The sequence below is a fragment of the Lonchura striata genome, chromosome 15, assembly GCF_046129695.1.
Source record: "Lonchura striata isolate bLonStr1 chromosome 15, bLonStr1.mat, whole genome shotgun sequence".
Taxonomy (NCBI): domain Eukaryota; kingdom Metazoa; phylum Chordata; class Aves; order Passeriformes; family Estrildidae; genus Lonchura; species Lonchura striata.
Window position 1 is genome coordinate 7,664,183 of NC_134617.1, and position 123,044 is coordinate 7,787,226.

The following is a 123,044-nucleotide window of genomic DNA, read 5'->3' on the forward strand; positions in this document are numbered from 1 at the left end:
GACTGGTGTTTGCTTCCATTTTCCTAAGAGAAAGGTGGAAAGAGAGAAGTTGCCTTTATCCCATGGGTGCCATCCTGACTCACTGTATCCCTGCACACAGGACAAGTATTGATCCAGCAGATGTCACAGCTGGGATCCTGAGGAACCTGCATTAATCAGTGGGATGTGGGCAGAGGGTCAGTCCCGGGAATGTGGAGTGGCTGAGCAGCCTGGTCCCGTGGGGGGAGCTGTGACACCACAAGAGAGGCTGTTGGGGCATGTGCTGCTACATTTCTTATGAACTTTAGGGTTTTTATTTAGCCCAGAGTGGTACAGGCTTGGCCAGGGTTATAAATCTGTAGCACAGAAAATGTAGCTTTGGGAAGAAAACTCAGATTAACTGAAATAAGTGTTTCCATTTGATATCAGCAAGGTGAGATATTCTCTGTGGGAACAAGTGACCTGTCCTCTCCCTCTGTCAAGTCAAAATAATTACCTTGCCATTGAGTTCTATTGGGCATTTTTAACTTTGAGGGAGTTTATTTCAGTTTTACTGACTGAGTGCTGGAATAGAGCTATGTCCATAAAATGAGCAGTTCAGTCTGTTTCCCATAATTCTGTTTTTTCAACAGAGTTCCTCCTGGAACTTTACTTATCATATGCTTGCTATCACCTGCACTGGAAGTTGTTCTTGGAGCTATACAGATTGAGCTAGTCTTGAGTATGTGATTGTTCAGCCTTCCTGTCTCACAAGGGATTTATTATCTTCAGGAAGAGTTAAACTGCCAGGAACCTTGGACATATTTTAAAGATGGCAGAAGCCTCAGTCAAAGGCAGTTTCCCATTGCCTGTATCTGTCAGAGCTTTCCAGCGTGCCAAGCTTCAGAAATGAGTCACTGGCCAGAGCCTGTGATTGTCATTCAGGAGATTTAAGATTGTTTCATGGAGATTTGCAAACCCCTGCTTTTCTCATGTAGGAAAAGGTGTGTTTATTCCTTCGTTTAAGCTATTAATTCTGACCATCCTTTAAACAACAGTTGATGAGGGTCAGTGTTCATTCATTCAATCAGAGTATTCAGATCAAGATGATTTGTGTTCTGCACAGTAAATGTTGGCTATTTTTTTGGTGGTACCCGACAACATCTCATCCTCTGAAAACGTTGTGGTTCTTCAGTTTCCTTTAGAAAAACAAAATCAGAAGAGAAATAATTTTTTTTGTTGAAAAGACTTTTTGCACATCATGAAAAGATTATCATAAAAAGATAACTTGCAATTGTTTTTGCAGTGCTATTTGCTTTTAGTAGATTTGTCGTTGGGCTAGAAATAGGACTTCAGTCCTCTCTACTCAAAGCAAAGCTGCTTTGCTTTACTCAAGCAGACTTGGCACAAGCCAGCATGGCAGTGTCACCAGCACCATCACAGCAAAGAGGGGCTTCCTGTTTCTGCTGTTAGTGAAACAGGACAACCTGCTGCTTTAGGATGGTCCATCAAGAGCAGCTGCCTGTACCTGGAAACGGCCCCTGGTGTGGATGAGCTCCTCCGGGTGTGGAGTGTGTCAGCAGCGTGACTGATGCGTGCAGCCTCCGTGGGGGGATGCCTGTCAAATCATTGTCATGCTGCCACCTGCCAAGTGATCATGGGGACACTGCCAAAACTCAGGGGAGAGCTTTTTGTTGGTCTTCGGAGCCAGAAATGAGGCATTGTTGTGAGACAGAATAGTTGGTGGGAGAAGAAGGCAGTTTGCAGACAAGTGGGTGAATGATACTCTAATAATGGTAACACTGAAGGATCAAGAATTCACTTCAGTGCTTGTGAGTGTTTTAGTGCTGAGGGAGGCAATGCTTTCTCACACGGATCTTCATGCAGTGCCTTGCTTGGTGTGCTTATACTTGTCTAGTGTGACATCAAGTCCCTTGAGAACCCCTGAGAACCCCATCTTGCTTAGCTGTGGTGCTATTCAGAAGCATGATTATTAAAAAAATAAAACCAAAACACAGCTCTGCTACCATGTCTGCAACTTCATTACCATAATATTTAATTTATTGAAAAGTCACCTGGGATAGGAGTCAACCTGGATGGATCCTGTTTGGCCAGAGAGAAAAGGCAGTTGGGTGCAGTCTGTCAGCTGCAGACTGCCTGAGCGAGTAATCACATGTGAACTCAGCCTAAATTCCAGGGAATTTTTATGTGCAAGAACCTAATTTGGATCTAAATTCTCCTGGCTTTAGTAAACTACTCTACAAACCATCCATTCTTCTTTATCATCTCTTCATAATCAATGCTTAAGCTCTCATCTCCTTGCTAGGGGACAGTTGTGTTTTTGTCATGCTTCCGGAATCTGCATGGATTGTCAGGTTAGGAAATTCTGCTTTTTCAAAAGCAACATCTTATTGCTATCCTGGCTTGGCTAGGAGTTCTTATCTCTCTTAGGTGTTGTAAAGTGTTTTCTTACTGGGTGGCATTCCTGGTGCCGTGTGAATGAGGCAGTGTTTTGTCCATGTTTAGTTTTGTGCCAGGCCTGGTCTCTCTGTGTGAGAAAATTCCCAGGAGTGTTTAACGGACGCGTGCGGACAAATCTCCTGCACGCCCCATAAAGCACTTTACTATGGGCCACTATAAAGCAGTCATTACAGAGCAGTGTTTAAACTTCTGAGATTAACACAGTCTCTCAATTGCACTTACTTATTTTTATAATGTGTAATTTAGCAACTGAACTGTGAAAAGTTATGGCATAGCGAGGTCTTCTTAAAAACAGTGGTTTCAACTGTGCTTTTAGGTGCCTTCGTTGTAAACCCAGAGCAATTCCATTCTGTTAGTTAAAAGAAAGAGGGAAAATGGGATCGTTTCTGGGAGCTGCTCAGATGGTGTATGTGCGTTTGAAATGTATTTTCAAGGGCTGGCATGGTACATTTTCCACATTTAAGGAAAGAAAAGACCTTGTGCCTGATTTCTCAGGGGCCAGGCTTGGGCAATGCTGTTCCCTTCATGCAGAGCACTTTGGCAGTTGCCACTTTGCTCAGGGAGTTGTGCAATGGTATTTTTGTCTGGATGAAGAAAGTTTGATCAAATCTCTGTTTGAAAACTAGATGCTTTTTCTGTGGCCACCACACATCTAGATAGCCATGAGATCCTTCCCTGCTAGTTACCACTTCCAACTCAACTATCCCTATTTCAGAATACTTGTTTTCTTCCCAGCTCTTCCATGTACATATACTGAATTGACCAGCAAAGTTTTGACCGTGACTGTCTTTGTTTTGCAAAGTTCTCTTGTAAACAGGCTCTGTGGGTCTTCCCCAAATTGCCCCATCAGTGCAACTGAATGGAAGCAACAAAGGCATAGGAAATGAAATGTCCATTCCTTTTCTTATTCATGTAAATGATAGTTTATCATACTGTTTATTAGCTTCATATAGTCAGGATCTGTGATGGTTCTTAAGCCTTTTATTGCTTTTTTTTCTCCTTTAATGAGCTGCAATAAAACATTGCCTTACCAGAGTGCTGACCCAGTGCTGAGGCATTCTCCAAACTTAGCGTTATTGGTATTAATTAGTCATTACCCATCACAGCACAAAGCAGCCATGATATATCTTAACAAGTTGTTCTGTTTCTCTGCAAAATGTTCCTTTTTAAGGTGATTTGGGATTCCTGGAATAAACAATTTTAAGTCATCCATGAACATGGTTTTAATAATGATACCTGGTTTCTTTATAATATCTCTCCTCAGTGGATGGGCAATGATGTACAAAGGAACTGGCAGTACACAGGTGTGAAGATAAGGAATGGAGATGTGAAAAGACTCCTTGGGTCCTGCCTTGGAGCAGCAGGAGTATTTAGAATCAGGGAATCGTGGAAAATAGGGGCAAATGCATGAGCAGATTGTTACTGCATGTGCTCTGTGAAAGTGCCTGCCTGGAGGTAGGAATGGAGAGTTTAACACCTGTGTTCTCAAGGTCTGCCAGTGGTTTGGTGCTTGGATCACTTGGTACCTTACATGGTGAATCATTTCTTTGGAGGCTTTTCTACTTGAATATGTGCATAGGGTTTCTCCCTGTGGTATGAGGTTTTAATGAAGATAGCTCTATCACTGTAGTAATGCTGTTGCAAGTCTGTTAATCACTTTTTGACTTCATAAAGCAGGCATCAAAAATTAGTGGTCAGTTTTCTTTCATCTCTGGGAGTGGAAACAAGCAGAGCTGGCACAGCTGTGAAGTTGTGTATGGGATTAGAGGTTTGAGTACAACTCCTAGGTGGGAGTAATTCCTCTCCAGGGTACAGATGAGTCTGTGGCTGGGAGGATCCATGCTCCTCTGCCCCAGCTGCACCTCCAACTGTTTTCTTTTGTTTCCTGTTCTGTATTGTTGTCTACAGCCACCAAAGGTGATGATCCAAGGGACAATCACACAGTGTTTGCTAACACAGCTCTATTTGTTTAGAGCTGTGCAACAGGTAGAGAAAAAGCCAAATGAGGACATGTGTGATCCTCTGCTCTGTCTTCCTCTGTTCCAACAACACAGAAATGAAATGTTTCTCTAAACCAGGACATCCACCTTCAGATACTCTGACTGAGCTCCTCTCAGCTCAGAGGACTCGGAGAACTCAGGAGGACTGGCCTGGGCATGGAGACCAAAGGCTGACAGGACAACTAAAATTTGTTGCTATTTTTATTCTGCTCCAGTTGGTGGGTTTCTTTCTAGGTGCAAACAGTTGATGTGACTTTCATCAGCTGACATGAGGGAAAAGGTGTAAGGTAAAGTATATTTTTAAGTTGAACTATTTTATGTGTGCTTTTAGAGATTTGCTGCAGAAGATGGTGTTTGGTCTTGTCCTTGGGTCCTATCATCTGGTTTAATTCTACTGAGGTGAATTCTGACAGATTATATTAATTTGGGTATTTGACCCAAATATTTGGGTCAAATTTGGTATTTGACTCAGGTGTTAATTTGACCTGAGATTGTAACATCCTTAGAGTACAAACTGGCAGCTTTTGATTTTCATTCCCTTGTACTGACAAGAAATTGGATCTTTATCTATCTATCTATCTATCTATCTATCTATCTATCTATCTATCTATCTATCTATCTATCCAGTTCCAATAAAAATTAATAGTTTCATTGTCACCTAGTATTAATTTAAAATTCTGCTACAGGCTTTCCTTTAAGGTTGAGAAGGTTTAAATACAGAATAATTGTCACCATCTGTGTGTGCCAACCCACCTGTGGATGTGAAATAGCTGTATTGGTGCCAGGGGAGTTTTCCAAAAATATAGTATGGTTTTTATGTGTACCATTAAAGTGTTTCTGTTCATGGAGGCCGTAGGATTTCCACAGTGGTCCAGAGGTGACACATTGCTGATGAGAATTTGCTTCTTTTTTTATAGAAAAAAATTGTCTTCTAAAAGTTTTTCTTCCCTTGGTCCATAGTGGCAGGGGAACATGTTGAGGCATCCCCCTTTTTGTTTGCTTTCAACAACAATGGGAATTCTTCAGTTAAGTGTAAAAAATGGAAATTTCCTTTCTTTTTGCTCCTCTCAAGTATATTTAGGTAACTGAAGCACATTCACACTTGGAGAGATGGGGCTGTTTTGCAAGGGAAAACCAAAACATTCCAGTGCAGCTAATATTGCAGCTCCTCTAGTGTCTTAAGTTCAGACCACAGCAGGAGGTGCAGATATCCAAGGGGAATGCAGTAACATTTTGGATATTTTCTTTGGAAGAAATAATAAGATGAGTCACAATTAACCCATTCAGCTAAGCTAGTAAGGCTCTGGGGGATGAGAGAAGAAATGGGACCTTCTTAATTCTAATGGTTTGCTCTACAGAAAATAAGCCTTTTCTCTTACATCCCTTCAGGTCCAATCAATACATTTGTCTTCATCACTGCAGGCAGCATAAATTTGCTTCTTTTCTTACAGCCTTCTCTTGTACATCTCTCCTTGAGATGTCCAAGCTTGATGTGATGATTGTACTTTGATTATCTTGCTCTGGCAAACCAATGGGCTCCACTCTCCAGGAGAAAAGAGCTTCCAAGGCAAGTGTCAGAATGTTGGCACAAAGTATTTTGTTCCTCTTACATGATTAATGTGGAAGGAGTGTTTTTAAATAGTTTGTAATTTGTCACAGTGAAACTTGCAATGGAAAACATGCCATAGCAGAGGCAGCCAGGGCCATAAAGTGCTGTTGTTGGGAAGTGAGGACTATTCTAACACAGGTGATGTCTCCAGGGGGTGTATTTCTCAAGGACTGGTGGGTGGATTAGCACTCAAACCTTTGAGGAGCAGGGTGAAAGCCAATATGTCCATGGTGACAGGGACACAGCTGGAGTTAAGAAGGATGACTAGCACATCCAAACCTTTTTTAAAGGATTTTGGTTGTTTTATCTCTAATGATCTTTTCTGGTTTCATTTATTTAGCTGTCTCAAGTGTTCATGTCTTTCAGGCAGCAGAGAAGTGTTTGCCCTGGTGTCTCAGAAAAGGAGGCTTTGTGTTTGGTCCCTCTGGGCACACTGCTGCCATGGGTGAGCAGGGAATGCCCCTTGCTCTCTGCCTGTCTCTGGCACTCGAATGCTTGTGGAGCTCATCTCAGCAGAGCTTTGCTGCTTTCTGCTTTCATTTTCCAGCCTCTGGGTCTTGGTGTCACCATGTGGCTTTGAAAAGAAATGGCTTGAAGTTGAAAGGGCCTGTTCAAAAAAGTTACCCATCCTTCAAAATGCAGGTTAGGGTTGTGTTTGTTCAAGGAGTAGCACCTGAAGGTTAATTCTGTTATTCCATGACTCCTTAGTTGATATGTTTTTCCAAAAGCCAGTAATCTCCAAGGAAGAAATGTCCTGTCTGGTAAAATAAAGCAAGACATATAAATTGCTTTAATGGGTGCTCTAGTACATTTATATCTTCTTAAAATGAAGCTAAACCACATGCATGAGATGATAGATGAGTTTATTTTCACATGTGGATTTAATAACCTACTAAGATGTAGCTGCATATTTAGTGCCCGAAGTCATCTCCAGGAAAATAGTTCCCTGGGGTGAGGTCAGTGTCTGCTTGCAGCCAAGAGAATGAGTTGAAGGGGTTTGTTAGTGGTTAGCTTGGTTAGGAGGCAGGATAGTTTATATGATACTGAACTAATCAGGATGATATGGAAATTAATTTTATCTTCTGCACAGGACAGAGAGAGTGGAAGTTCCCCTGAGACCATTTAAAACTCTGAGGAGTTGGACGGAGCTGACTGCCCCTCTGTTCTCTTTGTGGCACTGTTTGTTACTCTTCCCAAATATTTATTGGATCATAGTTGTAATTAAATTTGTCCTGAAAATGTACAGAGCACTCTGCACTTAGTGTAACATGAAACTAGAGATCCTCTACACTGAAGCAGTACAATGGCAGGTCTTGGCCACAACAGCCCCCTTTGGAATGGGAGATAATCCAAGAGACTTCCCTGTTGATATGGCACTTGCTAAGTTAAAGCACAGGAAATTGTGAATTTTGGCTCCATCCTGTTTGACCATTTACACTATCTCCTTATCAATGTACCTGGCCTGGTCCTGGGAGATTGGATGGTGTCTGGATACAAGAGGTAAAATTTAGTGCTCCCAAGTGCTTGAAAGGGACTGGACAGTGATTTGTGAGCTCTCTGGTGATGGGTGAGATAAAGCTCTCAGTGGGGATGTCCTCTGCCCTGCCTCCACCCTGGCCAGAGCTGGGCCAGGCTCCCCATGCACACCTTGGAGCTGGAGCTGAGTGCAGGCTGTGACCTGATCATTCCTGAATTCCAGATTCAAGTCTCATGGCCTGTAGTAGATAAGAGAAATAAATCAATTTTTGCTGTAGATGTTTCTCAGGGAGTTCAAATAGCAGGTTGTTTGGTAAAACAGAGGCTGAGACCTGAGATGACAGCGCTCACACCCTGTGGGGAAAAGCCCATGGGACAAGCAAGAAACAGGAGAGTGAAATAGTCCGGGCTGGGAAGAACAACTGTGTTTGCCCTGGGATAAATCTTAATACCTTAAGCACATCAAAGCATAAAAGTATTGTCTTACTCTTGGACTCAAGCTGGTTTGAGCAGAGCCATCCTGAGAATCTCTTCCCAGCACTCCTGCCCAGGACTGGCTGGTGCTCCTGTGCCAGCAGAGATGCCCCCAGGAGCCACATCTGCAGCCTGCCCCTGACTGGAATTACCTGCTCTCCCAACACCTGTGGTGCAGCTGTAATGCTGGGAATGCTTGGCACCTTGGGAGGTATTTGGGACTGAGTTAATTTAATTATTCTCCTGCTCATTGGCTTCAAAATCCACTTAGGGAGGAGGTGCCTTGTCCCTGTCACAGCTGATGGCAGCTGGCCAGCAGAAGTCTGCCTGGCAGGAGTGGGAATGAAGAACTGGGCCAGAATAGGTTTAGCTTCAAGGCACTGGGCAAAAGGGAGAGAAATAGAAATTGCTGTCTTTAAAACTGCTGACTCTGCCCTTGATGGATGATCCCCTAGAAGTGTCAGGCCAGGAGCCACAGCTCTGTGAGTTAGAAAAGCCTGTGGAATTGAGAAGAAATGTGAGAGAATAAATGTGTCCAGGCTTGATCTGAGTCAATAAAGAGAGTCCCACTGACATCACAACCCAGCATTTCAGACCAGGTACCTCATCACAGCTCTGAGTGCTGGCAGCCAGGCCAGATGGGACAGGCAGTGCAGCCATGGTCCCAGGCACAGCTTACAACCAGCAAACTCAGCCCATGCATGGCCTGAGTTTGAGCCCAAGTGAGGTAACCCTTGTGCCTCTCCCCACTGTTTTACAGTCTTTCTACTGACCTCGTCATTACCATCTTTTATGGCATCCCGTGTGCTGTTGAAAGCATCAGAGGAGGAAATGAAAGGCCCTTTACTGTCCAGGCTCTGTGCTCACATGTCCCCTGACGAGCTATTCTCTCCTGGCCGTGCCCACAAGGGACACTGAAGAAAGAATAGAGAGAAAGAAAAAGAATAGCTAAAATACTATTAGAGATGTCCATATCTATTTCCCATCATGTCCTATGGCTTGTACAGCTCCACTGTCCTGTTCTGTGACAGATTCAGACTTAGTCTCTTCCATTTGCTGGCTCTGACTCACTCTGTCCCATGTGATTGCAAGTCATCTTTGCATCCTGACTGCATTTGATGAACATTTCTTAGCTGTGGCCATCAATCTCTGGTCCTTGCTTCTCTTAGAGTTACCATCAACTCCCTCTCCTTTCCTCTCTGTGTTTCAGACCCTCTGGGAGGAATGAGTGTGGGTCCTGGTGCACACTTTAAAAGGGTCTTTTCTAATCTCCAGAAGTGTTTGGAGCAAGTCCACTATGTCTGGGAGAGCTCTGGTGTGAAGCTGTCCCAGCAGCCATCTCTATAGATAAATAATCATTTAATTAGGGAGCACCTCATCCTTCTTGTTCATAAAATATGAGCCACTCTGTGTGTCTGGTAAAGGAGGAATGGGATAGGAGAGCAAAAGGGAAGGGGAAGGGAAAGGGAAAAGGAAAGGAACTTCCAAAGTACATAGCAAGTTACATTTTTCTGATTTTCTCTAATCTGTCAATCTTCTGTTATATGGCTCATCTCCTTGAGGCTTGAAAAGGGGGAATTTACTGCACTGTAAGCCAGCAGTGATTTGCAAAGTGGATTGTATCCTAGGAGAGAGCAGGGAACCAGAAAAGGATGTGGGGGATCTTGTGACCCCCCTGCAGAGGTGTAAATACACTGTACATTACCAACCCTCTCCCAGCCACCCCTGGGGACAGTTTTGGAGGGGACCAACCTGCTCTATGTCCACCTCTAGTACCATGAGGCCATACCAGAAATATGGACCAGCAAGTGGGCAATAAATTGACACCCTGGCTCCCTGTACACCTCCTTCTCCTTGGAGAAACCTTTGGAACCTTTCCCAGTAGACTTGTGCTTGATCAGGAGTCCTGGCTGGAAGTGCAGCATGAATTCATACTGAATATGCAGCATTCCATGGGAAGCACGGGCTCCCCAGCCAGGGAAAGCAGATGCAGCTCATCCCAGCAGACAGTTATTGTAGGTGTCCTCCCCAGCTGAGAAATGTTTGGGAAACACTTGTAACTCTTTTTCTCAGGTGTTGCAAAGAGGATTTGTTTTGTAAATAGTGAAGCTGTTAATTGCCCTGACTTTATTAAGAGGGAGCCGAAAAGGTGTTAACAAGTTTTCGTTTCTCTGTGCTGGCAGTGAGCCAGCACAAGTCCCTCTGCAAGGGAAAGGTGGCAAAGTTGCTCTGAAAGTCCCTTTGCCCTCTAGAGAACAAAAAAATTAGGCACCCCTTTAGCCAAAGGCTTGGGGTAACGTGTGAATTTTGTAGGAGGGATTTAACTTGATTCACACAGAGTTCAGCTCCAGGGGATTCAATCTCTGTCGGTAACATGGACTGGAGGGCAGCACAGCTGGGAAGTCAGAGCTGGAAAAGAGCTTTAAAGGTTGTTTTCTTCCTCAGCTTCTCCCTAGGCACAGGTAGAGGGAAGCTCCTGCACACAACTGTGAGAAGCCCAGGAGTTCAGCAGCTTTGGTGGGGATTTAACTTCAAGCATGTCACTTAAAAATATATTGTTGAAAGATAGAGTTGAGGTTTCCAAGTCACTAACTGGTCACAAAAGTCTTTCTTGTATGCTCCAACAAGCCAGACACCCAAATGTTCCCATCTTTCCCTGAAAATTCCTGCTGATAAATCCCACAGAAGGCATGGAATGGATGCTTTTTCATCCTCCTCTCTGGGACTGGCACTAGCAGCAGGTAGCCAGGGGCTGATTCAGGCCCTTTAACTTTTTTTCTGCTAAGGGTTGGTTTTGCAAGTGGAAAAGGACCTGTGACTTGTTTTTTAAGACTTTTAAGACTTTAGGGAATTGCTGGCACTAGATGGTTTCCCTGCAGCAGATGCAGCGTGACCGGGAATCTACGCTGCATATGAAAAGGTCACTTACCCTGCTCAAGAGAGGAGATTCTAACACTTGTCAGCTTGAGTGATGGAGGCTCTGCATGGAGAGCCATAATATTCATGTCAGAGAATTGCCAAGCCCTTGCGGAAGTGTTGAAGATGGATGGCCTGGGGATACACTCCTGACACTTTAATACTGGGGGAGGATACAGCACAAACATCTCATACAGAATTATAATCCATGAAAGGGCACTGGGGGCATAATTTAAAGGTAATCCAGCAGGCATGGAGTTTAACAGCTGAAGGGAAGCAGGCTGGGGGAAAGGAGGGATGCTGGTGGGATGTGGTGGGGTTTCAGGGGAGGGAACAGCCCCCAGCTGGGGTGGGATCAGGGCAGGAGGGAGCAGTGCCCAAAATCCATCCACCTCCAGACTGCTCTGCAAAATCATCTGCAGAACCTGCACTTTGTGTATTAATAAATTTGATTCTCTGCTTGCTGATGGTCACTGTGCAGCAGTGTGACCCGTTGAGGGGAGAGCCTGGGGCAGCTGCCTCAATCTCTGAGCAGAAGGGTCCCTGGCAGCCTGCTGGGAGGGGCTGCAGGGGCACACGGTGGCAATGATGGTGTGAATTCCCTGCCAGGGCCATCCCTGCACTCTCTTCTGGGAGAGGGAGCAAAGGAAGCAGCACAGATGCAGCTCCTGTGCCAGGTGACATCCTGAGTCCCCAGGCTGGCTCTGCGTGCTGGGCAGCCCTGGGGAGGAGCTGTCTGTCTGCATTGGAACAGGCTGGCACCTGCACCCCAAAGTTCACCTTCCTGCATGCACCGAAGGAGGTGACCCCAGCCAAGGGCACTGAGCCATGCCCATGCTCCTGCCTGAAGGGGAGTGAGGCTGTGCAGGCACTTCCACCTGCTGGGAAGGAGAAACCAGAAGAAAAGTGTCCATCCTGGACAGCAGCACAGCATGGCCAAGAGGCAGCTGGTGAAACAGGGACAGGGACAGTCCTGGGTTAGATGGGAAGGGCTGGGAAAGCTTGTGGGCTTAGCCTGGGCTGTTATCATGGTATGAGCACCCCAACACTGACCTTCTGACCCTGTGTTAGTTGAGCAGGCACCTCTGACATAAACCTGCCTTGGTCTGTGCTAATGCTGTAGCTGAAATATATTATTTCATCATTTGGAGCATGTTTCCCTTTCTCACTACAAATGGATTGCAAACCATCCCTCTCCCACAATAAAGGCACGAATACACTGGGGGGACACTGGTGTTAAATCTCCAGAAAGGCAGTGGTGATTCTGAGCTGATCCCACAGCTGATCCACAGATTTCTCATCACAGAGGATGCTCTAGCCATGTCAGTGGCTGATCAAACATGAAGATGCTGCTCCAGAAATATCCAAGCAGCTCCACAGCCCTGGCTAAAGTGCCCCTGCTCCAGGGGAGAAGCAGTGCTGACAGCTCTTGAGGGACAGGCAGCAAGATTTTGCATTCATGCAGCACCTAGCCCAGATTAAGATTTTTTGGCTTTTTGTTGTAATTAGGATCTGTGGGACAGTGGTCAGGTTGCTCCTCAAGGCTTTAGAGAGCCAGCCCATCCCTTCTTCCAGGTGTGCAGTGAGTTACAGGTGATTTGGATCAGTGCCCAAACTGGAGCTGACTTGGTGTGATCATAAGCAAACACGTGCAGGTTTGAAGGCACCACCAGTCCCTGCAAGAGCTCTTTGGCTGTGGTGGGAGAAGGAGCCTTCGCAGAGCAGCCAGTGACAGTACTGTGCTCTGCTGTGTGTGCTCGTGTTTACTTTGAAATGCTCTGCAGGGATAAAAAAGCTGCCCAGGTAAAATCACAGCTGACATGGTGAGCTCAGTCCTGTGGCATCCTCAGAGTTTGTTACCCTGTGCCCCATGGCATTTGTGAGGGTTATTACAGAAGCCACAGCAGCAGGCAGGGGTGTCAGGGCTCCCTGACAGTGCTGTGATGGATTAAGATGATCCTGAATTTCTATTGTTTTGTAGTGAATGTAGTGAGAATTGATGACTCTTGTATCCAAGCAACAAGGGGGAGGATAAGGAAGCTTCAGCTTCTCCAGGACTGTAATATCTCTGGCAAAGTGCCACTCCAAGCCATAGAGTTGATTTTTGTATTTGTTCGGTCTTCGTATTGTCTCTGCAAGGTACAAAAAGAGAAAGGCAATGTGTGTCATGGGATGGTGTGTAACTTTCTCTTGAGTTTGCTTCAGTGTACATTTGGTCTCTGGCTTTTGGGTGTGATTTGCTCGTTGCCTTAGAGAGTCTGGGAACCAGAAATGTAAATGGCTTTGATGACAAATTTAAGGGAGGACAGTTCATCTCCAGCATTTAAATACAATGGGGTGGGTATGAATGCTGAGTCGGTGGGAATGGAAGGGCTCAGTGGGAGCAGGATTGGTCTCGGCAGTGGAATTCCTACTTCCCTCTCCAGCCCATTTCCCTGGGATGGAGCCTCTGTAGGACAAAGGTCTGGTGCTGTTGCCACCTACAAATCTCTTGCTTCTTATTTTCTGTGTTAATGTCACTTTGGAAAGATGCTGCAGAGAAATGGGTAAGATGATACATAGCATGTGCTGCCCATTCCTGCTCACTGGGAGCCCTCATCTCCTGGGATTTACCTGTGTGCTTTATTAACCTGCTGCTGGTATGCAGCAGGAGGGTTTTTATGTGTGCTTGGGAGTTACCCTGGTAAAATAGTTTCCCTCTTCTGAGAGCACATTAATAGGGACTGTCCTATGATATGTATAATCTCATTTTGCAGGATTTTGGTGGTACCCTGTGCCTGCAGCTGCTGGGGTTCTGGAGCACAGTCCAAACCAATACAAAAAGAGAGTCTGGGGGTAATATTTGTGCAGACAAGTCAACAGTGCTCGAGATGCAGGAAAGCAGCTTTGCTTATCTGTTTTTATCACTCCCAGTTCACCCTAAATTTTTGGGGGTTGCAACTGCTGTTGTGGCAACACTGTGCAAAAATCTTGGGGTATTTTGATTTGGTAGGATAAATTACTAGAAATAGCTACCCTGAAGGCAGTATAGCCCCCCTAACTGATGGTGTCACCCTTCCAACTTTAATAAAACCCACTTTGCATAAAATAAATGCATGGAAGCCAGCTGTACTCCCCTAATGTGCGTTTTGCAAGCTGAGCTCCCTGATCTGGCTCTTGTGTGTGCCAAGGCTGTGTTTACACAGGGAGCCATAGGGAGACCTGGATAAAATAGCACTGAAGCATTTGTAGCGTGGGTGCAACGTGCTGGCAAGAGCTGTTGGGTGATTTTTACACTTGTCTCTCCTCCTCCTCCTCCCCTGGCTGGAGAGCATCCTTGCCCTGCACATTGGGGGCGGGTGGTGCTCAGCCCTGGCTCCGAGGAGCAGGAGCTGCCCTGGCACAGCAGCGCCAGCGCTGTCCCCTCCTGCCCTCCCGTCCCGGTCCGGGCTGTTGGCACCCGGAGCAGCAGGGATCCCGCAGACACATTCACAGCTGTCCCCAAGTTTTCTCTCCTGCTCCAGTTCAAAGGGTTCCCCTCGTGCCTCCAAGAAATTTGCAGTGAGTGCCGATGGTGACGCTTTCCACATCAAAGCGGGGCAGCCTCGCATTGTCTGGGGGATGTCGGGTCGAGGCAAATTAAAGAGATTTTGGGAGCTTCGGGATCGGCTTTAGCCAGGCTGTGCCTGCATAGTCAGCGCTCGGAAAGGGCGAGATTACGGCGATAGGTACGAAAGCCAACTCTCCGGGGACTGGAGGCTGGAGCCAATTTACTGAGATCCAGGAGAACGAACTCATTGCCCTCGTTGGTTTTTGGATTAATGATGAGGAAATTCGTGGAAGTGCTGGGTTTTATACAGAAAGGGGCAATTTTGCACCTAAAATCATGCTGCTAGGAAGCCAGAAAGGAAAAAGGCAATTATTTTCATTGTGGTTTATTGCAAAATACAGTCCAAAATTTTAAAGGATACCTTCAAAATATATAGTGAAAACAGATTGTGCTAAGCAATAATACAGTTTATTAATAAACAACATCAGGCATAAAGAATTCTGAATTCTTATCTGCTAATTTGAAACAAACAAACAAAAAAAAGTTTAGGAACTGTAAATTGCTTAATTTTATCCAATACAAATACATGAAGCTATTGTCTATTTGGGGTGAGGCTTTTTGTGCCAAAATACAAAATTCAAAAAGGAGGAGAAAAAAAAAAAAGTGGGGAGGGAAATATGTAAACACTGGCTGTAAACTTTTCAAAGCCCTCAGGAGGCTGTAGCTGCGGTAATACACACCACGACACTGTCAAACCTCCTCTCACATCACAAAGTGCATAAGTTTTCCTCCAGAAATGCTGCCGAGCAGCTGCTGTGCACCAACAGCCGGGACCTGAGGCTGCAGGGATGGGACCACCCAGCCGGACCCGCTCTTGGCCGCAGCGCCTGTTCCCACCTCTGTGGCCGGGGGCTGGAGCCCCACTGCTGGCACTGACTGGCAAGGGCACAAGGGGCTGAGCCCACATAAGCCATGAAATTCCTCCCTCTGTCCAACACACAATAAAGTGACTCCCGAGAAGAAAGAAGCTACTGGTAAATGTTGAGGAAAAAACCTGGAAGCAAGCTGGACCATGGTCCCTCAGCGCCCGCGCCTCGTGCTTCCTGATCCCACCGCATCCATCCACAGGAGACCCCAGCACCTCGCACGGTGCACGCTCGGCCCTCGGGACGCTCCTTCCCCAGCGTGAGGCCACCAAAGCGTCCCTCCCCTATCTCCTGTGGCCCCTGTTCCTCTGCCTGATGTGGTTGGGGGCGGCGGAGTCGCGGCGGGTGCAGAAGTGCTTGGCCACCAGCGTCCGGCACTGCTCGCAGCGCACCGTGCAGCACCAGTGGAACTTGCAGTTGCAGCTGGCCACCACCTCTGTCCTCCTCTCCTCCACCCGCAGCCCACACTCGGTGCAGAGCCGCCGGCAGCTCCTCTTCTCCCACTGCGAGAGGTTCTTGCCGGTCTGCAGGCACTCGCGGCCCTCAGTGCCGTGGTGGCCCAGGCTGGCGTTCCTGGTGCAGTAGTCAGGGGAGTCCTCCAGGAAGACGAGCTCCGTGGCGTGGATGTGGTGGAAGGTCTCTGCCGTGGCCCCGCGGCTGTCGGCGCTGTTGCCGGCTCTCATGCGCCTCTTGTCCATCTCCAGCTTGTGGGCTTGGTCATATTTGAGCTTCAGGTAGTTGCCGATCTCGCGGAACTCGGCGAGCTGCAGCCAGCAGGTCTGGATGCTGCAGCTGCCCGACACCCCGTGGCACTTGCAGGCTCTCTTCATTGTGTCTTTCACCGCCTTAGTGGGATGAGGTGAAGAAATTAGGAAATCTCAAAATCAGGCTCTACAGCACTTGTAATTTGGGGATGCTACATCTAAAGTGGCTCGTGCTTGGCATGGCTTCAGGTCCTTCCAAGAACTGATGCTCTTAGTTCCAGGAAAACATCTGTCCCACAGCTAAGTGGGCACAAACTATTGTCCCCAGCCCTTCTAGGAGAATCCAGGCCAAGAAAAAAGTGTTTTGTCAGGTCATGCCCTTCTCACACCACTCACCAATATTAACCCACGTCCCTTTCAGAAGTTTCATTCAAAATGTGTGAAACTACTTTGGAATAATCATACCCAACCTCTCTGCATCTCCTCCAGGCCAAGCACTTCACAGATATTATCTGCCTATCTCCCTCTGGTATTTATAAGGTCCCAATCGCTGGTATCTATGTGAGATTAAGCCTTGACACACCCTATGAGATAGGTATGTTAAGTGTTGTCATCCTTGTTTTTACAGACAAGGAGGTTTGGCAAGGTGCTGAGAGCTTCCACAGCCCAGGCAGGAGTGGGGGTGAGTCTGGCTGGCTTGTGAGCAGGGCCAGCTCACACCTGGCTTCCTGGCCAAAGAGCTTGGAAATGCATATTGCAAGAAAGTAAGGAAGGTGGTTCTGGCTTTGTTTTACAGACCAGACAAGCCTAGAGGTGAGTACAAATCCCATGCATTTCTGAATAAGTGCCCTGTGCCAGCAGTTAACTGCATTACAAAGCTGCAGAAGCTGGAAGGGGGAACAACTCTTACTGTCATTCCCTGTGTTGAGGTTCAAGGCCAGATTCTGGCTGTGTTTTCCCCCCCCCATGCAACCACTACTGGGCATGGATTTTCACAGGGACTTGAAAATGGGCACCTGGACAGCCTAGATATTGTTTTCAATATAGACATTATTATTAATACTATTATTATTACTTACAAGTCTCCCGACTTCATTGTTGTGCAGGTTAATCAGCGCGCGGGTATCGTGTCCTGTTTCCAAGGCATCCACAAAGAGCTTGGAGACCTTCTCCCCAAACTCCACGTTGTCACTGCATCCTCCCCAGACCCAGCCTCGGCCGCCTGCAGGACAGACACAGGATTAAGCACCGACCTGCCCCAAATCCTGCCCTGAATCTGAGGGCTGTGTGTGGGGACAGAGGGACGGGGTCAGTCTGTCCGGGGCTGGTCACCCACCGACGCGGCCGTTCCTGGAGTCGTCGCAGCCGCAGCTCTCGAAGTCTCCCAGGCTGCAGTTCCTGGTCAGGGTGTACATGACCCCGGCCGAGCTGATGGCGTGCACAAAGGAAGTTTCCCGGGTAGCTGGGGGAGAGGAGGGAAAAAAGCTGTCAGATGCAAATATAGACATCAATCCCGGATTATCAGGAATGATCTCCTGTGCTGCAAAAGTGCACGGAGAAAATACCCGCTCTTTGCAAAAGGTAAGGTGCTACAGAGATTAAATGCTCATGACTGGATCTTTTCAGGCTTCAGCATCACAGGGTACAGCAATTTGCTATCACATTATGCCATACATAATATGGCACAATATGTGTCCATACAGGGGATGGAACTTCTTGCCAGGGGTAAGATTTTAAGGAAATGCCATAGTCCTCCTCTGGCCAAGGTGAGTTATTTCTCCTTTCACCTGGCACTCGGTTCATCTCTGTCCTTCCATGCCTGGGGGTATGTTGTGCTTTGATCTTGCCTGCTAGAGAAAATGGTCATTGATCCTTTGAACCTGTGCTAACAGCTGTCTGCACTCACACTCCTAGTGCAGTCTTTTTTGGCTTTCTGAAGAGATTCAAATAGAGATGCTGCTCTGGGTGAAAGGAGGCTTCTGCCCACTGAAATAGATAATATTGAAATATATCCACAGCTTTCTTATGAAGGCAGTTTCTTAGTGCACATCACTGGTTTCTCCCTTTGCCTCTCCTGCACTTCTCCCCACTGGAAGCTCGGGTGTCTCTAACACTGCACTCCCCGGAATGCTGCACACAAAGGGGTAGGAGCAGACCCACGGAGCAGCACCGCAGGCAACACCGAGCCTGGGATCCCAGGAAAATATTAGTGCTATTTATGACACCAGTTAATACAGATACAGGAAAAACAGCAGTGATTTTTGGGACAGGAAGGCCGTTCTCCATCAGTCAACCACAGCAGCAGCTCTGTGCAGGGCACATCCCAGCTGGCACCGGAGCATCCCGGGCGGGAGCGGCGCCGCAGGTGAGGGGAACTCACCGCTGCGGAGCCGGTTGTGGGTGGAGAGCTGCAGGGCGCTCTCGGGGCAGTTCCAGCGCTCCCAGCCGAACTGGAACTTGCACTCCTCCATCCCGCTGTGCGCCCCGGCCGCCACGCTGCTGGAGTACGTCAGGTAAGCCTGGCACGGGAAACAGCGGGGTTACAATCCTCCTGTGTTCGCACTTATCAGTGAAAACAGACATAAGCAGGTTGTGAGTCCTTTCCCTCTGTACTTGGCAGGACTTGGAGCCGATATGCTCTGGGAAGTCTGGTTCCTTGGAAAGTACTATTTCCCATTTGCAATACAAAATCACTCCATTTAAATCCCTGACAGTCCGTATGTTAATTACCTTAGGTCCTGTCATCAGAAAGTTATTCACAGACCTGAAACAAAGAAAATAAAATAAATCACCTTACCACAGGCTGAAGAGCATCTCTAAAAAATGCCCTTTCCACCGAGTTGGACCCTACCATGCTGCTGTGTGGAGAATGGCACTGTAGACCCCCGTGATGGAGAGGATGAGGAGGGTGCTTCTCTTCATGGCTGTCACAAGCAGTGGGGTTGGATCCCTTTGGCTGCTCCGTAGCTCTCCACACCGCAGGTCTCTGCACAAGCAGGGCCACCTCCCTCCACTCCTTCCCAAGGTGAGCTATGGGGATGGAGCAAAGCTGCAGGAACCTCCAAGCCTGATATTTATAAGGTGAAGTTGTGAATAGTCAAAACCCCCCATTCATTTGCTACCCAATGACTTAATGTGATAAAAAAGCTCCCGCTCCAATGGGTGACAAGGAACCGCCTAAGGTTGCACTTCAAAAGGCGGCGGGTGTCCCTGGGAGCGGGATGGTCTGAAGGAGAGCAAACTTCCCTAACAATGGGACACTTTTAACTCTCTTCCCTGCCACCAGCCATCCCTTTCTGCTGGCCCCAAGTCCTCTTGCCTTCCCCTTTTCATCCTCTGCTTGCCAGCAGAGGCTCCATCCCCACGTCCCTCTGAAATAACAAGCGGATGCATTTCTATAGTTCCCCTGCTATCTGCCTGCTCCCTCCTATGAGAATTCCCCGAGGAGTTTTAACAACCCTTCTGTAAAGATCTATAGGGGATAGACCTCCCAGGTCTCCTTGGTTTGCAGAGATGCGTTTAACGGCAGGAATTTTCCTTCTTGCCTCTTTATGATGAAAGTTTCTGCATTTTCATCCTGATACCAGCGAGCGTGGCTCGGTAGCATTTGGAAATCTCTCTCATTTACGCGGCTGCAGCTTGGGAACACTGTGTGAATCATTTATGTGGTTTTCTCCATGATCCAACGCTGTAATTAGGGGAGCAGTTTTCTGGGGTTGGCAATTTCCTCTCGGTGAAGGCTGCTGCAGCACGGGCACAGCTGCTCCAGGCAGGAGCTGCCCATAGCCTGAGTGGAACGAGGGGCCTCTGCTGCAGCTGAACCTTCATCTGTGCTTGGGAAAGGAAAAATCCTTATCAGAGGAAACCCAAAAAGCCTTTTGGTAGTTACAGCCAGTATTGTTAAGGGTTGTGAGGAGCTGTGATGCAGCTGATGGAGGAATGGGGAGATGTTGTTCATGGAAACTTCTTGGTCTGTTTTCCTGTGGGTGAATGGTCCCAGTGGGGGAGACTCACCCTGGGCAGGGATCTTGGCTGCTCCATAGGGCAGTGAGGGTGCTTGGCCCCAAAGCAGTGCTGTGCTGTGCCAGCAGTGACAAACAGCCCCCTGCCTCTGCCTGTCACTGTCCCATGGCACACAGGCACAGCCTCTGCCCATGGTGAGCCATCTTTGGATGATGCAGATGATGCAGAGGTGCTGCCTTTTTCCTCCTCTCAGCTCCCTGACTGACCCTGGGGTACCCCCACCTCCCTGAGTTAATCACTGCTGCTGCAGGGGGACTGATGGAAGAACCCCATCTTCACATGCAGGCAAGTGGCCACAGCCAGCAGCACAGTGACCAGGCAGAGGGATGCACCTCAGAACCTTTGAGAAGTAGTTTTCTGTCCTGCCATGAAATGCTCAAGAGCACTGCAGAGCCAGCAACCTGCCCTGGGGTTTGACACCTTGCTTCAGCTGGGTCTGAAGCGCAGGCCTGTGGGCTCAGCTCCCACTGCTGCAGACCTGTCACTCCTTTCTCCAGCCTGGAGATAAAGCAGCTCCTCTCTGCTCCTGGCTGCAGCAAGCACAGGGATTCTCCCTGTCCTGCTGCCCCTCTGCGAGTGAGGGAAGAGGTCTCTACCTCCAGACTCTGCACAAGGGAAGCCTGGAGTCAGCTGGGCAAAGCCACAAACAACCCCTTTGTAACCAGAGGATTAAAATTGCAGATTGGTTAAAAAACAGCAATGCAAAATACCTTCCAAGTGAGCACAAAGCTGGTGCAGTCCCACCAGCATGGAAAACCCTCTGTGAGTCAGCATTTTAATCATTACCATCCCGAACAGATCCTACTTGTTAGAGCTGTCAAAGGACAATTACTGGGAATGAAGTGTTTCCCATGTATCAGGGGAGCTCATTGATTAAAGCCCATGCATATGGCTTGGAAATCTGCGTGCATTTTCTGTGTGCACACAGGTAATTTTGGGGGGTTGTGTCTGGCTGCCCCGAGGCCATTTAGATGGGTTTTTTTCTTGTCTGAGACAGCTTGTGCAGCTAAAAAAATGTTGGCATGTCTGCTCTGTCAGTTCACACATGATACTGCTATCACATGCCAGAGGAATAACAGCGTCCCTGGGCGTGAGCTGTGCTGAGAGCAGCCGCTGGCAGGACCACACAGCTCTTTGCCCAGGCTATTAAAAATGTCCTTTCTAATTAAAGTCACAGCCTTCTTAAAAGTCACTCATAACGTTGTCACTTGCACTAGTTGTCAGCAAACAAAGCAGCGTGCTGTGACAAGCCTCCCCACGCTGCTCCAGGCTTTTTCCACATTAACTGCTCAGGCCTGGCAGGCAGGAGCCAGCACTTCTGCAGGGCACCCAGCAATGAGTGCACTGATCCCAGTTGTATTTCTGCTTGACTTCTCCACCTTAGGCAAAAGCAGACTTGGGTCTCGCTGTGTTAATAAATTTGCACTTTGTGCAATGTCCTTGCAGCAGAAGAGATTAAATCTCTGTTTGCAGCTGGGTAAACTGAGGCACAGGAATGGGTGGTCTGGAGATCTCGGGGTGGATCAGTGGCAGAGCTGAACCAGGCAGAGCTGTTTTTGGTGCTTTGCTCCATAGGTCACTGGGCACATGTGGGCCAAGCCCAGCTGGGCTCTGGAGGCTCTGGGTGCTCCCCCATCGCCCATGGGAGCAGCCCACTGGTCACCCCATGGTGACCCACCCCCCATGGGGCATCTGAGAAATGATGCTGGAGGTGGTTTCCCTTTGATTTTCCCACTGCCTAGAAACCTACTTTTGCTTTGGTTCTGGATGGGGGAAAAAAAGGAGGTCTGGAAGGCAAATTCTGTTGAATTTACCTGGTTATGAAGAATGTGCACTGTCAGTGATCTGGGCAGCCTGGACCTCATGAGCCATCAGCTGCTCTGCAGGCTCTGCACCGAGTGATGCTGAGGGACAGGCTGCTTGCAAAGCAGTGTCCTGAGAGTCAGCTGGACCCCCTCGACTTAACTGATAAAATGTTGGTGCTTTGTTTCTTATTTTTGTGCTATGTAACCAAACAGGCAGTGCTTTTCATGGCACGGTCAAAATCCTAAAGTATTTTGGTATCTGCCCTAATTAAAGAGACAGCAATAGTATATGCAGTCCCAGGCACCCGCAAAACCCTTTTCACACCACAATGTGGGTTTTCAGGGAAGGCAGACATGATGTAAATCAGTTTATCAGGGTGGCAGGTCCCACAGGGGTGGGGTCCTGGCTTGTGCTGCCCCGTGGCTGTGGACAACAGGAAAATAAAGCACAGGCCACTTGCTAAATTGCCCTTGGCAGGTGACACATTCAGAGCCCTGGCGTCAAATCCTGCATTGCTGCCCTCCTTACAATAGAAACCCACCTGGGTAATTAGAAAGCCAGCCCCTCTCTGGTGAGCTGGAGGATGTTTTATGGTGCTCTCCCACACTGCTCACCCCGGGAAGCCCCCCAAGCCCCTTGGTCTGTACACAGCAAAGGGGATGTGTCCCTGTGCTGCACAAGCTCCATCCCAGAGGCCTGCAGCTGTGGGGCAACCCTCCTGCACACCCAGCTCTTCTAGGAATTTTTATTTTTAGCCTTCTCACCTTCCTGTATTGGGGAAAATATATCCCCATTGTTCTGCCTGCTGCACACTCCCTGTGGGCTGCTGCAGTTCCCAGCAGGAATAAACAGAGGCAGGACCCAAGCCCTGGACCTGGCACAGTGCTGGGGGGAGTTTTGCCTGTATAATGAATATATTTTGATTAATGAATAGTAATTGGGGATGGAGATGTAACTGGAATTAGGTATTGTGCCACACCTACCCCATGGGCTTGATCCTTTTCATGCCTGTTTTGGCACACAGAAGCAGCTCAATATTTACTGAAAACAAGATTAAACCACCCAACAGAGCCAGCTTAGGGTGTGCTTTCCCAGTGAAAAAAATTATCCCAAAGAGCTGCTGTCTCTCAGCAGCACTTTGTGTCCTCAGCTGTACCCATGCACCCAGTTTTTCTGTCTTAATTTTGACCCTGATTCCCAGCACAACCTTGTGCAGCCTGATGGGGCAAGCAGTGAACTTCATCAGTGAGGCCACAAAAAAATCAAGTCCAAGGTAAGAGCCACTTCTACTGAAGGAAATACATCCTGGGATAGAAGCCAGCACCATAGGAAGCTCCAGGTTTGTACCTTTTGGTTCCAGGAAGGAAAAAACTGAGGTTTGGAACCGAATTCTGATCTTTCTAGACACAAACTGGCCAGGGACATAGATCCTTCCCAGCAAGGGTTGTCAAGGTGATTTGGGTATGTCCTGCTTGTAGAAAAGGCCTCAGAGCATTGCAGAACTCTTGGATCTGTGTGCACAGGATGATGTGTTTAGGCTAGAAATGAGAAAATACAGAAAATAGGAGTGGGGTGGGGAAACCTTTATTCCATCAACAAGAGGCAAGCAAGGGACTCAAGATGTAGATTTGACTTGCTGTGGTCTCACCATGTGTCAGGAAGGAGGTGGATGAGTATGGCCCCACTGCAGGGGGGAGGATGGGCTGGGAGATGGGTCAGGACCCAATTGGCTGGGGACAGTGGCTGGAGGGGGCTTCACCCTGCCAGCAGCAGTGCCCATCTCTCTGGGGAAAGCTCTAGAGAGCACTTGGCTGCCCCATGACCTCACCAGCCTCACCTCACCTGCCTCCTTTAGGTGTGTCCCCCAAAACTTACAGGGCTGTTTACACAGCAGCCCTATAAAGTAGGGAGAAGTGTTTTGTTTTTCTCTCCCTCTTTAAAGGAAGTGTCATGCAAACAGAATCAGTGCAGCTGATGGGTTACTGCCTGGGCATGCATGCAGGGACAGATCTCTGTCCTGGCAAGGTGTCACCTCCCAGGTGAAAGCCAGTCCAGGAAGAGATTGGGCACTGATACAGAGGAAAATTATCACATCCTTCTTAATTATTCATAGCCAAAAGCAAGTTAAATTAACTGATTACAACCTGGCTCATGTGGAGCTCCCCATCCTTTCCCAGCATGGGTCCTTGTATTACCCCTTTGTGGCCGAGGCTCTGTCATCCCTACTGTCCCCCATCCATTTCATGTCACAGATCAAGCCCAAAGGTCTCTAAATTCTGAGTTGGATGATATGGGTGTTGCTGCTGGATCTGTCTGGCACACTCAATGTGGGAGGTTTTGGAACTCACAGAAGAAAATCATTATTTGAGCCACGAATATTTTCTTTAAATTTGTCTTTGTTTCTTTGGACAGAGGTGATTCCAAGTGCAGAAAGCTGTTGCTTCCTCTGGAAGAATCTGGGCTGAGAGCAACTTAAAAAATTCTTTGAGACTTTCTGGGAAAAACAAAGTGAGGAGAAAAGTTGCCTCTGGCCTCAGCTTTGCCCACAAAGGCAGTGGGGAGCCTGTGCTGCTGTGGGGTTCGTTCCTCCCGTGGTGCCCACCTGGGCTCTGGCTCTTTGCTGTGGTTCCCCCTAAGGAAACCCCTCTTGCTTTGCCCGTCTTGGAAGTGCAGAGCTGGGTTGAGCTCTGTAGCTCCATTTCACAGTGCAGCTGGGCACTGATGCCACGTTCAGTCCTTGCTTCCATCAGTCTGGTAGCGCCATGCATTTCTCTGTCTCTGAGGCAGGAGGAGACAGCTCCAGTGTTACCTGAGGTCAGGGTGGGGTGGCAGCTCTTTGCAAGGTCTCTGGTTTTACTAAAACAGTTTTAGGCCTTTGCTGTCCAGTTTAAAGTTGATCCAATGGGAATGTGTAAGGTGAGGATGTGGCTCAGGGATTCAGCTCATCAGCATCCTCCAGGCACAGAGAACTGTTAGGACACTCCATGGGGTGAATTTTCTTTTAGAAACAGATTCCCTTGATCATATTCGCTTGGTAAATCCCAGACCAGCTCTGAGCAGCCGAGCTGAGGTGGCTCTGGAGGGATCTCTGAGAATGACCGCGGTTCGCTTTGCACTTGTTCTCGCAGGGGGTGGAGATGGAGCCGAGCCCCGGCGCCGGCATCAAACCGCGGGCACAGCGCCGGCAGGGAGCGGGCCCGGCGCTGGGGATGTCCCCGCGGTGTCCCCGCAGTGTCCCGGCATTGTCCTCGCAGTGTCCCGGCAGTGTCCCTGCTCTGTCCCCGCGGTGTCCCGGCAGTGTCCCGGCAGTGTCCCGGCAGTGTCCTCGCAGTGTCCCCGCTCTGTCCCCACTCTGTCCCCACAGTATCCTGGCAGTGTCCCCGCAATGTCCCCGCTCTGTCCCGGCACTGTCCCGCACTGTCCCCGCAGTGTCCCCGCTCTGTCCCCACAGTGTCCCCGCTCTGTCCCGGCAGCGTCCCGGCACTGTCCCCGCTCTGTCCCGCAGTGTCCCGGCACTGTCCCGGCACTGTCCCCGCAGTGTCCCCGCAGTGTCCCCGCAGTGTCCCCGCTGTGTCCCGGCACTGTCCCGGCACTGTCCCGGCACTGTCCCGGCACTGTCCCGCAGTGTCCCCGCAGTGTCCCCGCAGTGTCCCCGCTCTGTCCCGCAGTGTCCCGGCAGTGTCCTGGCACTGTCCCGCACGGTCCCCGCTCTGTCCCCGCAGTGTCCCGGCACTGTCCCGGCACTGTCCCCGCAGTGTCCCCGCAGTGTCCCCGCAGTGTCCCCGCTGTGTCCCGGCACTGTCCCGGCACTGTCCCGGCACTGTCCCGCAGTGTCCCCGCAGTGTCCCCGCAGTGTCCCCGCTCTGTCCCGGCAGTGTCCCGGCACTGTCCCGCAGTGTCCCCGCTCTGTCCCGCAGTGTCCCGGCACTGTCCCGGCACCGTCCCGGCACTGTCCCGGCACTGTCCCGCAGTGTCCCCGCAGTGTCCCCGCAGGCTGGTGACAAGGCTCCCCCCTGTGGGATGTCCCCGCACCGCACACCCGTGCCCGGCCCGGCCCGCACGCACCGTGCCCGCCGGCAGTGCCCGGGGGCACAGGGGTGGCACAGGCTGGTGTCACCGGTGTCACCAGTGTCACCAGTGTCCCCAGCCGAGCCCCCCTGCGCAGCTGGGATGGGAGCTGTGTAGCAGTGCCGCTGCCCGAACAACCCCTGCGGAGTTCTCCATCCTCATTGCTCGGGCTGGCTGGCCAAGCCCTGCGATTTTCAAGATGTATTGAGGGGAAAAAAAAAAAAAAAAAAGCCAAGAAACCCCTCTGCTGTGGGTCTGTGGTTCATGTGGCCGTGAAGGAGCTGCGTGGGCAAGAGCAATCCTCCAGCAGCACCCACCTGCCCCCAGGGTCACGGCGCTGTCGCCGTCCCCATCTGCCTCTGGATTGATGCCCCCAAAGTCATCAGCATTACTGGGGATGTCTGCCAGCGTGGGCACTGCAGCTGGCACGGGCTGTGTGACATCTCTTCCCTCCCAGTGCCCGTGCTCCTCGCTGCCCGTGCTGGCACAGGTGAGGGCCGTGCTGCAGCCCGTGCACATGGCCGGGAGCAGCACCGTGGGCTTGGCTCACCCAGATCCCACTGAAACAAGGGCCTGGACAGGACAGAATAAAACAGTGAACTGGGGGAGCAGTGAAGAGGCTGGAGCATTATAAAGCCATTATGGAGCTATTGCAATGCTATAAGCTACTTCTACTCCTGCTCCCTGGAGAGAAGGGTCCTAGCAGTGGGAGTGAAGCTGCTGCCCAGGGCATCCCTGCTGCCACCCTTACTGCCCTTGGACTCAGCCCCACACGCCTTCAGCCAAGGCTCCTCATGCCTGATTTCTTCATTGCTAAATGAAATGTGTGATTTTGGACCTGCACAAGTGTTTCTTTAACACTTTGTGGTGGTGACTCCTCCCAGTACTAGCAAGGATGGGGGGACCAGCTGTGGTTGGGTGTGACCTGAGGCAGCTCCCATGATTAGATAGAAAAATAAAACCCCAATTCTTCTTTCTGAGATAAAGAATTATTTCCAGCATCATGAGAAAACAAAGTAGACCAAGGAGGATTATTTTCCCCAAACAAGATGCTGTTTGAAAACACCCACTTGGAGTCACACACAATTTTTTTCCTCCCTTGTTGTTGCAACTTCGCCAAATCAAAAATTTTGATACTGAGTTGGCTTCTGAATTCATGAGACCAGCTTAAAATTCCTGAAATGTTTTTTTATTATTATTTTGAAAATTCTCATTCTTTTTGTTCAGTGCTTACTGCTGGAGCCTTAAGACACTTCATTTTCACGTGTCCCTTTGATCAGAGAAGCTAGAAACCCCCTTCTGCTCCCCCCTCCTCTTCCTTCCTTCCCAATTCCCCACGGACTGAATGAATTCTGGACCCGGGCCTTGAAGCAAACACAAAGCACTGGGAGAGTTGCAGTTGATGGTAGTAGTTGTCAAGAGCTGTTGTCAGCACAGCTTACAAGATGTGCACGAACCATTCCCAGCAACTGTTCCTTCCCAAGGCAGCTCTCCTGACAAGGCAGCGAGCACACGGAGCCGCCTCTCCCGGCACGGGAGATGGGAGCAGAGCTTTCCCTGCTGTCAGTTTGAGCAGTGTTGGGCTGGAAATGGAGAAACACCCCCACCACACCTGCTCCCACACAGCCTGGCTCAGCCCCAGTGCCTCTGCTGTGTTGCTGGGACACACCTCGGTGCCCGGGATGGGGCTGGGACAGCAGAGATCCGGGTGGGAGCAGGTGGCCAGGCCAGGGCTGCCTGCCTGTGCCAGGGCTCCAGGAGGACACAGAGGCTTTGTTTGCTCGTGCACAGTGTGGGAGGCTCCCCCAGCTTGGCACCAGAAGGTTAGTGCTTTTCAAAAGACTATTGTTTTCACCCTGTGTTTTTGGAAAAACAAGGGGCGAGCCAGGCAGAGGCATGAGAACCACCCTGGCTTCTTCTGCCTGGAGTTTCTGCTGCCGTGGGCACCTCCCTGGCTGCACTCCCAGCCCTGACCTCCTTCCCACATGGTGTGGTTCAGACCCCTGATCCTGCAGAGCTTTTGCAGATCTTTGCTCACATCTCTCCTTGTTTTCCTTCCCTGATCCTCTCTCAGCAGGAGATGTCTCTGCTGCATCAGGACCAACCAGTGCTTAGGGCAGAACAAACACACAAAGGTGTTTTCCAAAGACTTCTCCAGCCTTGGCCTTGCATGGGCATCCCAGCTTTTGTTGTGGTGGCCAAAGCCTACTGCCTTTATCACTGCAGAGCTGTGGCATGTCTCAATAGTCATGGGTCTAACGACCCAAATAAGAGAGAACAGCCAAATATATTTGAAAAAAAACCCACATGTTCTTTGAGACTTGGCCGTGGTATCTGAGCTGGGGCTGGCAGGACTTTCAGGCTCCAGCTGTGGTGGAACACACAAATGCCCTTTGCCTAGGAGAATTAGGGTCAGGGCTTGTTCTGCCTGGCTTTCACTGCTATCAAATGCCTGCCTAATGAGATTTATTAAGTCAACTCACTTTGGTGTAACAACGACAGGAATGCAGATATCCTCTGCACAGCCAGGGCTTGCTGCAACTGTGCACAGCAATTAGAGGTGACTCACAGGGGCAGGTGGACTTGGCCAAGATCCTGAGAGGGCTGGCCATATCCCTGGATCCAGGGGGCAAAGCTGGCTTCATGGTGATGCCAAGAAAGTGGGTGTTTATCTGCATATAATGATTTTTTTTTTTGGGGGGCTGTAACTGCATTAGTATGGAAGGTGTTTTTCCTTTGAAGGAGTTGCAAGGTAATATCTCGCTTATGTACCTTGACATAACAGCAAGGGGCTGCTGCTAATTGGCAGAAATATTTAAGTTTCTCACCTGGAGCTGGTTCTGTTTATTGATGAGCTTGTCTCCATCTCAGCTGCCCATCACCATGGGGGCTGGGAAAGGGTCTCAGCTCCTGGGTGGTGGCTCCTGGGGAGCCTTGGAGCTGAAGATGCTCTTCCAGGGACTGAAGGTCAGCTTAACACCCAGAAGGTGTTTCCTAGGTGTGGGTAAGGTGTTTGCTTTGGTTTAGCTTAGCTTGGCTCTGCTCATAGCTCCTTCTCAATGGTAGCGACTAATATTTCCTTGTGTAATGCCTGGAAGGATGAAAATTCTCTCTTTCAGCCTGAAGTAATGAGCAGTTTCCTGGTTGGAGTCCCCAGCTTGCCCCACAGATAAGGGCTTTAATGCTCTTAAGATAACAGGGATACAAACCTGTCCCTGCTCTTGACAAACTTTAATCTCCTGACCCCGTTCCTGGGTTGAAATAGTCTCCCCCAGCAACAGAGAGGGATGTCCCTCAAATCAGGGCACTGCAGCTACATGTTTGTAACTTTGAGCTTCTCTGCACTGATAATTGTGAAAGAAGCACTCCCCAAGCCCTGCCATAAAGCCATGCTCTACCTGGGGCAGGTGGAGGAAAGCTGGGAAGATCTGGCCTTTAACCTTGAGGAGTTTTTCCAGATGAGAAGGTGTTTGTAGCCTTTGTAGCCAGATCCAGGGGTCAGGAACATGACTAAAGCTCTCCTCAGCCTATTTAGCAGGGTGAGATGTGTGGATAAAAGCACTGAGATGTTTGGTTTACTGTTTCAGGCTTTAAATTCAAACAGCTAAATTTGGGAGCAGGCTTCATGGGGGGAGACTGAGCCCTGCAGCAGCACCAGGAGCAGCCCTGAGCCAAGTGCTTGGGCAAACCTGAGCTGTGCTGCCAATCCTTTGTGTCTTGCAAATGCAAGAGGAGAATATCTCTGCTGTTTTCTTGCTTTGGCCAGACCTCCCTTCCCTTCTGCCCAAAAAGTGCAGGCTGAGGACACAGCCCAGGCCTTTGAATTTTGGGAGAACTTGTGAGCACAGACACCAGCCCGTGTTTCAGTGGTTCCAAAGAAGTTTTGGTGATTTGGAGTATATTTGCTGAGTGAGTTGGTGGATGCTGTGAACTGGAAGAGGTGGAGGGAGACCATCACATGGGACAAAACCAAGGAGAAATTCTCATCTGTGGCCTTACTTCTGAGTGCAATACAGAGCCTAAAAACCATCCTGGGGAAAGGAGCAGGTTAAACAGCAGGATGTCCATAGGTGGTGTTGCTTTAAGTGCTATCTCTAAATGCTTCCTCCATAAAGGAACCATCATCAAAGCAAATATTTAAATTATATCAGAGGCTCCTTGACCCTGAAGTGTGCCGGGGTGAGGGGAGGGCATGAGTCACAAAGAAAAGAGCACTGTTTTCTTTGTTGCTCAATCTCTAGCATTTCTTATCTTTTATATAAAAATCAGTATTAATAAATCCAGCTGACCTGAAAATAAATACCCCTTTGAGTCAGATGCCAAGGCGTCCTCAAATGAAAATGTGAAAAAAATCCTTGGTCATGAAAAGAAAACATCATCAGTGTTGAACTGATGAATGTGGATTGAAACAGCAGTCTCATCCCTTTGGACACCACCACATTGACAAAGCTCTGACAGAAATCATTGGTCCTCTTGCCCTGTGTTTTCCTGTGGTCTCCTGGTCACCTCTGGTTACTTTCTGTTGCCACCAAAGTCGCAGTCTGGTGGATCCACTGCTACTTTTAATTGCAGCTCTGACTATTCACATTCAATGTCAAGTGTCAAGCAGCCCTTAAGCAAACAAAAGTTTTCTGGACACGACCCCAAACATTCCTTTCTGTTTCCTGAAGCCTGTAGTTTGCATTCTGCCTCACTTTCTGCAGGTACAAGCCCAGACTAACCCTGCTGAGGTACATGAAGCTACTCTCACTTCACAGCACAAGTAGGATCAAACTAAAGCTCCATGGACAGCAGTTTATCTGCCCAGAGTAAGCACTTGTTTTTCTAATATGATTGCAAATTAATTTCAGAGATAATGTGATACCATGTAATTGAGAGTCCCCTGAGCTGGTACCAGAGTCTATTTTTGCCAAGTCCTCTGCAGACCAGTGAGGAGATGTTATTGCTCCACCAGTAATGAAGATGTAGGGAGTCCTTTCTTGATTTGAAGGTTTGTGTCTTACACCCCTGTGCTGCTAAAGATCTTTCTCTCATCCATAAAAGTGAATGCAATACTTAATTTTCTTTCTTCCTTCCACCTTCCCTCATTCTTGGATTGCTTGGTATGACATGGGCCAAAGGCTGTGTTTGTGCTGCAGTTATCACAAGGTTGACCGGATCTTTGCAAGTTAGAAAGTTAGAGAGCTAAAAAAGCTGTGGAGAGGGTGCTGTAGCCCTTTTCTTTATCTGGAATGTTAATTTGAATATGTCCTCAGCCCAGCCATCAATTTGGCATGGAATTTGTGAGTGGGTGTTTGTCTCTGGAACTCTAACCTACTGCTGGACAAGACTGAAGCAGGCTTCCCCTCTTACCCATGCCTGCTGCCAGGCTGGGGGTTTCAAAGCTCCTGGCACACACAGTTTGTCCCTCAGGGTTCCCAAGAAATACCTTGAGTGATACAAGGGATGGGGGTGAAGTCTCCAGGCTGCTGTGAAGGCGGTCAGGAGGGTTCCTGTGGATTGGTGCCATCTAGGGCTCTGGGATTCTGCAGGATACAGGTGATGGAGAGGGGCTGTGTTCCAGCCATGGAGCCTGTGAGTGCCTGGGGTAACCCTGCCCAAACTCTTGAGCTGTTGTCGAAATGCAGAGGGGGAAGGATGTTAATAAGAGTTGCAGTGTAAGCTCGATTTCTGCAAGGCTCAAAGACAGTTGGTCAGAAGAAACCTGTTTATTGTGAGGTTTAGGAAAACAATTTCTATGCAAATTGTTGGTTTTTTTTTTTTATGGGGTTGATACAGAACTTGGAATTATAATTTTAAGAATACAAATACATAGTATCTTCTTCAACAAACACAAAACAAACTTCTTCAGTGAACATTAAATGAACAAATGCTTCCTAAAATAAATGGGCAACAAATATGGGGTGGGAGGGACAAAAATAAAACAACTCAGAAGGCAAAACCCCACTGAAGAAGCAGCAGTCACATCTTCAATTTTATGCTCAGGCTGTACTTTCACTTTGCTTTTCCTGTTCGATAGCTGGCAGAAAAACAGGAAACAAAAACACCATCAATGAACTTTACTGTTTATGAACAATGAACTTTGCCTTCCTATAGAGACAGACTGAGGGAGTTTTGGGGGTGTAAAGCCTGAAGAAGAGAAAGGTCTGGGGAGAACTTTAGAATCCCTTCTAGCACTTAAAGGAGCTACAAAAGAGCTGGAGGGGAACTTTGGACAAGGGCCTGGAGTGACAGAAAAACAGGGAATGGCTTTCACACTGACAGAAGGCAGGGTTAGATTAGATGTGAGAAAGAAATCCTTCCCTCTGAGAGTGGTGAGGCCCTGGCACAGGTTTCCCAGAGAAGCTGTGGCTGCCCCATCCCTGAAAATGTTCTAGGCCAGTTTGGAGGTCTTGGAGTAACCTGATCTAGTGACAGGTGTCCTTGGCCGTGGTGTGGGGTTGAAACAAGATGATCTTTAAAGTCCTTTCTAACCCAAACCATTCTGTGATTCAATGATAATGGTTTTGCAGGATACCAATTTCTATGGTCATACTCAAAGCCAGAGAATTAAATCCATAATTGGTTGTTTTGATTACCCTGAAAACGACAACTCATTCCCACATCTGCATAGCTAGAAGGCAGCAGGTCATGGTGTGCAAAGCCCCTCTTGTATTTACAGCTTTAGCATTGGCAAGGGTAATACCAGGTATACCAAGGGAAAACCAGGTATGTAACGTTGAAACTGTGCGTGTGCATGGCTATCAGCACACACATCCACGGTGATTAGCAATTCTTTTCTGAAGGAAACTGCTCACAAAATCTGCTCCAAATGCTCTTTTCATATCTGAAGCTGAACATCAATCACAGCTTTATCTGGCTGCCTGTGCACAGTGTGTAAGGGAGAAGAGCCTGCACGAGAAAAGCTCAGGGGTGCTTTTCTGAGGAAGACTGCCTGTTAGATGAGGATGATGGTGGCTTTGCTTGCAGCCTTATTCCCAGAGAAGGTGCCTGGAGGTTCTCCTGCCCAGGGCTGACAGCAGGTACCAGTGGGAGGCAGCAGCTCATCTGCCTGATAACACTAAATCCAGAGCCCAGCACCCTCTGGGGATGCTGCCTGGCCTGCCAGGGATGGGCAAAGGGTCCCCTGTGCCTGCAGAGGGGCTGGTAACAAGGTCATTACAAACAGATTGATCCTGTTACCAGCACCCAGTGGGAACACTGTCTTGCTTTCAGCAGAAGCAAGAGCAATCCCATCAGAAAGGGTTTTTCAGACAAAATGCACTGCTGGTTATAATTACTGATATCATTGGAAGCCCAGTATAGAGTCTTAGTATTATCCCCACTTAAAGTCAGGGATGAGTTTGAGCCTGTAATCCTGTGATTAGTATTCATTTTGCATATGAACTGCAATATGGATTATGTCCTTGCTACTCATACTTCAAATAGCCTCATAAGCACTTACTTTCTTTAGTGGGCAGTGGATTTTTCTCTCTGGTTTCTGTCTTCTTCAGCTTGGTCTTGTCAAATGTTTCAATTTCTGCAAAATCTGGTTTGTCGGACATGATGGGTCCTGACAAAGAAAGGGAAAACACACCCATGGCTTCATTAGCTAGTGCTGTGATACCAGCCATCTGCAAAGCATTTTCCCCTCAAGAGAAAAAATATGAAAATACCATAAAAATGTTTATTCAAAAACCTCCACAAACCTAACACTCAATCTGGGACCTTTCCCTGAGGCTTGGCTCTTTCAGAGCAGAAGAGGAAACACATAAATAGAATTTTCTCTAGATTTCTCAGATATAATTTCTAAAAATCATATTTTACACATGGCAACAAGAATAATCTGTAATAAAGAGACAATGATTAATTGCCAGTAATCCACAGTGCCCTCTGACATAAACATTACATTTTAAGAAATGCTGCTAACTGGAAAAATCTACAATAAACCCCAAATCCAACAGGAACAAAGAGATTCAAATATGATTTTCTTTTAATCAATAGGATTTGTCTTTCGTTCTGAGCCCCCTGTTCTGAGTACATCCATCCTCTGAGCTGCTGTGGACACTTGAGCATAACAATAGAGGACTGGTTCCCCCAGCCCTTTGTTTGCTCTTGCTCCATATCCCAGTCACAGCTCAATGGCTTTGATTATACTCTATTATAATAAAGAGAATTCCACAAAGCACACAAGCATTTCACCTGTCAAAACTTCCCTAATCCAATTCCTCCTTTTATTAAGAAATTCAAGTTAAAATCCAGCCTGGGCATTATTTCCCTTATTTCAGTGGAGTTTCCCATCAAGGCAATGCGTGGCCCGGAGATGGCTGATATAATGAAATTTTTTCCTTCCTGCAGAAAATCACATTTCATTGCTATCTGCACTGAGACAACAGAGTAAATATTCACAAGGAAAAAATGTTTTAAAAAATGAAAAGCTACTAAAACCACATGGCATTACCGTCTGGCTGCTCTCTCTTCAGCTGCTTGGTGGCTGTCTGAGGCAGTGTGAGTTGAAAAAGGTCAGGGTAATCCCTCCTCTTCTCTCCTCTCCTCTCCCCTCCTCCCCCCTCCCGAACCCATCGCTATTAATATTGATTAGTTTAGTGCTGGGATTGCTCAGCGTTTAGGGAAAGGACAGATTGCTCCTGCAGAAAGTGCATGAGGGAGGGAAATGGGAAAACTGGCATGGAAAACTGCCAAATCACATCTTGATTTTTCTTTTTTTCTGTTCTCTTCATTTACCATGACAATCACATTGAAGTTTCCCTTCCCACCATTTCCCAGTGCTGAAGTTTGGAGTAAGGTTGAGGTTTGGGAGTTGCTTCTGCCAGATTAGTTTTTTGAGGAGGGGATTGTAGGTGCATTCAGCAACACGCCTGGGGATCATCCCTGCCTGCCCAGGCTGGCAGAGGCACAAGCTTGGGGCTCTGGAGGGCTCTCAGCACAGCCATGGTGTGACTGCCATGACCAAGGGCCAAGTCTGAGATCAGCACAGCCCAGGCACCACAGTGACATCCAGGAATGTGTCCTGAAGGGATGCACAATGAATTTCTGCTTGTCCCTGTTTTGGTACCTGTTAACTTGCTGGTGCCTCCCACAGTTCTGGAAGCAGGGAGCAAAGGCCTGTGTGCATCCTTCTGGATACTGGTGTGGGTTTCCTCTTGTGTACCTTTCAGTGTCCCCACCTGAAATTCCTGTCTGGAACAGCAGTCAGAAGGGAGGCAATGAAGTTGAGATAAAATTAATTGTGCCCTAGGAGTACCTAGTTTTCTCTACTGACTGTAAGGCAGCTTGAGCAGTGAGCTCAGAGAGACAGAGATGTCTCTCAGCTGACTGAGAGCCCCTGGAAGGCCTGTGGATCTTTCTGTTGGCACCACAGGCTTAGGTAGAGTGGGTTTGAGTCTGATATGTGTGCATGGAGAAAATGGTTTTAATGTGCTTAAATTTGTCTGAAGGACCTCTTACAATGTTTGTTTAAACTAAAAACAATGAACAGGTTTGTGGTTGGACTTGATCTTAAAGGTTTCTCCCAGCCTATGGGATTTGTGCAGGCTGGCTCGGTTATCTCTGCATCTGCACTGACCACACCAAATCTCTGTGTGTGCACCATGTTTAATGTCAGGACTCGGTTCCTTTGCTTCCATCCCACATATCCAACCAATTGTCAGAAATAGAAAGCTGTGTTCCTGACTGAAACCCCCTGGGAAAAAGCAGGAAGGCAGCCACTGGGCGAATATTTGGTGTAAACCGAAGCTGAGATTTGGCACTGAAGAGCCTTTGTGTCTGTTTAAAGAGAGAGCATTAACCTCTTGTTCGGCTGGACACCAGATTTAGATCAGAAAAGACTTTAAAACATAATCTGAATGATTCATGAATCCAGGCAGCTAATGAGTTTCAGTTTTTTAAATATTTGTCCATTTTTAAAAATAACAATTATAATTCTGATTATGAAGAGAGACTAAAATTACAAAACCTCTTAAACTTCAAGAGTAGCACAAGTTCTCTCAGTTGCAGAGAGCAAAGTGTTCAGAACAGCAAAGCAGAAGAACCTCACTTTTGATTGTCTGTGTCCAGTCACAGGCTCTGCCCCCAGGATCCACAGCAGAGCTCAGGCTCTTCTAAACATGCTAAGACAGGGTGAGAATGCTTGTTTTCACCACCACTACCACTTTAATCGCCCAATTTATTGTCCAACCTAATACTTAAACAGTTTTGGTTAATTGTTTGGGTTTTTAGGCTGAAAATGACCAAGTTTTAATTGATATTGGGTTGGGTTTGTGAGGAAGTTGTGACAGTGTTGAGCCAAATAGCATCATGACGTGAACTTACATGTTCTCACTCTGCTGAAATCAGGAGATACTCATCTCCATAACAAACATCTTGACCATTGCATAAAGTGCCTGTCAAGTTTCTGTAGCTTGTAAATTCAGTGCTGTGGTCAAATACGGCTCATGTGGGATTCAAACCTCATGTTTATATACTCATGGCAGCACACACAGCTGGATGCAGTTTACATATGGAAAATTTGGAATTTGGCCTGAGGGCATTGCATACTTTGAGGTAAAGATGGGTAGGTAATATCTTACTCAAATGCCTTTTCCTTTCACTAGTAATGGAAATATTTTTGCTGTATGAGCAGCAAAGCTGTTCTTTGTTAGGCTTTTAATTGCAGGATTTCAGAGTCACTTTGTTCAGTAAAGGGAACATGGCATTTACCTGGCCTTGGGAAGACTGTGGTTGCAATGAAAACTTCAACTTTCTTCATGTTGCACAGAGGCAAAAGAATTAAGTGTATAGAAATGTGAAAAACCAGGAAGCCAGTGGAGCATGTAGACTATAGAATCTTTAGAGATGCTCTACACATGAAGCATATAAAGCTACACTGGTATGGCTGTGCCTGAAAAGCTGCCTTATACAATGGAAACTTTATTTTATTTCAATTTTCTGCCAAAAGTTGAAGGACTGAGTCAAACCTGCCAGGACTGACACTTCTGATACCAGTGAGTCACCTGCCATTGACAGCATTAAACCGTGCCTGGCAGCACAAGGCACCGAGTCTGTCAGACACCCACGGAGCAGCAGGAAAAACAAACACTTGCTCCCAGGATTCGGTAATAGGTGAGAGGAAACATTTAGAGGGAGCTCAAGTGAAGAGTCTGAAAAGTGAAGCTGGGAGGTTTGGACCCTGCTGCCACTTGACCTTTTCCCTTGGCTACTGTCACTTGGAAGAAGCGTGCCCAGCCTGTGCATATATACACATGTATGTATATATATACATATATATACATACATATATATATATATATATATATATATACATACACACACATACACATATATGGGGTGTAGCCTTTAGCGGGCTGGGGGATGCTGTGCTCGCGTTTGGCACAAGAGGTGCTCTGGAAATGCCAAGTTTCATAGAGACGAGGTGGGCAACTGCCAGAAGAAGGGGTTTCTTTCTCTTCAGTGCAGCAGTGGGAACCAAATGGTCTCTATTTCTCTGGGGAGCTGAGGGGGGACAAAGCACCCTAAGGCGAGTAGCTGGGTAGAGGAACAGACGCTCGAGCAGATCCATGTCTGTAGCTGAGCCAATAAGCTGACACAACTGATTTTATAATCACATTAGCGCTGTCTCGAAATAACACACCCACTCAAATATAACAGTGATTTCATTTTCAAAATGCTGTGGTATTTTGGGTGCTAAAGGTAGGGGATCAATTTGTCAAGGCTGAAATCTGGGCTGGAATCTGCACAGACCTAATTCCTGTAGGTCCCTGTGAGCACTGAGCACCTTCCAGGCAGGTAGCAGGATTGGATATCTTACGAGCTGTCCTAAGAAGGTTTCCCATCCTCAGGGGAATAGGAAAAAGAAAAGACTACAGCTTCACTGAAAGGGTTTTCTTAGTTCTCTTTGTGCCTTTTGTTCCATCTTGCTGCCAAAAAAAATATCCCTGTTTGGGAACGGAGACAGGTTCCCAGGCTAAGAGACAATGAATGCTGGGGGTGTAAGGAAGGCACTGATCCCTCTTTGGCAGACTCTGCTGTAATGCTGCACTGACAGTCAGTAAATACTCCACACTTGTCTTACACTGGACATTTTATCATTACCTAAGGTGTTTCATTTTCCTTATCAAGACCATTGAACCATGAGGGTAGACACATGCAGAAGATGAGGGGTGAGGAGAAGCAGTTTTAGATAGTCTTTCTCCTTGGGCTATTTTTTCCAACCCCATGTTTTCCAAATAGCTCAGGAGTTCAGACAAGTCTATAACAGAAGCCCTGTTGCAGCAAAGAGAAAAAGGAAAAAATATAAGCTAGTGGGAGTAGAAATTTCCTCTCTCTCTTTTTTCTTTTTTTATATTATAAAACTTGGTATGGGGGTGAATTTTTCAAAGTTTAACCAGATGGAGATTCTTGCAACAGAGCTTTCTCAAGAACTGACCAAAAAGCACGTCTTCCAGCACAAAGTACTTGGCTCTGGCCTGGCTCCTTCCAGCAAAATGTGTTGACCAGTGCATGAATTATTAAAGGAAAAAGTAGAATTAATACAGAATGTCCATACATAGGTTTCTCTCCCCAAAGCCAGGGTGGGGAATGAAGCATGTGATGTGTTAGTCACATTAGTGCTACAGAGCACATGACAGTTTGTGATGAATACTGGTCTAGAGACACAAGTTTAGTATGACTTTGTGACTTTGAGTCTTTAACGGTATTTTTTTTTTTTTATTTCCTTTCTGTCTCTGGACAGAAGCATCTCCTGCAAGCAGCAATTTAGGGAAGGAGCAAGACGGGGAAATATTGGATGAGTACTGGGAGTGTGCTCAAACATGCCTTTCTCAGTTTAGCCACTCCTGAGATTCTCCCTTTCTTTTCTTCACAGAGGAGAAACATTACCATTCAAATTGTGGCACCCACTGTGCAGCAAATAGATAACCAACATAATCCAGAAGACAGATCAAAAATCATAAAATCCAGAGGTATACTAACTTTATGTTAACTTCAGATTTTCCTTTTGTCCAGAGAAAAAAGGACAATAGGTGGGTCTGTTATTACAATCTGTGCTGGGGTAGCTCAGACATGAGGAATTCTTCATTCCTGGGACTCAGGGCTATGGATGTAGTTTTCAGGGGCACCTCACCAGAACTTTGTGATGCCACTCTCAATAGCCTGGGACTTGTGGTAGCTTGAGTGGTTTTATGTCTGGGGAGAAGATAAACCCTGAAGTTTTCCAGTTGCTTAAGGACACAAGGCTGCTGAAGCAAAGGAACAGAAAAGGCAGCTAAGTTATCTTTTCTAGCTGATTATTCTGAGCAATTTACAGAATAAAAACTTGTATATCATCATCTTTTCCAAAAATCATTTTCCAATTTTATAAGCTTGTTATACAGTGTAAGTCAAACACATAGGTATTACATGTTGTGTACAAGGTCAACAATTATGTAAGAAAATGGTAATAAATGAATTCCCCATCTGTTAACTTCTGCATTTTCCATGAAAGCTGCAAGTACTTTATGTTAGACACTGTTTTTCTTTTTAAAATGTGAAAAAGAGAATAAAGAAAGATGATACTGTTTACCTATCTTGGCATCTGAAGTGAACATCACTTTCTTCAGAATCTGAGCAAACTAGAACATTTTTAATGAGTACCTTTATGGATTTTTTTCCTTGCAATTGTATGTAAAGTGCCAAAATCAGTTGGATTAAAGCTCTGTCTTCATCCTTGGGTTAACCTGAGCTCTGTCAAAGTGACTCCTCTGGAGTTAGTGTACCTTGAGTATGAGTGACCACACCATGAAATAACATGGGAGCAGCAGAGAGTGATTGTGTTGGCAGCTGACAAATTGTGGTAACAGGAACTGTAGCCTTTCCTCAACCCAAGGTAAAAGCACCACAGCAGCTTCAGCACAGATTCCACGTGAGTGCAAAGACTGGGAATTCAACAGCCATGGGGACACACAAGCTTTAATTTGAGTTAACTTTATCCTTGGGGCACGAGTGTGTATGTCCACAGCCCAAGCTGGTGAATGCAGAGGAAAGCAAATAGGAAGTAAAAAATGCAAGTGTGCAGTACTGCAATTTTCTCTTGCCTGGTGCATATGTTGAGTGATTTTCCCCTTTGGATGAATACTAGCTTGCACAAAATTCAAATAACTCAGCTGTCTACAGATGGGGGGTGGGGAGGAGTGTGGGAAGGGGAACAGACGGAAGGAAATGGAATTGAGAAGACTGAATTAACCTTTCGATGTCTTGAATTTCAAGGAGGGAAGAATTATCTCTTGTTAAGTCTGCAACCATGCAATTAAAATATGAACAAGCCTTAAAAGACATATTTGACCCATATTCCTAGATTTCTGCTTTAAAGACAGATCTTCTAAAACCAAGATTCAGATCCAAAAAATGTTCAGGGGCGGGGGAAAAAACCTCATGCTGTAAATGTTTATTTTAATCACAGAACTCTAGTAGAAAAATGAGTAAAAATGTCTGACATTTATGCAGAACATGTGCCTTTGATACTGAATTCAGTTTTTAAGAAATCCTTACATATGTGTCTAGTAATGGCTGACAGTCTTTGAAATGATGAATGGTTTTCTCTTGGCTGGAGTTTGAGTTTCTATAAAATAGATTCTTTAACCTGTTTGCTTGAGTGTTGTGAAACCTCATTTTTTAATACAGGGCAAAGCTTTAAAAATTAACTTTGATTCTTAGGTACCTTTTTGGACACCATGAATTAGAACAACTGAATACTTGCTGATATGAGAGTTATGGATGTTCAGCAAGGCCAAGTGCCATGTGTTCGGCATCCTGAAACACGATGTTTGTTGGAAAATGCTACAATGCTGGAGAAGAATAAAGTAAAGGCTCAGCTTGGGGACATGTCTGTTTGTGGATGAAATATGCAGGAAAGGAAAGCGTTTTGCAGAGCATCCAGTTGGAAAGGGTTTGCTAATTCTTCCTTGGTGTTAAAATGACTCGTCAATATTTTTTGCAAGATATGAATAGGATCCACTTAAAGCAAAAATTGAGCAATTCCAAGTTCAGAAGAATGTATCAAATAATTTGTAGGTGAACAATTAAACCCAAAAGCAAACACTTTGCTGACATACAGGTAATTTTCAGGAAAAACTGTTTGGCATATAATACACAGGTATTACAACAGATAGTGTCTTGTTTTGCTACGTGTCAGATTCCCATTTCCTCCTAGTAATAACCTAATATGAAGGTAAGGAATTGCATGGCAGGCTATCAACCTTCCAAGGATTCTATGGCTTTGCAAAGCTGATTTAACTTCTGGAGTATTTTAGCTCAGTTTTTACTAAGCCTTGTACAACAGCAAGCACAGTTGGGATAAGGATATTTTCCTTTCAGTTTCTTCAATTTCTGATGAGGTGTAATGCAGGGCTCTTGCTGGAAGTAGACTTAACTGGAAGCTAAATTCTTCAGAGAATATTTATTCTCAAACTATACTAGATCATGATGGGAACTGGGATACATGAAGGAAACATGGCTCCAGCTCTTCTGTGACACATATAGGCACTAGTAATTTGTGCTTATGAATAGCTTTTCCTGAAAACAGGGGAAATACACTAGCAATTATTTCAGATCTACTGAGTTACTTTGTAAGCACTTAGCAGTCAATCTCTGCAAGGACTTGTAAGAAAACACACTGAGCTGCAGAAATAGCTCCCCATTCATGGTGTGGCTCTGGACATGGATTTACTGATGAAACAGGGATGCCACGGCACTCTGGCTCTTCAGTCCCAAGAGCCAGATGCTGACCACTTGTACCTGCCAAGCTCCTGGAGCTGTGCAGCAGCTGGGCAATGAGCCTCATTAGCCTCACACTGGGGCTGTGTCACTGTACAGGGAGTGCAGCGTCACACCTCCTGACATGGGGTGACAGTGCTGTGTCACATGGCAGGACAGCAGCCCTGCCCTGCTCTGAATGTGCCCTGCGTTTGGAGTGGGAAATGAGGCTCTGGAAGCTCCACAGCCTGCACAGCACCAGAGGGGGAGGAATATGAAATGCTGTCTTCATAATTCAGGTGTGCCTGAGACAGTGGAAAATGCAGTGGGAATAGCTAATGGACATTGCTCTATTGTGATGTTTAGGAGTGATCTGAGAGGCAGATGCTTTCAACAGCTGAATTTTGGGGATATAACCATGCAGCCACTCATTAAGTTGTTGCCTCTTTTCTCTATTTACTATCTTAGAAAATATGGGTAAAGCACCAGACAGAGGCTAAGATGGTGAAAAGTCTCAAGGGAAATTCTTACAAAGAGCAGATTAGCTCACGACATTTGTTCAGCTCAGAGATGAAGAGACAGAGGGGGGCTCTCATCACACCCTGCAGCTTCCCTTAAAGGCAAGGGGAGATGCTGATCTTCTCTTCAATGACCAGTCACAGAACCTGAGAAAATGGAATGAAGTTGTGTCAGGGAAAGTTCAGGCTAGACATAAGGAAAAGATTTTCACCGAGAGGGTGGTTGGCCACTGAAACAGACTCCTCAGGGAATTGGTCACAGCGCCAAGCCTGCCAGAGTTCAGGGAGCATCTGGACAATGCTCTTAGTCACATGGTTTAGCTTTAGACAGCCCTGTGAGGAGCAGAGAGTTGGACTCTATCCTTATGGGCCCCTTCCAACTTGAGATATTCTATGACTCTGTGACTCCTGGGTTGTCCACAACCTTTCAAGTAGACAGCAAGAACACAAAGTGAGCAGAAAAGCCTAAAATGGCAGCCTGGGACTGCATATGTCTGCCCCCTGCAAGGAGCTTTGGAAGCCTTTGAAAGGAGGTAGGATAAGCTGGCAATGAAATGGTGTGTTCAGAGCCAGTTCAGAGGAGAGGAACCACTGCCTTGGACTCAAAACCAGCTTCAGAGGAGAGAAACCACTGCCTTGGACTCAAAACCAGCAAAGAGGTGCTGTGCAGTGCCTGCCTCTGCTGCCTGTCTCCTCTCACCGTGTGTGCTTTCTGTGTCAGGTTTCTTGCAGTTTTATTTCTGTCAACTGGCCAATGGATCTGCTGAAGAGCCAGCTGGAGTCCGCTCTCCCCCATGTTTCATCAACAAAATTGCCAGCTTGTTCTGATTCAGTATCTTTATTGTTGTTGATGAGGCTAAATGAATCAGAAAGAACACGGCTATGTATACAAAATACAAATTCAGAAACCTCATCCTGATGCGAGGAAATTTTATTAGAGGTTCAAATGGAGAAGTCTGCTGTGGAAACAGACAGAGAGCACACACAGACCTCCTGAAAGGCCATTTCCCCCAACCCTACACGTTTTATTTGGTTTGTGTGCTACCTCCTAATGACACCAAGGCTTCCAGCAGGAAAAGAGAGTTTTTGATCTGATTAAACCCATGTTAATTTACTGTGGGGTTGTGACTCTCCCATCTTTGGATTCTAAATGCAAAACCTTTTAACGAGTCATATAAATGTATATCAAGATAAAATTCAGAATCCATGCCGGAAAACCTGAAAAAAATCCTCCCAGGTATTGAAAATACTGAGGTTTCAATTAATCCCATACTGCTTGTATAATTTTTTCCCCCTTTCATATACTCTTTGTCAGTTTTTCATGGGAGAAAAAAAAGCTTTTCCTGAGAGGATTTTTACTAACTAAATCCAAGTTTCCTTAAATGCCTTATGAAACCCACCACCTATGGCTGCTGGCACTGCATGACAGAAAAAGCTGTTGTAGTTTCAGCGTGGCATGTGGGAACCACAGACTGCCAGGCACTGGTTTTAACACTTCGGGTGTAAGCTTGCATCTCCTCTCTAACTTATGCTCACTCACTTTAAGGGTGCTAAATTTTGTGTTTCAAAATGCATTAGCTCTTTGTCAAAGGGCACTTCATTACTTCTGGCATGCTTAACATTTGGGAAATGTTTGGCAGTGATTGCTCTTGATGCTTCAATTCAGAAGATTTACAGGAAATATTTTAATATGGTTATGAGAAAAGCAAAACTGGAATCAATTATGCCAGAAAGGAGTTCTGAGGTCGTTAAATCCAACTTATGTCAACCAGGCCATGGCATTGAGTGTCCGGGTTTCTCTTGAACAGCTCCAGGGATGGGGACACCAGCACCTCCCTGGGCAGACAGTTCCAATGTCCTATCATTCTTTCTGTGAAGAAATTTCTCCTGTGTCCAACCAAAGCCAGCAGGGTACGAGCCTGCCTGGTGCCACTACTGGCCGTGGTCACTCTCTGGGATGAAAGGAGAATCTTAACCTGCAGCAGAGGAGGTTTAGGTCGGACAGGAGAAGGAATTTCTTCACAGAACGGGTGATCGGACATTGGAATGGGCTGTCCAGGGAGGTGTTTAAGGAAACACCGGACGTGGCCCTCAGTGCCCTAGTGTGGTGGACGCAGTGATGCTCGGTCCAAGGCTGGGCTCGATGAGCTCAGAGATCTTCCCCAAGCTATTTGATTCTGTGACTCGGAGCCGGCACAGGGCGGTGCGAGCCAGAACATGAGGAAAGCGTTAGTTTCGGGGCGACCCCGGCCCCGGCCCGCTCCCCTCAGGGCGCGGGTCCCGCCCGCCCTCAGCGCCCGCCCCGCCCCGCGGCACGTGACCGCCGGGGGGAGGCGGGCGGGGGGCGCGCGCTCTGCACCTGTCAGTCAGCGCGTCACTTCCGCCCGTCGCCGCCGCTGCCGTCGGGGACCCCCCGCTCGCGGCTCGGAGCTCGGAGCGGCTGTGAGGGCACGGACGGCGTCGGCTCCGGCAGCGCGGCGGCCGCGGCACACGGCGCGGGCAGCGGCCGGCGGAGGAGGGCTGCGAGGACAGCGGAGCGGCGAGGAGAGGCCCGCGCCGGCTCCCGGGGGTAGGAAGAGGCGGAGGAACCTGCTGGTGGTGCTGAGGACGGCGGGGAGGGCGAGTCACCCGGCAACGGTGAGGGGCGCGGGGCGCATGCGCGGGGGTCCCCGCTCGGTGTCGCTTCAGGAACCTTCTGGCAGCGGCCCGAGCGGGGCGCGGGAACTGCTCGCGGGAACTGCTCGCGGGAACTGCTCGCGGGAGCTGCTCGCGGGAGCTGCTCGCGGGAACTGCTCCCGGGAACTGCTCGCGGGAGCTGCTCCCGGGAACTGCTCGCGGGAGCTGCTCCCGGGAACTGCTCCCGGGAACTGCTCCCGGGAGCTGCTCCGGCCCGGCGCCCGCCGGAGCTGTCCGGGGCCGGCAGCGTCTCCCGGGCTGTGCCGGGGCACCGCGCAGGCAGCGCGGACACCCGGCTCCTCCGGGAGCTGCGCGCCCAGGCTGCGCCCTCCTCCCGCCGAGCAGCCCTGCCAGCGGCCTTGGCGCGCTGACAGCAGCAGCCCCGCGGCTCCCTGACAGCCAGCTTGGTCCCAAAGTTGGAAGAAGGGCAGTCACTAAATCGCCTGTGGTCACGAAAGCAGCGCTGGCATTAAGAAGGCTGGGTCATCTGAACGCCCCAGCCTGTGACCAAATGTATTTTCCGAAGGGTTTGCTGCTGTGGGTTTCCATTGTTATGGAGTCTCCTCAGGGATTTGCGTGGAAATGTTTCTTGCTATCAAAAAGTAGCTTTAGCATGAGATGTCCCGGTGTTGGGCTGCTCCTTCAATTCCTTCAAGGTTTGGAAAAATACAACAAAACCCCAAAACAAAAAACCTGCCATCACATACTGCAACGCCAGCTTTTAATGTGCAGCTCTTTTATTCTCAACTTCCTTGGTCTGGCTGCATTTTGAGAAATTTTTACAAAATTTCTTACTGCTGCCAGGCTCAAGATGGGGAAAAGAGGTAACAGATGAAGAAAGAAAATACCACGTAATAACTCTTGCATGTTAAAAAGGAAAAAAAAAAAGAAAGTGAATACTTAAAAAACTACACAGTTGTTTATTTTTTCATGGACATGTGTTCCTGAATGTCCTCAGGGATGGAATTGTTAGTTTGTGAATTTAGAACAAATTGTTAAACTGGATTAGCATTCGGGTTTGAAGTTTTCCTGTCTTCCATGCAGTTTAATCTGCAGCATAAAAAGAAAAGAAAGCTGATTTGTTGGTTTATATTATAAGCAGTTTAACTATTTCATTTGTTTTCTTTTTTTTTTTACTGCTCATTACTAGTCAATTGCTTTATGTGTTCTTTGTTGCGTAGACTTGAAGATGTTTAGAATCTGTTTTAATGTTCTTTGTCTGTATTTTATACATTGTTTGGCTCCATAGGGATTCTTTCCTTGTCTCAACTATGTAACAATAAGGAATTAAATACCTCAGTGTTTTGAAAGCATCAGACTGGAAATTTACAGTATTGTTTTAGAAAAATCAATCAAGTAGAGTGTCCCATGGTTACATTTAAGGAAGCCGGCTCGGAGGGGCTCCTGGTAGCTTTTATTGTGTGCAGATTTTGACATGAACAACATGTCAAAACATCTGAGTTTGGCAAATGATAGTTTTTATCTGCTCTATGTTAGTTTGGGCACTTCATTTTTGTGTTGCTTGGAACACTGGAGGATCTTCTCACACTCATTAGAAGACTTAATGTAACATTTGTCATGTGTGGCTCATACCCTGAGAACCTGTGCAAGCAGTGAAGCATTTTTGCTTTCTAATGTACATAATGGCATATTTGCAAAAGCAGGCGAGGCTGAAGAAATATTCTGTGTGTTTGGAACAGACATCAGAAAGTTTTGAGTCCCTTCTTGCTGTGTGGGAAGGCTTTATGGGGTAGAGTTTTTTCCTTTTCTGATACTCAGCCTTTAGATTACTTGTCAAATGTTACAGCTGAGCAGTGATGCCCTTTCCAGAGCTCACTGGAAATGAGAAAAACCTGCCAAGTCTGAGGTGGTTTTTTTAGTTTGGATTTTTTATTTTTTTTTTGTGTGGTGGTTCCCTTTTTTTCCCATCCCCCACAAAAGAAGCTGTAGCTACATGGAAGAGGAAGTGATGTTGGTAAGAGAATGCTTCAAGTTTTCTTCTAATTCCGTGCATAGCACCAGGTTAATCTGACTGCCATATTAGTACACAAAAATCCAGTGGCCATTTAGGTGGGAGTGAATTAACTACGTGCAGAGCAGGTCATCATTTGCATCTGAAGGATGAAGGATGGCAAACTTTTTAAAACTTTTTTCCTTGCATTGCAGGCCTAGTTGTATATATATTGGTCATTTCAGACGTGAGGACTGTTATTTAAGAACTGAAAAATAACACTTTATCCAAAACATATGAGGAGGAGATACAGAAGTGAAGGAATATTAAATCTTCTTTGAAGGGCTATGGAAGAGGGAGGCTGTTACTTGTCATGCAGTTTGTAAAGTGATGCCTCTATCAGTTTTTCAGCAGAGGAGCTCTATGTCTCTTGTCAAAATTGGATTTAGGCAGAGAATACAAGAATTTTCCATTGCTCCCTGGAAAGTTAGTATAATTGAGCAATTCAGTCATGATGACTATTACTTTCTGTAAGGTGAGAGATTTTACCTGCAAAAAGTTTGACAATGACTAGCTGTCTCAAGGTTTGGTAAATTCAAATTTATCTTCACAGTTTGTATTGGCTTGATAGCCAGCTCTTCAGATTTGTAGAAGTTCAGTCAGTTCAAGTGAATTCTGTGGATTATTGCACCCTAAAACATAGTATATTTGTTACTGCATCTTCTACCAGGCTTTTTTTTTCTGTAGAGCTAATTTGTTTTGAAGTCTTAAAAACATAGTTTAGAAGGTCAAAACCTGTTATGTTTGCAACATATGGGTGGAGTCGTTTGCTACAAGAAATGGGTGATATTTTGCAGACCCATATTCTGATAAGTGAAAATAGTTCTTTTGTGATACTAATAGTTCTACTCTTGTGGTCTTTCCCCTGTGAATGTATGAAATCCTTTATATTTGTCTTAAAAAAAAAAGAAAAATATGCCATATGAGCTTAAGATACAGATAGGGCTATATGTTTGTGCTCGAACAGCTTGTAACAAAGACTGTAGTTGCAGAGGCTTTTTTCTATAGTGGGGTTTAAATGGTTTTTATTTTCTTCACTGTTTGGACATTTCTAAGGACATTTGGGTGGGGCATCTGCTGGATCTGAGCCCTGTATCTGGTGGGAACCCTGCACTGATTGTCCAGGTTCCAGTGCTGCTGGCAGCTCTCCTCATGTGTCTCTTCTGTTCAGTGTTCCCTGCAGTGTGTTAGGATTAAAATTTGTGCTCAGCTGTGTAGGATAATAATACATGGACAAAACTGAAAAGGTGAGAGCTGGAATCTTATGAATGTCGTTCTTTCTTCCTTTATATCCTTTTTAAAGTCTGTATGTTTGAAAGGTTTTCTCCCCTTTCTGTTGAACTTTACATTTAATGAAATCTTTTGTTGTCTTGGCACTCTAGAAATATAATCAGGTTAGTTAATTTTAGTTTGCAATGTTACTCTTAACCTTATGATTTCAGGTGATTTCTTCAAATTTAGTCATAATCAAATTTTGATGGGAGACCTCAGTACCAGACTTTTTTTTTTTTTTTTTTCCTCCCTTTCCCCATCTCTTGAAATTCAGAGAATCATTGCTGCGGCATTGAACTCTTCATTGAATTGTCTTGTCTTTCTCCTGCAGTGGGGGTGCTGAGTCTGTCCTTTATTTTGGTGGCACGTGCTCAAGGTTCTGACAGAGGCAGTGTTTCAATAGCAAAGGGGCTGTGAACCATTTTGTGATCTGCTGAGTTGCAGTGTGTATTTCTGGTTACCTGTTTGGGAGGGGAGGAACAAACTGATGATAAATGTATGTAATAGGATAACTTATGTATAATGAATTAAATGCATTATATATTTATAGTTTGCTTTTTTGGTGTCTCTGAGATAGCTTGACTTCTGTTCCAAAGTCTGTTTTAGCAGCAATGACAATTGTTGAACTGCTTTGGTTTTATAACGTGAAGCTTGCAAGTTGCATAGTTTTGCTGATAATTTCTTCCTGTCTGTTACTTTACTGGACTTTTATAATGCCATTGCACCAAAGTTCTGCATTATCTGATGCAGGGGCAGTGAGATGTGTGTGGTTGGTGGAGTAGAGCTTTGCATTGGGGGGTGGCGAGTAGGATGAATATAATTAGCTGTTACACAAGATACAAAAGCCTTTTTATTTATTAACTACTGTTGTTAAGAGTGTGATGGGATCTGTGTGAGCAGGAAGTTTCTTTAGAATTCTGCACATGTGCACTGGCAGCAGCATATGAGAGCAAATCTGGCAGTGTGTGGTGGTGGGTGTGAGGCCCTGAGCAAACATCTACTTTTTCTGGTATAGCTGATGGTTTTATTTTCTTGCTACTGTAGCTGGAGGACTATAAGTAGCTGTAATGCTGTTAAAAAGCCTTTGGATTTTATCTAGTCAGTGAATAGAAAACATTATTTTTGCTTATCGAAACCAGCTAACATTTTGATGATCTCTCAGCTTTGTTCTTTAAAAGTGTAGAATTTTTTTTAGGCTTAAATCAGTCACTGTAGTGGAGGTTTTTCTAATAGATAGGCTCTGTCTTTTGTGAAGGTCTGTGAACGATGGGCTTTTTCACGGACAGTGTGATCAGGTTCTGTCAGCTGAAACTGTAGACTAAACTTTAATGACAGGAAAAGAAATACTAATCAATATTATGGCTTCATGGCTTGTAAATAAAAAAAGCCAACAAAAAATTCCATTAGTTTTAGTTATATCTCTTCCAGAGGAGTTTTCATGAGGTGTTTTGTTTCTTTTTTGCATGGAAACAACATAAAGGCTTAATTTAAATTTTTCTAATTTGTAAATTAGAGGGCTTGCTGCCACATTCCCAGGGAACAAAAATTGCATTAGAATTGCATTCCACTAACTCTTATGTTGTATTTTTTGTGTTTCTACGTGCTGTGTCAGTAAAACCAGTATTTTGTCAGTTGAGTGGTTTTTGAGACTATCTTAGAAATGCTGGTGGCAAACGATGGAGAATTTCTGCTTAGTAGCAATGAGGTTTAGTGTGTGTGTGAATGCACATGTGAAGGCATACACAGGCAAACAGTTCATTAATTAGAGCTGGTGTTCATGCTTCTGCTGACTCCTTTTGTGATTGTGTGCAAAACTGCAGTGAGCTGCTTTTCTTCTGGTTCCTACTTAACCAGAAAGCAAACAGGGCACTGAAGAGTTGGGAACCATCATGAGAAACGAAGGGAGCAGGAAAGTCACATCTGCTTGAGAAGATACTTATTGTAACATGGATTCCTTCAACACTGCAAGTTAAATTTTGTAGTTATACCTAATTTAAAGCATGCCTTAATGGGGATGGGGATTGTGTTCTTAATAAGACCAGCTTATTAAATTTAAAATAATAACTGAGCCCAATTGTCTGATTTGCCAGTCTAGACTTGTGACTAAAATACCTAAAATACCTCTTGATAGCTGATTTCACTCAGTCAAAAAGAGGAAATCTTGCTTTAAGAGTGTATTTTAAGACTATTTAATAGTCTATTTTAATCTTGCTGGTTTAAAAACTTTTATTTTAAATAATTATTGTTTTGACTACTAAAATGTATTAATGAGTACTTAAATGTGATTATTCTTTTTACGTGGAGGATGTTCTGTGTCTGTTAAAGCACTCACACATCTCTGCATGTCTTTTACTGTACTCTTGAGACAAATTTGTCCTTTTCTGTGTCCTGGCTTTGTGGTAGAGTTCTGTTTGTGGGGTTTATTTCAGTTTGTCTTTTGTATAAATTTACTCCAAGCCACATCCCCTTCCCAGCCTGGCCATCTTTTCAGTTTTGTCTGGATTATTTCAAACAAGCAAAATACTCTGTTTTCACTTGTTAGCTGAACAAAAGCTGAAAATCGGATGAGGAAAAGCTCTTTTGCCCAAAACCAGTTCATCCATTGGGAATGCTCACAGTAATTTGAGTATACAAATGGCATAAAAATCAGTCAGTTTTAATTGTTACAGTTCTGACATAACGTTACAAAACATTGATTTCCTTTTAGCTCAACAAAACTTAAGAATAAGGTCACGAGTGCTGGTTGCTGTTTTTTGGAGACAGAAATCGATGTAGCTCAGCAGCTGCCGAGTGGCTCTGGGTGAGCTGGGGCACGGAGGTTTCCCAGGGAAGGTTCTTGCTCCTGCCCTCGCCTGGCAGCTGCCTCTGGGTGATGTCATGAGGAGAGTTCCTGTGATTCCAGCTCAGAATCTGGGTCCTAAGTTTTGGCCATCATTTAGAAATTATTCTTAGAAAATCTGTTTAAAATTGGATCACTTTGAATTTAGCCAAAAAATCAATTCTTTATTTGGATTTAAGAGTATGTTTGCTGTAGGCATCCAGGGGGGACATCACAGGTTTTGTCTAGCTGGAAGTCATACAAGTAAACATAATACATTATTTTTTTATTCAAATATAGAAGAAGAAATCAAACATTTTGGGATGCTAATGTTTTTTGTGGCATTTTATTTTTAAACAATTTTTGCAGACAAAGAGCATTGATCTCTTTGTACTGCAGGATGTGTATGTGATCTGTTAGGACCCAGTTTGCAGGAATGTGATGGTTCACAGGGTCACAGCACTGCAGGCTGAAAAAGCCAAAAAAGTTGAGGTGTGTGTTTCCTGGGAAGCTGGGACAGGCCATTTTGTTGATATTTTTCCCTACTAAAAATCTTAGTTAGTTTTTACTTTTATGTATTTAAAAAAACATATTCACTGGTGATATTTGCTAATGCCACAAAATAATATATTAAAAACAAAAGAGCAAAACAGCAGTCAGTGTTAGCTTTGGGTTTGTTTCAGAGACAATATGAATTTCTTGCTACATAAAATGAGCAAATAAAATAATTGCTTAAATAGTTGAGACTTGTGGCAGACATTCTACATGCAGAATTAATGTTTTCATTCCTATGGCACAGTTTCAGCTTGCAGCCTTTCTTTGTTTATTTTTACTTGTTGCTTCATTCCTTTGTTTTATGAAAAGGTGGTGGAACCCTGAGGACTTTAATTTAAAATGATGCCCATATATTATTTGTACTTCAGTCATGAGTGTAAAAGCTGAATTAAATGTAAGTCTAAATTTTCATGTGTATCCCTCAAATATTAACAGTTAGCCATGTATTCTGTGGGTTTTTTTGTGGCATTTCATGTGTGGGTGTGAATACTTCTCAAGTTGCCAGGATAAGTGAATGCTATTATGATGGCAAAATGAAGCTTATGGTGCTGTTTTCCCAGCAGACTCTATGAAGAACTTGCCTTAATAAAAAAAAAGCAAAGCAAAAATTTTTAAATAATGCCAGAGAGCACTGAAATCCACAATACAAAACAAAACTCTGTGTTTTACCCTCATTTAAGATGTTGGGCTCAACATGTTGCAAAGGACATAGTAAGTTTTCTTCAGTCTCTTGTACAATTGTGGTGTAATATGTGGTTATAATAAGGTGTATTTTTACTTTCCTGCATTGTTTTGTAGAGCATGATTTTAGCTTAAGGATGTTTTTAAATGTTTGTAGTAACAAGGAGGGAAGTAGATTGAAAAAAATGCAACCAGAATGTTTATAATTAAACTCAAGCTAGGTAGTTTTCTTCTGTGGGTTTTTTTTTTAGTTGCTATTTTTTCTTTTTTGTCTTTTTCTTGATAGAACTTGTGAAGCATTTTGGTAATGAAATTATGAGGAGAAGTGTGTGCTCAAAAAGGATCAGGATAATGGGGGCAAAAGTAGAAAGAGTTGACTGAGTGTTTTAACTCCTGTTTCCTGAGTTGTTTGACTGGGGCAAAAAAAAAAAAAAGTATTAAAAAAACTCCACAGCATTGCTTAGAATTTGTACAAGACTCTGGAAATAATCCTGAAGGTTACATGTCCTGTCCTAGATCCCATGTGTGTCTGCAGTGACGTGCTGCACTTCCTGAGTCAAGGGAGGACAAGTGGGAAAGCTTCTGATACATATAAAAAGTGAAGATAAAATGTTTAATTATTAACAGTTTTTTACGATGTTGGAAATAGCAGGAAATAAAGCTTGCTGAAAGTTGAATAACTTTCAGAATTTCTAGCTCTTTCTAGATTTGCTAAATGTCAGATTAGTTGTATCACAACCTGTGAAGATAACAAAGCCTGAACTAAAAGGGAAAAGATTGAAATGCTCTGAAAATAAATTGTTGTGTATAATGATATATTGAAATGTGTGTAAAAGTGTGTGTGTGTCCGAGAGGGTGAAAATGAGGCTTTCATTTATTTTTCTAGGTGATAATAAGCCATATAAAACATCCTTCAAAGTATAAACCTGGGTTGTAAATCCAGTTTTGCTCTAACAATGAGACAACCAGGCTGTTTCAGCTTCATTTTTATGTTGCCAAGCCAGTTAAAATAGAAGTCTGTATTTTTTTTTCTTTTTTTCATGCCTCTTGAATGAAATTAATATTCAGGCAGCCTGTTCATCTGCTGCACCTGGCAAAAGTGGCTGAGCTTTCATGTCAGTGAACTAAGCACAAAGGTGCCTCTGCTGAGAAAGCTGGGCTGCAAGATTGTTCATTTAGTGTGGAATTATAAAGAAGTGGTTACTATAATTTGGTCTTTTATTAGGTGATGTTTGTTTTGAAGGTTTGTTTCTTGGTTTTAGCAAGTCAGCCTGAAGCATTGTGGCAGATCCATCAAAGGTTTTCTCCCATCTGCCCTTAACCCCACTGCTGGCCAATGTGAGATTTTTCTGGTTCATTGTGGACAAGCTGACTTTGGTACAGCTTGAGAAAATACTGTGCAACTTCATATTTTAAAATTTGCTATATTGGGATTGATTGAAATCTACTTACGTGCAAAGACTATGTTGACTTTCATTTAAAATACCAGAACAGTAAGAAAAACAGCTGTACACGGCCTCCATAAATTGTAGGGGGGGAGTCATGAATTGCAACTGCTTCATCGTTGGAATCTAGTAGGAGGATCTTTTAGTAACCAAGAATTTGCAATAACAGATTTGAATGTGATAGGGTAAAAAAACCAAAAAAAACCCCATTGACTAGAATATTACCCTTCATTTTCTGTTGTCAGCTCACCTGGATCTTAGACCAGGATTCACTTGTGTGAGATTTAACAGATTTACAACCTGTGTGTAATACAAGGCAATAGGCAGTTAAACACTTTTAAGGCTGAAATATTTTTTCCTCTAGGTCTCAATGCAAGAAAATGCTGAGGAGGTGGAAGCAGTCTTATGTAGAGCTTATGGCCAACTCCCTTAGCACATGGAGGCAGTTTTGGGAGGGTTGGGAGCAGGAAAACTGCTTTATCAAACTACTGAGAGTATTCTGGCCCCTGTTGTGATAGGCTAATGAATGGTCTGGCATTTTGGTACTGAAACCAGAGGGCTTGGTCGTCAGTAATTTGCAAGTGAAGATAAAGTTTATTTGTCATGATGTGGAACAGAAGCTGGTGTGGGAGAGCAAAGGAAGGTACTTGTCTCCAGGCTGTCATATCAATCTCCAGTTATGAAACAAAAGGTTTCAGTGAATTTTTTGAAGCTGTGGAAAGCCTCTTTATGATCTAGTTTTGGTGATGAATGTTGTGGTTATGTGTATGTCACAAGCTTGTTTTGCTCAGTCACAGTTGCTTGAGTTTATTTAAAACCGGTACCTTGGACTGATTCTGGGTATTACATTGGCTCCACTGTGCCATGAAGCTGCAATTTAAACTTCTAATACCACAGAAAATCATAAAGGCAATTTACTGTGGTTTGTAGCTATTTTGAGAGCTAAGAACATGAAAAATGTCCAGATAATCTGGATTCTAAATAAAAGGTGGCAAAAACGTGGGTGGTTCTATGGAATCTGACATGGGGGAAGTTGCTTCCTGTATCCAGACCTGATGATCACTTGGACTTTGAACTGGCAGTTAGGATATGTAGTCAACTTCCTGGAAAATATGATCAGTACCATCAAAAACTGATTGATGGTAAACGTTCCTTAGTTAGGATTTTGGTTTGGGTCTTGCTGTTTAAAGATGTTGTATTAGACCAGTGCCTGAAAGCCTTCTAAAAATTTCATAGCCATTAAATATTTTAGTATGGTAGGTACTTTAAAACACTCTGTGTAACCTACTTAGCCCTCCTTGATTCTTTGGAAGAGGATTGAATGAGTCTGCAAATTATTTCATAATTGTTAAGACTTAGATGTCCCATGCTAACTTTAACTTCAGATTTGGTTAACTCATAAGTGAAAAGAAGGATTTGCTGTTTGGGGGGGCTCTCTCATAAGCTGTGCTAATGTGGTCTGTATGCTTTCTTGTTCAGAACAAGAAACTGATGATTTGACAAGAATTCCTCTAACCTGATGTTTGGATTCCTGACTGAGTTTAAAACTGTTGAAAACTTTATGATCTAATAATATTTTCCTTATTTTCAGATTAACTGCTGAAGTACTGATCGAGTTCTGCTATTCTTCAATGAGGAACTACAGGCTGATCTTTTGCCATAATCTTAAACAACCATAAATGACAAAAGAATGCTTGGTCAGTGAGGGCAGCTGGCGCAGAAAGCGTTTTTCAAACTCGGCTGTTTAAGTACTCTGAGGTGGGTTTCTTAACTTCTTTTGCTGGGGGGAAAAAAAAAAGCAAGTGTGAATTTCAGAATGTCTAATCTATTAGAATTTACCTCTTGGTAAACAGAGAACTTTAGTTTGGTTGCAGTGCTTTGACTAACAGCATATACTTCGTGTTCTGTGTGCCAGCTTCTGTCAAAGTGACTGCTTGCATTTAAGCAAGTATGTTTTCTTTTTATTATTTAATTTGAAAGGCCAGTTTTTTCTTTGCTAGAAGAAATATTTTGGTTTTGACAGGATTACAGCCTGACTTACACTGCTCTTTGTTATCTATCTAGATCCTTTATCAAGCAAAGACTTGCAAGTGAAGCTTGAGCTTCTGCATGATAGAATGGTATCACTGAACATCTAGAAACTAGCTTTGGGGGTTTTCTGTTCAGTAAAAATTTTAATTTGATGCAGGCATTGAAAGCTTTATTATGTACACCAGAAAATGCCAAGTATATTTTAAAATTATTACAGTGCAGTTGAATATCACAAAATACTTAATCATTTCATATAATTGAAACTTGGGCTTTTGGTTTGGTGTCATCCACTAGTTTCATTTCCTGTTGAGAGGCTTTTGTATTGAGTTCTGAAAGCCTGGCAACTAAATACTGTCAGAAAAAGTACTGAGGAATCTACCAAAATACTTTGGAATTTAATTAGAATTGTGGTAACTAGAATTTTCTGCATTTTTCTTGCTGCTATATGTGTTCTTCTCAGTCCTCTGTTGAGGCTTGGACAGAACACATCCGGGATAGTAATTTATTGAGTTAACTGTGTTTGGAGTCATTACAGAACTGTCCATTAAAGCAGTGAACGGATGGAGACAGACTAGAGAGTATTTGCATTAGGAAATTAAAACACTTTGCATCACAGATTAATGCTTTCAAAAACATACATTGAAGTAGGTCTTTTGCTTTTAATTTTTCCTATTGACAGAAAAGACAGCTTTGATTTTTGGCTGCAAAAAGATATGAGGAAGAGCTCCTCCCCTTCCTTGAGTAACTGCAACTCTGTTCTTGCTAACAAAATATTTGGAATTCCACTTGATGAGCTGCAGCAAGAAGGGCAACCAGACAATGAGGTTCCATTCATAGTCCGCCATGTCGTGGACTATATTGAGGAACATGGTATGTATCACCTTGCTGTATTTAAAATAATATATTTCACTGTTATTCTTATAGAATAGATTGTGGGGTTTGAAGAGTACTTGTTTTCTGAAGTTAATTATTCAGATGAATGCAATTTGGTTGATTTGGGCTACTTCCTTTCTTTGCTCCTTCTGTTATGTGTATCACTGTTTTCTAGCCAACAGTAATGTAGTCAGCTCTGCAGGGCACCTCATAGGAAATGCTGTGGTTTAGGTACTGCTAACATTTCCCTTGTTATTTTATTGTTACTGGGCACAAAATGTGTGTGTTGGGAAGAGAACTGCTGGAAGTCGTGCAAAACTGTTACCCAGAAAATGTTTCAGTCAGTATGGGAATTGTGCATAGCTGATTATCAGTATTTTTTCTGATATATTTGTCCATACCAGAGCTAAAAGTTTATTTCTGCAATTTTTTTTTCTGACTCAGGGGGTCTGGAACAAGAAGGACTTTTCCAAGTCAATGGGAATGCTGAGACAGTGGAGTGGCTCCGGCAACGATATGATAATGGAGAAGATGTGGACCTGGTTAAAGAAGCGGATGTACCCTCAGCTATTAGCCTTCTTAGATTTTTTCTTCAAGAACTTCCAGAGCCAGTTATTCCAGGCAGTTTGCACATACATTTGATGCAACTTTCTCAAGGTAATAACTCTTTTTGATTCAGTGTTTTTATTTTATGATTTTAAGAGTAAAACCCAGTATTGAATTGAGATTTTTAGTGCCACTAAGGTGTCTTTGGTGCTCTGTGTAATAATAGTGATAGTACTGCTGTGCACTTTGGTTGCAATGTTACCTGTCAGGATTGGAAATGGGACTGAAGTATATTCACTTGGTGTGACTGCAGAATTCCCTTCTATGACTGTAAAATCTAGTGTAAAAGTTGTTTTTTTCCTCCCATCTTTGAATAGATCACTGTGGATATGTTTACGTATGGATTGTTTCTAGCATGCAAGTCCCCATTTAGTTCCCTTTTGTTAAATATATAGAGAAACTTCACTTAAACTTGCAGCTTATTGTCTTTACTGTCTTTTTTAAAGTTATCTGTAACAAGGAAATCAAACCACAGAAACACTTAAACAGTGTTTTCAGATGCTAAAATGAGACTTCTGATTTTCTCTAATTGGGTTTTGCCTGTCTGATAGACATATCTCAGTTTTCAGAATTACATCATCAGCTGCATTTGAGGCAGAGGAATTGCTTAAAGACCCGCAGAAGGTGGTAGTAATTGTTGACCCACGTGTTAGTGCTGGTTTTCTCCCTCTTCAGCAGTTCTTCCGTATCATTAGGTCAGGCTTAGTCCTCAGGATACCTTCATTACACAGCAAGGTGTGGCCTGTGTGCCTCGTTAGGAACTCGTTGCAGGCTGGTGGTTCCTCAAAGAGAGGTGATTTGGCTAATTGAGGTGTGAATGTGGCCGTCCCAGTTCACATGGCCAGTGCACGTGGCCTGTGTCCCACAAGTGTGTGTCCCTGCTTTAGTGCCAGAGGACTTCAGTGAGGGGTAAGAATGTTCTGCCTTTGGGTCTCTGTGTGTTTAGAACTTAAGTTTCAGGATGGATTGGTTAGACAAAACATGGAGATGTGTATGTTCAGAGTGGTCTGATTATCACCTTGCTGTGCTCCCTTTCTTATAAAAATCTACATTGTTAAGTACTTTTTAAATCCTTCTTTCTTTATGTTCTGTTTCCAAACTGCATTTCTAGACTGTCAATTAAATGGTCATTTTAATGTGTTATGTGTTTAGACAACAATTTTCTGTGCTTGGTTGCCTGTATGTAGCTGCTGTAGGTGTTGACTGTGTCTGAGCAAATGAAATCCTGCAGATCCTGCTTGGTGCTCTTGTACATGCTCAACAGGGAATTTACTCACTCTTTGCTTTGACATTAAGGACTAGGATGTCTCTGCTCTCTCATCTAGAGAGGCGGAGATGGTTCATCATCTTCAAATGTGCTTTTCCCTCTCTAACTGATCTTAGAAGAGTTTTCAAGTGTCTGAGAAAGAAAGGGAGGCCTCTTTGTATCAATTTTTCTCCCATTTTGCTTTCCTGACATTTCCTGTATATGAAATTTCTCAGTTGGATACAAACAGCTGTAAATTCTTTGAACCTTGCTGCCTGTAAGGCTGATGAGGTAACAAATAAGATTTATGGGGACATATTTTGATAACGAGTATAGTTAAATGGGGTGAGAATGAGGAGATTTTATGGTGACCCTTTCTCAGATCTGAAATTGAATCAGCAAACTTCAAGCTAAGCACCTGTGAAGATGATTACATTGAGGTAGCTTGGATATATCAGTTAAGTATTATAAAAGCAGGTAGAGTGGTGAGAATGGGATGCTTGTAAAGGAAAAGATGTCAAAGCAGCTTGTCTGCCAGAAGAATTTAAGTAGATGGTAGTTAACTCACTATCTGAAGCTGTTACCCTCTCTAGAGCTCTTCTGTGAAGCAACTGTTATGTAACAACGGTGAAACAAAATCATACAGAGTTTGCCCTCTGAAATCAGGAATTTGAGTGGGCTTTCATTGGGGAAAGCATGCAGAAGAGAATGTGGTGGATAATATAGAGCACATGCAAGTCAGTTTCCACATTTTAGCTTGTGGTTTGATCAAATCAGTTGACTTTTCAGAAGTAATTGTCAGGCAGAAAGCTGATCACTATCAAGTATGAAAAGATACCTTCTTTGTGACTAAAATATTTTTATTACTTTTTCAGATTATAATAATGAAGATGAATTTGGAAGAAAGTTGAGGTTCCTCTTGCAGCAGCTTCCACCTGTTAATTACAGTTTGTTAAAGTTTCTGTGTAAATTCTTAGCTAATGTAGCATCGCATCATGAAGAAATTTGGTCAGCAAGTTCTTTAGCTGCAGTCTTTGGCCCGGATGTTTTTCAGTAAGTTAATCATAAAAGTTAATTCACTGTTTCTGTGGGTATTTGAGTGTCTCTCTGTAGTTTAAAGTCATTCTTGGTCCCTGAGCACAAAGTAACAAAGTGCACAATATGTTTCAGCCGAGTATTTTCTGTTCCCACCCACTCTCTGGCTCCAGTTTGGTTTTACAATTTTTGCTATGATTTAAACAGCAGTTTGTCTCCGAGCTGTGGCATGAGAAACCACTGTTTTGATTGTTGCATTACTGTATTTATTCTGAAGTTCAAATATTTTAGTGATAGTATATAAGGCTACTATTTGTAGCAAGAAAACAGTTCTGGGAGAAGGCTGGTAAAGTACTAGCTTATACTGTTGTATAAGCTCTCTTTATACAACAGGAAAATATTTGACTTTTAAATATTCCTCATGAAAAGTTAATTGACTAAATAGTTGCTAATACATTTTAAAATATAAAATAGTATAAAGCTTTATAAGGCAGTAGTGTGAAGGCACACTTAAAGTTCTGTGTGTTCAGAATGGGTAGGGGATAATGGTATGAAGTGTAGCACTTAGTCATAGACTACATTCAGAGGTGTTCTTTGGGGAAATGTTGCATTTAGATTTTTAAACTAAAACAGTGTTGAAATCTTTAGCATTTACACAGATGTGGAGGATCTGAAAGAACAGGAAATAGTCAGCAGAATAATGGCGGGACTTCTGGAGAACTACTATGAGTTTTTTGAAAATGAAGAGGAAGATTTTTCATCTACTAATGATTTAAGCTCAATAACTGAGCAGGTAAGACTATTTTGAATGCCTATATGTTACCACTTACCTGTCTGTTATACACATTAATGTTTATGAAAGATTTATTGAAGTACAGTTTCTTTAGTATGACTTAGAAGTTTCTTGCAAACTGACAAAACCTGGCATTTTCTTAATGCTTGCTTTTGTAGTGAGTGCAGCTATGCTATGTAGAAAAATACATAGGAACTAAACCAACAGTGATATCTTGCCCAACACGCACACTATTATAAACAGCTTTCTAATTACCAATTTAGGAATGAAGAACTGTTGGTTCTGTTGTTGGTCTTGGTCAAGAGTATTTCTAGGTGTGTCTTACAGGAACATGCAGGGTCTCGCACTCCACCTGATGATGTTATCAGTGGTGCTTTCCTGTGCCAGAGTTTTTGAATGCTGTTTCTGATTCTAAGACTTGAAAATGATGTATTTTCTGTAAAGAGGAAAAAGGGGAAAAATGATCAGTTGCTAAGGTAGGTAAGAAAGGGTGCTGAATTTTACAGCCTATCTCACAAACCCCTCCTCTAGCAAGACAGGTAAGGCAAGTACTGGGGCAGTTGGATACTTCCTCTTCCCTGCAGTAGGTGTTGGTCTGGTGTGCCAGGCTGGGCAGCAGGTTCTGGAGTGAGCAGTGTCTGCTCTGAGAGCTCCTTTTGCTCTGCAAAGCTCCAAGCAGGAATCTGGCACTGAGAGCTACCACAGCCCTGCTGCATGCAGGGAGCTGCTGAGCAACGCTGGGCTGTGACTCCTGCAGCTGGAGGCTGGCATTGAGTTGGGATTACTGCTCTGTAAACCAGAGTTGCTCTGTGCTCTCATTCTTTGAAATTACTGCCTTGTTACATGTCACAGCAAAAGAGTTTCCTAAGTACAAAATCTGTTTGGTGTGTGGTTTTGTTTGTTTTTTCCCTTAGTTGGAGGGCTGGTGGGGTGTCCCTTTAGTTTCATGGTGTCTCCACCAGATGTCAACAGTGTACTTCTGTCAGGCCAGTGCAGTGGGGACAGAAGGGCTGCTGTCCCTGCAGGGCACAGCTCTGCTGGCAGCTACTCCAGTGTGTGGGTGGGCTTGCCTTTGCTTCACTGGCACATCCTCTTGCAATTACAGAGAAAAATTAGGGATAAATACATTTCTTGCCTGCAATGTGGTGCCATATAACAAGTTACACCCCTTTTAAAAACTAACAAATATCTTCTCTCTGTCTTCTGTGTAATCTTAAACTTCTGAAGTTTCAATTTTTCTTAATTTAGTGGTTTTTTACACTGGTGACAGATACTATAAAGTATATTTTCTTGAGGCTGCTTAAATTTTTGGGTTTGCAAGACTGGGAGATCAGTAATCAGTCAGAGGCAGCCTGGAAGTGAAACAATCACTTTTATATCTTTACCTTTTCATGTTTTAGACTATAGTTGCTTTTTAAAAAATGAAGTTTACTGCCTTGAGTTACCACTTGGCTATATTGTTTTGCTTTTTAAATTGGCTCTATTTTGCTGCTTCAGTAACAACATCTGTGTTTGGAAACAAAGAAACAAAAATAGACAAGAGTACAGAAACTTTGTAAGTGTTTATTCCGAGCTTTGAAGCTTGGGTTCATAGACTTCAGTATTGCCTTCCCTAGGAGGGTTTGAAAATGCTTCTGGTACATTAATAAGGCTACTTGGGGAATAGAGGAGAATTATCAGTTTGACATAGAAGAAGAAAGGTTGTGTAGTTCATTATTCAGTGTGGTTGGGATGTTATTGTTTCTTCATTCTGCTTGTGTTCATTTATAGCATCAGAGGTGCTTCATGCTTTTCAGTTTTTTCCAGTTTTCAAGAGGAGCTTTTTAATGGTGTAGAATTTACAGTTTTACATAAAAAACAAGTCTAGTGTGCCTGTTTTTTCCTAAAATTGAAAAGTATTCTCCTTCTTCTCCTTCTTCATGTTACTTTCATACCTTTTATGCTCTTTTAATTCTCTGGACCTCTTGAAAGGAACTTTTCAATCCCTTAACTTTGATTAAATGTTTTTTAGATCAATGATCTCTTGGAAGAAGAGGAAGATGTAAAGCTTGAGCAGTCAGAAGAACTTCCAGAAGACAGCTCAGAGAAACCTGTTGAAAGGCCAGCTGTGGTGCATCTAGATATGACAGGGAGTCTCTCAGATTCCAGGAATGTTACAGCATCAACAAGGTAACTTGGTTCTGCCTTGGAGTTTGGATTTAAAGTTAGGATTGTAATTTATTCTGTCAGAGAGAGAAACTGCCAGACTTTTGAGATAAGTGTTGGTGTCTACAAACTGAAGCTTTAGAAGTAGGTGCAGTTCTTATAATAGTAAAATGTGGGTTAAAATAACTGTTTCCAAATTCAGCAGAGGAATGCCTGAAGGATCAGATCAGATTAAGTATGGGGATTTATGCAGGGAAAGTTAAAAAGAGCATATTTTAGTGAAACTGTAAAGTGGTATTTAAACAGTAAATGCTACAGTAGAAATAAGAAGAATCTGCATACTGGTAGATCCAAATCTGTTCTGTAGCATCCTTCCAATGGGAAATCCTGGGGCTGTTTCTTGTCACATGGTGCTGGAGAGCTATGGGCAGGTTTGGAAATTGCAAAATGCGATACAGGCAGGAATGATGGAGGGTGACCCAGCTTTAAGAGCAGCTCTCATAAAAGAGTGTGTAAACATAGCATCATACTTAAATTTGAGAGCTTATTGGTGCTTGCTTAATACACAGATTTATATTTTACTTGTTTGTAGTATGCAAGGTTTTATTGTTAAGTTTGCTTTACTTGTACTTAGAGTTTACATTCTACAGATGGTGAATTTTACCTCTTCCCCTCTGCAGCATGTGTTTGGTATAGGCATTGCATGTAAGAACTTGTAGGGATGAGTGAGGAGGAATCTATAATAAAAATGTGACTAAAAGCAGATGAAATGCAGGGGAAAATCACAAATATAGTAATACAGTAACAAGTAAGTTACTGCTTAAGAATGGGTAGTTTAAAGAATGTGGCTTTTTGGTTGGAATCTGTTCAGCTGCTGGCTGCATGCTTCATTCTGCTTCATGGCAAGAAGCTGTAAAATACCAAATAATGATAGAATCATGATTCTGTTTTGTAATTGAAATTATATTTTAATAGTTAATTATCTTTGTCAGTAATAAAGCTTCTTATTTTTAGTTTGAATTAAATTTAAAAAAGTTGCAGTATAATTATTCACAGGTATTAGGTTGCTTCTGGAATGTGTAAACACAGCAGTAGTGACAAACTCAACATGTTTGAGAGTTTAAATTGGATAGCCTGAAGAGACAAACATTTTGACTTGATGTTTAAGGTTAATTAAAAATGAATAGGCATTAATTATGGTTGGCATTTTAAATAATTTGTGGGGAAGGATAAGGAGGAATCCTTTAGAAGAAGGAGAATTTTGACTGTGAAACCAGAACAACTGCAGGAAACAGTCAAAAAGAAATAAAGTGAATGAGAAAGTACTCTTTATTAAACTTGTAACAACTATAAATACTGTAAATATTTTCTCAAACCTGATGCATTTAATGTATGCATTTAATGGCCTTTTTTTGGTCTTAGTTTCTCGGTGTAAAAAAAAAAAAGTTAAGAAAGTAAGCGTTAATGCAGGTTTATTTGAATTATTTCTTTGTCCTGATGTAGAGCCTGTGGCAGCTTATACGGGAAGGAGGAGGAGAAGTAAATCTTAAACATCATTCTTGTAGTTCTTTAAGCTGGGGTTTTGTTTTTTGCTGTTGTCAGATTTTAGGAACCAAATATCCATGTATTTTGGTCTCTCTGTTAAATGTACTAAAATAGATTGTTTATCTTGATTTGTACAATGGGGCATCTGACCTTCCTCCTTGTTATTTGGACTATAACTTGCTTCTAATTTTGTTCACTGTCTTTTTTCTCTATTCATTCTGTTTGTTCTTGCTGAAACCTATGACCTTCCTGCACTGCATGGTGTTAATTTGACTTTGAGTTAGAGATCTTGTGAGAATGTGGATAATCATTAATGCACGTTGGTTTAGTGACTGCTTGAAAATGGTATTTCTAATAAACCTGTGGAGTGATCTTTGAGCCCATTACTCAGCAGGGAGCATTTGTAGCTCACAGGCTGGTGTTGAGCATGTAAAGGAAACTTGTTCTCCTTTACCAGAAGCCTTTTCCCTACGGCTCTTTCCCTTCTGCTGTCCTGACTTTTGGAGTAAAGAATTACTGACTCAGCATTGCAGCTGAATTTTAAGACATGCTGTTGAAATAAGTACATTAGAATCTTTCTCTGTCATTATTCCAAATTTTTCATCCCTGAGCCTTGCCAAGCAGTATTTGCTTTAATTGGGCAGTTCATCTCAAATATTGTGAGTCAGAAGCCTAATATAAAATCTCTTTGGTTTTGGAGTTTTCAAAATTATTTGTGTAAATATATGAGATATGACAGGCAGTAAGTTGTAGAAACAGTTTGCTTTATTTCCACTAAACGCAATAGACAGACAAGGGCAACATCCTCACTGCTTCTGTGATATTTTTGTTAACCCTTTTTTTATTTAATCAGCTCTGATCAGAGAGAAGTGATAACATTAACACCTGCCAAGGCAGGCAAAACCCATGGTATAGCTGGATGAATAGAAGTGCTGCCTAAATTGCTAGAGAATCCATTATTATTTTAATGTAGTGCTGTTTTTAGCATCCAAGTACTTCTTCCTTCCATCCTGGAAAATCCGTAAACAACACGTTAGGAGAGCTTTCAAGTGTTGATTGGGCAGCTTATTGTCAGGAGTGACCTCATGTTGCAGTCGATTTCTATTTAGACTGCAGGGTTTAGTGCAGCACTCCAGAGGTGCCGCTCGCAGGCAGCCCCCGGAGCACAGCCAGCAGCATGCACAGCCAGCAGCCCACAGCACGCTTTGCTGCCTTCCAGATGAAGCATTTTTACATGAAGTGTTCTTTTGGGATAGCAAAAATAATCAGAATGGCCTGCAAAGTTCTGCTGCACAGGTAAATATATGAAAAGAAAATGTCATTTTAGTATGCTCACAAGTAAGGCTTTAACTTTTAAAATTATGTGAGATTAAATGTGGTTTGGAGATACAAAAGGAAATGATACCACAGCTGATTATTTTAATGATAAATAAGAATCTGTGTACAGTCAGGAAATTACCTAGGAAAACTTGGACATGTTTTATCTCCAGTTAATGTATTTTTCTACTCAAGATAGGTTTTTACTGGGACCTTTTCTGATTAGGGAGCCAGTGCTGGAGGGATTCTCAGGAGGGAGTTAGCATTATAAAACAAAGATGTTTACCTTTCTGTGTCTTGCTGTGTCATGCTGCGTTAGGGCTCTGTCTGGCATTGTAAATTACAGCTTTTAAAAAGTATCCTTGAACTGTGGTAGGTGAGCTTAGAAGTTGTAATGGCTTTTCACTTAAGATTGTCACATTTGTTTCAGAAAGTGCTTAATTGCTACAGTGATTTGTTGAAGATGTAAGATAGTCTTTATGTAGTAAGAGGATTCTTTAGGATTTGTGATACTGCTGCTTTATACACAGCTTTTGCTGTGTACCTCTAATGCTCCCAAAGGTATTGAGTGAAAGCACTGGAGAGCCATCCTGTGCTGGGGGCTGAAGGTTACACACTAGGATGGAAAATTTTGTTCTGAATCATGTCTGGAATCATCTGGATTCTTTGGAGATGAGTTTGATTCTCCCTATTCTTGACACATTTCCTCATTGTCTCAAGTGGTAGAATAAAAGGATTTCAAGTCATCACAGTTTCCTATAAATAGTGTTTGTACTTGTGCCCTTGACTTTTTCTTGCTCTCTTTTGCAATTAGGGTGTTGCAGTGTTGTGTGCTCTAATTGCCTCATTTTTTTCTACCAATTTGTCCAAGGAGTGACTGTTTTAATAGGAATTCAATTTCAGTCTACACCATTATGTATTTGTACCTTTAGAATACAAGCATACTTTTTATAATGCAACTTTTGTAGAACTTACTGAGATGGATACTTAAAACTACATTTTTCATATTTAGAAATATTACTGGGGTCTTTTCCCCAACATTGTGCTTCTTTTCTCTTTCTTTGTTCATTAAGCTAAACATGTAGCTTCATACTTTCATTTTTTTATTTCAAGTTCTGTTAATATAAAGTATATTTATCAGAAAATTGACTTAGTACAGGTTGAATGTGGACTGAACTATGCTGAACTTCTAGAAATATAGAAATATAAATGAAATGTAAATATTCTAAGCTGTAAACTACCTCCTGCCAATTTTTTGTTTGTAAGAAAAATACAAAATGTCAGCGTGTTCCCCTCAGTTATTTGATCTGCAGCTTTGAAATCAGTGGCTACAAGATCTGTCTTCTATGTCAGGTGTTTGAATTTCCTGAAGCTATGTCTGCTTTGAAATAGTGGTTAACTGCTGCCTGTTCTGTCAATGCATCTGGAATAGATCAGCTTTGTCTTTTCACCAGGCAAACACACACACAAATCATAAGATGAACTTGATTTGTCAGCCAGTTTCCATTTTAAACAAGGGAAGAAACGAAATTAAAAGCATCTATGAGCACCTGTATGTTCACTTTGTGTCATATGGGCTTTAAATGCTATGCAGTCTGCTCTTGGCCCAATACAAGGCAAACTGGTATAGTTATTTTAAAATAAATACTTTAGCCACTTTCTTTATCACCTTTTGTTTCATTGAAAGCCTTTATTGCTTGTTTCATCTGCTTGGAGGAAGGAAAAATAGAAAGTCTGCTTGAGGTGACTTCTCTTTGGTGGTGGAACTACTAATAAACCTTTTAAGTTCTAACCAAGGTATTCTTTGCTGTGTTGAAACTATTCTTGGGTAAACAGAGAGACTGCATTTTTTAGTGTAAGCAAGGCTCATAGCAGTCAAAACTGATAGGACACCTCAGAGGTAATAACTTGTTCAGTTATCCAGGGGAGTAGCAAGATCCCTTGTATTTCAGGGTTTACCATATGCATTCATGAAAGTAATATTTTAAATCAACTTTGGCAAAAGTGCTGTTGCATGGTGAAGAGTAGAAAAAAAATAATCTTCAACTTTTTGAGCTTAGTTATCTGTAATAGAAAGAAAAAGCCCTTTTTTACCTCCCTTCCTGCTTCCAACTTAAGCTGAAATGTATGTAATTTTTTCTAAGTGAGGTGTGTGTATTGCAATTCAGGGATGTTTCTCATCTTTTATTCTTTATTGTTACTTTGTCTGAAGTTTTTAATACTTGTTTTATAATAAAATTTTAATCATATTAATGCAAAATTGTAGAGGGACCACACTCACATGAATTAATTGACTTGTGTTAGTTATGTTGATTTCCACCCTCCCACCCCTCCTCAAGGAGTTTAACATTCTAGGCTGAAGTGGCTTTGCCTGGTGACTTCCAGATACTTTACAAAAGTCAGGCTCCTGTCCCAAAATCTGCCTTCTACTTGAGATGTTGTAGCTGTGCTCAGAGAGTGTTATAGATGTGTTGAGCGTTGCAGAACAAAATTATACAACAGCGGGGAGAACCTGTGGAGGAAAGCAGAGTAATCTGGAATTTGCTTTAGGCAGCAAGGTTAAAATCTGCATTCTTAAGCAAGGTGTCAGGAAATGTTTGACTACAAAATGATTAGTATTTTCCATGGGAAAAACCATACATCTGGGAGCTTGGAGCTTCATAACATAACAAATATTGGCTCTTGAGAGACAGAAATCTCTCAAGATTTTTGCTACTTCTACAACTTTCTGCCTTGTGATGGCGCTCCTTGAGATTTTATAATTTAAATAATAAAGGACGGCAAATCAGGGTGTTCCTTTCATGCTTATTCTACTTCTGTTAGCTGCATCACATTTAATATTTAAGTATTTTAGGTTGCTTTCTGCTGACTTCAAGACTTCTATTTAGTGTGATAAGTTTTTGCATTATATTAACTTTTTTTCTTTATTGCAGTGCTCATATCTCTCCCATAAGTATCTTGCCAGCCTCTGCAGAGTAAGTATAATGAAAATATAAAATGTTTGAATTGTGCTCTTACTAGAACATGCATAGAAGTTATATATCCTTTGAAAAAAATGCAGTAGGTTGGATTGCAGTTATGAAGGAACATATTTTAGTCTGAAGGATTTCACTGGTGGCATTTAACACTAATGCAGGAAGTACCAAATGCCTGTCAGTGTTGTTGACTGCAGGAGCATGAGAGCAGAGCGTGCTTGCATCCAGAGAACAAAACTTTGGTTTTACACTTAGATTCATCCTAAGTTTTTTTTACTTAATCTTATAAAATATTAAGTAAAAGATATATGAGATAAAAGAATATTCTTTCATAAAAGAACCTGAAAAACATTCATATTGTAATTTTAGCACCAATTATGCTGGGTACGGTTCACTGGAATTCTTTGTACATACGTGGAGGAAAAAATAAAGGCACAATTTCAGAGTTAAAATGGGATTAAATAGCTTAAGATTTTTACAGGTGGATTTTTAGAAGCCTCTTTAGTGTTGGGGATGAGCTGCCTGAGAGGCTCTCAGCAGAGTAGTCTGTTTTTAAAGAATAGTGTTCTTTTCATGATGATATTTTGGATATATCCTGTGTCCTTCATCCTGTTATTTGTTGGCTTTAGCCTTTTAAGATGACAGCCCTGTTCAGGAGAGTGCAGCCACATGTGGGTGAAGTGGAACCTGCCCCAGGGTTGATTCTGACCCATTACAGACGCAGGATTTTACTGTCACATTAATATATAAGGCTTTTATAAGTTTTTGTGTATAGTTGTTAAAAAATAGGCTAATTGTAATGTGTTGATTACTCTTAAAATTCTGTTGATAAACTTCATAATACATTATGTAAATTTTGTGCATTCAAAAATACTAAGTGTAGTAACTACCAGTGCCTTTTTGGAAAAGCTAGTTTCTTTTGCCTTGAAGTACTGCCATCAAAGATTGTCATGTAAAGTTTATCTCTGCCTTTCTGTCTGCTTGATCAATGCAAAAGTAGGGATCTCAATAGACTTTTCCATCTTTTTTTAGCATTTTAGAAAGAACAATCAGAGCAGCTGTGGAACAGCATCTATTCGACCTGCAGAGCAGCTTAGATAACGATCTGAAACACATACAGCAACAACAACTGGGCTGTAACAGTGAAACAAAAAATCCCAGTGGGGATGAGGAAGGATCTAACAACCAGTAAGTTTTTGTTGTGTCTGTTATGAATTCTGTAGGATTGTGTATCTTAACTACTCCATAAAAAACTACCCAAATCCCCCACCTTGACCCAAAAGTTACAACTTTGGCTGTTGACTTCAGTTTTATCGTTTTAAAACAAATCGACTTCCGTCAGGTGCCAATAATCAATAGCTCTTGAAGCAAATATTTTCAATTGATCTTGTAGCTAAAAATGCTGTGTAGTATCTGCTTTATTGCTGAGTTCTGTGCAAATTGCACAGGAACTTAAATTTACTCAAGTGCTTTCATTCCTATCTCACCAATGTGACTCATAACAATATTTTAACATATGAAAGCTGTTGTAGATTCTGTTTCATAACCCTGTCTTTCCATGTCAAAATAGCTACTTTACTGCTCTGGCTGCCAGTGTCAATGAAACAGCCAAAAATGGATAGAATGACCACTGTGGGTCTATTTGCATTCAGTTCCAACCTTATTTGATCAGATTTTATTTGTCTTGTAAATCAGGACAGATTCTGAGTATAGTGATTGCCATGGCAGCATTTTGAAGCTGGTACATTTTAGTGCTTCATTAAAAATAAGTAGTCATGATTAATACCCAGACTTCAAAAATGTGTTGATAAGATTTTGGTACCTAAATTTCTTTATTGCTCAGAGCTGGAATACATGAACAGAGCCTGAAATACATGAAGTGCTCAGCAACTCGGATGCTCTTTCTAAATTGTTCAATCTTTAGTGGTTTTAGAAGACAGAAATAAAGTTTGCAGTGGATCATAAAAGTAATAATCATTGCTGGTAATGATCAATTAAATCTGAGTTTTAGTGCTAAAGATTCAATGTCTTTGAAGTAATTTGTAAGTGGGTAATTGCCTCACAGCCCTGCAGCAGCTGAATTCCTTCAGTCCCAGTGTAAGTGCTGTAAAGGTTGGCTGATCTCAGAGGGGGAGGCTCCAAGTGCCATCACTGCCGGTTTGAAACCAGAATCCTCCTCTGGCACAGGCACTTCTGGAAATGCTTCTGATCATCATTCCACTGTGGATTAACTGTGAGAGAGGATACATGATATTGTTCTTCAAGGGGGTGTCTGGGTTCTTTAAAGCAGCAGACTGTGCACAAGGCAAAATACACAGTTAAATTAAGAACTAAAAGCGCAGTGATCCAGTGCCAATTTTGTAGTGCTAATTTAATGGCTGGAGTTAAGAAAAAAGAATTAAAATGTTAATTTTCAACCCATCCTGTTTGTTTTCTGTATATCTGATAGTGAAGGAGCTTTCTTGATGTGGTCTGGAATTCTTTTTGAGTGAGAGCAAGGAAGGCAAAGTCAAAGGCTTGTGATGAATGATAGAGTCATGTGGTGGTACATAAAGAATAAATGTGAATATAAATATGGTGTCGATTGGTTTTAATCTGACTGTAATGTTACATGCCTTAAGTTGAAGTCTCAGCTGATGAAATGTTAGATGTAATGGGATTTCTCACTGGAGGGGAACCCAGTGACAGTAGCTATAAACTAACTGGCTTCAGTACTGAGAGAAGTGTAGCCACAGCCCTGTTGTGGAGTCACTGTAGTTTCAGGATGTCATTGCTTCTGGCTATTGTGTTCTAATTCCTTAGGTTGGTATGCTGTGTGTGGGTCTATGCCTGGCCCTTCAGACAAGAACCAAATAAATACATTCTAATATGTCTGTCATATCTGGATGTGCAAAACATCACACAAATAATTAATTTTGCCTACAGGTCAGAATAATTCTGTTAAAAAAAAAAAGACAAGAAATGGTCTGATGTTTGATAATGTTTAATGGGAGGAAAGTGGTTCTTTTTATCTTTTTTTTCTTTTAAAGGTGTAACAACAGGTTTCTAAAGTATTTTTGTTTGTATCTTTAGGAATGATGTTATTGAAGATAATGACACTGGTAGCAGTGAAAACACAGGAGACTGCTCTGAAGTATTGGTTTGCACTGATTTAGACAGTGAAGCTATGAAACATGATAGTGTAACTGAGGAAGAAGAAAGCATTCAGGTGAGAGGAAGAGTCTCCTGTATATCAAATCATAAGATGCTGCAACATTAGTGCTCTAGAGATACAATTTTTCCGAAGAGCTCTGATGTAGCATTACAAGGTGCTCTTGCTCTGTGCAGTCAGTTGCCTTCCTTGTTGTGCCATGTGCACTGAGAAATCTCTTGTGTATTTTCGTGTGACTTGTTTGGACCCTGACTGATATTTTTCCATTCTTCTTTCACAGATACCAGCCCTTCCTTCTGCTGAGGTAAGTTGGTGTATGAGGCGGCACAGCCCTGGTTAGACCAGCATCTATGGTAGTAAAAGTAGTAAAGGAGCTGAGATTGCAGCATAGCCAAGAGTCACCTTGCATGGATCAGGAAAGGGCAATAGTCTCCTTGAGACTTTGCAGCCTCTTGGCTGTGCATGTGCTAGGAAGGTGTGGTTTTGTCAATAGCTAACTACAGCCATTCTTCTCTATTTCCAGTTTCTTCTGTGGTAGGCAGAGATGTCCTGTTCTTTTCAGCACATCTTTATCTCTTCCCTAGTTGATGCAATCAAGGAATTCTGTAAAATATGTGCTGACAAAAATGAAATCAAGGATAAAAGTTAAAGTACAACAGAGTATTCTTCCATTCTCTATCAAGCATATACAGCTGTCAGATAGGCCCTCTTAATGATAAAAACCCCAAATCTATAGTTCCGTATTTATTTGCTAACACTTTTGTTGCAAATCTAAATTATGAATTCTGTGGGTGGAAAGGTTTGTTATACATGTGTAGAGAATGCAATGATTTTCAGCTTCTTGCCTGTGAATCCATAAATCTTCCTGAGGGTTTCCTCAAAGATAACCAGATAACCAAACCTATTGTTAGTAGACTTAAATTAACTGGAGGAATTTAATGGGTCTTTGAACTTGAAAATATGGGAATGGATACCTTAGCGTAGTGAAACTTGAGTGGTCTGGAATCTATTTTTATTAGAACAAAATGTTTCTGTAGTTCTTTTCACTTTTGTGATGTGGTCTGCTCTTAGGCTTTGCTTTGCTTTTGGGGATCCCAAATGACTCTTGAATCACCTAGCAAGCCAAAGTTTCCAGTTGTTCCCACAAACTAGCATATTGTTTTGGAATCCCATTCTGTAAACTAAATTTCACAGAATGTATTCATTGTCTTGGTTCTTCCCTTTAGCACCAAAACTTGGTCTAAAAAATAATTAGATTGTTATCCTATAGCACAAAATGCATAAAACTTGGTGTTGGATATAAAGAGGAACATGATGCATACAAGTGCACAATTTTGTTAGCATACCTGGTGTCATTCTTGGCCTTTCTTTGCTTTTTGATAGACTTCTGTCCATAGCTGGCAGTAGTAAGGTGACATTGGTATGGAGTTTTGTTTTTTTAATGGTAGTTTTTTACCAGCTTATAAATTGTTTCAAATGTTATTGGAGAGTTGTACCTTTTGGGGAGAGATTAAAGAGAAATGTGGTGATTCTCCTGTGTGGAAGGAGTTTGAGAGGAGCATGTAGGTTTGTGGGAAAAGAAAGCTCTGCATGTGAGTTCTCCTTTGGGCCCAAAGTGGAAATAGAAGCAGCTGTTTCCACAACTCCAGTAAGTGTGACTGTGCAAGACTTACACAGCTCATCTCCAGGGTGGAAATTATCTGCTGGAGTATGACAAATGCACTGTAATTAAAAATTGTTTCCCCAGCTTGGAATTTGACTTGAGGACTGAAATAATGTCAACGGAAGAATGGTGTTTTTTCTGACATGGGTGTCAGTTGCTATCAGCAGCATAAAACTGGCAACTGTTGGTGTGTTTGAAGTCTCCGGGTAACTTGATGTTACATTCAGACACTGTAAAGATCATTTTGTGAGAATTCCTGAAGTCTCAAACCAAGTGACATACTTTATATTTCAGATGGTTTATCTGAAGATGAAAAATCATTATCTGATTTGTGGTGATCAAAACACCTGGTCACTGGCCTTACTTCAGATGTAAAAATGTCACATGGTTAAAAAGCATGATTTCCATCCCCACATACAAGAAACTTTTAGTTCTTGAGGGAGTTTCGTGGTCAGAGATGATTATGGAAATGTTTTCTGTTGAGAGAGCTATTTTCAATTCTTTCTAAACATATTTTTTCCCAACAGACTGCAGACATATTATTGAAACCATGTGATGAAGATGAAGATGATGATGGAGAAAATAATAGTGAAAGGTTTGTGTTTTTCTGTAGTCATACAAACCTATATGATTAACCTACATCCTTTTTTTTTTTTTGTGAACAGCCCTATGTTCTGGGCAAGAGAAACAGAAGAATAAAAATTTATTTTCTTAAAAATATTTTGGCACATTTTACTGCTCTTAATGATTGAATAATTAATGTTAGCAACAGTGACTAGCCAGAAAACTTTGTAAATTTGCACCTTTAGTTCAACACTGATTGAAATTTCAGTTTTTGTTCAGCTGAATTTTAAAATGTTTACTCTCCATTGAGAATAAAGGTCTGAGCTGGTTTTATTTTGAGCTTTATTCAAGTCTAGTTGTTGTTTACATGCTACAACTTAAAATTCAATGTGAAGATCAGAAAGTGGAAAAAAAGTAATATAACTTTTATCCCCCAGAGTTTTAATTATTACCTTAAATAAATACATTGTCTATCTGCTTAAACTGCATGGGGTTTGTTAAAAAAAAAAATACAAGGGGAGTGTGTAGTGTTTACTGTCCATTTAAATGATAATGTCCATTTAAAATGATGATGAGGTCTCTGTCTTCTTTTTAGGGAAAATAGTATATTGCTTGATGGCAATGATAGAATATCTTCAGAGGAAATTCTGGTAAGAAAGATTTCATTTATATACAGATAGCACCTTATAACAAATACAAATGTGAAGTAATGCAATAAATTTAGTTTTCAACATCTTCTGCTGGTTGGTGCTGCAAGGCTTGCAAGACTTCTCTGGTAGAGAGCTCATCATGTCACTTCACAGAAACTTAAGGCAGCACAGCAAGTTTATGCTTATGCATCTCATCTAAGAAATGTTTTGTAATGTAAATAATTGACTGCTGTTGGGGTGTGTGTCTCTATTTTTAATTCCTCAAGTTTGAAGAGATTTCTTTTTTCCTTAAAATTTCTAGAAGTGCTGGAACTGATTAAGTACCTGATTTCCAGCTGCTAAGAAATAATAAAATTGTTTTGTTCTTTAAATACAGGATTCAAGTAGCAAGACTTGTGATCTTAATGCAAACCCTGATTCAGAGGCGCTGGGGGATGGCAGCGTTAATGTTCCCAAGGAAGCCCCGGCTGTCCAAGTTCCACATCTGGATCTGAAGAATGTATCTGATGGTGACAAATGGGAAGGTAATTTTCACTCTTTAGCTCACACTATAGTTAGGGAGGAGTGATAAATAAAACTACTTACGAAGTAGAAGCAGGAGACAACAACATGTTCCTGTACATGTGGTAAGATCAACCAAGTCATGACATAGGTCTCATCTTGTTTCAGAACCATCTGCAACTTAAGTAACAACCTTAAAAAAATATAAGGAAAAGCTAAAGAAAGAAAGCAAAAAAGTCCAAATTTCATGCTAGGTGTCATGTTTTGTTTTGTTTTTGTTTTTTATTGTTGTAAAAGTTCCATGACCCTGAGTCTCTTATCCAAGTCTTTAAAAACACTTTGTCTAATCATTTAGTTTAGCTAAAATTGTAATTGTGTCTTGTCTTTGTTTTATTAAGTGTAAACTATTGAATTGGCTGAATTTGACTTAAAATCACTAACCTGCCAAACACAGCAGTTCATATTTCAATTTTTAAGAAAAATCTGTCAGTTGTTTTGGTTTCCATGTCATTGGACAACTTGAGGCAGCTCTAAATTTTTAAATAAAGGCTAAAGTTGCAGATGGATGTTTTTCTCTGCTCCTTCTCCTTTCATGATTTGCATTTTAGGAGAAGAAAAATACTTATAACAGTTTTCTCTCAGACAGGATTCCCTATGTTTATGACCTTATTCTTCACTGCCTTTCAGGTTTAGCAATCCCCTGAGCTTGTGACTTGACTGAATTTTATTGCTCAAATATCTGGTTAAACTGTTAAAACTTCTATTTTACTTAAAACAACCGTAAGTCCTTTGTAAACAGAGCAAAACACTCTTGTCAATACCTTCTTTTCAAAATACTTCTGTTTTTATGTCTTCCTTATATCGTGTTTTCTCTACCTGGTGTTGGAGTCATCACTCCTTAAAATATGCAAATGATCTAAGCTGCTAAACCACTGTGAGCTGTCACTGACAGTGCAGTGGCCACAGGCCACTCATTTCTGGTTTGGAAAACTTGCAATACAACTTGATAGATGTGGTGCAGGTTAACTGTAAGGGACAGGGTTTTAACTTCCAGCAGGCTCTTCCAGTGACAGCTTGAGATGCCTTTAAATGTCACAGTGAAACCTTAGCAAGACACTGGTGGCAAGAAATCACTGCATTTAACTTGTGGTTGCAGTGTTGGAAGTATTAAAATGAGGGAATTAAAACTGGAAAGTGTGTAACAGTGCAGCATAGAGCTGTCAGCACATACAGCTTTCTCCTGAAGCTTAAGTGGTGAGAGCTGATTGTTAGTTTGTCACTGCTGTTGACTGGCTTGCAAATTAATTGCCTTCATGAGTCCACACTTCCCTTTTAACCCTTTTGCAAATAATGAGGTTTGCGACTTGTGATTGGCTTCATTAGTTTTGTACAACATTTGCTGGTTGGTGCTCTTGAGCTCTAGCAAACTGCACATTCAGAGTATGCCATGGCACAGAAAAGTCGAATTGCAGGCACCCAAAGACACTGATTCCATGTTTTCATTCTTGTTGCCCAAGTTAAGAACAGTCTAAAGCTAAAACATAAAAAACCTGCTTATGTTTTCAGTGTTTTATTAAGTTTATTGCTTACTTGCGCATTACATTTTGTTGCATCCTCTATTTGTGTTAAGATGACTTAATATGTATACTCAGAAGGTTTGTGGCATCCATTTTCATTATTTCCTTAAATTTGCTCATGAAATTGCTTTTGGTTTTACTTCCCCAAATAGCTTTATGACCTTTGTTTTGAAAATAAAGTAGTGTATCTGTTTATAAATTTATATTATAATTTCTTGGTATTAAGTCATGTTCTTTGCAAGAGGTCTTAATTTCACTGTGAAGTATTTGAACGTTGACTATTCTTCAGCCCTGTTTAGGATGGTTGTTAGGAACTCAGCCTTCCAAGGCACTGCAAGTCCTTATGGCATTCCACTGAAGTAGTGACTTTGTTAAGAAATCTGTACTAGTCCAAATTAAGTTACAAGATTTGGGTTATTAAAGCCAATCTAATAGAAAACTCAAAGGCCTGTATGCAACAGAGTTCTTGAAAATCAACATCAATTGCTTGCTGGCCCAAGGCGAAAATGCAGAATGGTTGATTTATATTTCTGAGTATTTTTTCTGCATTTGCCCTGCTTTTTGGAAATCACCACCATCTCTATTATTTACAAGCTCTGAGCAAAAACATTAGAGCTTGCCTTTGTTCATGTGAGGATGCATGAGTCTCTTATTAAACTGCAATAAGGCTTTACTATTCCTCTACCAGTTCTTTGTAAACCTTTCCAGTAAAAAGTTCAAATTGGCTGTGGACTGAGCATCCTTACCTGCCATGGGAATTGCTTGGAAGCTGAGAGTGCTCAGGGCCTGGTCCAAAAAGATGGGATATTTTTCCCTGGTACTGTATCTTCCTGCTTTACATGTTATGTATAGTTTGTTCTGACTGTGCTGTGTGTTCACTTTAGTATTTTTGCCATTCTTTTTCATTTTATTAGCGCCATGCCCTATCACTTTCCCCCTCATTGATTTCAAAACAATGCATCTGCAGAGAGAAGGGGAGGGTAAGTATGGTTCGCCATACGTTCAGTTATCTGCCTTTTGATAGTTGATGGTTTGCTTTCTAACTAACCCTTCACCTGCTGTCCCTTATATCTTGGGAATATTCTGATCTGCAGTTTTTTTGTTGATTCAAAAAGGTGCCCTTCTTGTATCTTGTACTGTGCAAACAGGCAAGATCACAGCTGAAAAACAACAAAAAAATTCCCAATCATACTTAGTAAATGTGCAGTGGAAAGCAGGTACAAGGGTTATTTTTTTTTTTTAAGATTATTTTGTGGGTTTTATTGTTGTTCTGCACACTTTGAACCCAGTTTTCAAATTTCTGATTTGAACTAGGAAAAAGAGCAGGCAACTCTGAAAGGAAAAGGGGGGTGGGATTTTAAATTGAAGTAATTGAAAGGCTATGTCAGCTTTTTTTTAGACGGGAAGAAAACCTTGTCAAAGAATTATGAGGAATGTTAGCCAGGACCTTTTCATAGGGATTTGAAAGAATTGATTGTTTTGGAATCTCCCTCCTAAAAAACCACCTTCCACAAATTAAGAAATCTCTTTTTCTCAGTGGTGTCAAGGTAGATTTTATCATAAAACCCAAAAACATTCCTTGAAAAACACTTAAGCAAATGGGCATCGTCCCTAAGGTACTGTCAGACTTTACCTGCAAAACCAAGAGGACCACCTTTCAAAGTACGTGTACGCTATGAAAATGAATTTCCACAGCAAAATACTGCACTGGACAATAAGCATATTCTTATTTGATATTTCTGATACGTAAATAAGGCTCTATTACACTGTTGAACTGCTCAGAAATGCATACTCCCAAGATACACTTTGAAAAAGGGATCCTAGTGTGCATACTTCATTTCAGTACCTTTTTCTTTCGGTTATATGACAGAAATTGTAGCTTTCTGATGCATTTCACTGTTTTTATTCACTTTGTGTATGACACCACATCCTCTAGCGCATACAAGACTAAGCATTGGGTTCACATTTTTGTTTCGACTCCTGTTGCTAGTTCTGGTAACAGAAAAGTACCATTTTGTGTCTTTTTTTTATCTTCTAGATCCATTTCCTGCTTTCAAGTCCTGGCAGGAGGACAGTGAATCTGGAGAAGCTCAGCTTTCCCCACAGGCTGGGAGGATGACTAATCATCCCTTGGAAGAGGACTGTCATCCCATATTGTCACATCGGAGTTTGGATTTTGGGCAAAGCCAACGTTTCTTACATGATCCAGAAACGCTGGACTCTTCATCCAAAGCACTTTCTTTCGTTAGGTGTGTATTTTAATGCAGCCTGGTGGGCAGGATGTGTTACTCCAGGGTGAAAATACAGCTGTTTGAGATTGTTGTTGGTTTTCATGATCTGAGTGAACTGAAGACCAAGGTCAAACATTGTGTGGCCATTTGGCTGCTCTGCCTGCCCAGGAACTGCTGGGGTGAGTTAGAGCAGAGGTTCGTCTGGGGTGGGCTCGTGTCTCTCCAAGTGCCCTTTGACAGATGCTGAGGGAAAGAGGATAAAAATAGGACAAGATTGTAGAGCTTTCACTGGCATTTGGTCAGGGCTTCGGACAAATGGCACTTCCTAGGCAGAAAGTTGTATTTATATCCTTTGTTTACCAGGCTTTGCTAGACTCTGCTCTGATTTTATGTAAGCTCTGGCTTTTTTTTCTTATATTTTTTTAACCTAGTTTATTAGAATTGTATTTTTTTAACCTAGTTTATTCAAGTAGAGTTTTCACTAAACAAGCTGCAGGTTATTTGTATGAATTGGGAAGTGTGACTGTCTATACTGTCTGCTACTGTTCCTGGGAAGGGGAAGTTGAGAAGAATTTTCATGCTTGTTAGGGAAGAAATAATCTCATAAAGCCTGAAACAGGAGATTGGAACAAGTTTAGGTTCTAGTTGTCTGTCTGGCAGATTTATTGATGGAGAAAGATCCTTGTGCAAGTTTTCTCCAATGAGCCACAGAAGATATTTAACAAGTATTGTTAAAGTGATGTAGAAGACTGACCTTCAGAAAAGTGCTAATGATAATAGCTGCCTGTGACAGTTCTCCTCATTCTGAAACAAATAAGGATCTGCTCTAGTAGATTATTAGATTAGTATTGCTAGTATCTTGAACGACATAGATTTCACTGGCTGTGTTGAGAGATGTTTCAGGCACTTTGTATAATAAGTGTTCTGGAAAATTCTTATGTCAGTCTCGAAACAACAAATGCTTTTCAAGAGCAACAAATGTCAAGGAGCTGTGTGAAAGATGATGTAAAACCAAAACCACATACTTTAGAAGTCTATTAGTAAAATCTAAGAAATGTATTAGTAAGACTAACAAATTATGTGGATACTTTTTGGCTCAATTATCTCTTAACTTGCCTGAGACAATTGAGTGAAGCTGCATAATTACCAAGGATTGTTCAGTGGTATTTTCTAGTCTGGGCTTTATTCTGTGCCCAGTACTTGAAGAACAACTGAGTGAAAAGTAACTTAGGTAAATAGCCCAGGCATCAGAAAGTTGGCAATTAATGGTACATTACACTTGAATTTCAAATACAGTTTTTCTGTTGTGGGTATTACTGATGTGAGGAAGACACAAATAACATCAAATCTTGAAGGCAGCAGCTCAAAGCAGTTTGAGTAAATACCTCTTAAAACTTGAAATTAATGGATTATGAACTGGAGAAAAAAAATTATTAATCTCTGATTTGAATGTACATCTTATTTACACTCATTTAATTATCTAAATAACATTTTAAAAATGTTTTTAAACAGAACACGAAGAGCATCCTTTAGCTCAAAAGATGACAAAAGGGAAGACAAGACACCTTATCAGCTTGTCAAGAAATTACAGAAAAAAATAAAGCAATTTGAGGAACAGTTTGAAAAAGAGAAAAACAGCAAGGTAGGTTAGCACTTCTGTCTTATTCAGGATAAAAGACTGCATGGGAGGGCTGAGTGACTCTTGTAGTTCATTACTGAATAACTGTTCACAGATGAGAATTTTGTCACACACTACTGTATGCAAAAGGGAGCTGAGCAACAGCAGTATTAGCAAATGTGCCAGCATGCCAGAGCCAGAGGAGGACAGAGTAGCAGTTCTGCTGTGAGACTGAGGGCATTTCAGATGAGATGTGTGGAAAAGCAGAAGTGTCTTACCACTCTCTGGTTCAGCTGCTGAAGTTGTTTCAGTTTTATTTTCACAGGTGGTGCCTTATGTTGAGATCTGATCTGATACTGAGTGGCATTCCTGTAACTGCTCACATTCACCGTCACAAATATTACCAAATCTTGAAAGAAGTAGTTATAAACAAGATTTAGTGTGTTTGTTTTAATATGTAGTTTATTTGTATTTTTTTCAGCCCTCCTATAGTGATATAGCAGCCAATCCAAAAGTTTTAAAATGGATGACTGAACTTACCAAATTGAGAAAGCAAATAAAAGGTAAGAGATTGCTACAGTTTCTTATTCTCTGCTAACACAAATTATCTCCATGACTGAAATGGTTAAGTCATTCAGCAAACTTGCACAGCACACAAAAATGTTTCATTTCTACATTCTGCACTAGTCAAAAATCAAATTATTCTTATTTAGTTCTTTAAGAGAGAAACTTCCCCTATGCAAATTGCTATGTTCCTGTACTTGCAGCTAAATAAAATGTGTTGCTTCTTTTAAACCTTCAGATTGAGCAGTTTTTCCCATTTTAGATGCAAAGCAGAGGAGCTCAGAGGGAGAATTCATACCTCAAACACGTCCACGAAGTAACACACTTCCAAAAAGCTTTGGTTCCTCTCTTGACCAAGAGGATGAAGAAAATGAAGATGAGATGCGGGTTGTGCAGAAAGAGAAGAAGCCCACCAAGGAGGCTACACTTGAACTCATTTTGAAAAGATTAAAGGAAAAACGAGTTGAGAGATGTTTACCAGAAGATATAAAGGTAAGCATGAGGTTATGGATAGGCTCCTTCTGAGAGAATAAGGGGAAAATAGAGCACTTGAGATACCACTTTATCAACATGATGATGCCTCTGGCTAGCAGCCCTTTGCCAGGCCATCATATTTCAGACTCAGTGGGGAAATTATCAACATGAACTACATTTTCCTTGCTCTATATAAAAATATTTACAAGTATGTGCTGACAGTATTGAACAGCTTTAAATGGAGGAAGGTGGGTTGTATGATGTTAACTAAGCTGAGTTTGGCTTAGGCATCTGGATAAAAGTGACTTGTGTTTGATTAAATGCTAATTATTCTTGATAGAAAATGACAAAGGACCATTTGGTAGAAGAGAAAACATCTCTCCAGAAGAGCCTCCTGTATTATGAAAGCCAACATGGACGGCCGGTAATGCTTGGCTTTATTTCAAACTGTGCCATTGTGTGCATAGACAGCAGTAACTCCTGAGCAGTTGTAAGACCAGAACTTAATGCTGGTGTGGGGGGTTCTTCTTTTTCCTTCTCCAAAACACAAAGGTATCTATTGGCCTCCATGTTGCCATCTGAGGAACTTGCTGCATTGACTTCTAAAAAAAGAAAAAAGTATGTATTAATAGGCCCCCTTTTCAGAAATCAGCAGGTTGTTGGAGTGTGCAAAGTGATGGGTGTCATTTGGCGCCTTGTGTGTCTGTGAGGCAAAGAGATGTCTTAAAAATAAACAAGATCATTGAATTTCCTCAGAAAAGACCAGAAATGTTATTCTGGATTTCACAAAAACAGAAATGAAAGGACAGTTCCCAGCCCTCTTCTCTACAGTTTCATCTTTTTCTTTTTTCCCCTTTCATTTCTGTAGAACCATCATCATTGCCAGGCACACATCTTTTCCCCCAGTTCTTGGTCCCTTTTTTGCCTCTTTTCCATGGATATTTAAATACAAGGTTTCCCTGTGCAAAGCTCCACTAATTTTTAGGAAGCATTTAAATATTTTCCCTGAAAAATACAGGGTATCAAAGTGAGAGGGAATGAAAAAGCAGCCACTTATTCCCTTTTATCTGCATAAACCCCCTTTCAGTGAAAAGGTAGTTTTATGTTCCTAGTTGGATCATTGGTAGCGTGGCAGGAGAAGCACACGGCTTTGTGTTTGCTTGTCTGTGATTGAGTGACCGGTATAATTAATTCTGTGGTTTCTCTGCCTCTAGGTTACTAGAGAAGAAAGACATATTGTGAAGCCACTTTATGACAGATACAGACTTGTAAAACAAATGTTAACTAGAGCAAGCATTACTCCTATTCTTGTGAGTAAAACAAATGCTATTTCTGTTTATTTTCCCACTTTTGAACTGCGAGGCTGCCTTTAGAAGAGCTAGTAACACTGTTCTGTGAAACATCTTTCTTGTGGAAGATAAAAGATATTGTTGTCATTGTACTTGAGGCATTTGATTTACTGCTGAGAGCAGAGCAGTTCCAAGCTGTCTGTGACCTTGATGGCTCTTGGGAATTAAATGGTTCTCTGTGGAAGTAAGTGAGCTGTGCTAACTTGCTGTAGCTGAGATGTCCCCAAGTGCCTGTGCTAGGTATGGATCCACAGGACATACTGTACTTTTAGTCCTCCCCAGAATAGTAACACCAGTTGCAGTGCAGGTTGCTGTCAGCAGAGGCTTGAGTGACAGGATTGCCATCAGAACCATTTCATTCCTTCATGCTTCCCCAGAGAGAGACATATTACCAGCACCTGCAGCATCTGTACAACATTTGTGCTTTTTCATTGTTTTCACTTCATTTCCTTCTGAATTTTCTATCCTCTCTCTGTGTTCTTCTAAGAGATGAGGAAGAAAAGTTGTCATACTGTGCAAGGAAGTTGATGTAACCTTGTTTATAGTACCTGTAAAGCAGCTGGGGAACGACAGCCAGCTGTTTTGTTCTGCATGAGCCATAATCCAAGCCTTACATACTGACCCAGACTTGCAACATAGCTGTTTGGATGTTGGCTGCTGACCCTTTTGGAAGGAAGGGACTGCATAGCTGTTGTAAGATAATCTCTTTGCATACAGACAGTTCTTCCCAGACACAGGTAGCTGGGCTTACTCAGCAGGAACTTAATCTGCTATTTACATTGTCACTGGCAGTTCTGAGCTCTCCCCTCTAAGCTGGAGTACACCAAGATAAAGTGACCAGATCAGGATTCTGCCTTTCTTGTACGTACATTGTTTTTGGTGGCTCCTTTTAAAGAAAAACATGATTTGCATCACAGTCAAGTTTAAGGGCTTTTCTATAAGAATCTCTTTCTGAAATCCATAAACACAGGTTGCTCTTAGGCACCCATGTTTTTCCCTGTGACTGGTGGGTCACAGATTTTGATAGTGCCCTTGACTGACTGAGCTCTATCCCATCTCTCCCCTCAGAAATCTGACTCTTCAGCTGAGATGGATTTTACATTCTGGGTAGCCTTATGACTGTACCATAAGGTTTTTTTGGCTGTGGAATAAAGGAATGGGTGATAGCCCACCAGAAGAACTTTAAATTCAGAAGAGATGTCAGTAACATGATTCCTAAACTGTGCTGTAGGCAGCACCTGTAAAAACTTTTTCACTGGTTGAAACCTATAAGAGACATGAGGAGCTCTCTTTTATTGCCAAGGATTGTTCTGTGGTAACTTCTAAGTAATCCTATATTTAGTTCCAGATATTTAAAGAATGGATTTTTAGGTTTATAGGACAATTGTTTCCATGAGATATCTCTTACTCTTTCCTGGTACACCAGTGACACACACTGAAGTCTGTATGGAAATGTCCAGAGAAGCAGAAGACTATTTACCTTTCACGAATGAAAGTTTTTGACAGGTCATTCTCTGTGTGGCTTTTGTGTTTCACCTTTTTACTGTCCAGAGACCATCTGTTGGAATTGCTTCTGCTGTCTGGGGATAAGGGATGAGCAGGACTTTATGGCAGGTGTGCAGCAGGCACCTGGACAGGGACACCTGCTTTAGGCTGGAGTTCAAAAGATTTTGACTCTGGTGTGGCAACATTCTGATTTCACACTTCCACCTGCAGGGCCTCAGTGTGTCTGGAAAAGGAACCAGGCAGGATTATTATTATGGATGCCTGGCAGGAGATAAGCAGCTCTGGCCTTTGTAACTGTGCTTTGGTTTGGGAGGGACAAGAATAAATACAAAATTCAGAGCTATCATTGCACTTTATGAATCTTCTACAAAACATGGAGAGAGCAAATGCTTTTTATTTTAAGTCTGAAAAGGAATATTTTAAAATAAATTATAAGCTACAACAATTATTTCTGTGTCAAGGATACCTTGAGTACCTGAGCTTTGTGGGTTGTATGGTTATTTGTGGTCTGTAAGTATGTTTGCAGTCTTTTATTCATCTCAAAGAGGAAATATTGGCTGATTTCAATGTAATTCTGACTTCAAAGAGCACTGGATGTCTTACTGTACATTTTGAAAAAAATTTCCATTTTTTCAGGGATCACCATCAACCAAGAGGCGGGGGCAGATGTTACAGCCCATTATTGAAGGTGAAACTGCCCATTTTTGTGAAGAAATTAAGGTAGGTGCAGTGCATTTAACAAATACTGCCCAGCACTTGTAATAGGGAACTGAAATACATAGTATTTGTTTTGAATTTCTGTTTTCACTTTCAGGAAGAAGAGGAGGAAAGTGATAGTTTGTCTACAGACCTGAATGAAATCTTAAAAACTGCTGCCCAAACACAGCCCATTCTAAGCCCAGTTGAAAACTCTGAGTCTGATATTGAAGATGGTCAAGAGAAACTCACCCGGGACCTGAGGCTCTCCAGCACTAGAGCTGCTTCTATGTATGGATAATTAAGTGGATAATTTAATTATACTAGTTGTAATTATTGTAGTTAGAGTCATGATACTAAATCTATGATGTTGGATGAAAGGGAGTGACATGTTCAGCACTCCTCAGGAAATGTTTGGATTGAATGAGTATTCTTTGCTCTGACATGTCTGACTAAGATCTTTTTGTACTCAGTGAATTATTTAGTATCTTCTAAACCTTCTTCAGCCTTACTTGAGCTGTGTAGACAGCAGAGAATTTATACCCCTTTATTAACTGCTAGTTTGTTCTCAATATTTCACTTTTAAACTGACAGCATGTTCCTTATGAGCCAGACAAATAAATTATTAGTGGAGCTAGCTCAGTTATTTCTGAGAAATATAAATTCTATTGTACGACCAACATATTTTTCTTTAATTTGAAATTTTTAGGCCTGAATTATTGGAGCAACTGTGGAAAGCCAGAGCTGAGAAAAAGAAGCTACGTAAGACATTGCGAGAATTTGAAGAGGAGTTTTATCAGCAGAATGGAAGGTTTGTTTAGCATAATGCCAGATGCTGGGCTGCAGCCTCATTATGTAGCCAAGTGTATTTTCTAACTTTGAATGTTGTCAGCTGGAATCTGATCTGTTTTGATCTGCTGTGAATAATCTCCTGAGTGAGATAGCTATGTGTATTTTTAACAGTTCCATTTAAAAAAAATAGCATTTAAAAATACCTACTAGAAAGTATGATTTTTTTTTTAATTTTAAAAACCCCATATTATCCCTGTTCTTTAACACAGGGCAGGATAAATTTCCCATTTGCCCCTTGTTCCAGTAGGTCAGTTCTGGCAGTGGATATTTGCTTTACCAGTAAAGGTTTTTATCATTTTTATTCTCCATATAGTTTAGTTATTTTAGGTTTCTTACTTGAATTTGTTTTGTCATGAATTGGATTGCATTGCTGCCCATTGTATTTTTGAGATGTCTCTTGTCATGAACAAAGCTAACAACACTCCTAAGAGGTCACTTCCTTGACTGGCAAATGCTCTCACTTGTCTGTGCCTTCTCCTGTATTTCTCCTTAACTACCAACTGCTGGACCACTGGTTACACAAATTCCAGTAACTTGGCTTCATTGTCCACTTACTGAGTTTGGGACAAAACTCCTTTTGACTTCAATGGCAAATAATGAGATTAATCATATTAATAGATTATTTATTATGGTCCAGTAAGAATAATGCTCTGCTGCCAATTTGTGGGTCAATCTACTTACAGTAAGAAACATAGATTGACTTAAATTTGTCTTTTTCTATAGTGTGTACACAGGATCTGAAGTGAAACTCTTCATATCCTGTTAGTAAAATTCCCAGGAGAGCTTAGGATAATGATTATTACCCAATTACCCAATGTGCCGAATAAATGCTGCTGGGTTTTCAATTCAGTTTTTTAGGTGATGGTAGTTTTAACTACAGTAAACTAAAATATAATGTCATGCCTGTTATTGGTGAACAAGCTGCTAATAATATTTTCTTCTGCCCTAAAATAACTTCCTGTAGCTGCTTCTGTGTTTGGCTTGCTGCAGGATGGAGAATTTGGTTGAAATTTTGACATTTTTCTTTTTACAGGAACGTACAGAAAGAAGATCGGGTCCCAATGCTGGTTGAGTACAGGGAGTACAAGAAAATCAAAGCCAAACTGAGGCTGTTAGAAGTCCTTATCAGCAAACAAGATTCTTCAAAATCAATTTAAATTATATTCCTCCAACGTGTTGAGTAACATGCTGTTTCCATATACTACCCCTGTACTTATCGGGTGCTTGTGTTCATGTGTCATGCACTGTTGAAAGAATCCAGTTTGTGCACTTTACTGTGGTGCCACTAGGACATGTTTGAAGGGTAAGTAGGTCCTGTCTAGAGAGCAAATAAGGTTTCTGAATTTGAGACTGCTCTATCCAACTTTAGCAAACACAGTTTCCATCAAAGTTTTGTATTCCAGATGCATCCATCCTGTTCCAAAACAACCATAGCTTTTTTTATCTTTAGCATTCAAGAACTTTGAGACTTTTGTTATTACTAACCTTTTGCATTGTTGAAGAAATTATTAATACTGTAATCCTACTCCGAACTATTCCTCTTGCCTAAAAAAAAATCAGCAAATTAAGGGTACAGCTCTTAATTCTTGGAACACTTAAACAGACTGTAATTCCTTTCAAAGGACTGCTGTGGAACAACTTTGATTTTTTGGTATTCTAAATTGCACCTGTACACAGTAATAATTAACGTCTATGGATTTTGCTCATTAGTGGTCACGTTTCCTCCTTGATAAAGATGACAGTGGACAAACCAGAAAGTGACCTTTCCTTAGTGGCTTTTAAACCTTGGAAAACTGAAAAGTTCAATCACATGCTGCCTACAGGACTCATGTCATTGTTGTTCATTTGATCCCTTTTTCGGTTGTTGTTTATCAGCCAGTGGTGACGTAGTGTTTGGGCTGAATTGGATACGGCATCTCCGCTTTCGGAAGATTTGAGGAGCACAGTGAACACTTTGGTGTTTGGGAAGTCTGGTGGCGCTCAGACTTGTGTGGCTCCACAGAAAGGAGCTGTCTTAGGACAGTTAAAATCCCACTGTACCTGAAATGAGTATGGTGTCAAGGGCTAAAATCAGTGTAGTTAGCACACACCACAGGGACAACTGTCGGTTTGGAGTGGAAAGATTACTGCTGTTTATCACGGTTTTGTTTTACAGTTGGAGAATAAAAATACATTATCTAATCCTTACGATGTAAGCAAAACAGTTTATGGGCCTTGCATGATTTAGCTTCAGAGTTGAATCTAAATAATGTTTTGAGTATCACATCTGCTGTGCTGAATGATGATTTAGGGAGTAGCTTTGCTCTGCAGCAGCCATCCGCAGCTGTTTCTGATATGGCAAAATCAAAATGTTAATTTCAGCTGGTGCTTTCTCAGTTTTTTTTTTGTTTTGTTTTGTTTCAGTGTATCAGTTTGATTGTGGCCATATTTTGCATGCACCTACTCTCACTGCATGTTTTTATGACTGGCTAATGTCAACATAGCAATGATTCACTCTGCTTTATGAAAGACCAAAAATGAACTTTCTCATGATGTAAGAAATGGCTTGCACATAACTTCAGAGACTTGCTGTTCTGTCATGAAGCATATGAAATAGGTTGCAAGTAGGATTTTTAGTGCTCAGATTTCATTTGTGTACTGTAGAATACTTCTTGGTTTGTTTTACTCTCCTTGTAGGCACGTAATTTTGGAATTCAGAAAAAAAAAGCACTAAAACTATTGAGCACTGGTGGTATGCCTTTTTTTCTTTTTTTTTAACTGCAAAGTGATCTGGGACCTTAGAGAACTATGAGGTTAAAGTAGTCTTTGAGACCATTTACCAATTTTATTCAGTTCCATTGTGCAATGTACACTTCAGTTCCTTTTCTATCAGTCTGCAGACACGGGTGTATCCAAACATTGAAACTAATGTGTACTGTATAGTGTTGTACATGAATGTTTGTGTTTTATATACCACATGCAAAATGTCAATATGCACTATTTAAATGTTTTAAATAATATATTCCTCCTTTATAATGCTTAAATCTATATGATTCCAATATTTTTATAAGTGAGTGAGTGATCAGACTGGTTCCAATTCAGAATTAACAGCTGCTTTGTGTTTGTTATGCAGTGTTTGGCTGTTTATTCAGTATAGTAGATAAGCATGGCAACAGTTATGCTGAGTGTGTTTTGTGCCATCCTTGTTGAGCAATAAATAAATGGTAGAACTAGGCATTTTGTGATATAACAGTTTTACTTTGGTAAAAGCAAAACCTATATATCTATATGGATATATAGATATGGAATATATATAACTAAACCAGATATAATTGCATTGCTATGTCTGGTGCTCATTGTATAGACTTTTATAATAAAAGTACCTTAACCTTTATTGTCTTGTATCTTTGTATCTCATCATGCTTTCTCCTCCACTGCCGTCTCTTAAAAAGGAGTGCTGGGTCCTTTGCTGCTCCTGTTGGTAGCTGCAGGGTGTTGAGGTGGGTCTGAATTCCCAGATGTGCCCTGGTGAAGGCTGGGTCAAACTGCATCCCCTGGGGCCACATTCTGCCTGTGTGGGAGAGGGGAGAGTGGCCTTGGATCGTGGTGCCACCTGGGCTTCAGCTCCTGCTGCGAGTGACACGGGAGCACACTGGGAGATGGCTCCTTCGTGCCCCAACAGCAGCAGGGTGGGTGCAGGTGGGGCAGGGAGCCACCACTGGGACAGTTCCTTCACTGCCCTCAGCTGAGCACATCCATCGTGTCTCTGTATCCACGAGGATCTCTCATCCCTGGAATCAGCGCTGCAGCGGTCACTGCTGTTTGTGGCCTGGAAACTGCTCTTGCACACTGCTGCACGCGCCAGAGGATGCTTTTCCTCTGAACTAAACAGCCTCTATTTCACAGTATGTTGTGGGTTCACAGAAAGTGGTCAAGGTCTTTAAAGCTGACTCTCGTGTTGTGTTCTGTGAAAATTGCCTCTCAGCCTAAGGCGTGGCAGGGGCTGAAGAACTGAAGGTGAAGACTCTGATTGTGGATGTGTGGCACTGCAGGTAAATGGGAACAGGAAACCAGCAAGCTGAGGGAGCAGGTGAGTGAGAGGAGATGGAAAGCAGCCTTGGGCATGTTCTTTGGGTTGGGACAGAATATCTTTCCCTCTGATCACGTGGCTTTTCTCTGAAAACAGGGGAAAGAAATTTTTAGGACATTGGCCTGAAGAATGAACAAGGTTCCTACTGATCTGTTCTATAATCCCCTATTTTTCCTTAAATCATTTATTTAATGAAGCTTGCTGTGATCAGGACAGTAATAAAATAAGGAAAAAAAGTTCCCTCAAAGATGGTTTAGTGGGAACTGCTGCAAAGTGATGTGCATCGAACTAAGATTTTAATGAGGAAAATAACTGTGTTGAACACTATTAGTTAAAATGGAGGAGCAGCATGTTTTTTGAGCGTGCAAAAAGCTCAGTTATATTAGGAAAATCTTCTGTTACTGGAGAATTGTAATAGAATTGTTCTGAGACAATGCAAGTCTAGAGTTGTTGCCTCTTCAAACAGATTTGCCTGAGCCGTTGTGTCACTGCAGGGCACAGAGCTTGCAGGGGAAAGCCAGGCAGGGTCTGGACAGGATCTCCTGTGCCCCGGGGGAGTGAGGTGAGGTTGAGAAGTGTTTGAAGGCTCTTTTGGGAAGTTCTGGGAGAGGAAATGTGTCCAAAGGTTTTGAGGCTCTGTATGAGAGGGCTGCCAGGATTAGGAAAGGTTGGAGATGTCAAAGGTGTCACACACCTGCTTTTCTGCTGTCAGGCTATTGAGTAATCCGGATAAACAAATCGCCGGTGACCTCTGTGTTCTGGGACAAGTGTCCTGGGCTACTGCCTGGCAACAACATCCCTTGGGAGGGGAAGGGACTAGGGCTTTCGTTTTTAAAACTGGTCCTTTCAGAAGAGAGCGGATGGCTTGGCTTGGCCTGGAGACCAAAGTGCAGAATCGGTGACCCCTGGTGCTGTGCTGTGCCCTGTGCTCGGACTGTGCTGTTGGGCTGGAAATCCCCTCCTGGGACCCTTCCAATGCCTCTGCTCCCTTCTCCGTGACCCTGCTCCTCCACACTGGGGTTAGACACGGGGAGAGCAGAGCCCATGTGGCAGCCGTGATAATGCGGGACATCGGCTTTAAAACACAGCTCCTTGTAGGATTTGTCTAAGATTCGGGGGCACTGGGCTGTGTCACGCAGGAACGGAGATTTGCCGGGGCAGGGAGCGGGGCTGCATCCCGGCGCTGGCCCGGGTTTTCCCGTGGCTCTGTCGGATGGCAGCAGCCTGGACACGTTTTCCTTCTCCTGCAGCTGAGGCCGAGCGACAAGCGGGCAGCAGCGACTGCCTGGGACTGCGCAGCTCCCGGCCCGCGCGTGGCTTGTCCCTGGGCTACGGGAATGAAGGGCTTGAGGAATAAAAGCGATGTTCCCGAATTCCGGCTGTGCAAGGACGAAGCGAAGCGCCCTCTGGTGCCGGCAGCCGTGAGCTCCTGAGCCGAGGAAAGACACTGGGGGTTTTTCCTGAAAGTTGCAATTTATCCTTTTTCCTCTGCCGGTAGGAATTGTTGAGCTGATGCATGAACGGAGCAAGGGGCGCGGGTGTGAGGCAGCAGGGCCGGGATGCTGCCAGGGCTCGGGATCTGCCCCTCGGTCACAGCTGAGTCCCAGAGCTGCCGGAACAAGGCACAGGAGTCGATGTCACTCATGGAACATTTGTAGTTCCAGCAGGGCCGCAGTTCTCAGAACAACACCTGAAAGGTGAAAGGTTCCGAGAAAAGACCCAGAAGTTGTTTATACATTTACTGACAGTCCTGCTCCTCTTGTCCAGAAATAGTTAAAAAAAGGCGGGTAGTTGGTTTTAATTAAACTGTGTGAACTGTCTGTTACCAGCTGAGCTCAGACGTTTAGCTGGGCCCTCTTTCCTGAAGCTCTACTGAATCCTTCCCTCCCAGAGGGTAACTGTTGTCAACCAGTATAAAAGCACTTAAAACATCTTAAAATCACTGACTTTGTGCAGTTCTGCCTCTCGGGTTGTCACTCAGTGAGGTTTCAGCAAGAGCTGCAGCTGCCTGGGGATGGGAACAACATCTGCAGGAGCAAACTGTCACACCCTGCTGGAATGCTGCACTGGAGATGTCGCTCTGAGCTGTGACTGAGTCTCTTCCTTCCATTCCTGTAGCTCTGATAACTCCAAATTCAACACCAGAGGGATTTTTTTAAAAAAAGAAGTATCAAACAAAGCTGGCATGGCTGACTGGGACACCAGTACCACAATCACTCCTGTAGGAAGAGATTCCTTTGTGGAGAAAAATGTTCCAAATCTGGCAGAAAGTAGACTTTCCTTCTGGCCCTTCCAAAAAGACAGGATATAGAAATACATATTTGTTTTCAGAGTGAGAGAGATGACAGGGAGTGTTGTGCAGTACTGTTTACAGCCAGCCTGGGGCTTTTCCCTTTCTTCTTGCAGAAGTGATTTTAAATTAAAAATATGTTGTACAGACACAGACTTATCCCAGTGATGGAACTGGAACAAAGATTGCTGGAAACCTTTTAGCAAAGGGAAGTTGCAGTAATTCTTCTTGCTGTAGGTGCAGCCTGTGACCCATTGCTGTGAAACTTGTTTGTTTTCCATACATCTGTTTCTGGTTAATGTTTGGGGAAATGTCCAGCTCACAACTTTATACAATCACTAAAACTTGCTGATCTCACCCTGCTGCCAATTCTGCTGTTGCAGTGTATGACCTGGCCTGAGCAAGCTTTCATTTGACTTTATGGGCATAATTGGTGGTTTTTCTTTATTTATAGGTTTAGCTTTTGCTGAAACATCCTATGCTTTAACATCTTACGATGTTAAAAATAGTATCCTGTGGAGAAAGAGCTTTTGTAAGTAACAGTGGGGGCAACTGTTACTCCTTTTGTATTCCATTTCCAAAATGCAACCAGCAGTTTCTAAGATTGCAGGAAAGAATAAAGCCTACCTTTTCCTCAGCACTGTCTCTATTGGTTTGGCCCCAGAGCACCTGGTTAGGAACAAAGATAGTTCCTAATTCTGGAGAAGTTTGCACTCTCTGTCCAGAAGTCAGCATATGTATTTGCAAATAAAAATGCAATTAAATTGGGTGTGAAGGCAGTTCTGAATCAAGGTCAGAACATTTTGCCTCCTTCTGCAGTTAAGAAGTACTTTTTTCATAGCTTTTGGCTACAAAGCTACGACTTCCTTCCTCTTTTACAGCCAGGCTATCAGTACAGGTCCTACCTGGCTAACACTGGGTCTAGGAAAAGGCTGAGTTTAGGGTGGCTCTTTGCCTGTGGTGGTTTCCCAGCTGCTCCAATAGAGACAGCTGCCCACGTGCAAAATTATTTTTAAATGAGCTTGGAATTTGCGTGACCCATGTTCACGAGGGGGAGGTAATTTTAAACTCCTCTGGAATCTTAAACTGAATTCCCCCTTTGAGCTCCACCCTTGCAACTTGCCCACGAAAAGGTAAAAGTGAACATTTAATCTGTGCTTAGAACACTGAGATTCCTGAGCACAGAGAAAGGGAATCTGAGCCAATACTTTTATCCAGGGAAGGAAGATGTTGACAGCATGTTTACAACATGTTGTTGTAAAGAACTTACCAGGATGCAAGGAAACAGCAATCTGGATAGACATGGGCATCAGCCAGCAGCTCTTCCTTCAGCAGGGACCCTCCTCCAGGGCAGGAGGTGTTGGAGGCAAGGGCAAGGCTGGATCTCAAATGAAAGCAGGACCCAGGGAGACTCCAGCCCAGCTCCCTGCCCTCTCTTCAGGTGTCATTTTGCACAGGAAGACTGGATTGCCTTCAAAAGGCCCTTGGCTAGGTTTGAAGAACCTGAGCTTTTTGGATGTTTTGTCATAAGCTGTATATGTGAGATTTTCTGGCCAAACCTCTCGTATTTGTGCTGTGGCAGCTCTGGCCTTGTGCTGTGTCACACCCCACACACATCCCAGTTTTACTGTGGCACCTCTGCTGTGCTCCAGCATTTCCCTGCTGTTTCAGGATTCAGGCTAACACAAACAGGGTGGATAATGACAGGGAGGACACAGAGCCACAGCAAGGCCAGAAAGGGCTTTGTGTGCTGGACCTGGTCTGTGCAGCCTCTCCAGGGTAGGACAGCTTAGCCTGAGTCTAACAGGCACCTGGGCTCCTCTGCCTCGTTGCCTCTTTAGACAGTGCTGGGTGAAGGTCAAGGGGTAACTCACCCCCAGAGCAGCAAATGCAGCCACTTCAGGCACTTCTGAAGCATTTCTTTCTCAGATTTGCTATCTTTGTAGCTCCCTAGATTATGGGTGTAATGACAGAGGCAACACGAGACTTGTCAAGGCCACAGGAATTCATCACAGCACATGACTGATGGACTTCTCATAGGAGAGGAGGGGTGTGGGGGGCTGAGAGCAGCCTCAGAGTCAGGGATAAAACTGGGGGCTGGTGATAAATACAATCCCTTTGAATCACCTCAGGCCTTAATTGTCTAGTACTGCTAATAACAAGGACTAATAATGCAGTCTTAGTCTTTGAAAAGGGCTAAGAAATCTTTTCCAACAGCCAGCAGCAACCACTGTACAGACCAGACACCAAGAATTGCCAAAAAATAGGAAGGATGGATCTGGGTCTGCTCCCTGATCTGATTTCTGCATTTTTAATGAATTACTGTCTTGCCAGCTGCTACCTGAGGAAAAGTGGCTGCACATGCCTGAGGTGCCCAGCCTTTCCTTGTGTCTTTATGGAAGCATCATGCCTCAGTAAATTGGATTTTACACACAGTAAAGGTAAGAACTCACCTGATTATCCAAAAGAGGTTCACATTAGCATTACCTCTTGAGAAATACATATACAATTATGTTTATGAAATACAAACACAAGCATGATTAATGCAGCTCTGGTTCCTCTAGGGAGCCAGCTGTTCTGCCTGAGAAACATCAACTTCTCCTCACTCTCCTGCTTTGATTTAGGTGAAGATGTGTCCTCCACTGCTGTACCAGCCCATAGATCCCAGTTCCATGGGGATAATGAGGGAGCTGAGGTGAATTTCCATCTCTCAGAAATGAGAAAACAAAGCAGCTCGGCTTACGGAACCTGAACTGATGTAAGCCTGAATTTTTATTTTGTAATTCTTGTTAGTCCTTGTGTTCTGCATGCAAAACTGACCACTTAAGAGAGACCTTGAAATAACATTTTTCTTTACATGAAGTACTCACAAGATAGCCTTAGCATATTCCCAGTGCCTTTATTTAGTTTCTCAATACCTTCACAAAACAATTCCTTATTAATCTGGATTTCACCCAACATGGGCCAGGTAGTTTATTACTTTAGAGCCTTATTTCATTGCCTTAAATGAAATAACTCTGGTTTACAGAATTCATTGTTACTTAGGCATGTTCACATGGTCTCTCATTGTGTTAAATCAGTGCTAAATGAAGTGTGTGAAGCAGAGCATTTCCAGAGTATTTTTGCCTGATTCCAATTTATAAATATATGATTTAAATTCAGGCCTCCTTTAATTGATTCCTCCAGAGATGATAGAGGAGATAGGAACACTAACATGTGCTTCTGCTCAACTGGGCTTGCTCTTTCCAGTTCTTCCTGTCTCTCTCCTATGGATTTCCCATGCCAAATACCCATCTTTAATGTTGGCACAGAAACAAATCCATGGTTTATCTCAATGTAAACAAGAGAAAAGCTCAGCTAATTGCACTCGTGGCTGTTACTGACTGCAGAATTGTGGCACTTTCAAAACATTTCTGTGCTCAGACAGGATTACTTGCTCAAACTGCTTCCTTAGACTGAGGTCAGACCTGTCTTCAGCTCAATAATGACATTTGCTGTAAGTATGCTAAAAAAGTATGGAATTGCAGGGAGATGGATCCAGTCTTGCTGCTTTCTTTCAGCTGGTGGACCTGGGCTACTCCCAGCAGCAAATTTTTTTAGTAAATACGGTTGTTGTTTGGGAGGGTTAATATTGTGTTGTGATAGCATTTGTCCCAGCAGAGTCCATCCAACAGGGATCCCTTTGAAAACTATGAAAATATTTTTTATTGAAGATTTTTCATGCAGCAACCAGCTGGCCTATTGGTTTCCTAGGTTGGTTATTCAGAAGTATCAGTGTTGTTTGTACCCAGAATTTCTCCAAACACATTTGAAGGAGCTGGTTGCCTTTCTTGAGCTGAAAGCACAACATTTAGCACATGGTTTTCAGGGGAACCACGAGGTGGGGTTGCTCTGAACTAACGCTGGGACCTTCTTCACTTGTTTCTCTAGATGAAAACAAATTTACAAGGGAAGCCTTGCCCTCCAGAAATCAGCTCCCAGAACTGCTCCTGCCATCCTCAGAAGAGGAGGGCCCCAGGCAGAGGTGGGACATGGCTTTGCTCAGCACCCTGAACGTCACCAGGGAGAAGGAGCACGGAAGGGATGCTCACAGGTTGAATTTAGAGGGTGACAGCAGCTTCTAACCTTGCTCTGCCATTTCCACTTGTCACCAAGTCATGCTGCTGGGAATTGAAAGCCATTTCCACTGCAGGGACATTTTTGGGTGGATGATGTGTGGAGTAAGGAGTGAGTACTGAATGAGGTACAGCTGACACCATGATTGCTGCTAAGGAGTGTGAGTCACCTCAGTTATCCCACACTTGTGTGTAGAGACACCTGCCAGAGAAATGGTGCAGACTTTCCAACCTTCCAGTGGAGCCTCTGGGCAGACTGGTGCTGGTTTGCATGTGATCAGCTCCATCTCCAAATGTGCAACAGGGGACTTATCTCAGTGTATTTCATCACTTGGGCAGCCCAGAGACCTGTGGTGGTAGAGCTGCAGGATTTTTGGGGGAGTTGAAGAGTCAATGTTATGCAGTTCAGATTTGGGGGGTTATTTAATGGTACAGCAGTGCAGGGTGAAATGGAGGCCTCATTTTTTCTGTTCTGGAAGATGCTTGAGAGGTCTGTTGACTGTGCACCTTGATGAGGAGGCCAGGCTAGATCAAGCCCTGCAAATTTATTTGTAGTAAGTACAGTTTAAAGGTCTCCACTTTTGGTTTTATTTCATGGTATTTAATACAGTTTTCGAATAAACTGTCTGTGAACAGCAGCACACAAACCACTTGGGTGACTCAAATCAACAGCTTGTTGAGAGACAACAGCAGGATAAGTTGCAACCACTCCTTGATTAAAGGAGGGAAAACATGATAGCCCTAATGATTCATATTCTAGAGGGCAGCTTTTGGGTCAAGTGTGCAAGGAGAAGAAATATCGATGTTGCCTCACTGGCATGGGGTAGTGTTAATAGGGTGTCGGCATTTAGTTTATTCTAAATATTTGATATATGCCACATGACAAATGACAGTGGGAACAGACAGGGGAGGGGACAGTAGAAAGCTTGGAGGGTAAGAATCCATCTTTCTCAGGCTACAGCTGATGCCAGACATTCAAAAGATGCTTTTAACAGATCAAGCAAGGAAGAGTCACAGCTTATGTCAGTTATTTAAAATTTTATTTGCCTCTAATTTATTCTCATAAAAACACTCTAATCTATTTGGTTTTAGTATTTCAGACAGTACAGACTTCTGATATTATCACGAGTGATATTAGAGAAGCAGTACAAATCAAGCTACCTTAGCATGTAACCAAGCACAGGTGGAACTAAGCCCACCCGCACTTGTTAAAACTAATTAACCTGCTTTCTTAGGCTTTCTAATTAAAATGCAATACTCAGTAATGGTTATAGTCACCAAACCATATAAATAAAATCTAACATGATAAAATGGGAACAGCTGAATGTGCAAGAGTCAACGTAAAAATATGTAAGTAGGTATTTTGCTAATTAGAGCAATCACCAGTTAACTGCATTTATGTTGTAACTGTCTCTTAGAAGTGTGAGGTTTTCCTTGTCATTTCCAGTTAAAGTTCATCACTTTCATAGAGTCCAGACTGCTCAGCCAACCGCTGAAATTCCCCTTCTGGTGAGAAAGCTTGTTTCACATCCAGTCCTCTTCCATTAAGTGCCAAATACTTGCTAAAAGTTGGTCGAACCCGTAACTGCTTTGGGGCTGGAAGTGGCTTATTTGTATGTGCTGGAAGAGAGAGAAAAAGCCTTTCAGTGCCTTCCCAGAGTGTAGAAGGACCCATGGCAGAGCAACCCCATTGCTTTTTATCTGCAATATAATGCAGCAAGCCCTTGGGAAGAATTTAGCAGACAAACCCATATCTCAGACACCAGAGATTTGTATTCACCCTCTTGCTTGGTGTCAGGGAAATTGTAGTCTTTAAAAGTGCAAAAGGACACTCCACAGTGTCCTGTACTAAACAAAAGAGCTTTTCCCAGGATAGTAACTTTTTGTCTAGGAAATAAATCCTCCCAGCAGTATGAACTTCATGACATTATTCTTGAGGGCCAGTTCTGAATATAAATGCACTTTCTGTGACACTGGGACCTGGAACTTACTTGCAACCTCTAGTCTGGCGTGGCATGTGGCCACCCCTGCCCCGTTGACAGCAGACACGGTGTACCAGCCAGCATCCTTCTTGGTTGCATTGTGGATCAGGAGGCAAATCCTTCCAGTATTGTCATGGAGCAAGCTGAAAAATGAAGGTGTTAATGCCTAAATGCTTTGAGGGGGAAGGAGAGAAAGCAGAGTCAGTTTACGTGCTGAGGAACTCAGAAAGCCCCAGAATAATCCTTGCAGGGCACTGCAGACTGTTAAGACATGAAACCTGAATTTGTGTTAGAGCCACCAGTGATTCACATCTTGGCACCATGCAGGTGGCATCGATGTGTAGCCCCACACTGCACATTTCAGTCCTAAAGCTGAGCTTCCTTCCAAGGGCCCTCTACTGCTGCAGGCACTCAGAGCAGCATCTGGGCACAGCTTTCTCCCTCTGTGCCCTCAAAACAAGGCTCCCAGCACATGGGCTGTGCCCCCTGTGTCACACATGGGCACATCCAGCTTCCCTGCTTATAGAGACCAGCCCATTTACATTTGATTTAGCAAATACTGGTTGCTGTTTTCTAACACACCAACTGATCAGTAGGGTACCTTATTCGGTCTGTATTATATTGTACCATTTCGTTGTTTCTTTTCCAGTAAATCCGAGGTGTTGGGATGGCAGAGATCTGGCATTCAAGTCTGGCTGTGTCTCCTTCAAAAACCTTTTTGCTTTGTGGCTTGAAAATGAAAGTTGGAGGCATATGATGTTCTTTAGCTAAATTAAAGAGGAGAGATAAGGAGGAGTTAGTGGAAGTGTAGAATGCTCATGTCACGCTTGTTTTTTAAGATTTCAGGTTGCTAAATTCAGGAGGACACATGTTCCTCACTGCATCTCCTTAGCCTGCATAAGCTAAAGGGTGTGTAAACACAGTTCACTTTAGAAGGAGAGTCAATTAACATATGTTATTAATCCTGGAAAATTAATAACATCAATTAAATTCTGGACATCTCACTATATATTATAGAAGTGTCTTGAAGAAATATGGCATCCTAGATGTAGTTATTAAAAGAGACTTGGAACAGGTAAGTTGATTTTTGATATGTGGAGTGCTACTTCTTATTAATTTAATGTCCCAAACACAGGGAGAAAAGCAGTAGATTGCTGAGACTTTCCCAGTGTGACCAGGGAATTATCAGTGCTCTCAGTCTTACCAATTACTTCCACTTTTACTGTGAAAGATGCTTCTCCTGCACGGTTGACAGCCACACATTCGTATGTCCCTGCATCAGCTGATTTGACTGCTTCAAAAATGAACGAGTGGAACCCCTTTTCTGACACTATCATTTTATGGAACTGATCCTGATGAACCATCCTTCCATTCTGGTACCACATCACATCTGGAGTTGGGAGCCCACTGACCTGTGAGGGAGAGGAGAGCAGTGAAGAGTTAAACACCTCTAAGATAATAAAATCCCTCCAACACTACAGGGAGTTTGATGCTGATAGGTGATCAAACCATGTCTCTACTGCAAAATTGTACAGTGCTGCCTAGTTCTGAATATGAATGAGATGTTGCACAGAAAGGCTCATGGAGTGCTGTGGAAAGAGGAACTTTAGCTACAAGACAGGGGATGCTGTTCCTGCGACCCCCTGTTGTTCCCTTCTTATAGGTGGCTTTGATCAGGCCCAAGATGCTGATTTTGGGTTCAGCCTTTTGTTCCCACAGCTACCACTGCAGCAGTGCTGACACGCCTAACTGATAATGGCTGAAAATGAGCTGTCCTGCAGGCAGGCTCCAGCTTCTCCATGGCATGCAGAAGCTTGGGAGACTTGGAGGAAGATGGCTAAAGGCCATGTGTAAGTCTGGCCAGAGATTACTGAAACAAAGAGGTTGGCAGTCATTAGGAAAACCCAAGCCTGTGAGGGGGAGCAGAGTCCTTTCTCACACCAGGGCTGATACAGCTGCCATGAAGTTCTAGGCCATTCTTGAGTTTTGTTTCTATTTAGAGCATTTCCTTGCTTGTCTGCTCCAGCAAGGGTACAGTTACCTCAGGGAAGCCTCACTACAGGGAGGTGAGTCTTACACAGACCTCGCTGGACATGTGTCCACTGAAGTAGTGGAGTCCTTGTGTTTCCCCTGCCAAAAAGCCTTTTTCCAGCAGGGTATTAATATTCATTCTTCCCAAAGAGGCCTAGACACATTCTGTAGTGGTCTATATTTACCAGTAGTTAGCTTTAATCATAATCTTATGCAGCTAATTCCACTTACACTTTCCAAGGGAAAATGCTGACATATTTAGCCATCTCCTGTTTCTTGGTTTCCATAGCCTGGGGAGACCCTGAAACATCTGCCTTTAGTGCTCTGGCTTAGTAAAATGCAAAGGCACTGCAGAGACCTCTCCACGCCCCACACCCCAAGAGGGAATGGAATGGGAGGGAGAGGTTGGCAATGGAATTGGGAGGGAGAGATTGGCATTACTTTGAAGTCGAGCCTGCAGAACCGCCCCTCCTCAATCACTACATCTTCAGGCACTTGTGTAAAACGTGGCTGAAAGAACTTCTCCTGGATTGAGTCATGTCCACGATCGTCACCTCTTGAGGATGGTCTGCTCCTAAAAATGGGACACAGAACAGTTAATTGTGTAAAAGCTACTGTAGCACAAGTGGTATCAAAGCTCTGATTGCAGCTGGAGTCCCTCAACACCTTTAGGAGTCTAACAATTCTGGTTGGTTTTTCAGCTGTGAGTAATAAATTTTGATCAGCCACTTCTCTTGCTCAAGTTGTTCAACTCAGCACAGAAGAATAACCTTCATTATGGCCTTATATCCAAAAGACATGACAAGAGAAACTTGGCTGTTTAATTTTAATAATTTATATTGATTTAAATATTTATATTTCTTTGACTAGAAATTAACCTTCTAGAATACAAAGAACATTTTTCCAAGGTGCATAGGAGTTGCATTTCCCAACTCCCAAGGAATTTTTAAGCCTCTGATGTTATGCTTAGAATTCACTGGATTAAGATCGTAGACATCATCACCCATCCACAAGGGTAGCATTTTTAGTCAAAAGGGAATGACTTTAGTCATTACTACTTCAGCAAAAGTGCTAAGTAGTGACATTAAACCAACATTGCCTAGAAATGTTTGAAATAAGATCTTGAAGAATAGCACAGCACAAATTTTTGCTTTACCTTACATGTGTTGTAGGAACCTGCAGCCTGATGTTTTCTGCATTCTGGTGCTTGGGAAGAGAAAGAGGACAGGTGAGTTCACTTTGAAAGATTTATCTTAGATTGAATGAAAAGCCATTTTAAGTTCCTATCCTGACTGCTGCTTAAAACCAGAATGAATGTACTTCAGAAGTCCTTGGGACAGGAGGTAGAGGAACTTGCATGAGGACCTGACACACACCATAGGCTTTGCCATGGAAGAACTTCTCCTTGCTGCCCAGGTGATGGGTGCAGCAGCTTTGTCTGGCACACAGAGTTTTCTGCCAGCCCATAACCTCTGTTGGAGAGGAGTAGAACTCCTGGCAATATCTAAACTGAGCTGAGTACAGAGTGTCCTTCCCCACAGCAGGAATAGAAGTGGAATTGCTGGCAGGAGCCTTGTATTGTGCCCACTTAAATATGGTACCAACAGCCATGGACACATGCTGAGCTGGAAAATACTTTTCTTTCTAGATCACAGCACCAGCTAAGCTCGCTGACAACTCTGCAATCACATGGCTAAATCTGCTAAAGTACCTAGGATTGATTCCTGTTAGGAGCTTGGATGTTTGGAAAACGCGACAGAGTTTGGTGCCAGCGACTCGTTTTAGCAAAGGAGTCAGAGAGAGCAAACGCTGCATGGAAATTTCTGGAGTGTTTGCCTTGAGCCATCCCAGTGCCTGGTTCTGTGCTTTGCAGCCCAGTCCTGTGGAACATTTAAGCCGAGGTTTAAACTCCAAGCAAGGAGGCATTTTTAAGTTCAGGGGAAATATTACATGAATGAGGGTTTTGCTAGGCTGAGTTCCATCTGGAGTCCAAAGGCAATTGCCTGTTTCTGCTAATTTACAGTTCTGTACAGTTATTGCTTGTCCTGTGAAATTATGCTGTAGTGGTGAGGTTGCTGATGATTCTAATGACCTGTTACATGGACTGAGTTAAGTTACTGGGGAATCAGGAAGCTGAATGCATCAGTGGCAGCAATATTAAGAAATAAGACTGAACAATGGAAGTAAGATGTCCCAAACATAAGCCAATTTCTACTTCCAATATTCTTTTTTTTTTAAGCAGCATTTCACACATCCTGAAAAGTTGTCAGTCATCCTGTTTAGACTGAATATTTCCTTGTTCTTTGCAAATGATGGGGCTCCCCTTGCTCTCTGACATTCATGATTTTTCCTTCTTTCCTGCTCTTCCCATGTGATTGTTGGAGAAAAATAGCTCAAACTGTGTATTCCTCCTTTGCTGGGATCTGAAGTGTCTGTTCCATGCAGGAGTTTTGCTGAGGGCTCTTTGGCAGGTGTGTGCCTGCTCCTGGCTCTCTGCTGCTTGCAGCAAGAGGTGTTTTCTTTCCTGTACATGTACCCAGTGCCATACCATGGACATTTCCACTAACTTGGAGCACAGAAGTGTCAAAGAGAGCTTCCAACTGGCCTGAATAACCAACAAATGATGCAAGTCTCCAACCAAAGCACTTTGGAAAATGCCAGTAGTGATAGATTCTTGTCTATCAGCATGTGGGCTGCTGAAATAACTGCTTTGTGTTCTCTAAATGGCTGCAGCCCCCTGCAAGGGCTAAAACCCAACTAATCCCAGCCCAAGGCCATGACCTCTTGAAGTCAATGTCACTTATTCTGAACAGTGACAGGTGTAAATCTTGTTGTCCTGGCCAAGCCTTCGCTCAGGCTGTTGGGAGTGGGTACCTGGCTCCCTCATGGAGCTGCTCCCTGCCTGTCACAGGCACTATGCGCTGTGCTGTGCAGCAGCTGTTGGAATTCCTCCCTGGAGAGGTCATTCCTACAGATCAGGCACAGCAAGGGAATGGTGCTTGAATTTTCCCCCTCTGCCATCACCCTGTGAAAACACCAAACCCCTGCCATGGAGAGCTCTGCCTTTGAGAGCCACCCCTGCACTGTCACCAAATGAACCCCATCTCTGCCCTGCCCAGGTACAAGCAGGTCACAGCACGATCACAGGAATCCTTGCTCCAGAGCCAGGCCCCCAGTTACCTGTGCATTCTGCATGCTGTCTTCACCCTGTGTGTCCAGCACAGAGGCAGCATTTGCTGGTCCCAGCAGCCTGCGAGCCATTCTCTCTTCATAGGTCAGTCGCTGATGGCAGAGTGGAGAGGAATTCTAGTCAGAAGTCCATTTACTATTTCAGCCCAGCTTGTTAAGAGCACATTAATATGCCACAAATTCAGGACGTTGTCAACAGAAGCAGGAGCTGACCAGAAGCCCTACGTCTGGCCCAGAGGGTTTGCAGTCTGTGATGCCAACTGAAGTCAGCCCAATATATACAGAACAGAAATGCATAAGATTAAACAGCCTGTTCATCAAAGCCTCCCTAATGCCATCTGTGGCCTTCCACTCCTCCTCTTTCTCTACTGGGATTATTTATGGGTAGCTGATGGCATCATCCACAGAAGCCAGAGTAAGTCCCAGGGTACCCTTCCTTTAGGGCTGGGAAAACTTCCCAAGCCATTCAGCTGTGGAGCTGGAGGCATGATGGATGCTCCCAAAAAAGCAAGAGCCACACCAGAAGCAGGCACAGCCAGAGGGGAGCACCACTGCCCCTGAAAGCACTGGGGAGGTTTATGCCAGCATATCTGCAGAGTGGAATGCTGGGGAGGAGGCAAGGACACGTTTCAGCCGTGACACAGCCAGTTCCTACAATCTGGATGTGGCACACAGGGATAAAAAGGAGCAGAGTTAAATTCAAGCTCTGTCAGGTGGGTTACTTTAGAAAAGTATGTTAGCACCAGAACACCAGACACTTTGCTGCCCACAAAGTTTCACTCAGGTTTGGATTTTGTGACACGAGCTCTGACTGAATTTCTGCTCTGTAGAGATATACATGTGTCTGCTGCTGGGTGGGGAAAGGCTTGGGAGCCTTGTGGGACTTTTCTTTAGAAGAGAGCACAAGACCTTTAGCAAAACCTGTGAGAGCTGAATATCCCTGAGGTCCTTACGTGTGTATCAAGTGTGGCTGAGATTGGCCACTTGGCTCAGGCGCTGTTGGAGGACAAGGGGAGGAGGACACAGTGCTGATTGCATAAGATTTATTTTTAGCCTGGCTTCCTATGGGAAGAAAAGCTGACTTGCTATGACAAGCTTTCTTATAGCACATAGGACACTTCTGTTTAGGAGTATATCAGCCAGATTTGATCTATGTTCAATATTTAAAATTACATATATGACACAAACCCATTCTCACTGATGATCATGAAAATGCTCCTTTCTACTTCAGGGGAAAGAAGATGGAAACTTTAAACACTGGGCTTTTAATAGTCTGCCTCCAGCCAGCAGAAAGGTTCCCACATTAGAAACCTGCCTGCTCTAGCTTGCTGCAGTGGGCTTCCCTACTGGTAGCAAAATTTTCCCCCAGATTTTTATTTCTTGGAAAGGGGAATTCTATTGTGACCCTCTGCAGAATAAATAAATAAGAACTGAGACTAAAAGGCCTTCTTATAGGAGACAGGTTTCATGATAAATGCTCATATAATTTCTTTCAATTGTCATTGTTCATATAAAAGAAAAAAATTACCCCATTTGTTGGTGGTCCCTAGAATGAACTTTCAAATATTCCATTTTTTCCTCAGGTTCTAATGGTTTTGAGATGTTTATTAACCCCAGTGTTGAATACCAGGTTGTAGCCATGTCTAGACAACTGTGGCAGTCTCCATGGATTTTTAATTTTCTGTGGTTGTGATGTTCAACAGGATCCCCAGAAGAGAGTTCAAATTTGTGCCACAGCTCTCAACATGTTCCTTTTTCTTTCAAGTTGAAAGAATATTTTGGTCATAATGGTTTTTGCACTCGTGGGATCTGTTGAGGTTCTGAGTAAAGGTCTTTGGGCAGTGCTGCTCCTGCATTTCCTCCTGTTCTAGCTCAGTTTGGAGGCTGGAGCCCCTGGGTAGCAGCAGCAGTCTCTGCAGGCTGCTTGCACTCCTGAGAGCCCTTTAGTCCCTTACCTGGTTGCCGTTCTGGAGGAGGCTGTCTTTGCATCGCAGTTTCTTTTCCAAGTCCTGAATGAGCGCCTCCTTTGTTCCTCGAATTTCTTGGTCTGATGTCTTCTGCATAGAGTTGATGCTGGCTTGTTTGTTATACATGGGCTGTGAGTAACTACTTGTACAGGGAGAGAAAACAAAGTTATTCCTGTAGGCCTGCTGGATTATTTGCTACAGCTTCACAGAATGCACAGGAAAATGTGAGCCTGCCTCCTAAGAGCTGTGGTTCAAATGAACCCACAAAGCATCTGGGAGGAGAACAGGCCAAGTTGGGCAATGCAGTATCAAAACCTTCAGGGGAAGGAGCATCATGGTGCAGCCAAGTCCCTGAGAGTCCTCCCACAGCACTCGTTCAGCATGCCTACATCCTGCAGTGGCCCCTCACAGCCTGACCCTGCCATCCATGGGATGCAGTCAGCTCCTGGAGCTGGGTACTGCATTTGACTCTGAAGGGAGCCAGGAAAAGAGGAGCATCCATCAGAACGGGTTGCAAAGGTCTGCTGGAGGTCACAGCACTCTGGACTGACAGGCTCTAACCTGGTTTCTGACCTGAAGAGGGGCCTCCCATGCTGCACTTATGTTCACAAATTATTTCTATTCCAAATCCTCTTCCTCCTGTCGCTTGGGAATTTGTTCTGCTGACTAGACTAGAGTAGAAGGGTTATAATTCCAGAATACTCCCAGCACAGCTTGGACTGAATAACTTCATGTGAGTTATAACTTTAAAACTTGAGTGATTTGCCCCACAGATGAATACACCTCATGTCCCTGTTTGCTCATTTGTAGCGTGATCAGGAAAATAATTCCTCAACTCACTGCGTGCTGCATTTAAGAGCAGCTTATATGGAAAGCATAGTGAGGCATCCAAGCCCTTTGCTATGGAAACAAACAACCCCACACTACAAACACAGACCCCAGCAGTCTCTCCAGCAGTGTCCCAAACCCCCAGACTCCTGCAGGACCTCAGGAAATGCTCCCCAAATAACCCACCCCATCTTACCTTTCCCCTTCTTTCAGTGCTGTGATTCAGAAAACAGACAGAAATATTCTGATTTCCTGAATGCAAACTGACACTTAAACCTGAATTTATATCCAAGTCAGCAGGACCCCTTCCCCTATCAACTTTCCAATATCTCACTTTGTGCGTATTCTACCCTGACTTTCCCCAGGACCTCCAGCTGATATTGGCAGGAATACAAGTTGGTGAGAAGGCAAGGCCCAGCTCCCTTTGAGATCTCATTGACCTTGGAAGATATTTGGATTGCAGCCCAAAGGCAAAATGATATAATACATATTTAGGAAAGAATTTATTCTTTGGTCTAAAGGGGTAAAATTTTCAAGGGGCTGCCTTTCTTTTGCATGTATGATTAATAAAGGGGTATTGTAGGTGAGTTTAGATTTACATCATGATGTGGAACCTGAAAATATTGCTGAGACTTCCTAGGACTCTCTAAGTTATGTTGGGAATACTACTGCCTTCCCCCCATCTCCCTGTTCATAAGACATGTTTTAGAAAGAAATTAATTTGAGATGGGTGCCTGTCTTCTGTTCTAAATAACCTTAAGAGTTTTCTGTCAAATCAAACTAAACAATTCAAACCAGCTCCAGAAAGCTCACCCAGCAGCCTGTGACATGCCCGCTGTGCAGTTTAATCCCCACACAGGGGCAAGCACTCAGCCTTCTAATGCAACTCGTGCAGGGTCTGCACACCAGCAGTCAGTAGGATCTGTGCATGGGCACAGCTTTACCAGGGCATTGGTTTGGGGTGGTCAGTGCTGGGACAGGCCAGGGGGAAGCAGGGCAGGTTAGAAGGCTGTGTGTACTTACTGAGCTTCCACGGGAGAAGGAGCTGGGCTGTTATAGTCGGGCTGCGAGGGGAGCACGGAGCACAGGAAGGCTGCGGGGGATTGGTTAGGCATGGGTAGAAGCCTCTGCCCAGATGATGAGCTAGCAGGAGACTGTGCAGATGCAGGTGTGATGGGATATGTGGATTCCTTAGGGGCACTACAGGAAGGCGAGGAGAGCGTGATTGAAGAGCTCAGCGATGACGAGGAGGAGAATTTCTGCCCGCTGGGGTTACGAGGCTGGATGAGGATGGAGGACTGTTTGATTTCTCTGGTTGGCTCTGTAGAGGCTGCAGGTCCTGGAGGCTGCTGTTGCCCTTGACACACGTTCTTAGACTGGATAAAGTGTTTTGGACGTTCGTAGTTAAACATGGTTGGTTGGCACATAGAGGAAACGGATGGGAGATTAGGGACACTCATAGGAGAGGTTTCACGGCTGTCCTGGGTTTTTGTTGGTGATAATTGGCTTTGGGTAGGTGGCTGGTAAAAGCTAGGTGATAGGCCACAAAAGTTTTCTTGGCCGGGCTCCTGGATAGAATGGAACCCTTGCCTTGCAGAATAGAGGCTTTCTTGGAGTGGATTTTCCCTTAAGGAAGACAATACAGACAAAATAAATTGTACGTCACAAGCTGAATCACCAAAATAGTGTGTTCTGAGCACTCATTAGCAATCCAAACACTATAAAGTTCAACTCAATTAAAGCTTGAACTTAAAGTTATTTAGGATTTGTTAGCACTGTCCTACAGCTGTATGAGCATTTTGGATTACAGTAACAAGCCACACAGTCTGTCCAGCTCAGGTGCAATGATCACCTGGCTTGTCCTATATGCCAGAGCCCAGTAAATTCTAAAGGAAATAGCAACTGGTTAACCACCTGCCTAAATCTACAGATAAACACAGATACTACTGCTAAGCCAGGTAATTTCCCATGTATCATCTTAACTAAAGATCCCTGGATCCTGCTGGTTTGTGCCCTGTCAAAATGCTAAATGTACTACTCCCCAGAACAAGCTATCTGTGCCAAGAAATTCCTTGTACCATAGGGAAGCACGAAAGTTTCACTTTCAAGTCTAAAACTAAACTTTTGAAACCAAATCTCTTGATTTCTTCTTTAATGGGTTTTGAATTCAGAGCTTCTAATATCCAACTGAGATTTGGGATTAGAATGCCAAGGATTGCATGTCTCTGTTTGAGGTGATTTCCCGAGATTTGCTATTAAGGCTGCTAATTGTCAGAATGACATGAGCTGCAAGACAAGGTAGGGCAAGCTGAGCTGTTCAGAGTGCTTGCAGGTGTTTGATATGTAAAAACCTGAGCTTTCCATCAATTCAAAACCCGTGAGAGTTTCATTTAGCAAGCTGTTTAAAATGGACAAATTACTTCAGCTACAAGATAAATAAATAATCCCACAAAATAATCATAAAGCCACTAATAAAAAGAAGAAGAAAAAAAATAATATAAATCCCCACAGTTACATGTGCTGGAAAATATTGTAATCTTGCCGCACTGAGATCAGCTGTTTCACTGCTATATATACACCCAGTATATTGTATTCCTCTCGTTGGAGAGCCCAGAGAAGGGCTCCACGAGGTCATAAATTCCAATGAGGGGAGATAAGTGGAGACATTGCTCTGATATTAAGGACTCAAAGCTTTAATTTCCTACAGTAATCATCAATATCAGTTGTGAGTTAGTTGTAAATAAACACAGACCCTATAGTAAAAGTTCCCTAACTTTTCCCTTGTCATACTCCTGGAATTTTAAGCTGGCTCAAATTTTCGGAGCATGTCCACACTACGTCCTCATTCACTAGTGCAGAAAACTCGTTCAGTCTTGTCTTTATCCCGCTTTTATATCACTACCTGTGCACGGGTTTGTACATTCACTGTACCACAGGCTGTGGACAGCAACCAGCATTTATTTTCTAGAGCGCTGCCCTTAACCAAGCTCTGGTGCACAGCGTCACTTCTCACAGCAAGAGATAAGCCATGTTTCCCTCAAATCCTTCCACCTCGATTTGGGACGGGAAAAAAAAAAAATCCGAAGAGACGTTTGACCTTACAAGATGAAAACAGTAAGTAACGAGAGGGGCAGTTTGCCTGTTGAAAACAAACCCGTGTTTTTGGCTCGGTTGCCGCCCACGTTCCCTTCGGCAGCGCCGCGCCCTCAGGTGCGGCTCCAGCTCAGCCCCTGACGCCGCCGCCCCGGCCGGCTCCCAGCTGCACAGTGACGTAGAGAAAACCCCGACAACACCTTACCTACAGCCTAGGAGCTGTCACCTGGCCGCGGCGGTATTCTGGGAGGACGGTCATTCGCTGTCATAGCCGCCCTCTGCGCGGCGGTGCGAGCCCGGCGCCTTTAACGCGCTGCCGCGGTGACCCGGCGGGCCGGCTGTCCCCCCGGGCTGTCCCCCCGGGCTGTCCCCGCTGTCACAATAAGAGTCTCGGCGCTTGGGCAGCTGCCCGCGGCCAGCGCATCCCCCGCGGCAGCGCCGGGGCCGCCCGGCGCCGCGGCTCCGGAGCGCCCGGCTCTGGCCCGGCTTAACCCGGCTCTGGCCCGGCCCCGGCCCGGCTTAACCCGGCCCCGGCCCGGCTTAACCCGGCTCTGGCCCGGCCCTGGCCCGGCTTAACCCGGCTCTGGCCCGGCTCTGGCCCTGCTTAACCCGGCTCTGGCCCTGCTTAACCCGGCTCTGGCCCGGCTCTGACCTGGCTTAACCCGGCTCTGGCCCGGTTTAACCCGGCTCTGGCCCGGCCCTGGCCCGGCTTAACCCGGCTCTGGCCCTGCTTAACCCGGCTCTGGCCCGGCTCTGACCTGGCTTAACCCGGCTCTGGCCCGGTTTAACCCGGCTCTGGCCCGGCTCTGGCCCTGCTTAACCCGGCCCTGGCCCAGCTCTGGCCCGTCTTAACCCAGCTCTGGCCCGGCTTAACCCGGCTCTGGCCCTGCTTAAACCAGCTCTGGCCCGGCTCTGGCCTGGCTTAACCCGGCTCTGGCCCAGTTTATCCCGGCCCTGGCTCGGCTCTGGCCCGTCTTAACCCAGCTCTGGCCCGGCTTAACCCGGCTCTGACCCGGCTCTGACCCTGCTTAACCCGGCTCTGGCCCTGCTTAACCTGGCTCTGGCCTGCCTCTGACCCTGCTTAACCCGGGTCTGGCCCGGCTCTGTCCCGACTTTGTCTGTGCTCTGTCCCGGCTCTGTCCCAGCTCTGTCCTGGCTAACCTGTCATTGTCTCTGCTCTGTCCCGGCTAACCCGGCTCTGTCCCAGCTCTGTCCCGGCTAACCTGTCATTGTCTCTGCTCTGTCCCGGCTCTGTCCCGGCTCTGTCCCGGCTAACCTGTCATTGTCCCGGCTCTGTCCTGGCTCTGTCCCGGCCCCAGGGGCACTGCCGGGAGCATCCCTGCCTTAAGCAGAAGGGGCAGAACTGCAGAATCGCCAGCTTTTGGGCAGAAAAGCAGATGTTCTGCCCATAGCACCGCCAGCGAGCAAGGATCGCTGCAATATGCCTGAACGTCCCGAAATCCCGCTTTGTTATCCCAAGGAAATTCCTGCCCAGAGAAACTGTGACTGACCCATCCCTGGTGTTCAAGGCCAGGCTGGATGGGGCCCTGGAGAACCTGGTCTAGTGAAAGGTGTTCCTGCCTATGGCAGAAAAAAGGTCATCTCTAAGGTCCTTTCCAGCCCAAACCATTCTGCGGTTCTAAATTCCGTGCTTAATTCATTCGCTAGTTGTTTGTAGCTAATTGCCTCTGTAGTGATAAAACTCTGGTACTGATTTTAAAGCTGTGCACTTAACCAACATACACTCGAGAGCCAGGTTTAAACGTGATTTAAATGTCCCCAGCCGCGGACCCGAGCGAGCCCTCCCTCCGTGCCCAGGGTCACCTCCCCCAGACCCCGCTCCGGTACAGAGCTCGGTCAGGAGCGGTGGCACTGCTCATGGATGTGTCTGAACAGCCATAAACTGAGTGACAAAACTAGCCTTGTGGAAAGAATATGACAAAAATACGGAAAATATTAATATTTTGCTGTTTGTGTTTGTTATCACAGCTATTTACACGGATGAAACAATGCAGCTGTGGTGTTTTCACCGGAACAGCAGCAGATCCTGCTGGTAGGTTAGGTGATTCGTATCCCTTTCATCACCAGCTTCAATGCCTAATTACATCTTAAGTTAACATTATAGTGTTTTAAAAATCTTAATTATACTTTGGCAACCATCGCCTATTTAACAACACCCCAAGCCCGAAGATCCCGCAGCTGGGCTTCGTGTGGGCTCTAATCTTCTTTATGTCCCTGAGTCTGTCAGCACAGCGATCTTCACGAGGTTATTCCACCTCTAGTGTTTGTGTTTAAACATCACCCCACCGTTTGTGAGCAAAAACTACAGAGCAGGTGTTAATTGAGTGCTAATTTATATAAATTCCTCGCATGAAAGTGATTAAGGGAGGGAATTCGTCCTTACTTGCCTGAGAGGTTATTTGCTTTTTACATAAAAAGAAAAAAAAAAAAGAAAAATAACTTAAAAGAAGTAGTTTGACTAGAGAGAGGCGACTACTTAAAAAAGGATAGCTGGATCATGATCACTGCCCTGCTTCAGCTGTGAGCACGGTGAAGGGCAGGCTCCGTGCTCAGGCAGGCTTCCTGGCTTCCCACCAACCTCAACTTAGCACTAAAGCTGGCTGCGAGGCATCAATTTAAGGAGAGTTTTACACACTTAAGAATGGACACGACCGGGACAGCTTGTGTGAAAGAGAAGGAACAGGAAAGCGTGACTTCCAGAAGGTAGGAAAAAAGGTGAAAGAACTGGAAGCTGAACTGGTGAAGGCAGAGGAATAAATCTCATCTCCTGCGCCAAGTAACTTAATAGTACTGTGACCAGCACTGCGAGGTGTCAGAAATCAGCTTTTCTGTCCTGCTTCAGTTTACTCTCTAAGAATGGTGCCCTGCTGCTTCTGATTGGGTTCTTTCTCCTCACTGCTTGAGTCATATAGCAAAAAGTGTCTAGAAGAAGAGTTAAGGATCTGTTGCTTATTAATTAAGACACTTAAAAGCTCCCTAAAATACCTGGCAGTATATCAGTGCTTGAAGCTTCTTCTTTTGCTTGGATTGAATTTCTTTAATGAAGTTAGTAATCAACAATGGTTTTATTCTGCTTCAAGGCTGTTGAGGACACTGTAAGCTGCAGGTGTAAAGGGCTCAGAAAGGAGTAGCTGGTAGTGACAGTCTTGTTGAATTGTATTTTCTGGCTTTTGTGGAGTGCCTGTTGCTAGGCAATAATTGGGAGAATACGGGCACAAGGATTTCATTCATTTTATAGTTATTCCTGGCTTTGTTCTGTCATCACTGCCTTTGTTGGTATTTGCCTTTGGTAATACAGTTGCAACCACATACACTACCTGAGGGAATTATACACTAAATCTGACTAACAAGGCAGTTATTTTACAGCCAGCCATTAGCCATCATTGCTGAGTTTGAGGTAACAGCAACATTTACAATGCTGAGTCACATTCATAATGATGTTTCAAAGGACCTGGCAGTCTGTCTGTGGGATTTAAAGGTATTTAAATTCTTATAGATGGGCAGATCAAGAAATTTTATAGTTTCTCTTTGTGTTTTGAGATGTGTCCATCCAAAGTCTGGACTAATTAATGTTTTTGTTTATATATATATATATATATGTATATATGTACACACACAGACATAACCTACATTTTAAAAAGCTATTATATAGCTGATTTTGGTGGCGTGGTAAATCCCTTTATGCATTAGGGTCTGCTTAGCGTCCCAGGTGGAGCAAGCCTGGATTTCATAGAAGGGCTTGAAGCCAAAGTGAGAACTTCCTCTTAATGATCTGCATGCTGGTTGTTGAAGCAAAACCATTTTTACTCAGTGATTTAGCAAAAATGTAACTCTCCTGCATGGAGACATCTATATGGAAATATGATCTCTCCTGTGGTAAAATTTGAAGGAGGCTGTTCAGAATTGTTAAAATGGCTGAGTACCTCCAAAAATAATCTCTAAGGCAGGGGATGGTTTCTGTCAGGGACAGCCGTTTGCAGAGTCTGTAACAGGAGCACTGCAGCTGCATGCTGGCACTCAGCTGGGAGGGCAGGCACACCTCTGCCCCCATGTAGCTCTGCCTGTCCTTAACAAGACTGAGGGAATCCTCTGCTGGGTTTGGATGGTTGTATTGTCATCATTATGTCTACAAACCCCTGAGAAACCCTCCAGGAATGGGGATGATGTCACCAATCTATGCATTCTAACCTGATTTGTTTCTCCGGAGCAATCAAACAGGATAACTGGTAATGCAACACGCATACAGTGACTTGAGAACTGCGTTTGGGATGGAAATTGGATCAAGTCTTGTTATAAAATGGAATACTTAATTACTGGGGGAAGATCTCCTTCTCCTGAGTGGAGAGCGTCCCTGCCATGGCATGGGACAGCTTTCCTTCTAACCAGTGAGTCACTAGTTCAGTGCTCTTCCTCCACAGAGGGCTTTGCAGCTCCTGTCTGCACCACACTTACAGGATCTCAAGTTATTGCTGTCTTTCAGAATAGGAAACAGAAACATGAGGTGATGCCACTTGGCCAAGGCCACCAAGGAAGGTGGTGGCAACAGAATTGTACCTGGAGATTTCCCAGGCACTGTGATCTTTGCCTCATGGTCTGCTGTGGAGCCAAAGGTCTCCTAGAGGACAATTATTTGGAGTGATGCTTTTGGGTTAGTCACAGACAGAGACTCCTGCAAATTACTTCAGGGCCTTCCCTGGTGCTTTAGTTGGTGACACACTTGGTCAAACGGAGCCTGCGCTGTGACCTGCCAGGCTGGTGCTGCACCTTGTCATTGTCACCCAGGCAAACAGCTCAGGCCACTGCCTGTGCCCGATCCCTGTCAGGGTGAGGCCACTGGAGTGTGCAGCTGGGGTCTCTGGACAGTTCATGCCTTAAGTGCTGTAAAAAGCTGGCCCAGGGATGTGATTTTCTCTCTGTCTTACCGCAGAGGAGAAGCCGGAGGTGAATTCTCATAAGCTCTGTGGAAATCTTCAGCTTGGCTCTTGGGGTTCTTCTGGCCAAAGCTGGAGGCTGCTGCTCGAGTGCCCAGCCCGGGGCTCTCTGGGCTGTAGGATGGCAGAGCAGCTGCTCCACGGTCCTTGGCTCCTGCTTGGCTGCTCCTGGGGAAGGTGGGTTTCTTCATGGTGACCTGCACGGCTGGCCTGGGGGCAGCCCCTCCGAAGCTGTCCAGCTCTTTAGCTCCTGGAAGTAGAATTGTCCCCATGTCAGGCAGGGAGCAGTGGTGGCTCAGCAGCACAGCACTGCAGTAACAGAGGATGGGAAACTACAATGTCTGAGCAGGAGGATGAGGCTCATTCTGCACTGCACAGACTGAAACCCGCACAGCTGCATGAGCCCAAACCTGACTTCTGGCAGGGCTGGTGAGCTCTGGGTACATGCCAGGCACTGTTCTGGTTGCAGGTGGCTTACAGCATGAGCCAAACAGGCCAGGTGCTACCATTAAAAAGCTATAGACACAGCCAATGTGTTGGGCCAAGCTGGAATCCCTGGAGGGATGAAGCTCAGGGGTGAGACTCCTCTGAGAGAGGGAAGAACATCCCCACCCTGTCATCCTTAACCCAGGAAGAAGAAGACCAAAAGCACAAACACAGAAAAACTTGCATCCAGCTTTGAGAGGTACCCAAGCAGACTGCATGTTTTGGGCATTTCTCTTCTCTTGAGCCTACAGAATTGTTTGGTTCTGGCTTCTGCTTGGGAAATATCTGTGATTCTGCCTGATGTTGAGCAGCAGCAAAATCTTTTGTGCTTACTTGCTCAACACACAAATCCATGTGCTTACCTGGGGAAACAGAGAGATGTGCACTGGACGCTGCAGACCCAAATTCATTTTCAGCAACACATTTAAATATTCCAGAGTCTTCTGGAAAAGCTTCTGTAATAACCAAGGTGCAGACCTCCTCTGAAATAAGAGATTTGGGCATGATGTTGTAGCACAAGAGGCAAATGTTAACCTGTAGCAACTGCTCTTTATAAGATTCTTTACTTAGTGATGGGGATTGGCACTAATAAAGTACAAAAAAGTGATGTAGAGGGCATTGGAAGTCATATTAAACAGCAAGATTAAGGAAGACTCTTCCTGTGACGTTAATGAAACAAAGCACATTTTTTGTGGTGGGTGTTTTGTTTAGTTGTTTTTGTTTGTTTCTTGGTGGTTTTGTTTTTTCTTTTTTTCTAAATTCTGTCTTATCTTGCACAAGTTTAAAATATTACATGGTAGATATGCTTTCTCTTAGCATAGGGTACTCTTCATTGGCTGAATGTGAAAGGATTTATACCTTTTTCCAAGTGTTGTGGAAAATATCAGGGCTTTTCGGGTGGTTGCAGCAAAATTAAGGACGTGAAAGCTCTTGGCCTGACTGACTGTTGTCTTTTGGCTACCTTTGGACATTGTTGTTTTATTTTGAATGAGGTAGAAAATACCAAGTGTGGTGAGGAGTCTAACACAAAATGCACAGTGTACTTACCAGGAACTGCTGATGAACAAGCCTCTGCCCAAGATAAGAGAGAAAGAATTTAAATTATTAAAATGTCAGAATGGAAAAAAACCCCAAACCCTTCAGCCTTCACTCTCTTTCCCACATCAGCTGTCACTCTGGTTCCAAGGAAACCATCTCCCTTTCTGTCCATCACAACTAACAGCACGTGGGCAGAGAAAGCTCAGGTGTGGCTGGGGAGCCTGGTGGTACAAACACCTTCCACTGAGGTGATACACAAAGAGCTCCACTGCTTTTGGAGCTGGTTGCTGTGGGTTTGGCCCTCTGGAGCTCTGACCTCATGCCTTGGAGTATAAGAAATAGTTTGAAATGAGGTTATGCTTTTTTTTCCCGCTGAATTCATCAGTAGTTCTAGTACATGGTAGCAATGCCTCCATGGCTCAGTGGGGCTGTCATTAATAATTAACATCCTGGAATCTTCCCCTGTTGTGCCTGACCCAGAGGAAGTGCAGACTGTGCAGCAGCCGTGACCTGGGGCCATCTGATACTGGAAACTTAACTCTGCTTCTGTGAGCGATCTCCCCATTTTTACAGCAGTTCTCATTCCTGTCTTGTCCCTGTCCCAGGAGAATATCTGTGCTCCCAACAGCTGCAGCAGCACCTACTTTTCCGCAGGATTCGGAAGTCGGCGGAATCCACGATCTGATCATATTCCCTGTACCAGTGAACCTGCAGGGTGGGTGTGGAGTGAACGCGACACTCAAACACCACCAACTGACCCTTGGTGGCTCTTATGTTCTGTAGACCCTGAAGGAGAAAACATTTGTGTTAAATGCCTGATATAAGTATTTCCCCAATGAAGCATTTATTAGGAAATGATACACCCTTCAGGGAGGAAGGTGATCTCACCTGTATTTTCATTTTGCTTATAATAGTTGTCTGAATTCTAAATGCACTTGCAGTGGGTTGTGAGTGGAAATTTTTTTCACCAGAAGACCAACACTCATTAAAGCCTTACTTGTGCATTTAAATGAAGACACAAGTGCAGGTAAAAAAACTTCTATCCCACTGGATGCAACATAATAAGAGTGGTTACAATGTGAGGTTTCCACTTCAGCCTCCTTTGCAGGAAGTAAATGATACTAATTCCTGTAAGTGGTTCTGTCTGAATCGTTTACCAATTAAGATGTTAGTTTGATAGCATCACTAACGAAGTATGCTAGCTTTCTAGAATTGTAAATGGACCAATATTCCAGACTAGAAATACCTTCTGTTGGAACAAGAAAATGCAAAATCTAATGCTGGTAGTTGCAGGATGGGCTGTGTTCTTCAGACAACTTGTGCTTTTTACCTTTGTAAACACAGGTGTGGTTCCATAGGCAGACCCAGATAGGCTCAGTGAGGGACTCTGCATCTAGATGGCAAAGAAAAGGTATTTTTATAGATTGAATTTTTCACATGCAGAAACCTGGCTGTGTTGCTGGCACTTTCCTTTGAAGGAGAAGAAGATTCAGAATGTTTTATCTATTGTTCATGTTCCTGACTAATAAATACCCCAGTCTCCTCCACTCAGGTGCTTCCAGAGGCAACAACTCCCTGGCTGCAGACACCAAGATAGTGGGAAGAGGAGCTGATATCCAGTAAATGTTGCTCAGAGCTTTAAGCCAATTAATTGCCCACATCTTGCAGTCTCTGTGTAAAGATTAGTGCTGCTACTTCCAGTAACTGTCCCCTTCTACAGAGACCCTGACCTGGTTTAGCTGGCCCCAGGTCTGGCACTCCCTGGCTAGTGTCATGTCTGTGGTTGCTGCAGTGAGGCTGAATGTAGAGAAATGATCAGGATTTTCTGCTGTACTGACATCCTCTGTTAAAGTTCAGCTGTTGCAGAAGTTCCAGTAGAGCTTCTGATTAAGGCAGTTTTGAGATTATCAAATATTTTCAGTGCCAGATATGTCCTTGTTCCATGGTGGAGTGTTGATGTGCACTCATCTCTGTCTCATTTAGCTTTGGAACCATGTGTCTTGCATATAAATATGCAACTGAAGTTCTTGGTTTTGTTTTGATGAGGCACTGGCATTTTTTTATAACCTTATCTGTGAAATAACCCATGTTTTCATCTCTTTTCCTCCCAGCCTAGGTTAAGATGTGAATCTGTCTCTAGGTGTTCTGACATTCCCAGCTCTTGGCCACATATGTGCTCTAAACCAGCTCTCTGTTCTGAAGTGAATCTTTGAAGTATAACTGTGGCAGCCCCTAGGGCATTCCCAGCCCTGTCACCTGCTCCATCAGTTCTTGGCAATTCTGACTAGGAAATGTTCCAAGCCAGAGAGCCTTTTTCCAGAGCTTAAGGTCCAGACCTTGATATCCCTGCTGACCCTTGCCTCTTAGACGCTTGCTAAAAATGAGCCTGAACTGATCCTTGCAAAATATTTCTAGAATGATGCAAATAATAATTTAAAACATGTGTAAGCTGCTCTTTGAGTGTCAGTAGATAGGGCTGAATTAAAGTGGTGTAACTCTGGTCAACTGAGTGGTTGTGAGAGACTGCTCTGGCTGAGGAACCAATGGACAGAAAAACACTGGTGGCCCTCTGCTTTGGATAAAAACAGGGCAGGATGAAGACAGAGGCTTTAGGAGGCTGAGTATACTTGATCCAATAATAGCTGGATCACTTACTGTGACATTCCTCTGGCCCTGACAGGATGCTGAGACTTGCAGGGAGGTTTAGTCTTTGGATTTCCCCCAAGAACCTGCAGAGACAAACATAAAGCAGTGTGTGTTTAGAACCATCTCCTTTTCCCTAGAACATGGCAATGACTGTTTTGTGAACTGAACATAGGCTGGTTGGGGTCACACAGAGGTGCCAGAGGAAATGGAAGCATCCCAAGTATTTGAGAGTAGGCTCAGATCACCACCAGAACATGGAGACACTTTAACAAGATTATTGATACAGACCTCTATAAAAGACCCAAGTTACATGTGAAACCTGGCTTCATGCTGGAACTAGGGTTTTTCTGTATTTGGATGGGAAAGTCTAAAAAACCCTTGTTACTTTAGTGAAAGTGAAAATGGAACCTCATAAACCAGCTGCTATTTTCCTCTGCACAAAGACTGTAATGTACTGGGTTGACACAGAAAAAGTAGTTATTGAGATTTTAATAGCTCACCATGGTAATTAAAGGTTTACAGGTTTCATATTTGCTTCTCTTTTGCTATAGCAGGAGGGATTGTTCTTGCTGGTGTACCACAGGATGCCAACCCTACCTCTCCTGGGGCTACCTGCTCCAGGAGAAAGGCCAGCCCTGCAGGAACAGCAGCAGTGCTGCTGTCACACACTCTGCTTCTGGAGTGAGCCTCAGAACTGTGGCCCTGCTGAGGGACAGCAGCACGTGTGACACACGGTGACAGTGCTCCTGTGCCTGTGGGGAAGGAACAGAGCCTGGTTTGCCAGCAGAAGACATGGACACGCCTGAACTGATGTTCTGCTGGCTGCAGGAGCCATGGAGGTCCCCTGCTTCTCTCTGCTGTGATGCAATCTGCAGAAACGGGCCCTGGATTTGCATTCCCCATCCTTTAGGGCAGCCTCAATCCTCTCTTGGTGCCTGTGGCATCAAATTGGCTGTTGTCTGGTAGCTGATGTCACATACAGCCAAGGCCTGTCTGTGCCTGAGCCTGTGCAGGCAGCACCTGAAGGTGTTGGCAGATGTTTGCAGAGCCGTTGAATGCTCAGTTGCTAAAGCCACTGTAGTGTTCCCCTATGAGCTCCTTGCCTGAGCCCCTGCCTGTGTGGCAGTTCTGCTTGTGAAGAACCAGATGTGAGAGGTCATGGTTTGGCACCTTAAGTCTCTTTAAGGTTGCAGCTGTTTTCTGCACACCCACAGTGCTGTAAGTCAGAAAGGCTGGGTCTTACTTCAGGGTTGGATCTTACCCTTGTCGATCTCACATGGTAGAGTTTTGCACTTACAGTCTTTGTTAGACATTATGTAAGGTAATGCAAATTTGAGATTTTTTAGGTGACTGTCACCCTGTCTGGGAGCCATATTGGTGGAGTTTAGGTGGGTACCTGGTGTAGAGAGACAGAGACACCTCAGCAGAGTGGGATCCAGTTACCTTGAAGAGGTCAGTAGGCTACAAATAACCCGTTTTATCAAAAAAAAATCAATGTATGTGTCTGAATTCCTCAGAGGTTTTGCATAGCTCTTTGGTGCAAATAATTTACTTGAGATCTGTTCTCTTTCTCTTCTGCTTTCTGGCACTCTCCGTAACAGTAACACCCAATTACTGTCATGGATATTTTGCAGTCTAGTTGGATTTGCCTGGTTAAAATAAGAACATTTCCTTGTGTGCCTCATTCACACCTGCAATGTGTCACTGAGCCCTGAGGGCCCAGGCACAGTTACCCATGGCTTGGACCACCCATGGCTTTCATATTTCAAGCTGTTGCTCTTGATTTATAAATGTCTCAAGCAGTTCAAGGATGGCTCTGGTCCAAGGTTATACCATGAGGCCATCAACAGGGCTGTGCTGTGATGCAAGGGCTGCTGGATAATCCCAAACCCTTGGATGAGGAAGCAGGTCCTGGGAATGTTTTTCAGTTGTCTTGGGTTCCCACTGCAAACCAATCCTGGCTGGACTCCACCACAGATTCCCGTGGTGCTGGTTGCAGTGCTGCCTTCCAGTCTATCAGGTAACAGTTGGCATAGTCAGTTTTCAGGACCTGGAATATTGGATGATTTGTGTTTTTTCTATTTTGCCTCCAAAGAAAAAGGGTGATGAAAAATCAGACATGTTCAGATTGTGAAAGGAGTTCCTGGACTGATATATCTGCTTTAAAGGTGTGTGGGACCCTCTTTAAAGACACCATTAACAAAACTACATTGGAGGATCATTGCCCCTTCTTTTTCTGCACAACAAAAGACTTCATTATCCTCAGAACTGCTATCACTCTTCATGTCCCACCCTGTTTCCAAGTCAATGATCAGTCTGGACTCACACATAACATGCACAGAAACAGAGGCTCCCCTGTCAGAGGGACTGTGGCCACCTGTGGTGTAGGACCACAGCACAGTGAGGTCCTGCAGGAGGATACTCACTGCATCTGGCGTGAGGAGCACGGTCTTGGAGACAGGTTGCTCTACTGAACTGAATAAGAGCAGCTCCTGACAAGTTTCCAGCATGATGAAAGAGGCACTGAACTTTAGCACTAAGCAGGAATAGCAGCAGCTTATGAATTTGTGCTCAAGACAGTTACTCAGTTGCATGGCATTAGTTCCTCGACGCGATGATTGCTGCTAAGACCTCCTGACGTGGCAGAGCCCATGGCCAAGGGATGGTGGCTGTAAGTGTGCCTGGCCTGATGCCTTGTGACACACCAGGCAGTCAGTGTTCCCACAGCAAATACAGGCAGCTCTACGTGGGCTGCTGCAGCTGCCAGTGCTTGGGAAAGGCTGGGTTAACCTCTCATCAGAGCAGATCCTGTCAGTTCAGCCGAGTGAAGACCCCATCACTGGGAATTCTGTTTGTTCTTGGCTGCTGTAGGTGAAGAAGGCAGAACCCATCCTTGAAATCCACGTTGCTGGCAGCACCTCTGTTTGCAGACAAACTCAGCCTTCACACACATGGTCCATGTTAGATGCTCTGTTCTCACCTCCTCTTGTGTGGTCCCTCAGTTTCACAGTTTGCTTCTCATGAGTGTGTTGGATGCTCTCACTGTTAATATTAGATTTAGGTAAAGGAGAGTTCATGGGAACTGATAAAAGGCTTATGAGCTTCAGTGCTGGGACCATCACAGCTTTAGTCTGAATTCCCTGGTTTTGATTGAGACCTAATGACCTTAGGGCTGAGGATATTTAGTAAACCAGGAGACTTTCAAGCCTGCTGAAAACGATGGCTGGTGCTGCTTTAAAGGGCAGAGTATATATGGGAGAGTAATTGTCCTGAGAGCATTTGGGCACTGGCTGCAATGCTGACAAGCTCTGCCACTACTAATTGGTTTCACGTGGTTGAAATAGTGGGCTTCTGTAGGAGGCCAAAGCTGTCCTGTGCGTGTGGTTCTCCAGCTCAGCAGTAAAAATGAGAGGAGGTCATTCAGCTTCCAAGAAAACACTGGAAGGTCACTCTGAGGTATCTGTTTTCTCTTTGGTGCATCTCCTTTTCCTTATGAGGATGCTCCAGGCTTTCTGTAACTATCAGTTCTCAGACTTCTGAGACCCTGATCCCACATCCTGAGGAGCTCTGTGTGTGACCTGCCCCTCTGCCTGTGTTTCCCTTGCTAAGCAGAGAGGTTTTCTACAGCAGGTTAGCAGACCTTGTTCCCTTGAGGATGGTGAGGCCCTGGCACAGGCTCCCAGAGCAGCTATGGCTGCTCCATCCCTGAAGTGTTCAAGGCCAGTCTGGATGAAGCCTGGGGCAATCTGGGATATGGAAGGTGTTCCTGCCCATGGCAAGGGTGTTGGAAGGAGGTGGTTTTTAAAATCCTTTCCAACCCAAACCATTCTGTGATGTTACAAGTCTGTGAAAAGTCATCACCCTACAATTTACACCCTTGAAAGAATATCTAGCCAAGGTTTTACCTTGGTGAGTCATTCTAGCAGTCCTGGTGTCTCATGTAAATGTCAACCTTTACTTAGTGTAACTCTAGATCTTTGTGAAGTGGACAGAATTAGACTTAGCCAAATGAAGAGTCCAAGGACCTTTGCAACCCAACACCAGAATGATTACAAGGTACATCCAGATCATGCTGTTGACACAAACTGTAATGACGACATTCTGGCATTACCTGAATAGCTGACATGGCTGCAGAATTATGCTATATGCAACACTAGGACAAATTTAACACTGGGCTAGGAAAGTATTAAATCTGCATGGAGCCCTTTTTGCCAGGTGTTTAGATCATGGAAAACACATTAAATCTGTTTTAGGAACAAGATGAGCATCTGCTGGATCTGAAATATACTGCATTGCAAAGAGTGTGTGTAGAGGGGAGGAGTACATTTAAAAATTTACACTTAGGGGGTGAGGCAGAGCTAGACTGCATCATCACACTAATGTACCAGCTTGTCTTTTATTTTAAAAGCTGCTTGAATAGATACACAGGATAACAACTTCCAATCACTTTGGAAATGATGCATTCTGCAAACCATCTGCATGTACCTGATGGTGCTACTCATTGTTACAGAGGTGCTCAAGCTTTGGGAGTGTGTGCCAGACACTTGGGTATCTTGTGGCACTACTCTGTAGGGCTTAACAGAGAAATCAATAAGTCTGCAAAGAACGAGGCTCTCCCAGTGGCAGTGGCTGCAGAGAGCTCTGTCTGGAGCTGAATTTCTTCTGTGCCATATGGCTAAACAGGGAAATTGTCACCACTTGAGTAGTGAGCTCTCTAGTTGTGA

General features: G+C 43.6%; 4 protein-coding genes across 10 annotated transcripts; 1 reads left to right on the top strand and 3 right to left on the bottom strand.

Moving 5' to 3' along the window:
• Nucleotides 1-15,653: 15,653 nt before the first annotated feature.
• On the bottom strand, nt 15,654-18,995 carry WNT8A (Wnt family member 8A). The gene is made up of 6 exons (XM_021552209.3): nt 18,925-18,995; nt 18,804-18,837; nt 18,454-18,592; nt 17,410-17,535; nt 17,153-17,295; nt 15,654-16,214 (listed from the first exon to the last, which is right to left on the bottom strand). Exons 1-6 carry the CDS (start codon nt 18,993-18,995, stop codon nt 15,654-15,656), a joined length of 1,074 nt encoding a protein of 357 aa, XP_021407884.1.
• Nucleotides 18,996-31,663: 12,668 nt separating this feature from the next.
• On the bottom strand, nt 31,664-34,577 carry LOC110482711 (thymosin beta-12-like). 2 transcript variants are annotated; one of them, XM_021552162.3, is made up of 3 exons: nt 34,411-34,577; nt 33,415-33,522; nt 31,664-31,989 (listed from the first exon to the last, which is right to left on the bottom strand). In XM_021552162.3, the coding sequence occupies exons 2-3, from the start codon at nt 33,512-33,514 to the stop codon at nt 31,952-31,954; spliced, it is 138 nt and encodes a 45-aa protein (XP_021407837.1). In that variant the 5' UTR covers nt 33,515-33,522; nt 34,411-34,577; the 3' UTR covers nt 31,664-31,951. The 2 variants fall into 2 exon arrangements, with proteins under 2 accessions (XP_021407837.1, XP_077642881.1); XM_077786755.1 differs by lacking the exon at nt 34,411-34,577 and having other exon boundaries at nt 33,415-33,583.
• Nucleotides 34,578-44,590: 10,013 nt separating this feature from the next.
• On the top strand, nt 44,591-89,007 carry FAM13B (family with sequence similarity 13 member B). 3 transcript variants are annotated; one of them, XM_021552265.3, is made up of 25 exons: nt 44,591-44,851; nt 55,264-55,430; nt 56,383-56,573; nt 57,021-57,233; nt 59,304-59,481; nt 60,112-60,256; nt 62,268-62,425; nt 68,197-68,238; nt 69,271-69,426; nt 71,311-71,446; nt 71,670-71,693; nt 73,580-73,647; nt 74,212-74,266; nt 74,643-74,790; nt 77,259-77,324; nt 78,383-78,593; nt 80,088-80,217; nt 80,675-80,756; nt 81,020-81,249; nt 81,572-81,655; nt 82,446-82,541; nt 84,723-84,806; nt 84,901-85,073; nt 85,492-85,593; nt 86,668-89,007. In XM_021552265.3, exons 3-25 carry the CDS (start codon nt 56,417-56,419, stop codon nt 86,789-86,791), a joined length of 2,862 nt encoding a protein of 953 aa, XP_021407940.1. In that variant the 5' UTR covers nt 44,591-44,851; nt 55,264-55,430; nt 56,383-56,416; the 3' UTR covers nt 86,792-89,007. The 3 variants fall into 3 exon arrangements, with proteins under 3 accessions (XP_021407940.1, XP_021407942.1, XP_021407941.1); XM_021552267.3 differs by lacking the exon at nt 82,446-82,541; XM_021552266.3 differs by lacking the exon at nt 77,259-77,324.
• Nucleotides 89,008-97,126: 8,119 nt separating this feature from the next.
• Nucleotides 97,127-109,556, bottom strand: MYOT (myotilin). Of its 4 annotated transcripts, none has more exons than XM_021552204.2 (10): nt 109,404-109,556; nt 107,129-107,731; nt 105,266-105,416; nt 103,302-103,403; nt 101,278-101,327; nt 100,563-100,695; nt 99,295-99,502; nt 98,692-98,857; nt 98,100-98,233; nt 97,127-97,728 (listed from the first exon to the last, which is right to left on the bottom strand). In XM_021552204.2, the coding sequence occupies exons 2-10, from the start codon at nt 107,563-107,565 to the stop codon at nt 97,556-97,558; spliced, it is 1,554 nt and encodes a 517-aa protein (XP_021407879.2). In that variant the 5' UTR covers nt 107,566-107,731; nt 109,404-109,556; the 3' UTR covers nt 97,127-97,555. The 4 variants fall into 4 exon arrangements, with proteins under 4 accessions (XP_021407879.2, XP_021407878.2, XP_021407881.1 ...); XM_021552203.2 differs by having other exon boundaries at nt 105,266-105,419; XM_021552206.3 differs by lacking the exons at nt 107,129-107,731; nt 109,404-109,556 and adding an exon at nt 106,302-106,533 and having other exon boundaries at nt 105,266-105,419.
• Nucleotides 109,557-123,044: the final 13,488 nt, after the last annotated feature.

Excerpts from the sequence above, each read along its gene's own strand:
- WNT8A (XM_021552209.3), bottom strand. The coding sequence starts at position 18,995 with ATGAAGAGAAGCACCCTCCTCATCCTCTCCATCACGGGGGTCTACAGT. Across the intron at positions 18,838-18,924 it reads ATTCTCCACACAGCAGCATG|GTCTGTGAATAACTTTCTGA; the intron begins GTAGGGTCCAAC and ends TCTTTGTTTCAG. Across the intron at positions 18,593-18,803 it reads TTCTGATGACAGGACCTAAG|GCTTACCTGACGTACTCCAG; the intron begins GTAATTAACATA and ends TTCCCGTGCCAG.
- LOC110482711 (XM_077786755.1), bottom strand. The coding sequence starts at position 33,583 with ATGGCTGGTATCACAGCACTAGCTAATGAAGCCATGGGTGTGTTTTCC. Across the intron at positions 31,990-33,414 it reads TCCACTGCCCACTAAAGAAA|CTATCGAACAGGAAAAGCAA; the intron begins GTAAGTGCTTAT and ends TTTTTCTGCCAG.
- FAM13B (XM_021552265.3), top strand. The coding sequence starts at position 56,417 with ATGAGGAAGAGCTCCTCCCCTTCCTTGAGTAACTGCAACTCTGTTCTT. Across the intron at positions 62,426-68,196 it reads AATGTTACAGCATCAACAAG|TGCTCATATCTCTCCCATAA; the intron begins GTAACTTGGTTC and ends TCTTTATTGCAG. Across the intron at positions 78,594-80,087 it reads AAAGCACTTTCTTTCGTTAG|AACACGAAGAGCATCCTTTA; the intron begins GTGTGTATTTTA and ends GTTTTTAAACAG.
- MYOT (XM_021552203.2), bottom strand. The coding sequence starts at position 107,565 with ATGAGTGTCCCTAATCTCCCATCCGTTTCCTCTATGTGCCAACCAACC. Across the intron at positions 98,858-99,294 it reads AGTAAAAGTGGAAGTAATTG|CTAAAGAACATCATATGCCT; the intron begins GTAAGACTGAGA and ends TCTTTAATTTAG. Across the intron at positions 98,234-98,691 it reads TATAATACAGACCGAATAAG|CTTGCTCCATGACAATACTG; the intron begins GTACCCTACTGA and ends TTCATTTTTCAG.